This window comes from Miscanthus floridulus, chromosome 17, assembly GCF_019320115.1.
Source record: "Miscanthus floridulus cultivar M001 chromosome 17, ASM1932011v1, whole genome shotgun sequence".
NCBI classification, from domain to species: Eukaryota; Viridiplantae; Streptophyta; class Magnoliopsida; order Poales; family Poaceae; genus Miscanthus; species Miscanthus floridulus.
The window spans coordinates 71,988,859-72,104,506 of NC_089596.1; the positions used below are offsets into that span (position 1 = coordinate 71,988,859).

The 115,648-nt window shown below is 47.0% G+C and overlaps 1 long non-coding RNA gene and 1 pseudogene across 1 annotated transcript; both read left to right on the top strand.

Moving 5' to 3' along the window:
* Positions 1-2,749: 2,749 nt before the first annotated feature.
* LOC136518128 (uncharacterized) lies at positions 2,750-3,361 on the top strand. The gene is made up of 3 exons (XR_010774427.1): positions 2,750-2,894; positions 2,984-3,166; positions 3,255-3,361. It is a non-coding gene; the product is annotated as an uncharacterized lncRNA (long non-coding RNA).
* An 18,287-nt stretch (positions 3,362-21,648) lies between these two features.
* LOC136515782 (peroxidase 2-like) lies at positions 21,649-101,231 on the top strand (annotated as a pseudogene).
* The last annotated feature ends 14,417 nt before the right edge of the window (positions 101,232-115,648 follow it).

Consider the following 115,648-nt stretch of genomic DNA (forward strand, 5'->3'; position numbering starts at 1 on the left):
GAAGATACAAATGGCTGCTCCGGATGATAACTTGAGTGATGACATAATGGCGGATATTATCAACGCCGGCACCAATGTGGATGTAGATGACACGAGTCAGTACTTTGCTGATTATGAGGATATCCTGAATATGCCGGTGGTTGAAGATCAACAAATTGTCGCGCAAGAAAATACTGGCGAGGTATATTCGATTATCTATCATCTCTTATAGATGCATGCGTACGTATATTTGTTGTTAATCGTTGTGTTTCTACTCATGTAGCCGGTCTCTGGATCTACATCAACCACCGACAAAAGTAGGAAAGTCCGAGGGCCAAAAAAGCCATTAGAGGGCCGTTTCATAATATCAGAATTCGATACCGACACCGGCAAACCATTGGGACCACATGCTCAGACATATGTCAATCAATGTGGGTTCATTGTAAGGGATAGGATCCCAGTTAGTGCTCGTGAATGGAAGCAGAAGATATCCGCTCCTAATGTTAGTTTTGTATCTGATCGTGATAAGAACCTAGCTTGGAGAGATATCACTCAGCATTTCACATTACAAGCAGATGATGCTTTGAAGGAGCTAGTGAGGGATTGGACAATGAAGAAGATGGCAACATTGTTCTAGAGTTGGAAGAAGACATTGTATAAAAAGTTTATCTTGAAGAATGCTACGCCGAATTTCAATGCTAAGGCGTTTGTCAAGTTGGAGTCCCATTGGGATGCCTTCGTAGAATACAAGACATCTCAAGACAGTGAGGAACGTGTGATGAGGAATCGGCAGAATGCTCGACAGAAGCAATACCATCATCGCATGGGATCAGGTGGTTATAGGAGTGCTATTCCCAAGTGGCAGAACCTAGAAGCAGAGATTACTGCTAAGGGAATCATACCTGAAACAATAGAAAAGAACTGGCCTCAATGCGCGAAGAATTGGTTCTACGCTCATGGGGGAAGCCTAGACCCAGACACTGGCAAGCTAATTTTCGGCCAAAAAATTGAGAGAGCAACACAGAGACTAGCTCGTGCTAGGGAAGAAGCTGATAGTGGTGTTTTCAAGCCCAACAGAGAGAAGGATGAATTGACATATGCCCTAGAGAATCCCGAACACGGTGGTCGAACAAGAGGCTATGGGGCGGTTCCGTGGCTACACGCATTCCCAGCAGACAAGGATACCTACAGAAGCCGCCAGAGAAAGAAGGATGAGGAGGCAGAACGAATTCGTGCATTGGAGCAATTTGTTGATGAGTCACGACAAGCATTGCTTGAATCACGTGAACGAGAAAAATCTCTTGAGGCAAGAATGCAGGAGGAGATCAAGAGGCAAGTGCAGCTAGCAATGAGTCAAATGCAATCGCAATCAACGCCGGGAGTCACCATTAGCCCCGTTGGTCAGATGAAAAGCAGTTGTGCTTCTACGGAGCTGCCAGTTATTCAAGACGACGCTGGGTTGCGCTTCCCTGTTGATGACATTACCGAGCCTCTAACAAAATGTGAGCTGCACATTCCAGATGGTAATGCATCAATCATGGTGGCTGTCGGGGTTGTATCTCCAATAGACCGAACGAAGACACCAAGAATCCATGGGTCAGTTATTCAACCTGGATATGCTAGCGTCTCGGTCGATAGAGTGCTCAAAGGTTACAGCAATGTTCCTCTTGACATTGAAGGCGGTGATGGGGAGAAGACACTAGGAGAAACAGAGAAGACATTTATTCAATGGCGCAAACGCTTCATCATCATTCCTGGGGCGCCACCGCTTCCCCTACCTCACCCTAGGTACGAATGAAAGTGAATGAAATATTATTTTCCATTAATTTTCTATTGGCTTCAAAAATAATTGACACACAAATTGTTTTTATAGCAGGGTCTCTCCCCAGCCTAGCCTAATCATTCATTCCCCATCTCATCACAGCGTCGCGGGGGGCGAGACGACTTCATCCCCACGGCGATCGCCAACTCCTACACCGGCCCCATCGCCTCCACAACGATCTCCAACTACTACACCGGCCCCACCGCCTCCACAACGATCTCCAACATCTCCACGCCGGTCTCCACCAACACCGGCCTCATCGCCTCCACGCCGATCTCCAACACCGCCCCCACCCCTCCACAGCGACGCACTACAAAGACGTCTAAGGTCCCGGCGGCAAAGAAGACCCCGAGAAAAAGAGTTATTTCTCAAGAAATACTTCCTGAAAAGACTGATGAGCAAATAGCAGCTGAAGAAGACAAAAAAGTAAAAGATTTTTTTATAGATATCAAAAACAAGAGTCAAGCAAAGCTTAAGGAGAAGCCGTACTTTTACATACCACGAGATGTGCTGAGGCAGAAGGTCGATGCTCACAAGAAAAAGATGATTGAACTTCGTAAGCCTTCGCCACTATCAGACTATGATCGCTCCCTCGTAAAGTCACATGATGCAGATAAGAAAAGGAAAAGAGCATCAGGGAAGGATGTCCCACAGCTCGGACAACAGAAGCAACCAATGCAAAATCTTGTTGTTGCTAATGAATATGGTTCCAACATAGAAGTCTATCGACCAGACAACTCTGGAGAAGTGTCGGTTCAAGCCCTTAATGCTTTTTTAAAGATACTGGTTTAACCTTGGATCAATTGACGGGCAAAGCTCCAATCCAGAACCTGGAAGTTGATACCTGGAAGACTTATAAATATGGCAAAAGTCTGTACAACCCTGCGGCTCTGAATGAATTGGGTACGCAAATGTACTTGCTCAACAAGTGGTACATGCAGGCGTGTGGCAGGGGTGAGCAGTGGATCTTTGTCAGATTTAGAGACCATCATTACTTCCGTGGCGATGACATCTTACATATTAGTTTCGAAGAATTGCATCAACTATTCCACTTGGACGCTCTGGACAAATCAATCATTAGCTCCTTTTGTTTGTAAGTGATTCTTACTTTTATTTAATAAACTCACTTCCATGCGTACGTGTATATAATTATCCTCACATGTAACTTATATTTATATACAGATTCCAGATGTCAGAGCTCCAAAGAATACAAGACACCAGTGTTGGCTTCATTGATCCTTATATCGTATTCAAAACCGGTATTATTATCAAGGAGCGATGGGTATCTGGAGCACAGGAGAATATCATGATGTTCTTCATGAAGCAGCACGACAAGACAACAATACTTTTCCCGTACAACTTTGAGTAAGTGTTAATAATAATGTAGTCTACACATTTTATGTAATATCAATACAACTTATATGCATGTACGTGTGTGTATAAACCAATGCAGTTTTCACTGGATACTCATTGTCATTGAGTTAAACTCAAGTCGGTTACTAATCTTTGACTCGTTGAGAAAAGAACGGGCACTATACCAAGATATGATAGACATTATCCAGGGGTAATTTCGATCTCTCGCGCACAACTATTATTGAATAGACTTTGCCATAATTTATTAACGATCGTACATTATTGGTCGCACAGGGTTTGGAAAGAGTTTATTCGGCAACATCGCAAGGATTGCAAGGCACCACTTAATGTAGTTGAAATACCAGTAAGTTGTACTATATACACTTCCCCACGTGTTTAATTACTATATCGTACTTCAATTTACGTGTGAGATGATGAGAATAATCTTCTTCTCGTACAGTGGTGTTTGCGGCAGGAACCAGGTAATAACTTGTGTGGATACTACGTTTGTGAATTTATCACTGCGCACATAAGAAGAACTCCTGAAGATGTCCTCAGAGTACGTATATATCAATTTTTATTTATTTTTAAATGAATATATATACATATATGTGTATTAATACTTTTCCTTTTATTTCAAATGCAAGACTGAATGGTTGAAACGAAGGGTCATGCAAAAAGACCATCTGAAAGCAGTTCAAGAGTCAATAGCAGGATATCTTCTAGAAAAAGTGCTAAATCCCAACGGCGAGTTCTACTTTGATCTTAAGAAATAAATGATGTAAATTAAATGTTTATTGATATCGTTATTTTCGAGAACAAGATTATGAAAGTGTTGTATATATACATATATATATATATATAATATATATAGTTTCATACTTTATTCGAATATAATAATGCTCAAGATGAGAATTAGATGTAATTATATACATGCATGTATTTATATTAGTAACGTAGAATACGTACATAAAAACATATTATATATTAAACAAATACGTGTAATTGAACTGAAAACAAATTAAACAAAAAAAAAAGAAAAAGAAAAGGAACCTTTAGTCCCGGTTGGGGTTACCAACCGGGACTAAAGGGTGAACCATTAGTCCCGGTTGGTAACCCCAACCGGGACTAAAGGGTGCGCCAGGTTCGCTCGGCTGGAGGGCCTTTAGTCCCGGTTGGTGTTACCAACCGGGACTAAAGGTCCCTCTTTAATCCCGGCTCGATGACCCGGGACTGAAGGTTCCACCTTTAGTTCCGGGATCGTTGTCCCGGCGCGGTAACCGGGACTAAAGGCTGTTACCGCCCGGGACAACATGTCCATTCTGTAGTAGTGTGTGTACGTTTCATAGCTCTACATTTCTTTGTACCATGGCTTACATGCTGATTTCAACGACAAATTTCTCTTTCAGGAGCGCACACTTTTGGTAAAGTACAGTGTCAGTTCACACAAGAGAACTGTGCAGCTGGGCAGCCAGAGGACACACTGGAGAACCTAGACCGGGTCACCCCCAACGTGTTTGACAACAAGTATTACGGTAACCTCCTGCACGGCGCCGCACAGCTACCCTCCGACCAGGTCATGCTGTCAGACGCTGTCGCGGAGGCGACGACCGCACCCATTGTTCATCGGTTTGCAGCCAACCAACAAGATTTCTTCAGGAACTTTGCCACATCCATGGTTAAGATGGGCAACATAGGCCCGCTAACTGGGACTGATGGAGAGATACGGAAAAATTGCCGAAGGACCAATAGCAAAGGCTATTGAAACTCCATTTCAATTTGATTGGTTGACGAATTGCGATGTATATATGTGTGAATAATCATTCTTTTATTTCTTTTCCTCATTCTTTGTAACTGTAAGATGTTCTCCTTTTCTCTTTCTGAAAATAAATCAAATGTGAAAATATTTTACATGCCTCCAGCTTCCTAGACGAATACCAGCAAATCTCAAATAAATTTCAAACGACGTCGACAGGAAAAATTTAAGGTAAAGGGATATATACCTGTATAGGGATTTAGAGTTTTTTTTTATATAAGAATTGTTGTTGCTAGTTCCCTTTTATACACCGTTGGTGCTAGGTTTAGAAAGGGAATGCAGGGAGGTGGCCGAGCCCACGAAGGAGGCACGAGTGACGAGCAAAGTAGTAGCAACCTACCTTGTGATAGGCTGATAGCCACCACCCTAAATGGCTGATCTATGATTCATGCCCTCATTCCACAGCCGCACTAGGTCTTGGCAGTCGGTTTCCAGCCAAATTCTCTAAACACCTGCTTGTAGATTTGAACATGTATGTTAGCTAGATGTATGTTACGGTTTGAACATGTATGTTAAGGTTTGGAATGCAAATACAAGAAACATGTTAGCTAGATTATCAAAACAAGAAACGAGACATGCTTGTAGATAGATCTTGACTCGTCATCAAATCGCTGCTCCGCCCGACAGTTCATTGATAACAATTTCTAGAGAAAATAGATTGAGCGAATAAATTAGTTGAGAAAATTTAGATGTTAATTTGGGAAGTAAACTCTGTACCTGTATGGCCAACCATGGTAATACAATTTTCTAATACTTAAATTATGTGAAGGTGATTTGCTGTGCATGTCAAATCATACTTCATTCCCGTAATTAGGTGGATGGACAGTAACGTTGACAGAATTTTCCATCTAAAACTAATAATTTTGCTGGTTATTTCTTTTTTAACTTTAGTTAATTGTTTTACTTTTTCTTAAAATGAAGGGCTCAGATTTATTTGACCTCTTACCTCCTAGAAGGTAATGGGTGTACCATAACAAGGCTCATGAATAGGTATAGCGGTTTAGAATAGACCCATGGTATTTAGACCACACTCCACTATATGATGATACAAGGTAAGACACAAAATCAAAAGAAAGACTCTCAAATCCCTATCCTACAAACTAGCTGAAGAATTCCATCACCATGGCCTCTATCAAGCCATTGCATTCCTTTAATGATGACAGCACAATGTATCTTGCACAACTTGACGCTTTCGTTGTTTTTATGTACAAACAAATGGTAATTTGGGTATCACGGTAGTCAAGTGGAGGAGGTAACACACGAGGTATGTTTATACTAGGTCAGGTATGGGTACCCTACGTCCAGTGCAGATGATGATCTTTATTGCTTGTGCGATGTGCGCTCGAGGTCGGATACGAGTAGGAGATCACAATAATGTACCTATGGGTGGAGCTATCTGGAGGTTGAGCTCAATCTATTTGGGATGCGCTGGGATAACCGATCATGGCTCCCTACCCCATTTTATATAGTCCGGGGTAGAGTTACAGATAGAGTCCTAATCGGTTTACATATTTCCTAGTTTGTTATAAGGAAATTTAGATGGTTAGTGTTGGTTTATAAGTATATATCTTGTTGTGTCTTGTCCACCAAGTAGATGAGGTAACATATCCTGGTTCGGCCTCTTGTGTAGATGCTCGATGCACCTTGTTCCATTTGCCATGTTTTCCTTGCGGCGAGGGTACCCGGGGCATAATATAATGACAATGCCGCCCAAAAGTTGCTAGAATATTCTCTACTAGCTGTGAGAGGAATCAACCAACATAGCATCACCATATTATCTGGTGTGACATTTAAAGGCTAGAAGAACATCCGGTGTTGTTTGCGACTGTGCAAGCATGACGAGTCGCTAGACAAGCTCAGTCACTCACCCAAGGTATTATCCGCACGTCTCATTACCGCAATGCCATTGTTCTGTTCTTGTTCTAATCGACTAAGCTATGGGGCACGAGGATGAGGAGCAATGGAGACGACAGAGGAGCCGCATTGAATGCACCTCATCAAGGAACAGGACAGGTGGCCAAGAGGGGAGCTGCGCTGGACCGAGTGCTTCGTCGGCGAACCGCGCTGGAGGAGAATACGGCGATGATGGCGCTTGAATGAGTCAGGATGAAAGAAAAGACCATGGTAGTGAGTTGGTGGAGAAAAAAATCATAGAAAGAAGTAGGGAGCTCCCTATGCATCCATATGAGATAGTAGGGAAAATTTGAGGGCCTCGATACTAGGGACCCTGAGTTGGGTCTTGTTGAATTGAGTTTACTTTGTCACCAAAAGATAGAGAAGGGTCCTATTTAGGGTATATGTTGGAGATGCTCTTATATGGCCCAATGCAATGCTTAAATTTTTTAGAAAGCAAGTTGGATATTTTATTAATTATACAAAGGTAATATTACATGTAGCGCCATACAAGGGGACCTTTGTACACTAGTAGAGAAACGACCTTTGATCCACTTTGAAATTTGGCTTTAGTCCCGGTATTTTTCGCGCCCGGGACTAGAGAAACCTTTAGTCCCGGTTGGTAGCTCCAACCAGGACTAAAGGTCCCTGCCCAACGGCTACCGCGGCAGGCTTTTGCTGCAGGGGACCTTTAGTCCCGGTTGGAGCTACCAACCGGGACTAAAGGTTAACTTTTACTCTCGGTTGGTCCCTCCAACCTGGAGTAAAAGTCTACTCCCGACTGGAGGCTCCATCCAGGACTAGAAAATGACCTTTAGTCCCGGTTTCTGTATCCAACCGGGACTAAAGGTCCCCTCCTATATACCTCTTCTTCCTCCCCGAGCCCGAGCCACTTCGAGCTCAGTGTTCTTGCTTCATCGCCGGCCTATCTTCTTCCTCATCGCCTTTCTTTGATTCCTCATCGATTCTTCGGTTCTAAAGGTTACCAACTTTATACTCTCATGTTTCATCAGTAGCATAGCTCATTTTGTGGACTAGATATATGCGGTTTTTTATGGTGAATTTTTTTACTTGTAAGCCATTTAAGCATAAAAACACTTTAAAGTTTGCATATTTGGATGAAGGAAGGTTAAAGTAGTTATTCAAAACTAGTATTCAGCTTTTATTTCTAGCATGCATAGCACACTTCATGGTTTAGAGATATAGAGAATTTTAGAGTTTTTTTAATTTTATTTGTTTATAAAATGATAAATTTATATTATATTAAAAATGAGTATAGAGAGTAGATGGCAACTGCTTCTGGGTCCTCGGTCTCTCATCGGGTTCCAAAGCGACTGAGGCCGGACCTCCCTCTCATTGCATGCGGCAAGTGTGAGAAGAAAATTGTGATGGAGTACCGGGTGAGGAAGGAGTGTCCCAACAAGGGCCGTATCTTCTACAAGTGTCCGGATCGTAATATGAGTTATTTTGTCGCATTTGATGATTATGGTTAATTTATACTTATTTTCATGATGATTGTGATTAGAGTTCTAATTTTTTGTTTTAATTTCAGTGGGATGGCACTAGATGTTCAGGCTGGTACTGGGAGGAAGAGTATGTTGAACACGTGCAAAACTCTCTTGCATAGGCGGCTACGGCGGCTGATGAGGCAGTGATCCTGTGGAAGAAGCCCATAGATGTTGAACAAACGCATGATCTGTCTGTTTTAGTTGGGATTAGTCACGAAATCCTTATGCTGCTGAAGTGCATTTTAGCTTTAGTTTTTTAGTGGTAGTTGGGATTGTCTACATTGTAGCGAGACTTTCATAAATTAATACCTTGTGTGGTGGCATGCATGTCGTATAATTAACTAATTATGTTCTAGGTTTTAATATGGTATGTATGTCATGTAATGCAGATGAGCCGGCATTGGATGTACAATGCTGATCGCCGCTCCCAAGAGTTCATTGAGGGCGTGCATTCTTTCTTACGTGTGGCCGAGGCAAACAAACGCGATGGTTTCATGTGCTGCCCATGTGCCATATGTAAGAATTTGAAGGAATATGCTAGCTCAAGGAGTCTTCATTCACACTTGTTGAAGTCGGGTTTCATGCCAAACTATATTTGTTGGACGAAGCACGGAGAAACTAGGGTTGTAATGGAAGAAGGTGAAGAAGAACAATGGGACGATGATGCCATTATTGTTGAATATGGTGCCTTCAATGACACTGCAATGGGAGAAGCTGAAGAAGAGGTAGGGGCAGAAGATGAGCCCGCTAATGATCTTGGTCAGGCCATTCGTAACGCACAAAGAGAATGCGAAAGTGAAAAGGAGAAGATCAAGTTCGAGCGCATGCTAGAGGATCACAAGAAATTGCTATACTCAACTTGTGATGCGGGGCAGAAAAAGTTGAGTACCACACTGGAATTACTGCAATGGAAGGCAAAGAATGGTGTATCTGACAAGAGATTTGGGGAGTTACTAAAAATCCAAAAGAAGATGCTTCCGAAGGATAACGAATTGCCCGTCACTACGTACGAAGCAAAACAGGTAGTCTGCCCTTTGGGATTAGAAATCCAGAAGATACATGCATGTCCTAATGACTGCATCCTCTATCGTGGCGAGGAGTACGAGAAGTTAGATGCATGCCCGGTATGTCATGCATCGTGGTATAAGATCAGGCGAGATGACCCTGGTGATGTTGGGGGCGAACGTCCCACGAAGAAAATCCCTGCTAAGATTATGTGGTATGCTCCTATAATACCACGCTTGAAACGTCTGTTCAGAAACAAAGACCATGCAAAGTTGTTGCGATGGCACAAAGAAGACCGTAAGGTAGACAATATGTTGAGACACCCTGCTGATGGGTCCCAGTGGAGAGCAATCGATAGAGAATTCTCGGAGTTTGCAAATGAAGCAAGAAACTTAAGGTTTGCTTTAAGTACGGATGGTATGAATCCTTTTGGGGAGCAGAGCAGTTGTCATAGCACTTGGCCTGTTACTCTATGTATCTACAACCTTCCTTCCTGATTATGCATGAAGCGTAAGTTTATTATGATGCCTGTGCTCATCCAAGGCCCAAGGCAACCTGGCAACGACATCGATGTGTACCTGAGGCCACTAGTTGAACTTCTACTTTTGTGGAACAGACCAGGTGTACGTGTGTGGGATGAGCACAAATAGGAGCACTTTGACCTACGAGCATTGTTGTTCATAACAATCAATGATTGGCTTGCTCTAAGTAATCTTTTAGGACAATCAAACAAGGGATATAATGCATGCACGCACTGTTTCGATGACATTAAAGGTATATTCTCGAAAAAATATCGAAAGGTCGTGTACCTTGGCCATCGTCAATTTCTTCCTGCGAATCACCCCCTAAGAAAGAAAGGCAAGCATTTTAAGGGTAAGGAAGACTACCAGACCAAGCCGGGCAACCGAACTGGTGAGGATGTACTCAATATGGTCAAGGATGTGAAAATAGTATTTGGAAAGGCACATGGCAGTGAACCTATTCCGAATGACACCGACGGTCACGCACCCATGTGGAAGAAGAAGTCCATATTTTGGGAGCTACCCTATTGGCAAGTCCTAGAGGTCCGTAGCGCGATCGACGTGATGCACCTGATGAAGAATCTTTGTGTGAACCTGCTAGGCTTCGTGGGTGTGTATGGGAAGCCTAAGGACACACTTGAAGCACGACAGGACCTACGGTGTTTGAAAGAATGAGACAACCTGTATCCAGAGAAGACAGATGATGGATGCCATTACTTACGTCATGTCAGCTACACTCTTAGCAAAGAAGAGAAGGAAAGCATGTTTGAATGCCTAGCAAGCATCAAGGTACCATCTGGATTCTCCTCGAATATAAAGGGTATAATAAATGTGCCAGAGAAGAAATTCCTAAACTTAAAGTCACATGACTACCACGTGCTCATGACGCAATTGCTTCCAGTTGCATTAAGAGGAATTCTACCTCCAAATGTACGTCTAGCCATCGTGAAGCTATGTGCATTCCTCAATGCAATTTCTCAGAAGGCAATCGATCCAATGGATCTAGCTAAACTATAGAATGATGTGGTTCAATGTCTTGTCAGCTTTGAGTTGGTGTTCCCTCCTTCCTTCTTTAATATCATGACACACCTCCTAGTTCACCTGGTCAAGGAGATTAGCATTCTTGGTCCTGTGTTCCTGCACAACATGTTCCTCTTTGAGAGGTTCATGGGAGTCCTAAAGAAATATGTTCACAACCGTGCTCGGCCAGAAGGAAGCATCGCCAAGGGCTATGGAACAGAGGTCATTGAGTTTTGTGTTGACTTTATTCCCGACCTTGACCCGATTGGTGTTCCTGAATCGCGACACGAGGGGAGACTAAGTGGAAAGGGGACACTAGGGAAGAAAACATATATTGGTATGCATGACAATTATTTTAATAAAGCACACTACACAGTTCTACAAAACTCCTCCTTGGTGGATTCATATATCGAGACACATAAAGAGTTGCTCTGATCTGAGTTTCTAGGGAAGTCTGAAGCTTGGATTACGCGTCAGCATATGGAAACTTTCAGCGACTGGTTGCGAAAAGAATGTCAGGGTGATGAGAGTATTGATGAGCAACTGTATTTGTTGGCTAGGCAGCCATCATGGCATATCCTCACATACAAAGGGTACGAGATAAATGGGAATACATTTTACACAGTAGCCCAAGATAAAAGGAGCACCAACCAAAACAGTGGTGTCCGCATAGATGCCATCGACCCTAATAGAAATAAGCAAACATATTATGGCCGCATAGAGGAGATATGGGAACTAAACTATGCACCTACTTTTAAGGTGCCTTTGTTCAAGTGCCAATGGGTAAAGGCGACTGGAGGCGGGGTAGCAGTCGACAACCAGTATTGAATGACAATCGTGGACCTCAATAATATTGGCTACAAAGATGAACCATTCGTCCTTGCCAAGGATGTGAATCAAGTGTTCTATGTCAAGGACATGTCTACAAAACCAAAGAGAGGAAAAAACAACAACGACCCGATCAATGAGCCAAAGCGCCACATAGTTCTTTTAGGGAAAAGAAACATCGTCGGAATTGAAGACAAGTCAGACATATCAGAAGATTATGAAAAGGATGACCGAATTCCACCCTTCACAATGAACAAAGACCCAAGCATCCAGCTAAATGATGAGGAAACTCCATGGTTACGGCACGATCATAACCAAGGGATTTACGTTAAGAAGAAGTTCACTACTGTGCCTGCTTGATATATATAGTGTATTCATATTTCTATCACGTATTCATATTTTCTACGATTTAAATGAATTTTCTGCTTGACGGTGGATTTCCTATGGAGAATGTGTGATGAAAAAACAAATGATCAACGTCAATAAGATGTGAAAACTAATTTCCTATCGAAAAACAATAGTTTTAATGATTTTAATTAAGTAGTACATTTTTGCATGGTGAAAATTATGATTATTATTTACACTATGTTAAATATTTATACGGTAAAACAAAAGAGTTTAGGTTACAGATTTTTTTTATGTACAATAATGCAAAACCAGGTCCCAGAATTCTTTTTGTAATTTTTTTGCTAATATTTTATTTACTAGGCAATTAACAACTCTTTGTATATTTATATAAAAGAAATATATAAAAAAGGAAAAAACTTCTAGAAACTAGCGGGAAGCCAAACTGCAGCCCACCTTTACTCTCGGGTGGACCAACCACCCGGGACTAAAGATGGGTTGTGTTTTCGCGGCCCGCCAAAATCACCTTTACTCCCGGGCCGTGGCTACACCTGGGACTAAAGGTCAAACCTTTAGTCCTGGTTCTAACCATCACCCGAGACTAAAGAACCTTTTGTCCCGGTTCTAACCATCACCCGAGACTGACTAAAGATGGGCTACGTTTTCACGGCCCGGCAAAATCACCTTTACTCCCAGGCCGTGGCTACACCCGGGACTAAAGGTCAGACCTTTAGTCCTGGTCCTAACCATCACCCGAGACTAAAGAACCTTTAGTCCCGGTTCTAACCATCACCCGGGACTACAGGTCGCCCTTTATAAACCACGCCCTTCTCCCTTAGTTCTCTTCCTCTCTGTCTCCGCCGCCTTCTTCTCCAACCAGATCCAGTAGCCGCCAAGCCTTCTTCTCTGTTGCCTCATCCAGCAGCGCCGCCGCCCCCAGGCGACCACCCTAGCCTCGCCTCATCACGCCCGCACGCTGTCACCGCCCCACGCGCACGTGCGCTTCTTCTCCGGCTGGCCAGCGCATGCCTCGCGTCGTCCTCGTCACCGGCCCACCTCGCTCGTCATCACCGATGATGGCGCGCCTGTCCTCCTCAAGATCGTCCTCCTCAACGACTAAGAAAAGGTTGTCCTCCTCAATGACCAAGAAAAGGCCGTCCTCCTCAATGATCCTGTCCTTGCCGAGACAGAGCTCATCAAGGCCGTCCTCCTCAATGACCAAGAAAAGGTCCCTCCATTTTTATTGCTGTCGGTTCCACTAGTAACTCGCATTGAATCTTCTCTGCTCTCACGTTGTTGCAACCAGAGTCTGATCGAGTTGCTGGAGCTACTCCGGCGGCTGCAGGAGCTGGACCTCGTGTTTGACACCTTGGATGTGAGCCACCGCCGCCACCATAATCCATTTATGATGGATTAATTGCTCCAACCTTTTGTAATTAGATGGATGCATGTGCCGAGACATCGTGCCGGCAATCTTGTAATGTGATTTTGCGCTGAGCCATCGAGCTCAGTGGAGCACGGGCGCGGCCCGGTGTCTCGTCGTTTCCTCCTTTTTGCGTGGTAGCTTATGATGATGTCTGTGACGTTGTAGTAGCAGGGCACGTAGTTCTCGTACTCGGGTGGGCATACCTCTGTCTCCTTGGCACGGACGCTGCCGCCCGCGAGCTCGCCGATGTCGAGCAGGTCACTTAGAAATCATGCCTTTTATTTTTTAGAATTAATTTTTCCATGAAATGAAAAACTTAGAAAATAGTTAGAAAATTGTAGAAAATCCGTACTAGTTGAACTTGCGGACCGTGTTCATCTCGGCTAGCATGTTCTTTATCGACCGATAACGGACGTCAAGGAGGAGCTTTGATTCTACGAGGGAGAGCGGCAACGGTCGTGGAAGACCATGTTCCCTTCCTCGTAGAATCGGAGCTCTTTCGTGGCCAAGTACGGTGCCGTCCGGTGGAGAAATGCCCACCGAGATGATCACATGAGCAAGGTCAACTAGTACGGAAGCTTACGTGATCTTAGAAGATGTGTGATGGCATGAGAGCGTGTGTTTTTTCTCAATTTTGTTGAGCAGGTCACTTAGAATTAATTTTTCCATGAAACGCCCGTGAGCTCGCCGATGTCGAGCAGGTCACTTAGAATTAATTTTTCCATAAAATGAAATACTTAGAAATCATGCCTTTTATTTTTTAGAATTAATTTTTCCATGAAATGAAAAACTTAGAAAATAGTTAGAAAATTGTAGAAAATCCGTACTAGTTGAACTTGCGGACCGTGTTCATCTCGGCTAGCATGTTCTCTGCCGAGCGGTAACGGACATCAAGGAGCAGCTTTGATTCTACGAGGGAGAGCGGCAACGGTCGTGGAAGACCTTGTTCCCTTCCTCGTAGAATCGGTGCCGTCCGGTGGAGAAATGCTCGCCGAGATGATCATGTAAGCAAGGTCAACTAGTATGGATGGTTATTTATTTAAACATGTTTTTGAGCTATAATTTGATGGATATTTGATAACTTCAGACCTACAAATGTCATCTACAAATGTTACTATCCTCGAGGTGGCACGTCCTATAGGAGTCCATTTTATAGACATAGTTTTTATTTTTTATAGATATATCTAGTGGTGTAAAAGCTAGATGGCTGCCCCGAGAGACAACATGGATGAAGAAATGATGGATATTATCAACACCGGCACTCAATTTGCCGATGGTGACCAGCAGGATGCAGATGACGGGAGTCAATACCTGTCTCTTGAAGATAACTAAGAAAATATTGTGCAAGAAAATACTGGCGAGGTATATATATTTATATATATATTTGAATATTATATATATATATTTGAATATCTATCATCTATTATGTGTACACATGATATTTATTTATTTTTTTAAATGTAGCCCTCTGGATCGACGACCACAACGGTGAAAAGCAAAAATATTCGAGGCCCAAAAAAGCCATTGGAGGGGCGCTACATAATATCGGAATTCAATATCGAGACAGGCGAACCACTTGGTCCACATGCAAGGAAATTCATGCAACACTGTGGGTGCCTTGTAAGGGATAGACTTCCGATCAGTGCCCGTGAATGGAAGCAAAAGATCAACGAGCCTCATGTTAGTTTTGTCTCTGATCTTGATAAGAATTTAATTTGGGATGATATCCTTCAACATTTCACGTTGCAAGCGGATGATTATGATGATATCAACGATGATGAATTGAAGGAGCTAGTTCGAAAGTGGGCTATGAAGAAGATGGCCACACAATTCCAGACTTGGAAGAAATCCCTATACACGAAATACGTCAAGAAGTACCTAACGCCCAATTTCAATACTAGTGGTCCGCTCGTGAAGTTGAGGCCCTACTGGAATGATTTTGTACAGTACAAGACATCGGAAGAGGGTGAGGAACGAGTGAGAAGGAACCAAGAGAATGCTCGACAGAAGGTATACAACCATGGCATGTGATTAGGTGGCTACGCGACTGTCATTCCCAAGTGGGAAAAAATGGAAGCGGACATTCTTACCAAGGGTATCACACCAGAATCACTCAATTGGCCCAAACACGTGAAGAATTGTTTTTTCGCTCATGGGGGAAGACTAGACCTAGAGACCGGAAAGCTGGTTCATGGCCCAAAACTCGAAAGAGCAACACAAACACAAAGATTTTCTTATGCTCTACAAGCTAAAGCTATTGGTGCGTTTAGGCCCAATAGAGAGAAGGATGAACTGACGTATGTCATCGGAACTGCTGAACAAAGTGGCCAAATGAGAGGTTTAGGACAGAACATTTCTTGGGAGCATGGTTTCCCTAACGACAAAGATACCTACAGAAGCCAATAGAGAAGGAAGGATGAGGAAGCAGCGCGGATCAGCAGGTTGGAGGAATATGTTCGTGAGTCACGGGAGGTGTTGCTTCAAGCACAGGAGCACGAAAAAGACATGCAAGCTAGAATGCAGGACGAAATCATAAAGCAAGTGCAAATAGCAATGAGTGCCCAAAGGCAGGCATCAGATCCAGGAATCAACATTAATATTAGCCCCCTGATCAGTTGAAAAGCAGTTGCGCTTCCACGGAGTTGCCAAATCAAGATGACGCAATGCTACGTTTTCTCGTGGATGACATCACTTCACCGTTTACATCATTTGAGCTACATATTCCAAAAGGGAATGCCACAATCATGGTGGCTCTCGGTGTTTTTTCTCCTCCAGATCCTACCAAGACACCAAGAATCCATGGGGCAATAATACCACCTGGATATGTTAGCGTCTTAGTGGATAGAGTTAACAAAGGTTTTAGTGATCTGGCTCTTGACATTCCAGGAGGTGATGGGGAGAAGACTCTAGGAGAAGCAAAGAAGACATTCATACTATGGCGCAAGCGCTACATCATTATTCCTAGGGTCTCTAGTCCACCGCTGCTTCCTCAACTGCCAGACAATAGGTGCGGACAAAAGTGAACGAAATAATTTTTTCACTAATTTTCTATTGACATGCATGATTAATAATAATAATTTCTTATAACTAATTATTCTTTTTTGTACTCACACAGCAGGGCCTGCACCAACCTAAGTCTAATTATTCAATCTCCAGATCATCATAGTGCTCCGGGCAATGATTATGCAACGTCGCCACCGCCGCCACCTCCAAAGAGGTCTCCAACGCCTCCAAGGAGGTCTCCAACGGCTGCCCCGCCTCCCTTCATGACCAAGAAGCAGCCAGCTATTAAGAGGTCCGCCCCGCAAATGAAGCCGTTGGCCCACCAGCCGGCAAAGAAGAAAGTCTCCTCTAATCCAGTTATTCCCCAAAAACTGGCTTACGAGAAAAGTGAAAAGGAATTAAATGCTGTAGTACAAAAAGATGTGAGCAGTTTCTTTGAAAAAGTAAGAAAGCAACGAGAAGCGAGGGAGAACCCAGAGAAACCGTACTTCTACCTACCTCCAGATTTTCTAAGAAAGAAAGTGGACCAGAAAAAGCGGGAATCTCAAAAGACCCTGCCAAAATCGGACTACGACCGCTCTCTCACCAAGTCATTTGAGGCGACGTAGAAAAAGACTAGAGCAGGGAAAGGTGTTGCACAACTCGGACAACAATACAATAATCAGTCCCCCCTCTTGTCATTCGTAAAGAATATGGTTCAAACTTAGACGTACTGGACATCGATTTTGAGGACCTAGCTCGATTTTACGAGGATACCAGTTTGGACCTTGCCCAAGTGCTCGCTGAAGGACCATCTGCTCCGAAAGTGGATCCTTAGAAGAAATTTGAACATGGAAAGAGTCTATACAACCCTGAGGCCTTAGGTGAACTGGGTATGCAAATGTACCTGCTAAACAAGTGGTACATGGCGGCGTGTGAACAAGGAGAGACCTTTGTTTCTGTCAGAGTTAGAAACCAACATTACTTCCGTGGCGATGACGTTATATATGTCGAGTTTTCAGAATTACACAAACTATGCCACCTGGACTCTCTCGACAAAAGTCTCATTAGCTGCTATTGTCTGTAAGTGTGATTATTTTCTACTATTAAAGTGTATATATATAAAGCTACATGTATATATATAAATTATATATCCTCACACTATATTTTTATATATGCAGAAATGAGATGACAGAACTCAGAAAGAGAAAGTATAATGATGTTGGTTTCGTTGATCCATATGTCGTATTCAAACACCCTAATCCTCCGCCTCAATGGAAAGCTGAACTTTAGAAAAATCTCATGAGGTTCTTAGTGAACCAACAAAACAAGGACATACTCTTCCCCTACAACTTCAAGTGAGTGTTAAATAATTAATGTCGATCATATGGACATTTGTTCAATTATTTGCTTACTAGCTATATATATATATATATATATATATATATATATATATATATATATGTTGACTCTAGTTAATGTCGATCATATTTGTGTATAAAACATATGCAGCAATCACTGGATATTGATGGTCATCGATATGGTCAATAGTCGGTTGAGCATCTTAGACTCGTTAAGAAAAGAGCAAACAGAGTACCAAGATATGATAGATATTATCCAAGGGTAATTTGGTCTCTCTAGCAACTATATATACCCCGATCTCTTAACTGCAACAATTATTAAAGGCCAAATTAATTTTTTATTTTATTGGGCGCAGTGTTTGAAAAAGTTTTATTGAGGAACACCACATGAAACACTGCAAAGCGCCACTGGATGTAATCGTACACAAAGTAAGTACTAGCTACATTTATATATATAATTCAATTAACATCATGCATGCTTTCAATTCACCGGATCTTTTTTCTCGTAAAAGTGGGTTTTGAGGCAAGAACAGGGGAACAACTACTGCGGATACTATGTTTGCGAGTTCATCATGGCGTACTAAAAAAGAACTCCTAAAGAGAACCTCAAAGTACGTTATATAAATATATTCATATATTCACAATTTCTTTTATTGCTCATATATATAAGTAATCACGTGACCAACATATATATATATATATTAATACTTTTCTTTTAACTTTTATTGAAGACTCTATGGTCGAAGGAAAAAGTCAACGACGTGACCAACTGAAAGCAATTCAAGAGACCATAGTAGGATTTCTTAATGACCAGGTCCTAAACCCCGCCGGCGAGTTCTACAATGACGTGAACGAAACATGGAAGCCAAACCAGATGGAGTGAATTTGTTATGCCAAGAATATGATAGAATATACAATGCAAGCTTTATTTGTAATATATATATATACATATTATATGTACATAAAATAACGTACAATATATATATATATATGCATGTAATATATACATTAGTTTCATACTTTAGTTTGTACAAAATGTTCGAACATTATAAACGTGTAGAATACGTATATTATTAGCAGCGTAGAATGCGTATTCGAAAACCTATTCGAAAACCAAAACGAATCATCAATTGAAAATAGAAACAAAAAATAAAGAAAAAAAGAAAACATTTAGTCCCGGTTGGTAATACCAACCGGGACTAAAGGGCCGAACCACGTGGCCAGGCCGGGAGGCCTCTTTAGTCCCGGTTGGTATTACCAACCGGGACTAAAGGTGGACCTTTAGTCCCGGGAACGAAACCGGGACTAAAGGAGGGGCCCTTTAGTCCCGGATTCGTGCTCCTGGTTCCAAAACCGGGACTAAAGGGGGTTGAGAACCGGGAGTACAACTAGTTTCTCTACTAGTGGTAGGAAAAAGAAATTATATTGAAGTTCTTCTTAGGTCCACATTGTCTTCATTGCCTACGGTTGGGACACATGCCACTTGTCGCACTCCTCTCTTCCTTGGTAGAAGTAGATAAGAATGGCGAGATAGAAGCTCGAAACTGATTCTCCAACCGAAAAAGAAGCATCACAATTAAGAATTGGCATGGGTAGCATGTCGAACAAATCAATATGCTCTTGAAATGTTGAATGTCTTGGCAGAAAGCCGTCAACCGGTTCTTCATCACAAGGAAATGAATCTTATGCTTCTCCTTGATGGTAGATATCTTATGCGCCTCCGCGGTGACGGAGGACTGCGCAGTGCCGGCGACTGGGAGGGCGAGCGAGGACGAGCGGCGCTGGCGACCGGAAGGTGATGCGAATCAAAGCCAAAGTGCTAGCCAAGCCAGACCCTAGAAAAATGGCCGCTGCTGGCATTTTTTGGGAGCTAGGCCCAGGGCGTACAGTGGCCTCCTGGAGCTAGGCTAAATCCCACCTACAGCCAACCAAACAAACCCATCTTGGCTCTAGGGAACCAGGCCAGGGATTAGGCACCCAACCAAACACACCCTATACATCCACCAACACATGACTAGGGTATTACCTCACAACAAGGGCCTAAACCTACATAAATCTATCTCTTCCATTGAGTTCTTGATTCGGCCCATAACCCTATCATCGTCATTAGGAATACACAACCTAATACTCATTGTTAGTGACAAAGCACGGACATAACGGCTAGCATTGTATTGGCCATTAACCAAACCCTTTACCCTATGCCGTGGTAGTGTAGCAATGTGTTCATGGGGAAAAAGTGAGGGAGAAAGTGCATTATGAGTGGTGGAACATGTCACATTTGCGGATGATAGGTTTACATGGGCAGAGACCAAGGGCGTGGTGACTCTGTTTCTTTGAAGTCATATGAGGGATTCAGCAAACGGACTGCCCTAGAAAAATATTTTCTATAGGTGATTGATGTTATTGACTGTTGATAACACCAACCGCCCCATAGAGCTCGATTTTTGGAGGTAGTAGGTAAGATGGCTCGTCTTTCAAAATAGTTTTGGTGGAAGTAAATTCATAACTTTTAAAATAAAGCCAGATAAAGACAAACTTTATAACAAAATTTTGAAGTTCGTGTAAAACTTAATAATTGATAGTTTTTTATTCAATGTTTGGGCTAGATGTTTGTTGAGTTCTTAGATTTTTTTTAATTTATTTTTCTTTAAAAAAAATTAAACGACCTTAGATGGATACATGCTCTATGCAAAGTTATAGAGCTTTATGAGATGTTAGAAATTAGATGAATATTTATTTCCACAATTGGTTTAGGTCAAAAAAATCAATAAAATATTTGTAGAAGTTATTAAGACAAAATGATACTCTCTCCATTCCAAACTATAAAGAGGTTTTCGCTTTTTAGATACATAGATTTGACTATACACTTAGATATACACTATGTTTAGATATATAATAAAAGTAAGTGATTAAGTGGTGTGGTAGAGGGCTCACGCAAGACAAGAGGTCACATTTCTACTGTTTTCTATTTTTGCAAGTTTAAAAACATTTTCAAGGATGGTTGCTAAAACCCTCCACCCTACATTACATATTCTCTCCAAAAATTGTTTAGTTTCTAGAGACGTTTGATAGAGGTGATTATGAACATCACCTCTGAAAATTATTTTTGACCATTTAAAAAAAATACCGATTAGTGCTGATTTGTGGATCCATCCCCTGCGAAAGGATCTATGGATCCATTTGGTTATTTCTAACTTTGGAGTTGGTCCATACTCCGTACCAATACAGCTGGAAAGCGGAAATGTCCCTACTGCTCCAAAGTTGCTGAACTGAGCATCACCACAACTTCATTTTTTTACTTTACTATTTTTTTGGATATATAAACTGGTTGCAGTTTTGGTCACTAGCTCATTCTCGTCACGGCCGCTTCTGCTAGGGCCACAATCATATGTGTACATAGCCTCATCGGTGAACACCGCAACAATATACTAGTTTTTAGATGCAACCGCGTGCAGCGGCATATCGCCGGCCCTAACAAGTACTCAAATTGACATGCTCCGGCACATGGAAAATGTCAAACGCACACGCACGCCCAAGACAATCCTCCATCCCAGCGAAACAGTCCGCTTGCCCGTCGCTCACTGGAGACTATAAAAGCTGCCGCATCCATCACCTATCCCTCTCGCATCGGGCTCTCTCATCTCACAACTGCAAGCTCCGTCTGCAGCAATCATCACCGGCACTAGACGCAGATACCTGCCTGCCAGCTGTCTGCACTGTTAGTAGTAGCCATCAACCAGCTTCGATCTCCAGCGATCACTGCACGTGTAGTGTAGCATTCAGACCTGCATGGCGTCAGCTTCCTCTCGCGTCTCGTCTCTCGGGTTATTGTTAGCCGCGCACTGCGCACTCTTGCTCGCTTTGGCTGGAGCTGCTCACGGTCACGGTTATGCTCCTAGTGGCGGCGTGGTCCTGAGCTCCGCGTTCTACGAGGAGTCGTGCCCCAGTGCCTACGACGTCGTCCGGCGCATCATCCAGGACGCGCGTGTCTCCGACCCGCGCATCCCGGCCAGCCTCATCCGCCTCCACTTCCACGACTGCTTCGTCAATGTGAGCGCCAATGCTTGCTTCTGCCCGTGGCTGATTAATATTGTTGTAGGATGAACACGGCAGCTAAGTGCGTTCTTTGCATCATCTGACATGAATGAACGGCCAAATGTTTCAGGGTTGCGACGGCTCCCTTCTGCTGGACGACGATCTCCCGGCGATCCAGTCCGAGAAACACGTGCCTGCCAACGACAAATCAGCGTGTGGCTTCGAGGTGGTCGATGACATCAAGAGCGCGCTGGAGGAAGCGTGTCGTGGCATCGTCTCCTACGCCGACATCCTTGCCCCGACAGCCGAGATCCGTAAAGTAATATGCTGCCCTTTCGGTAAGCGTGGCAGGGGCAGTCGCCGAAAGAGCTCATCTGGTGCTGCATTGTAGCCGCGGCACAGGCAGGCGTAGGCGCCGAAAGGCTCCCCTGTCGCATTATAGCCATAGTAGGGGCAGGCGCCAAAGTCAACCCTGCTGTCACATCTAGTCACTGTAGCAGCATGGCAGTCAGACATGTTTGTGTACTAGGATTAGATGTGTAGAGTTGTATATGTAGTTTCCCACTGCAACTAGGTAAAGAGAGCGAGTTTAGTTTTGTCATCTCCTCTACAGAGCTCCGGCCAACGCTGGTGTTTGTGTTGTGTGTGTGCGCTCTGTTCTTCCTCTCTCTTCTACCTCCAGCCGTACTGTGTGGTCGGGAACGACGGTGCGCAGTCGGCTCACCCGTGTGGGAGATCTTGGGACCAACAAGTGGTATCAAAACCGTACAAGCGCCGTCGCCGGACTAACCACTGGTGATGACAGACGGTTTAGAGATGGGCGACCACAGCGGCACTGCTGTGGCTGCCCAGCCATGACAGGAGGTCATCGTGCGCATGGTGTGAGAGGTCAGCAGCACCAGTTGGCCAACGCTGACTCGCACCAACTATGGTAAGTGGGCGGTGACCATAAAAGTCAAGCTCAGAGCCTGATGGCTCTGGAATGCCATTGACAAGGGCACCGATAAGAAAGAAGACGATATATCAACGTTGGAGGCTATCCTCGCTCCTGTGCCAGCGGAGTATAGGGAGTCGTTGGGTGTGAAGAACTCTGCTAAAGAGACGTGGGAGGCCATCGCAGCAATGCGCGTCGGCTTTGACCGCGCAAAAAAGGCGATGGCCTAGCTGCTGAAGCAGGAGTACGCCAACCTCAAGTTCAAGGATGGTGAGTCGGTGGAGGACTTCTCCCTCCGTCTGCAGTCGCTCATTAGCAAGCTGAGGAGCTACGGCGGCACCATCGATGAAAAAGAGGCGGTCTCCAAGTACCTCCACTCCATGCTGGTGAAGTATATCCAGATCGCTCTCTCCATAGAGGATGTGATAGGCCATCTGCGGGCGGTGGACGAGCGTATGGAGCAGGCCACAACAACGACAGACAACAGCAAGCTGCTGTTGACAGAGGAGGAGTGGGCTTCCCAAAAGAAGTCCGAGGAAGCCTCCTCCAGTCGTGGTGGTGATGGCAAGCACCGCGGCAAGGCTTTTTTGGAGAAGAAGAAGAAGGTCAACCCTAACGTCTGCCGGCGTTGCGGGAAGACGGACCATTGGGCAAAGGAGTGCCCAAATTGCTAGGAGGAGAAGAAGGCTGAGGCTCATTTAGCGCAGGCTGATGAGGATGATGAGGCCACTCTCCTGATGACGACATTCTATGCACTGCACGACGTTGAGGCCATCGAGAAGGGATAGGTAACAGTAGTGGAAGGGCATGGCAAGGGTCTGAGGGCTATCAACCTCAACGAACTGCGTGCTCATGTCCACCTCGGACGTGTGAACGGCGAGCAGGAGCAGCGGTGGTACCTGGACTCTGGCGCTAGCAACCACATGACGGGCTCCAAGGAAGCCTTCTCCGAGCTTGATGGCAATGTGACCGGCATAGTGAAGGCACGCGTGGAGGCAGAGAGCGGCAAGAAGCTATGCGTGCTGCGGACTAATCGTGGCGGCGAATTCACTTCGGTGGAGTTCGCTGCGTACTGTGCAGATCAAGGTGTGGTGCGACACCACACCGCACCGTACTCACCACAGCAGAATGGCATGGTGGAGCGGTAGAACCAGACGGTGGTCAGCATGGCTCGATCCATGATGAAGGCCAAGAGTATGCCGGCAAGGTTCTGGGGTGAGGCGGTGACCACGATAGTGTTCCTCCTCAACCGCACACCCACAAAGGCCCTAAAGGGCATGACGCCGTTCGAAGCTTGGTATGGGCACAAGCCAAGCATGTTCTTCCTCCGGACATTCGACTGCATCGGACACATTAGGAAGACGAAGCCAGTCCTCACCAAGCTGGAGGACAGGAGCACACTGATGGTGCTCCTGGGCTACGAGGAAGGTACCAAGATGTACCGGCTCTATGACCCACGCGGAGGCAAGGTGGTCGTCTCGCGCAACATCATGTTCGACGAGAAGGTAGCCTAGGACTGGGACAGTCCGGGCATGGGGGAAGCTGGCGGCTTCACCAGCACCTTCGTCATCGAGCACTTGGTCATCCACGGTGGTGGAGACGCTGGAGAGGAGACGCCGATGTAATGTCCAGCCTCTACAAGGCAGGGCCCACTTACATCTGGCAGCTTTTCTAGGACATAGACTGCCCTCACAGACCCACACAAGTCTTTTCTGCGCACTTTGTCCTCACTCATGCGCACCTGGGAAGGACTTCTCGGTCGATTACCCATCCTAAAATTGCTCTAGACCAAGCACGCTTAACCTCAGAGTTCTTTAGATATGGGCTTTCGAAAAAGAAGTTGCAACTTGTTGGTATGAGTATCCTATTAATCCTGTTAAGCCCTGGGTCGGGATGTTACATCCTCACCCCCTTAAGAGACCGACGTCCTCGTCGGTCAATCCCAAGCCAGGAACGTCCCCTCTTGGCCACATCCGCGTGTCTAGTGCCAGCGCATATGCCATATTGTGTGACCTTCAGAAGATTATGATCTAGTGCAAAGTCCATATGGTATGTGCTGTATCCACTAGGGAAGTAGATGCTACAAGTATTTAGTCTACGTTTGTATCGCTCTTCGTACATCGAGGACGAAGTACATAGGACATTGCTATCTTGGATTCCTCCCAAAGTAACAATACTTCATGAAGGCCAACGAAGGAAATTCTTCAGACAAAACTTACTACAAAGGACAAGTATCAGAAACTGTCTTGACCAAATGAGCCTCTCTTATGCTTGAAGCTATGTAGCCTAAAGCTATCGCTGATATTGGAAACTGGTAGCATGTCTCTCTTCCATAAGAGTCTTTCGTCCTAAATCTTGGGACGCGATTCTTTTAAGAGGGGAGGGCTGTAACACCCTAGGTGTTTGCCACCAGTTAAGCAATGGGTTTGAGCTCAAACATGGCATATTAAGTGATGATGAAGATGTCAAGGTCAAACCTATGGAAATGAGCCCCAACCTAAACTTGGATATTGCACCCTTGCTTTACATATAGGCCCTTTTCAAGATATATGCTTGGCTGGTGTTATTGGAATATCTTCATGTGTCTCATATCAATACCCATCTATATTGATCCATGGAAAAGTTTCGTGAAGTTTAGAATCAAGAGGTCACCTGAAATGACGAGTTATGTCCTTGCTTGAATTATTTTATAAAGCGAATGGAATTCTCGATCATCAACCAAATCTTGCAACCATGCCCAAATGACTCTAGATGAACTCTACAACAAAAGTCATGAAAGGTTCATGTTGAGCAAATGCCAAGAAAATACTTCAATGGATCACGAAGGATAATTTAAGCTTTATCGTGATCCTACTTTGGTCAAAGTAGAACTATAGCTTCTGCACCTGTTTTAAAGTTGGACATTAAATAGAAGTTGAAGCTCATGTTATATAGAAGAAACTTTGTTTTTGGAGTATACCATGGATCGGCTCGGAACCAAGTCTAGCAGTGGCTCAAAGTTGGAACCTACTGCTGATTTCAGCACTTAGAAATATTCTAAGTCTAGAAATTCATCGACATCAGCATTGACGTCTCGCGTTCTCCAAATTTTGTTAAGCAACTCGATTTGGTCCAAAGATAAAAGTTGGAGTGTACATGATGGCGAAGAGCATGTATAAAGATGGCAATCGTTGGACCTTGTCTTGACCATCGATTTTTGGAGTTTGTTAATCGCCATCAATGCATTGACAATGCCACTTTAGAGATTAAATTACCCACTATTATGTTGCTTGAATGACTGGAGTGCCTTAATGAAAAATATAGAGCAGGCTGAGGTGAACAAACTTCATTTTTGGCCCAAGGTCTGGTTTGGCCTAGAAGTGGCCCAAATCGGCTCCCCATCTCGCCCTCACCGACGCACGCCAGGTGTTCGACAGCAGGCCAACGCGTCAACCATGCCGCAAAGCGCGCCCTCCATTGCTGCCGCATGGCCCTCTGGTGCGCCCGCCGCTCGCCACCTCACGACCGTGCTGGTGAAAACGGAGACCTGGCGCCCTCAGCTCTCTCTCTGGCTCACTCGCTCGTCCTCCCTCTGCCTCTTCCGTTCGCCTCGTCTCTCTGCTTGTTCCGCCAGTGTCCGCCATGGACAGGGAGCAGAGCTCCATGTCTGACCGCCACCAAGCACCCTACTACCCAATTGACCACCCGAGATCCTTCCCCACCTCACACTGCCTCGCCACGCCTCCTTACCCGGTGGTACCGCTGCCTGTAACGTGCCGCCGCCGGAGCACCTATCGCGGCTGCCTCCTGAACGCGTGGCCGCGCTTCCTCAAGCTACCGCAGAGCAAGCCGTGGCCACCAGCAGGTGCGCGCGGGCCCCCTAGCACTGCACCACCACTTCACCGCCGCTGGAAGGCCGTCACCGCCGGGCTGCCCGTTTCTTCGACACCGGTGCCGCCTGCTCCCGTGGTCAGGCCGCCGTGGGCAGACCCCGGCCACGCCGTGCGGTTCCACGGGTGCGCGTGGTTCCCATGATTCTTGTTGCCCTTCTCCGCCGGCACCGATGACGTCCCTACCGGCCGAAGCCGCAAGTCCGACCATCCTCTGCTCTGGTTTCCGACCAGGGAGCTCACGCAAGAATTTGATGAAAGGGAGGGATCTAACTACGAAGCCATGACTCATTTGAATAGTGCTCCTGAGGACCTATTCGCTGTAGTTTAATTAAAGTTTTCTGCAGGGACCCCGATGCAAGACTTACATGTCTTTTCTTTTGTTTTTACAGATTTGAATGATGAACTTTGAAAATTCGTAGTAATTTGTAGAAAAATCGTAAAATAGTAAATGAGGACTTTTTGGAATCCTTGCAAAATTTTCTATGCAGTAGATCTATAATATTATGTGTTAGCGGGGACAACCATACTTGATCTTGTATAAATTGGGCGGTTCTGTCATAGCCGACCACTCTAGCAACAGAGCCGAGCACTCCTAGGATGGTGCCGAGCACTCTAGAAGGGGTGCTGAGCACTCCAGGAGTGGTGTCAAGCAGTCCTGTAGTGGTGCCGACCACTCTAGGACAGGTGCCGAGTGATCCTGCAGTGGTGCCGACCACTCCCGGATAGGTGCTGAACGCTCCCATAGCGGAGTCGAGAGGGCTTGCAGTGGTACCGACTACTCCAAGACTGGTGCCGAGCACTGCTGTAGTGTTACCAACCACTCTAGGAGTGGTGATGAGTGGTCCAGGAGTAGTGTCGAGCACTACAGCTGGGGTGCCAAGCACTCCAGGTACTGTGCCGACCACTCCGGCAGAATAGGGGACTCCTTCAACGTCGATCAAGTTCGCCTCACCTCCAAGCGACATCACCGAGTTCGTAGATGCCTTCCACGATGGTGAGGAGGTGCGGTTCCGTAGGCTGAACGACACCATCGTGTGGCACAGGGTCCTTAGGCTGGGCGGGTCTGCTGCTCAATGACCCAGAGCTGCTTCTCATCAGTGCAGAGGAATCACCCACGTTCGCGCTCACTACAAGAAATCCTTCTTTTTATGACAAAACTCCTCATGACGAGGACTGATTTCGTCATATAATGTTACATTTTGTGACAAAATTTTTCCTATCGTCACAAACTCACGAGGTTCAGAACTATTGATGACAACACTGAACTTTGTGTCACAGAAAGGTATAAATTTTCATCACAAATTGTCATTCACCAGCTGCCGGTTGACGGTTTCTTTTTGTGATGCTAGTACATGTCTTTATGTGACGGTTTTCTGGCGTCACCTTATTTTTTCCCAAATAAAAGACGCGCTCCAACGGCAATATACCCCTACAGGTGGACCCTACCCATTTTTGTGTTGACTAGTTTCAATCGTCCCCTCTCCCGTCTCCCCGACCTGGACTGAAGCAGGCGGCGATGGTGGATATCCGGCGGCGGCCCCTAGTCGGAGCGGAGGGCGGCGAGCGGAGGGTGGGTCGTGGCATCTAGGCGAGCCTGGCTAGCATGGAGAGGGCTCAGGACAGAGATAGCTTCACCTCTCCCCAACTGACGGCGTGGCGGCCTCTAGGCGGAGGCAGCTCAAGATCCGCTACAAGCGTGGCCGGCGGAGCACGGATCTCCAGTGACCGGTGCCACCCCATCACCTTGTAGGCCGCGTGCTCCTACTCCCCAGGTGCGCATGGTTAGCAGTGCCACCGTCATTCCCCTCCTATCCCCCTCCATTTGGTCGGTAGTATCACCCTCATCCCCCTCCTTGCTCCTCTTTGTGTTGCCATTGCAGTTCCTAATCAATCCCCTCTCTCTTAATTAGGGCTAATGTCGTAGGCTTCATCATCTAATGCTCGCAATCATCGTTCAAGCACAGCTAGGAGTGCCTAGGAACCCGGACCCCTTGCTGTTGTGGATGTTGCACCTATGGCTAGTGCCGTCGATCGGCAGGCACCGATCGATGATGTGACTGGGTTGCCGTTGATTAGATGCCCAGATTGCAGGGATGTTAGGGTGTTTGCTACCACGACAAAGTCTGGGTCTAACAAAGGAAAGAGATTTTTCAAGTGTCCTAGGAAGAGCTATGGAAATGTCAGTGCAGTTGCTCAATTTGCATTGCCCAAATTTTGTTCTTGTTTGCCCTAATTTCATTCCCTGTTGTTGTAATTTGGATGTAGGGGTCATGTTCTAGGTATTGGTTCGAGGAAGAGTATGTGGTGTTTCTTGTTGATAATGGATACCTACCATCAGTTCACCCAACCATTGCAGCGGCTTCGACAACAGATGTTCCTGAGCTTGTGGGAAAAATTGAAAGCTTAGAGGAAAATCTGAACAAGGTCAAGGAGATGGTTGGCAAGAACAGGGAAGGCATAGGAAGCTGCATTTGTCTTGTGTGTGGATGTGTGAATGTAACAATATTCCTTTTGTTGGCCATCTTCTTAGTTGTAGCTGTTGTGTTGAAGTAGGCAATTGTGATGAAGTGTGGGCCTTTGTGTTTTGTCTGTAATGTTGACAAAAGTTGTAGTGTTGGCAAGAACATGTTGAACCTATTGTGCTGGATGTATGTATTTGGCAAGACATGTATGAACTATGGGCCTTTGTGCTCTTGGACCTCTCTTGTGTGCATGAATATGTAACCTATGCAATTGTGATCTGTGTTTGATGTGTAACCTGTGTGGGATGAAATTTTGGCACAATGTATATATTATGACAATTTTGTAGTTTCCATGACATTGTCTTTGGTCATAATCTCAGAAATATAACCTGCTCCAGATTTTTTGGGCATTCCATGACAAACTTTGTATTTTACATGACAATGTCATGTGTCATATAAACTTGTAGCATGTTTTCTGGGCAATAGTATATACATATATCATGTCCATGAAATCTAGGCAGCATTATAGCCTGAGTAACTTGCATCATGAATGAAATATCCATTGAAACATAACCATTGCATATAATGTCTTACAACAAAATAAGGCACATAAAGAAGTTCATGGTTCACAAATACAACAGAATGACTAATAGAAGTTCATGGTTCAGAATTACAACAGAATCACTAATAGAAGTGGATGGTTCACAAAAATCTCTAGAAATGCAAAGTTTAGTCATCATCACTGTCTTCATCTGACATATTGCCTTCATCTGGACTATGGTACTCAAGGAAGGTTTCATCTTCGTCATCTTCATCTTCGCCGTATGTTTCTTCACCTTGAGCTGTATGTTCATGTCGACGAATGCTCTCGACAAGGTCTCTACTGACAGGGCTGCCTGGCTGATCCATGTGCAGCAAATCCATTTTAGGATAAATGTCCCCAACTATACCATCTCTGGAAGAAGTATTCTCCTCTTGGTATGCCTCCTGACATCTCATCTGCACTTGTTCATGGATTGGTTGGTTTGTGTTGGACTCTTCTACATCAAATATACGTCGGTGGCCAAAATCTTGTACCACTCACCATGATGGACCTAACTTGTTATCTTCCAAGAAAAATACTTGTGAAGCTTCTGTGGCTAGAATGAAAGGATCATTCTTATACATCGGCCTTGGATGTTAATGCTCTTGAAATTACCATCATCTTTCATCTGGTATGTCCTTCCCTCAAGATTGTAAAATTCACACCGCAATAAGATAATAGTTCTATTTCCTTTGTTGTTCTTAGCATAAGTCAACTCAATAATGTCTGTGATTGTGCCATAGAAGTCAATAGTGCCATCATTGTGAGTACCCTCAGTTTTGATGGTGGAGTTTTGTGTCTGCCTATGTTCTTCACGAGCCTTAGTGTGGTACCTTACCCCATTGATTATACATGCTGTGTATGAACGCACACGGTTGATCGGCTGACATGCAAGTGAGTATAGGTCTTCATCAATGTCAGTTGTGCCTTCGCATTTCAATCTGGTAATCTACAGGTTGCAAAGATAGAGAATTAGTTACTTTAAAAATATACTGAATCATAAATCATTTAGTCAAAGGTTCTTAAGTTGCACACACATGTTTCTTGAACCATGCAGCGAATTGTGTTGACATCACTTTTTCAATATCATTCACCAGTTGGTGTTCTAATTCTTCCCTGTACAAGCTGCAATAAAGGAATAAGTTAATTAGTTTTTGTGACACCAATATTGAATAAAGTTATATGCAATGACATCACAACAATTACTCACTCTTTGTATTCATCAACCTCTTCGCAATTATTTAGAACAAACCAAACCATAGAGTCATAGTCTTTATCTTCGTAATGTAACTTTGAAGCACCCAATTGGTTAATACCATGTGCAAAAATAGAGTAACCATTGGGTGACATGTCTCCATCTAAGTTTCTCTCGGGCCTAGTGAACCTATTAATAATGTCACTGAAATATGTTGAGATACACTCATAGGCAGTGTATGCCTCTGCAATAGATCCTTCTGGTCTTGCTTTGTTGTGGATGAAATGCTTAAAGGTGCCCAATCTTCTCTTAATGGGATACATCCACCAGTACTGAACTGATCCCTAAGGAGTGCCTCATCCGATAAGTGTACTGCTAGGTGAACCATAACATCGAAGAATGCAGGAGGATAAATTTTCTCCAACTTGCAAAGGATAATGACAATATCATTCTTCATCTAGTGTAGTGCATCAGCCTTTACAGTTTTTGAGCAAAGTTGTCTAAAAAACTTCCCAATTCAGCAAGTACTTCATATACATCTTTGCACACCAAACCACGAAGGGCAGCTGGTAAAATACGCTGAAGCAGTATATGACAGTCATGTGTTTTTAGCCCATGCATTGTTCCTCCCTCCAGATTGACACATCTTGATATATTAGAGGCGTAGCCATCTGGAAATTTAACATTGCTCACATACTCCAAGAACTTTTTCTTTGCCTCTGGTGTTAGAACGTAACAAGCTTTGGGCTTTGAGGAGTCTTCCACCAAATGAAGCTCTTTTCTTATACCTCTATCTTCCAAATCTAGTCTAGCAGCGACTGTGTCCTTTGTCTTGTGAGGAATATTAAGTAGAGTTGACAAAATGTTGTCACATATGTTTTTGTCTATGTGCATAACATCAAGGTTGTATTGTAGCTTCAGTTTTGACCAATATGGCAAATCATACAAGCTAACCTTCAAATGCCAAACTGGTTCTCCATTACGGCGTCTTTTTCTTGATTTTGGCATATCTGGATTCTTGCCTGGAACATAGCTAATTTCATCCAACCTTGCCATAACCTCATCTGCACTAAATTTCCTTGGCTGGTCTCTATTTTCATGGTGGCCATCAAAAGTTCTGTTTTTCCTCCAGGGATGGTCATGTGGAAGGAAACGTCTATGTCCTATGAAACCAATCTTGTTTCTCAAGCATTCAGAACATGGATTCTCATCGCAATGCACACATGCAAAGTAACCCCTTGTGGTTCTGCCTGACAAGGTGCCTAATGCAGGGTAGTCATTGATTCCCCATAGAATTGCTGCACGCAGTCTGAATTCTTTGCCTTCAATAGCATCATAAGTAGGGACACCACCCCAAAGAGTAATCAAGTCTGCTATTAGAGGTTGCATGAACATATGGAAATCTTTGCCCGATGATTTTTTGCCTGGAATTAGCAAAGCAAGCATATAATTGGATTGGTCCATACACATCCATGGTGGCCAATTGTATGGAACCACTATCACTGGCCATATGCTATATGAATTGGTCATCTGCCCAAATGGGTTAAACCATCTGTAGCAATGGCTAACCTCAAACTACGGGGATCATTTGCAAAAGACTTGAAAGTCTCATCAAATTCTTTTCAAGCTTCCCCATCAGCAGGATGTCTCATTTCATTCTCAACTGGTACCCTCTTTTCCTTGTGCCATCTTGCATATTGTGCCCGTTCCTTCGACATAAAAAGCTTCTGAAGGCGTGGAATAATTGGAAAGTAACGAAGGACCTTGTGAGGAACTTTCTTTCTGCCCTCCTTGTTCACTTTCCATCGTGTGAATCCACAAACTGGGCAACGATCATCGCCTTCATGGTCTTTCCAAAATAAGGCACAATCATACTTGCACACATCAATAGAAACATAACCAAAACCAAGCTTCCGAAGCAGAGCTTTCATTTCATTATATGACTTAGGAAGGCTGGGCACATTCTTCAAAGATGATGAAAGCAATGCAAGGAATGCATCGAACCCAGATGTTGTCATCCGATTGTACACTTTTATATGCAGCAGCTTAATAATGAAAGTTAGCCTAGACTCTTCGGTGCAACCTGGATAAAGTCCACGCTTTGCCTCTTCTATGATTTCTTTATATAAGTCACCACCAAAGCCATGGCTTGCTGCCGTGTGCAAATCTTGAATCATCCCCTAAACTCCCCGTGCACTATCTTCTATGACATCTTCAGCTTGACCTTCCTCATCAAGTGGTGCCTGTTCATTTCCATCCCATGACATATCTTTAGGTACAATAGCAAGTTCTCCATCATCATCTTGACCAACATCATTATCTTCCTCTCCATGGTGAATCCACCTAGTATAGCACCTAGACATACCATTGATTTCGATATGCTCTTGTACATCATCTTGGCTTATTTCTTTCTGGTTTAGGCATTTTCGGCATGGACACCTGATTTTGTCATCTGCACCATATCAACCTCTGACATGTTCCATGAATTGTTGAACGCCAGACATAAAGTCTAGTGAAAATGGTGCACTCTTATAAATCCATCTCCTATCCATCTCGATCTACAAGTATTTAGGTGCAAACAAGTAAAGGCAATGTAAGAAAAATTCAAAAGGGGAACACTCTGCTTCACTCAGCTCACCTTCTATTTTAGCAAAAACAGATCCACCTTGCCTCAACTGGCCGGCCAAGCTCCACTGGTGGGGGCTTCTGTGACGGCGTGGTGGGGGCTTCTGTGACGGCGAGCAGCTCAACTGGCCGGCCAAGCACCACCACGAGTTGCCTCGCCGCCGGTAGCAAGTAGGAGAAGGGAGGGGGAGCAGCAGGCAGGGGGCAGGGGCGACATCTGTAGGGGCGAGGGGCGGCGGCTGCAGCTGCTGATGAGAGGGGGGCTGAGGTGGCGTGGCTGTAGGCGGAGGTATGGTTGCCGACAGGTGGGGTAGGAGGGGTGGCCGGCGATAGTGGCCGAGCGGTCAAACTCTGTGACGGGTTCTGTGGCCTGTGCTCTGATTCAGCACAAGTGAAGCACCCTTCTACATATGACATGTGGGCCCAATTCTTATTTAGGCTTGTGCCAAGTGGACTAGCGTTTCAATGGCATGTGGGCCCAGATGTTCATCAGCTCCCACCATTTGTTCAAACGTTTTGTTTTTTAAATCTGTGGCAAAATCTTGTAACAAGTTTTTCTCCTACATACTATCTCCAAACCAGACATTTTTTTCCTAAAAATTTCTAAAATCATGATCTATCAATATGTTGAGTTGTTTTCGGCCATATTTTCATGGTGCAAACTTTGATCAAAGGAAGAAGTTCAACTTTTAAAAATTGCAACTTCAAACCAAAATTTGAAACTCCAAATCACTTCATCTGCAAAAGTCATGAATACGAGAGTTGAACAACTCATCAAGACCAACAATTCTTATTTTGGTCATTCGGTCATCCGACAAAGTGATAGTAAAGTAGTTCATAAAAATTACATGTCTCACTTCTAGTTCATGAAACTCTAACTTAGATTGTAGAATTTATGAACTACTTTACTATCACATTGTCGGATGGACAAATGACCAAAATAAGAATTGTTGGTCTTGATGAGTTGTTCAACTCTTGTATTCATGACTTTTGCAGATGAAGTGATTTGGAGTTTCAAATTTTGGTTTGAAGTTGCAATTTTTAAAAGTTGAACTTCTTCCTTTGATCAAAGTTTGCACCATGAAAATATGGCCGAAAACAACTCAACATATTGATAGATCATGATTTTAGAAATTTTTAGGAAAAAAATGTCTGATTTGGAGATAGTATGTAGGAGAAAAACTTGTTACAAGATTTTGCCACAGATTTAAAAAACAAAACGTTTGAACAAATGGTGGGAGCTGATGAACATCTGGGCCAGCCCACCATGTGCCACCGACAAATCGGGCCCATGCGTCAGCCCAATTTTTCACTACCGCACCCACGCTCTCCTGCTCGCCGACACATGGGCCCCTCCCCGCCTCCCACTCAAGCCATCCAAAACCTCCTCGCCTTATCCTCTTGCCCGGTCAGCAATCTCCAATCTCCGTCCCCACCGCCGCCCCGCCTCCACAGCACCCGCCGCCACCAAACCGCCCGCCTCCACACCTTCACACCGCAGACCATGGCCTCCTCCTCCCTCCCCTAAACCCTGGCTTCCTCCTCCCTCCCCTAAACCATGGCTGCCTCCTCCCTCCCCTAAACCGGCCACCACACCATCCCAAAACCCTAAACCTACTACCACGCACCTGCCACCGGCCAGAGGACGGAGCAGCACCGCCACTACACCAACGCCGGTGGTACCTCTGCCACTGGCCGGAGGCAAGTGGGGCACCGCCACTACACCAACGCTGGTGGTACCTCCACCACCCTATAACCCTCCACACTGGTCCGCCGTTCTACTCCGACAAAGCAGACGCCGCCGGCCTACACGTCGTCATTTCTTTGGGATTCCTCCAGGAACGTGCTTCAGCCGTCGTCTACGGTAAGACCAACTGCTAGATTCAACCCCACCCTCCCCTGCAATGTTAGTCGAGATCAATGTTTTGTGCTCAATGTGAAAAATTCTGTTAATTTTGTTGGAGATGTGAATCCTTTCAGATTTATGTTGGAGATGTATGTGGTTTTGTGTGATGGGAAGTGCTCTTGTTGGAGATGTATGTTGGAGATGTGAATCCTTTTAGATCCTTGTGAAATACCTATTGTCTGCCTAACACAATTGATGCCTTGCCACTGCCAGCAAAATCATTGACACAAAAATTTAAGTGCTTTGTGTTAATATTTCATAATGGTAGGCACCAAGTATTTCACAAGTTCACTGTGTGTTCTTTTAACTACAAAGACAGTACAAACTACACTTGCTTGTGAGAGTCCTCTCTGATCCTACCTTTAGTTGTGTGAATTGATGGGCCTAGGCTTAACACTGTGATCGAATTATGCTAAACTACTTTTGCTTAATTGAATAATTCCACTGGTTAAGACAAAGGAACCCATTTTGTTCATTTTATTCTGGTTTTTTTTGTTTCTTTACAATTTCACTACTGATGTGTTAGTTTTTTCTTCAAATTCTTTTTAGAAACTGACTCCAGTTTCTGCTCATTCTATGCGTTTGCATGTAATAAGTAATAGAAGAAAATGACCAAAACCAAGTATGAGCGGGACAGGGACAAGAATGTTAAGGAAATTCAGGATGTTTTTAAATCTTTGGGTATTCAAATCTTAACAGAAGAGATTAGAGGTTCTATGCCAAACCAGCCCGAGGGCAAAGGGAAGAAACTACTATCTAACAATCGTGATTCTGATAATGATTATGATCCATCTTCTGATATTGATAACCAATCTCACACTGATGATTCTGATGAGGTGAGATGCATTACTAGGCAATTGACAAGTTTATGGTCTGTCCATTTCAATCATATTCTTCAGTGCAGTTCATTGATCTACTTGACACTTATTTCATAATTAATAAGACACATTTTCTCTTGTCAGGAAAGTCCAATGGTGCCAGGAACTCGCCCGAAGAAGCAAAAGTTGGCAACAAAGGCGGCTGCCAACCAGGAGCCACCGCGCACGCCAACCAGATTGACTAGGCAAAGTGCAGCCATGCCTTCGCCTGGTGGCCGTCCACCACCTAAAATAAGACATCCCTTGCCTCCTAAGTACACTTCCAAAGCCAACCCTAAACATCCACCTGTTTCTAGTACCAGCCAACTGCAAGCCCAGCTCACTACAAGCAGCAGCCAGACCAACCAAACTACAAGCACAGTGCCTACTCATCCAATAATCACTAGGACCGGTCCAGCCATGTCTTCACCTCTTCCAAACACAGTGCCTAGTCCTCGTAAGTTCACTAGGCAAACTGTAGCCAAGCCTATGGCTGGTGCAAACCCTATGCATCATCCTAGTGTCTCCACTGCTACCTTGTCTCATCAACCTACTCCCAATGATGCAGCCATGTCTACGGCTGGTGCAGCCATGTCTTCACCTCTTCCAAACACAGTGCCTAGTCCTCCTAGGCAAACTGCAGCAAGGTCTACGCCTAGTCCAAACCCTAGTACCTTGTCTCATGAACCTACTCCCACAACTAGTGTAAACCAAGTGCTGGAAACCTCGCTAGGTGCACAGAGTTCTAGGCAAAGCAATGACCTCAATGAATCAGTTGAACAATTTGGGGCTGCTACTTCAGAGGGTCATATAGATGAAGGAGAACGAGTTGGTGACTTGGTTCCAGGTAAACAATACGTGTTTCCAAACATTATTTTCTCCATTCAGTATGATCCTTTGTTACTGCTATAGCAACACATGTTGCTTATTATTTGCCAATGCAGTGCGCCGAAAGGAAGTCCGCAAGAAAACCATGGGTCATGGATTAGAGAAGATGCTAAATAGAGGAAAGAAGCTGGCTATCCAAGTGGCTGAAGGGAAGAAAAGACCTGATGTACCACTTCAGGCAGCAAAGCTGGCATCAGAAACTGGTGTGCTCCTTAGAGACAACTTGCCTATCTTCCCATCCTGGAAGGATTATAACGATGAGGCGGGGCAACAAGAAGTCAAAAAAGTGTTTCAGAAAGTGGCGGTGAGATATCTAATTCACTCCAAGTACTTCCCTGCATTAGTCTAATCCCATGTGAAAATTGTGTCTACTAAATCATTTGTGTGCCTGCAGTCTAGGTTGGATGTGGACGTTAAGAACGAGGGACCAAGCCTTGATGCATGCACTGATATCATTAAGAGGGGAGTAAGGCAGACGAGGTATCACCTAAAAAGGAAGTACTTCGATGAGTCACTATCAAGAGAACAGTTGTTGGCCAAAGAACCTCCACCAAAGATGAAGAAAGAGGAATGGATCAAACTAGTGGAGTATTGGTGTGACCCAAAGAATCAGGTCCATGACCAGCATCAGCTGCTTTTGTTAATATGGAATGCAAATTGTGCATGTCAATGTAAACTTCATATTGCATTTGTGGTGCAGGAGAGATGTGCTAAGAATAAAGTCAACCGAGGCCAAGTGCAGCTACACCAAAGGACTAGATCTAGGTCCTATATTGCCCATCGGTACAGCCTGGTAAGCATACTATTGCTTCTTCCACTGAAATGTGAAAGGTTTTGGAGGCAAACCTGATTGCCTGATGAATGGCTTGAACCTTTTCGTTACTGTGCAATGCAAACTGTATGTACATGTTTGCTTGAAAGTTCGCTACAAAGCTGGCATTGTGTTTTCTGTATAATTAGCAAGAAAGATGGGTCAATTTTAACAGAGTACTTACCATGTGCTTGGTTTGTGTCAAGTTATCACATGCTGTTTGATTTCTTAGAATATACAAAAACCAATCTTATGTCTAGTGATTTCTAGCACAATAATTGGCATCTAGCTATTGGCATGTGTTCCTAGTTCCTAGTTCAGATTTCAGTAAAACCAATCTTGCTGCTAAGTGTTCCTAGTTCAGATTTTATGGTCACACAAATAATTTCAGTGGCACCTCATAGTTAAGATTTCAGAGTTCACCCTCTCTTTAGCTTCATTGTAATCCAAGTTTTTTAAATGTTGCAGAGGGCTAAGTACAACGACATGGAACCTGATGCTGTTGATTTCTTTGGTGAATGCATGAATAGTCCCCAAAGTGGTCGAACTCCTCTTGCCAATGAAATATATGTAAGTTACAAAATGATAGGATACATCTACTGTACTCAATTACATACCTGGTTGAACACTGTTCTATGGACTTCTTATTTACTACATTCAATTTTTGTAGGCACAAATGGTGGCAGAGAAGGAAAGAGAGCCAGAAGAAGGAGAAGCACAAAAGTCGCCCCCAAGATTGTTGCTGACAATCTCAGCCAGATTAGCCATTCATCCACCTTTCTTCCCAACATTGGTGTCCCTCGACCGTCGAAGACTGGCCGTGCCTCATCGACAGCAGCACAAGCATGCATGCAAGCTGAGTTTGAGGCAAGACTCCAAGCTGAAAGAGATGAAGCTGCTAGGAAGCAGGAAGAATTGCAAGAACAGCTTCAAGCTCAGCATGCCGCACTTCAAGAAAACCAGAGTTTGCTGCGCCAGACCCAAGAGGAAGTGAAGGGGATGCATACCAACTTTGAAGAGACTAATGCACTGTTGCGAGCTGTCCTGAAACTTCAGAAAGATTGAGGTAGGTTTGAAGCAGTTTCTGTGGATGGGGCTTTTGTCTAAGTTATTGCTACCTTGCTACAACTTGATCTGTGGTTGGAACTTTGTCAGTACTTGGTGCTTTATGCTTGTATGGTGGAACTTCTGTGGTTTAGTTGTGGTGGAACTATGTGGTGGATCTATGATGGAATTATGTGGTTGCTACTATGTTTGGAACCAGTGGAATATATGTGTATGCACTTCTGTGAATTGTGTATGATTACTGCCTTCTGATGTCAAGCCTGGCGATGATGGCTGGGCTGATATATATATATATATATCTGTGTGTATTCTGCTTTGGTTCCATGTGATGAAAGATTTGTATGTCGTCACTAAATATGAATGCCAGCATCGTCATGAATGCCATGGCTAATTGTGATGCCATATAGTTGTCTCAAAACATGGCCTACAACCATACCAAACAAGACGAAACATCAGTGTCATATAATCTACATAAACATAACATGACATGAGAGGGACGTCACAAAAAGTCATCCAATCCTGACTCCCAACCCACAATTTGTGACGACAGTTGCAAAATGTGACGCGTTGACCAACTATTATGTGACGGTTTCTACCGTCATAAAAGGGAACAATTTGTGACGACATTTGGTAACCGTCACAAAAGGTCAGACAATTTGTGACGGTTGCTTATGAAATCGTCACGCGGTACATTATGTGACGGTCGTTATATGACGACCGGCGTGACACGTGATTTTCGTCATAAGCTGCTTTATATGACAATTTTTGACTTAACGTGACAAATGGTGTTTGTCATACAAGCCCAGATTTTTTGTAGTGGCTGGCCGAGCGTGATGCAAATTGGCGATGGACAATGCTAGAGGAGTTGAAGGCGATCGAGGAAAATGAGACTTGGGAGCTCATCGATCCACCTCCAAGATGTCATCGGGCAACGCGCGATGCAAATTGGCTTTGTCCAGCGCGAGGGCATCGACTTCGAGGAAGTCTTTGCACCGGTAGCACGCATGGAGTCCATCCGACTGTTGCTGTAACACCCCAGGTGTTTGGCTTCCACATTTGCACTTGCATTTCATGAACATGAGCATCATTCATCCATTCATGAGTTTATATTGCATGAAACATGTTTTCAAAACATTGCAACATATTGTTATATTTCATGTGTGTTGTTTTCATATATGTTTACCATTTCCCCTAATTAATTAAATAAATTAAGAAAAGTATTAAAAGAAATGATTTGGTGAGGAACACCTTACTTTCTGGTGTTCTTGTGATATGTGTAATGAGTGAGCAAAGTTAGTTTTGTCCAATTATGTGTTTGCAACATAAGTTAATAATTATTTTGCTTGCATTATGTCCTTCTGGACAGTTCTGGGGACTTTACAAAGTTCCCCATGATAATTTGGTTTGCTGTGAATGTGGTGAATACCAAAGTTGTAGATAACTTATGTATCTAGCTCCTATAAAAATTTGGTGGCATTTGGCCTAGTAGTTTAGGAACTACAGCTGTTCAAAGTTAGATTCCAGAGTTGCTTGTTCTCTGTCTTGTGAAGACAGGTTTCTGTTGATTAAAGAATTTGACCTGGTAAAGGTTAGAATCATGCCTTGAGGTCTGAAAATGAATTGTAGACAATTTCATAATCTTTCCAAATTGTCTTGTTGCATGTCATTTTGAATTCTAAATCTCTAGTTATGACCAGTTTACTGTACTGCTATATAGTTCCTATTTTGCTGAAAATATAGATGCTTGTGTGTATGCTTTGTTGCAATGTTCTTGTTGATTGTTTAGGGGCTAGCCTAACTTGAGAACATGCTTAGGTGCAGGTGCTAGGTCCTTAACTGAAGATGAGCAATTATACATTTGGTTGTATAAACTTGGTAAGTTAAAGTGGTTTGAATAGAGCTTAAGTTGGAATATACGGACTGCAGTGAGCATGTGCATTTCCCGACCATCCCTCACTTCTTTCATGTGCATCCATGATATTTATCGTGCGCATACATGCAATAGGTGTGCCGGAGGGAGTGACGCTGCTGGAGTTCGAGGGAGCCAACCAGGAGGAGGAGCCCGAGGTGCAGGAAGCCGACGAAGCAGCCGCCGAGGAGGAGTTGCCCAAGTGCCCTGACCACCGTCCTTCCTCTTTCCTGAAAGGCAAGCCCCGGAGCATATTAAACCTCCCATGTTTTTACAAATACATTGAGTATCTTTTATTCGTTGATGATGCATTAAGTATAGGAATTGGTTGGAACCAATTGTTGCATTATATATCCATCATTGTCCAGATATCGCACTGGAATCATATTTAAGTTTAGGAACGGGTTAAATGCTTAGGCATGCTTAGTGTGGTAGAAGTCAGGTGATTTCCTGTCACCTGCGAGCTTAGGGATGAGGTGGATCACGGTTGGCTATATTTGCTATCATGGAAAAGAACCATGTTACTAATGAATTAAGACCGGGCGGGGTCTTGTGTTGGTTTGAACATAGTGACTCCATCTGTGTCGTTTAAGGACCGATACGCTGTACGCCCTTATGTCATGTTGAATGCAGCCTAACACTTAGTTGGCCAGATAAGTCATTCCGACCGTGAAGCCTAGTCGCTCGATTCAGGCCGGGGACAAGAGCAGGGGTCCACAATCTGGATGGAAGTAAGGATGTGCAGGGAGCCATTGGCGTAAGCCCAAGGGCGGGTTAAGTCACCGAGCACTCATGGCAGAGTGGTTCTCTGATTTTGCGGCACTGTTCAGACTCATGACTTCTGAATTGTACCAACGGTGACTTGTTTGCGACCCTGACGGGGGAAGCAAGGTTTGTGTTAGGAATACCCCTCCAGCTAGATAGGAATCGATTCGAATCGCCGTCTCTCCCGGATAGTGAGAACTTGACTGAGCAGCGGCAACGTAGATTCAATTAATTTAACGATATGGTTAAATAGATGATGATGATAATATAGATGACAGGTTAACGGCTAAAAGTCACTGCTAGTTCAGGTTAAGAGTTGATCATTATTACTTATGCTTTTCCGCAAAAAGAAAGTGTCAGCCAGATCCACTAAATTAAGCTATGCATAATCCTTGGTGTCATTTGTTTTGGTTTTCGACAGGTAAGTCTAGCTGAGTACATTCTCGTACTCAGGGTTTATTCCCTCTTGTTGCAGATGACCTTCTATATCAAGGGTTCTATAAGTATTGTCTCCACCCGGCGGGTGATGAAGACTAGATCATGGGCATGATCTCTGGTTCTCTTATCTGAATGCTTTTGCTGGTTGTGATCAGCAAACCAGTATTTGTATTTGAACTCGGGTGTGTAAGTTAAACTATTTGCTTCCGCATGTTTTACAAGACCTATTTTGTAATAACGCTGACTCTGAGGTGTTGTAACCTATTTGCAAACCATCTGTGAAATGTTGTAACGTACGATATGTTATGTTGAATTACTGTGATCTTGGTTGTATGCAAGTTGGTTTGAAATCCTTCAAGGTTTCAGTTGACTACCGGGTTTATATGGGCTCAAGTGCGAGAATTTGATCGTTTCGGCGGTTGTTTTTGTACTTGTGCTCTTATAAATTGGTCGGTTCTGTGACAGCTGCCATCAGAGCTAGATTCAACACTAAACATGTCATACGGGTATTTAAAACAAAAGCTTTTGTTGTGAAAACAATTTTCCCACTTATAGTTATATATAAGTGTTCAAAAATCAAAAATTTTATGGTGTACTGGTGATCATATCCCTTGTAGCCCACTTAAGGACTTCTAGGTGGCTTATATACAAGTACTAACTTGGGGGAAATTGATTGTTTCTATTTCATCGTCCATGTGGTGTGATATTGCTTGGGTGTCATTCGCTTGAATGGTAATGTATGGATCAATTGCCTCTACGCTAAGGTAAGTGTGAGTTGTGAGAGCATGACCGTCCAACCGTCGGTCTAGGGGAGAGTTAGTTGTGGTTACTGGAGTAACCTATTCTTCATCTGCAGGCTCAGCTACATTGTCATCCATCTGCACGTCCTCTTCTTCGTCATCGGCCTCAATCACTTGAGGTCCACCCACATTAGGATACCTTGGTATGGGGTGAGGAATAGGAAATAGACGGTTGTTTAGTTGATGGTGCTCAACCTGAAGCTGAAACAACCCCAATTTCCACGAAGGGAAATCCACAGCGTCGAAGTGTAGTAAGACCGTTGTAGATCATATTACCCAAATTCTAGTCGAATATCACATCCATACAACGATAATATCAGAGTACAAATAGTGTGGAATTACATAAATTATTACATCGCCGCATTGGCGGAATCAAAAGTAGCATTCATTCAGAACAGCTTGAAGATAAGATCGCCAAACTCGAGCGTAGGCACGAACCCCTCAACTGTCAAACTCCTCAGAGCTATACTCCTCAACAGAACCTGTGTGCCAAAATTTATCAGTATGATTTGTACTGGCCACTCCCGCCCTATGAGCATTGCTTTGTGGAAATTGGATGCATGTTGGATATAATCAAAGGAACCTATAAGGCTAGGTTTTCCTATGCATTTAGCATATCAAGTATGAATAAAAGTATATTCAAGTTTTAACACCATTCCCACACACATTCCACCCCATTCCCATCCTAGAGCCAGGTTTCGATCCTGGGATTGATATACCACCATCTCCGCACCATTACCATGCCATCGTTTAGTCGACAGGCCAACTCCCGCTCAGCACTGTCTCAAGGCCTGTAGCCCCTGGCTACGACCGACACTCTCTCACGGGGGAAGAAGAGAAGGACTCATCTCTCTATCTAGTTTAAGCGAAACCCAGGAAAGGTCCATAGCTGACAAGTCAGCACATGTATCGATCGATCAACCATACACTCTGCAGAGGTTTTACATAACCACAAGATCCGCCTTCCTCGCTGACCGTCATCAACTGGGCTGATTCCGGCCACTTGCTAGCCTAGGATAATGCCACTCTACCATTCAGCCCTGGTACACCCCAAGTCTAGTCTGGGGTGGCTAAAACTGTGAGTCATGAGCCGGGTCCACAAGGTCTCCATGAAGTCTTGGAACGATGTGGGGGAAATCCTCTGCACCCTATACCTCCTTACACTGTCCGCTATCAACCTAGCAGTAGTGGCAATATCCTACCAAGTAGTCCGGCCGTCCCGCACCATATAGGGCGAGTGGTACGTAAGGCTTCCCGGTGAATCTGAGTACTAGTAAGTCCTTAGGGGTGACCAAGCCAGAATGTCTTAATTAGGGTTTCCATTTACCGTGCCACCATAGCACCTCCATCCCGGGCTCCTCCCATCACAGGTTCACACCCAGGACCACCTCATATACCATTTACCCACCATAGGTATCCATTCCAGGGGTGCCCAGGTAGCACCCCATGGCGAGACTTGCCCCAGGCTCATCGTATACTCCAACTTGGTCGACTCAACCCTCACCCTGCATGCACCCAAGTCACACACGCAACACTCTCCCCACAGTCCAGTTAACACCAGTTTCCACCACGCATCAACGTAGTACAAGCGTAGTAGAAGTAATAAGTAATATAGCAGCAAGCGTGTGTCTAGCCTAATAGCAGGGTGAGTAGGGGTAAGGTTGCGTCAAGGTAAAGGCCATCCAGAAAGCATACTACCATGCAAGTCCTATCATAGTATGATTGTAGCAGTAAAGTAAAGCAATAGCAGTTTTATATTAGCCATGCGTAATAGGTGCTACGAGATTGGGTGGGATGTGGCACCTTTAGTGTAGTCGTCTCCATACTCCTCACGGTACTCACGATCCTCGTCTGTCTGGTTCTCCTCCGAGTCTGCAAACGATCGCATTATAGTCGCGTTAGCGACATCTATAGAATAGCACAAAGAAGCAATGAAAATTCAAAAGAGCCAAATGCACTCAAACATGGGTTCATTGCATAGAGCTTGATTTTAGATGAATTTTGGTCCTGGTTTTGTATTTTTCTGAGGTCGTGTGAATTAGTTATGAATTTCCGAAGTTTAAATCATTTCTGAAAATGGAAAAAGGCTGAATTAATCCTGGGCTGACACGTGTCACGCAGTGGCTGGTCCATGTGGTATGCTGATGTCAGCATGACGTCAGCATGACATCATTGTCTCGGTTTCGAGCTGACAGGTGGGGTCCAGCTGACGTCAGCAACGTCATCAGTTCTGACAGGTGGGTCTAGGGGCTCTTGGGTCACTGACATGTGGGTCCGGTCAAGGTCAACATCAGTCAACGGCGAGTCAATGGTCAACGGTCAGAGTCAGTGACATGTGGGGCCTAGGCTGCTGACGTCAGCAGCTGATGTCATCGTGATGTCACCCCGACTGTGTTGGCTTCTGATGTGTGGGTCCCGCGTGACATCAGCATGACGTCAGCATCTGACATGTGGGTCCAGAGTGTCTGTGCCACTGACATGTGGGGCTAGGTCAATGGTCAACATTGACTGGTCTATGGTCAATACGGCCTGGGTTCAAACTAGGCCTAGACAGGGCTGGATCTCGGCCGGGCTTGGCCCGCCACATGGCATGCTGTGGCGCTGCCACGTCACGGCCTTGGGCCTTTACTGGGCTTCTTTTCTAGGCTGTGGGCATGAGCGTGGCTCACGGTGGACCCATGTTCATGGTCCATAGACCTAAGGCAGGGTCCATGGTGGACCGAGTCCACCTTCTTTTCCCTCAGCTCGGCTCACGTGCACCGAGTGAAGGGCTGCACTGCTCAACTCGCCCCTTCTCCTCTGTTTCTTCCATGGCCATGCTCCCGCCGGTGGCACGCCTCGTCGGCGAGCCTTGCCATAGGCGCTGGTGCCCAATTGAGGAGGGGAAGAGCTCTGCCGAGCCTCGGCATACACGGTGGTGGGATCTAGGTGGTGGATAGGGCTTTCTAGAGCATCGGCCATGGTGGTCGGTGGCTTGGCATGGTGGTGCTCGTCGGTGTGGCATGGTCAGGCTGTGGTGGTGGCCAAGAGCGCATTTAGTGGGGCGCGTGAGTTTCCCATGGCTCCAGCGAACAGGGCAGGCGTGTCAGGGAGGCGCCAGGCACTCTCAGCGGTACTGGCCACAGTGGTTTGGTGCTCAGGCTGGTGGTCTGGTGCTCGGGCCGGTGGTCTGGTGCTCGGACCGGTGGTCTGGTGCTCGGAGGTGGTCACGACGTGTGCGTGAGTGTGCTGTGCTTGTGTGCCTAGAGACCAGAGATGGCCTTGGCCTACGTGCTCACGGTATGGAGCGCCATGGCCAGAGTAGCAGGGTCCGGCGGCGAGCAGGAGAAGAACCGGGGGCTCACCGTAGGTGTTGTGGAAGAGGGGATGGCGACGCAGTGGCGAGTTGTGGCCATGTAGCTCCGGAAGCCGTGCTGTGTCGTGCAGCGTCGTGGCGTCGTCCTTGCTCCTACGGCTTCGGAGGTGCTCCGTTGGTGGCTCCTTCTTTCTCCCGCTCCCTTCCTTCTTCCTCTCTTGGCTCTCTCTCTCGGCTCGGGTGCGCAGGGGGGTGGCCACAAGGTGGCGGCAGGCACGGGAATGCGCTAGGGCAACCGGGATCGGGGGCTCTTATAGCCGAGCTCGGCCATGGAGCTCGGCGTTCGGCGGCTAGAGATTGAGGAGGATCGGAGGCGTGTGCATCTCATCCAACGGCCGTGCGTGGTTGTGTGGGCGCGGCGCCAAGGGGACAAGGCCATGCCCCGGGCGTGACCCCCTGGCCCGCCCCTACCACCGCTGTCGATGCTCGGCTGGCGAAGGAAATCGGCGTGAGTGGTCGGGGCGTGGCGTGGAGAAGATGAACAGGAGAAAGGCTGACGGGTGGGGCTCGGCAGGCAGCGGCAGCAGGCGAGCGAAGGGCGCGCGGGCGTGCTGGGCCGGCTCGTGGGCCGCACGCGCGTGCTGGGAAGACGGGAAGGGGGTTGGCCGGCCGGTTGGGCTGGCTGGCTGGCGCGGGCCGAGCAGGCCGAGCCTGCGAGGCCTTCTTCTTCCCTTTTTCTTTTTTCTATTTTATTTTCCTTCTTCTTTATTTGAATTCAATTTTGATTTTTAAATTTGGATTCTAAATTGGTGCACCATATTCATTGGAGTTTTTGATATGAGGCCCACAACATACTTATATAAATATTAGTAATTTATTTAGCTATTTTGTATAACAAAAATAGGTGTGGTTTTTGTTATACAAAAATAGAATTAGTTTTTCTCTTTAAACCTTTATTCCTTGGTTTGAGTTTTAATTATTTTATGATTTATTATTTTATTGGAGTTGTTAAGCGTATCATAACTCAAATGGAAATCCAAATCACATTTTGAATTAACAATGTATGCAATACTTTATTTGTTAGAATTTAAATAAACACAATTAACTAATGACATGCCATGCTTATGTGTTAACTTGGGTTGGGGTTAAACCTAATGCATTTCTTAGGTTGGGTTTCTATACATGACACTCATCATCACCTGGGAGTTTTGAGAAAAATTTTGTAGTTGGTATTTTTGGGTGTATGGATTTTTGGGTTGTTACAGTCCTACCCCCTTAACAGAATCTCATCCCCGAGATTAAAGCGTAACGTACTCTTCGAAGAGGTAAGGATAGTGTAGCCGGAGGTCAGACTCTTTCTCCCATGTTGCTTCTCTCTCTGTGTGATTGCTCCATTGGATCTTGCACATAGGAATAGTCTTGCTTCGGGTCTCTTTGGTATCTCTGCCCAGAATTATGATAGGATGTTCTTTATACTCAAGTGTATCTTGAATGTCAAGTGTATCAGTTGGAACTACTTCATCGGGCACTCTCAAACACTTGCGTAGCTGTGAGACATGGAATACGGGATGTACACCCATCAATTCCTTGGGTAGCTCAAGTTTGTAGGCGAGCTTTCCAATCCTCTTGCAAATCTTTTATGGGCCAACAAATCTAGGGGCAAGCTTTCCTTTCACATGGAATCTGACAGTTCCACGTAGCGGGGATACCTTGAGATAGACGAAGTCTCCCACATTGAACTCAAGTTCTCTTCTCCTTTTGTCAGCATAGCTCTTGTATCGACTTTGAGCAATTCTCAAGTTCTCCTTCACTTGAGCAACTCCTTCGGCATCTTGAATCTTGGTGGAGTCAAAGAATGATCTTTCTCCCGGTTGGGACCACATCAGAGGTGTCTTACAAGGTCTGCCATATAGAGCTTCAAATGGTGACATCTTAATACTGGCTTGGTAGCTGTTGTTCTAACAGAACTCTGCATAGGGTAGGCATTTCTCCTAATCAGAGCCATAATTCAGTACACTAGCGCGAAGCATGTCTTCTAAGATCTGATTTACTCGCTCTGTCTGTCCATCTGTCTGTGGGTGATAAGCGGTACTGAAATCGAGTTTGGTTCCAATGGACTTATGCAGAGCTTCCCAGAATCGGGACACAAACCGGGGACAACGATCAGATACAATACTAGAGGGAGCTCCATGCAGTTTGAGAATATGCTCAACATATAGATCTGCTAATTTTTCGGCATTGGTCTTGGTCTTAACTGGTACAAAGTGAGCAATCTTGGTCAGACGATCAACAATCACCTAGATGGAATCATTGCCTTTCTGTGAACGGGGCAATCCAACTATGAAATCCATGGATATGCTCTCCCATTTCCACTCGGGAACGTCAAGAGGCTTTAGCAAACCTGCAGGCCTTTGATGTTCAGCCTTGACTCTATTGCAGGTGTCACAATGTGCCACATGTCCTGCAATGTCTGTCTTCATGCCTTTCCACCAAAAGTGTTTCTTCAAGTCTTGATACATTTTTGAACCTCCAGGGTGAATGCAGTACTTGGAATCATGAGCTTCTGACAGAATTTCCTCTCATAGTACTGGGTCAGATGGAATACAGATTCTGTTCTTGAACAAGATGGTTCCTTGTTCATCTTCTTGGTGGTTGGTCTTGTAGCCTAGTTTCATCAGACCACGGAGATATTCGATCTCTTCACAACTTTTCTAAGCTTGACGGATACGATCTGTGAGATCATACTGTATGCGGAGCTCATTCAACATGCCATGCCGTAGTATCTCTAGTTGAAAATCATCAATCTCTACCTTGAGCTTAGGTGGTACGGATTCAGTGATTAAGGTGTGACAGTAACTCTTGCGACTGAGAGCATCTGCGACTACATTAGCTTTTCCCGGGTGATAGTGAATTTCTAGGTCATAGTCCTTGATCAACTCTAGCCATCGGCGTTGCCTCATATTCAAATCTTCTTGAGTGAAAAAGTACTTCAAGCTCTTGTGATCCGTATAGATATCACACTTGTTGCCTATCAAGTAGTGCCTCTAGATCTTCAACGCATGCACAACTGCTGCTAACTCAAGATCATGAGTAGGATAACGGTTCTTGTGTTCTTTCAACTGTCGAGACGCATATGCTATCACTCTCCCATCTTGCATTAGTACACAACCAAGTCCTTGACGGGATGCATCACAATAGACCACGAAATCTTTGCTGATATCAGGCAATGCTAGCACAGGAGTTGTGGTAAGCTTCTATTTCAATTCCTAGAAGCTTTGTTCACACTCGGGCATCCATTCAAACTCCTTAGTCTTCTTCAGAAGGTTGGTCATTGGACGGGCTATCTTGGAGAAGTTTTCGATGAATCGGCGATAATATCCAGCCAATCCCAAGAAACTTCTGATTTCTATCACATTACGAGGTTGATCCCACTCTTTCACAGCTTCAATCTTGGCCGGGTCAACTGCGACACCTTTAGCTGATAATACATGGCCCAAGAAGGCAACTTCCTGTAGCCAAAATTCACATTTGCTGAACTTTACATAGAGCTGATGTTGGGCTAGTTTCTCAAGCACCATTCTCAGATGATGTTCATGTTCTTCAGCGATGGATGAATAGACAAGGATGTCATCAATGAATACCACCACGGTGAACTCAAACTGCCCATACCTAGTCACAAAAGCTATCTTCAGGATGTCACTCTCTCGAATCTTCATCTGATGATAGCCGGATCTGAGATCAATTTTGGAGAAATACTTGCCACCTCGAAGCTGATCAGGCAGATCATCAATTCTTGGCAGGGGGTACTTGTTCTTGATGGTGACTACGTTCAAGTTCCGGTAATCAATGCACATTCTCATTGAGCCATCCTTCTTCTTAACAAACAGAATAGGGGATCCCCAGGGTGAAGCACTGGGTCTAATATATCCCTTCGAGATGAGCTCATCAAGCTATTTCTTGAGCTCAGCCAGTTCATCAACTGACATGTGATAGGGTCTCTTGGCAATGGGTCCTGTTCTCGGCAAGAGATCAATGATGAACTCTACATCACGATCTAGTGGCATACCCGGTAATTCTTCAGGGAATACATCAGGATAGTCTCTGACCACCGGCACATCATGAACTGTCTTCTCCTCTTTCTGTGATTCTGAACTCGCTTTAAGGGCACACAAGATAGAGGTGGACTTTCTGGACTGGGGTTCACATCTAATGACTTGGCCTGATGGGTGGGTCACTTGGACATATCTAGGTGAGCATGATATGATACCTCAGTGAAGGGTTAGCCAATCCATGCCTAAGATGACATCTAGGTTTGTGGAAGGTAATAGGGTTAGGTCGGCTTTAAAGATAAGACCCTCAATGGTAAGACTCACTCCCTTATAGATGTGGGTGCATTTTAGATCTCCTAAAGGTGAGCTAGTGATGATAGGCTTTTCACGTGGGGTTACAGGCAGGTCATGTTCTCGTGCAAACTTGGATGATATGTAAGAACAAGTTGCTCCAGAGTCAAATAGAACTGATGCAGTATTGCCATTAACTAAAAACATACCGTACACAATGTCAGGGGCAGCCTGTGCTTCCTCGGCGTCCAGATGGTTGAGACGTCCACGGGTAGCAGATCCCTTGAGCTAAGACTTCTAAGCTGCTGAGTTCTGCGGGCACTCAGCGGCTTTGTGACCTGGTTGGCCACAAGCAAAGTAGGTGAAAGGTGTACCGCCTATAGGGGTTGGCGCGGGTGCCTTCCAGTTTCTAGTGCTTGGTGCAGAGCAGTTCTGTGCTGGGCGTTCATTCACTGAGCGAGAATGGTTGAAACGGTCCTGAGTGTTGCGGTCCTGAGCATAACGGTCCCGGGTGTAACGATCCTAAGCAGGGCGGGAGTATTTGGCGGTGTAGCCTCCACTACCCCTACTCGATCCAGGGTTGTCATCCCTATTGTGGTGAGAGCGTTCCCTGGATGGTGCATCTCTACGGAACCTCTTGCGATCACGACCATGGAGAGACTCCTCAGGCTTACGCTTCCTCTCCCTATACTCTTCTCCAGCTTCAGCACGGTCCTTTTCAATCTGGATGCAGCGATCCACCAGAGCACGCAACGTGTTACTCTCAATATCGCCAAACTTCAGCTTGATATGTGGGTTAAGTCCCTTGCAGTAATAGTATAGCTTCTCCTTCTTAGAGTTCACAACATATTATGGTGCATAGCAAAGAAGATTGGTGAAACGAGTAGTATACTCAGTCACCCTGTCTTTTCCCATTTTGATGTTGCGGAACTCCTCAGCTTTGGCCTCCATGATACCCTTGGGAATGTGATACTCAGTGAATGCTTCGGTGAACTCATCCCACGAGATATTGGCAGGGTCCTCATGGGAATCACTAAAACTATCCCACCAGGTGCGTGCTACACCTGTGAGCTGGTGTGTGGCTGCTCCAACACACTCATCGTCGGTGAAAGTAGTGAGGTCAAGCTTCTTCTCCATCTCCTTGAGCCAGTCATCGGCTACAAGCAGGTCAGGGTTGGTGCCATCATAGGTCGGTGGCCTTAGCTTCAGGAATCCTTCTAGCTTCCTTTGGAAGTCATTTTGCTGACCTCCTTGGCGACAGTTTGCTCCATTAACCAGAGCTACAAGAAGTTGGGTCTGTTGTGCCATCACTTCTGCTAGGTTTGGCGGTGGTGGTGGAGGAAGGTTCTCCTCAGGCGGTGGGGTATTCTCTAGGTTGAAGGGTATCCCTCCACGTCCACGGCCATGGCCACAACCACGGTTGTTGCCACCACGTCCCCCATTGGGTTCAACTGGTTTAGGGGTGGGCGCACGTCCTCGATTCATTAGGCGATTAGATCGGCGGTTCGGCATCTACAACACGGATCATAGAGAATTTAGTGCTTGTGTCATAAGTGCTTATAATTCAATATGATTACATGATTTTGACGATTTAAAGAAAATATTTATACTATCCAACACTCATTACAAAGAAGCAATAAGATCCATAAGATGCATTAAGATCCAAAACATTCATTACATGGGTTTTATTACATAGCATCATCTCTAGTAGCTACACTTGAAGACATGCGAGAATCATGCTACGCATAATGTCTCATAATACATCTCATAAGGGGTACATCATGGGGTACAACTTACAAAAGCTACTAACATGTCTTATGACCATGCAGGGTCATTCTACTCTAATTCGTACACCACAGCTAGGATACGACTGTTCTCGATCTCGATCTCCTCGTCAGACTTGTGAAGTTGGGACACGTACTTTAAGGCCTCGGTGAGCTCCTCAGTAGGCTTGGCTCTAGGTAGGGTAGGGCAGGCATCTAGGTTAAGGCGAGTTAGGGCTAACTCAAACTCCTCTATCCTAGGCTTCGTCTTGCTGTGAATCTCCTTGGGTAGCTGATCCCACATACCCTTCATCTCCCTGAGGCGCTTCCTGTCAAACTTCTGCCAAGCCTGCCATGTCCTCTCACACTTGTCCTATAGGTACTCGGTCTGCCTGAGTGCCTCGATTAGGTGACCCTGGTTGTGAATGGCCTTCTCCCTGAACTCCTCTAGCTCCTGAGTCATGATCTTGTTCCGAGATTGGATCTTCAGCATATCAATCCCCTTGGATCTCTCTCTGTCTCCTCTACAGTTGAACTCAGCCTTCTTATCGTCCAACTCTCTCTGCAACTCCAAGACCTTGCTGTCGAGGTAGCAGTTCCTGTTGCCTAGGTCGACTACTTTGTCCTGTAAGTCAGCAACCTTGGCTCTGTGGACTTCATCATGACGGTTGAGTTCGTCCTGTAGCTTGGCAACTGTCTCAAGTAGACTAGCTTGCTCCTGTGCTCCCTGCGAGTCTCGCTCCTGGTACTCCCACCAGAGGGCCTGGTCCTGACATCTCCTCTGCTCTAGCTGGGTCACGTACCTATCTTGCTCCAGTAGGTGGATAGCGGAGACGCGAAGGCATCTCTCCTCCTCGGCAAGGATAACTCTGCCGGCTGCAAAACTCTGCTCACTAGGGATAAGGCTGAGGTCAAGGGCCTGGGGAAGTAGACGGAACTCTGTCGTCTCTAGGTGCTCGTAGTAGTCCCTCATCACTCTGTGAAGTGCCTTATGTGAGATAGCTCGCAGTCCCTCCTCGACTGTGTCCTCTATAGTCAACTCGATGAAAGCTGGGACAGAAGGTAAGGTAGTGCTAGCTAGGAACTCGACTGAGGTGACAACTGGTCCTTCGATTCCTCCTTCCTGAGCTGGCTTCCTAGTGCAGGTGACCTTGACAAGCTCGTCAGGGACACCTAACATGACGAGAACTCGACAGAGGGTCTATGCAAAACCCCCGAGCTCACGTAGGTCGAAGGTAAGCTTGGCGTGGTCTAGAGGTAGCGGTCCTAGAGGCGGCCAGTCGACGTTCGTTGCCATCTGCATCTTTTAAGGATTCAAGTGTCAGCAGGTCAATAATGGATAAGCCTTGCATAAAAGTAAATACAGGGTCGGTATATAACCAAAAGAAGGGCTGTCCACATCCTATTCTATCGTCCATTTCTAAGGGTTTCATCCTATGGTCAAGTATGGCTCTGATACCAACTGAAACGACCCCGATTTCCATGAAGGGAAATCCATAGCGTCGAAGTGTAATAAGACCATTGTAGATCATATTACCCAAATTCCAGTCGAATATCACATCCATACAATGATAATATCAGAGTACAAATAGTGCGGAATTACATAAATTATTACATCACCATATTGGCGGAATCAAAAGTATCATTCATTCAGAACAGCTTGAAGATAAGATCGCCAAACTCGAGCGTAGGCATGAACCCCTCAACCGTCAAACTCCTCGGAGCTATACTCCTCAGCAGAACCTGTGTGCCAAAATTTATCAATACAATTTGTACTGGCCACTCCCGCCCTATGAGCATTGCTTTGTGGAAATTGGATGCATGTTGGATATAATCAAAGGAACCTATAAGCCTGGGGTTTCCGATGCATTTAGCATATCAAGTATGAATAAAAGTATATTCAAGTTTTAACACCATTCCCACACACATTCCACCCCATTCCCATCCTAGAGCCAGGTTTCGATCCTAGGATCGATATACCACCATCTCCACACCATTACCATACCATCGCTCAGTCGACAGGCCAACTCCCGCTCAGCACTGTCTCAAGGCCCATAGCCCCTGGCTACGACCGACACTCTCTCACGGGGGAAGAAGAGAAGGACTCATCTCTCTATCTAGTTTAAGCGAAACCCAGGAAAGGTCCATAGCTGACAAGTCGGCACATGTATCGATCGATCAACCATACACACTGCAGAGGTTTTACATAACCACAAGATCCGCCTTCCTCGCAGACCGTCATCAACTAGGCTGATTCCGGTCACTTGCTAGCCTAGGATAATGCCACTCTACCATTCAGCCCTGGTACACCCCAAGTCTAGTCTGAGGTGGCTGAAACTATGAGTCATGAGCCGGGTCCACAAGGTCTCCATGAAGTCTCGGAAGGGTGTGGGGGAAATCCTCCGCGCCCCGTACCTCCTTACACTGTCCGCTATCAACCTAGCAGTAGTGGCAATATCCTACCAAGTAGTCTGGCCGTCCCGCACCATATAGGGCGAGTGGTACGTAAGGCTTCCTGGTGAATCTGAGTACTAGTAAGTCCTTAGGGGTGACCAAGCCAGAATGTCTTCACCAGGGTTTCCATTTATCATGCCACCAAAGCACCTCCATCCCAGGCTCCTCCCATCATAGGTTCACACCCAGGACCACCTCATATACCATTTACCCACCATAGGTATCCATTCTAGGGGTGCCCAGGTAGCACCCCATGGAGAGACTTGCCCCAGGCTCATCGTATACTCCAACTTGGTTGACTCAACCCTCACCCTCCACGCACCCAAGTCACACACGCAGCACTCTCCCCACAGTCCAGTTAACACCAGTTTTCACCACGCATGAATGTAGTACAAGCGTAGTAGAAGTAATAAGTAATATAGCAGCAAGCGTGTGTCTAGCCTAATAGCAGGGTGAGCAGGGGTAAGGTTACATCAAGGTAAAGGCCATCCAGAAAGCATACTACCATGCAAGTCCTATCATAGTATGATTGTAGCAGTAAAGTAAAGCAATAGCAGTTTTATATTAGCCATGCGTAATAGGTGCTATGAGATTGGGTGGGATGTGGCACCTTCAGTGTAGTCGTCTCCGTACTCCTCACGGTACTCACAATCCTCGTCTATCTGGTTCTCCTTTGAGTCTGCAAACGATCGCATTATAGTCGCGTTAGCGACATCTATAGAATAGCACAAAGAAGCAATGAAAATTCAAAAGAGCCAAATGCGCTCAAACATGGGTTCATTGCGTAGAGCTTGATTTTAGATGAATTTTGGTCCTGGTTTCGTATTTTTCCGAGGTCGTGTGAATTAGTTATGAATTTCCGAAGTTTAAATCATTTCTGAAAATGGAAAAAGGCTGAATTAATCCTGGGCTGACACGTGTCACGCAGTGGCTGGTCCACGTGGTATGCTGATGTCAGCATGATGTCAGCATGACATCATTGTCTCGGTTTCGAGCTGACAGGTGAGGTCCAGCTGACGTCAGCATGACGTCAGCAACATCATCAGTTCTGACAGGTGGGTCTAGGGGCTCTTGGGTCACTAATATGTGGGTCCGGTCAAGGTCAACATCAGTCAACGGCGAGTCAACGGTCAACGGTCAGAGTCAGTGACATGTGGGGCCCGGGCTGCTGATGTCAGCAGCTGATGTCACCGTGACGTCACCCCGGCTGTGTTGGCTTCTGACATGTGGGTCCCGCGTGACATCAGCATGACGTCAGCATTTGACATGTGGGTCCAGAGTGTTTGTGCCACTGACATGTGGGGCCAGGTCAACGGTCAACATTGACCGATCTACGGTCAATATGGGCCGGGTTCAAACTGGGCCTGGACAGGGCTGGATCAGGACCGGGCTTGGCCCGCCATGTGGCATGCTGTGGCGCTGCCACGTCACGGCCTTGGGCCTTTACTAGGCTTCGTTTCCAGGCTGTGGGCGTGAGCGTGGCTCACGGTGGACCCATGTTCACGGTCCATAGACCTAAGGCAGGGTCCATGGTGGACCGAGTCCACCTTGTTTTCCCTTGGCTCAGCTCACGTGCACCGAGTGTAGGGCTGCACTGCTCAACTCGCCCCATCTCCTCTGTTTCTTCCACGGCCATGCTCCCGCCGGTGGCGCGCCTCGTCGGCGAGCCTTGCCGTAGGCGCTGGTGCCCAATTGAGGAGGGGAAGAGCTCTGCCGAGCCTCGGCGTACACGATGGTGAGATCTAGGTGGTGGACAGGGCTTTCTAGAGCGTCGGCCATGGTGGTCGGCGGCTTGGCGTGGCAGCGCTCATCGGTGTGGCATGGTCAGGCTGTGGTGGTGGCCAAGAGCGCATTTGGTGGGGCGCGTGAGTTTCCTGTGGCTCTAGCGAATAGGGCAGGCAAGTCACGGAGGCGCCAGGCACTCTCAGCAGTACTGGCCATGGTGGTCTGGTGCTCGGACCGATGGTCTGGTGCTCGGACCGGTGGTCTGGTGCTTGGAGGTGGTCGCGACGTGCGTGTGAGTGTGTTGTGCTTGTGTGCCTAGAGACCGGAGATGGCCTTGGCCTACACGCTCACGGTATGGATCGCCATGGCCGGAGTAGCAGGGTTCGGCGGCGAGCAGGGGAAGAACCGGGGGCTCACCGTAGGTGTTGTGGAATAGGGGATGGCGACGCAGTGGCGAGTTGCGGCCGTGTAGCTCCGGAAGCCGTGCAGTGCCATGCAGCGTCGTGGCGTCGTCCTTGCTCCGGTGGCTTTGGAGGTGCTCCGTCAGTGGCTCCTTCTTCTTTCTCCCGCTCCCTTCCTTCTTCCTCTCTTGGCTCTCTCTCTTGGCTCGGGTGCGCAGGGGGGTGGCTGCAAGGTGGCGGCGGGCACGGGAATGCGCTAGGGCAACCGGGACCGGGGGCTCTTATAGCCGAGCTTGGCCATGGAGCTCGGCGTTCGGCGGCTGGAGATTGAGGAGGATCGGAGGAATGTGCATCTCATCCAACGACTGAGCATGGTTGCGTGGGCATGGCACTAAGGGGACAAGGCCATGCCCCGGGCGTGACCCCCTAGCCCGCCCCAGCCACCGCTGTCGGGGCTCGGTCGGCGAAGGAAATTAGCATGAGCGGTCGGGGCGTGGCGTGGAGAAGATGAACAGGAGAAAGGCTGACGGGTGGGGCTCGGCAGGCAGCGGCAGCAGGCGAGCGGAGGGCGCACGGGCGTGCTGGGCCGGCTCGTGGGCCGCGCGTGCGTGCTAGGAAGATGGGAAGGGGGTTGACAGGCCGGTTGGGCTGGCTGGCTGACGCGGGCCGAGCAGGCCGAGCCTGCGAGGCCTTCTTCTTCCCTTTTTCTTTTTTTCTGTTTTATTTTCCTTCTTCTTTATTTGAATTCAATTTTGATTTTTAAATTTGGATTCCAAATTGGTGCACCATATTCATTGGAGTTTTTGATATGAGGCCCACAACATACTTATATAAATATTAGTAATTTATTTAGCTATTTTGTATAACAAAAATAGGTGTGGTTTTTGTTATACAAAAATAGAATTAGTTTTTCTCTTTAAACCTTTATTCCTTGGTTTGAGTTTTAATTATTTTATGGTTTATTATTTTATTGGAGTTGTTAAGCGTATCATAACTCAAATGGAAATCCAAATCACATTTTGAATTAACAATGTATGCAATACTTTATTTGTTAGAATTTAAATAAACACAATTAACTAATGGCATGCCATGCTTATGTGTTAACTTGGGTTGGGGTTAAACCTAATGCATTTCTGAGGTTGGGTTTCTATACATGACACTCATCATCACCTGGGAGTTTTAAGAAAAATTTTGTAGTTGGTATTTTTGGGTGTATGGATTTTTGGGTTGTTACAGAAGCTCTTCAAGCCGTTCTTGGAGCTCCAGTAAATTCATATACATGTATATATGAAGGTACTTAATTGTGGGTACATCTGTCGGGTAGTTTGGATACCAAAGTATATATATCTGGGGATGTATATATGGAGAGTATCTTAGTTACTACTTTTGTTATTAGCATTATATCTTGTTGGGTTGGGCTGCAATGAAGTTTTCTGTAGGTATGCTAACAACGCATCGTGTAGATCGACTAGTTACCGCTAATTGAGAGAACATATGTATTCCACCGTATATTCCGCTAAAACTTTAATTTTCTTAGGTTTGTGAGGACGTACGAAACGAGCATGCATCATATTCACTCATGTCATTCATATTGCATTACTCCCTCCCTTATAATTGCTTATCCCAAGTATTAAGTTCTAACTCTCAGCAAAATAATCCTCTCACGTGAGTTGCATCCCTTTTTGATACAGATAGTCGCGCCCGTGTTTCCTACTAGTAGCAGCACCTTTTTTGGATCAGTTCGGTACTCCCACCTTGCTCTAGAGGGTGCTCAATTCAGTTGGGTACCCGGAGGCACCCCGCTACACGTGGAGGCAGGCGGTACCATTGGGAGATGTACCATGGTACGTCGTGACCTTTATAGTGCCACAGAACCTCACAAGACCGTTGTGGCATGGGTGGAGCATTGAGACTGATGGGCAAAGCCCATGGGAAGCCGCTCAAGTTGCTGCCCTTGATGTACTGATGGATATAGCATAGAGCTTCAGGGATGAGCTAGTGGGTGGACCAGCTTCATCCATTCCCTGAGTGGCTCCTACTGAGGCTGAGTGGACTCAAGACGTTGGCCAGGCCTTGGTTCGAGGCCGTGGTGAATGGGTTTAGAGCGACAATGCTGGAATGAGTGCTATGATGGTCGTCTTGAAGCTTTGTCGAGTCAGGCAAAACACCCTTTCTAGTGTGCTAGATGAAGCTGGCAAGGCAATGGCAGCCCAGCACAAGTTCAGGTTCCGTGCCCGCAAGTATCGCCGTAGGGCAGATGCATGTGGGAGAGCTTAGCAAGAAGTTGATGTGATTCACGGTATTGCAAATTATCGCCTGCAATAGTGGGGTCAAACAGCATGCGAGAGAGACAAGCTTCATAACCAGCTGATGAACCTCACTATAGAAAGAGATGAGGCAGCACAAGAGTTGGATCATGTGACCCGTCATAGAGATGCAGCTTTAGAGTTAGCAGAAGAAAGACGCTAGGGTTGGATTATGGCTAACCAAAATGCTTTCCATAGGGAGCAAGAACTCCAAGAACGGCTTGAAGAGCTTCAGGTTGAGCACCATCAACTGAACAACCTTCTGTTTCCTATTCCTCACCCCATACCAAGGTATCCTAATGTGGGTGGACCTCAAGTGATTGAGGCTGATGACGAAGAAGAGGACATGCAGATGGATGACAATGCAGCTGAGCCTGCTGATGAAGAAGAAGAGGAAGACCCAGAAGAAGTCCAAGGTGTCTCCGATGTGGATAGCGATCACTTTGATGAGTAGTTTGTTAGCAAGTCTCACTAGTTTAAGCTTTTGCAGTCATTGATGTAATGAACTTAAGTACGATGACTGATGTTGGATGTACCTTTTGAATTCGAACTTGGCATGTAATGTACTTTAATTCGCTCCCTTCGGGATGCGTACCTTGATGGTTAAGTTTAAAACTTGTCATGTTGGAACGCACTGCATATGGCGCTAGTAAGCTGATTGATGATGTGGTGATTGGAGAATGAATTATTGCCTGTGTTTATTGTATGAAGTTTTCATTCTCTCCAATAAATTTAGTTTGGTGTAATTATATTGTTCCTCTCCAATGTGCTAACATCACCAATAATTATTGGTTGCGCATGGTTGCAGATGCCTCGTACTCGTTCCACTGGTGCGGCTGGTGATGATGATGACCTTCCACCGCCACCACCACCCACACCAACGGAATTGATGGCAATTCTTGTGGAAGGACAGCGCACTATGGCTAAGGCTCTCCGCATGATTGCAAATCGTGATGGTCATGGTGCACGCCAAGGACTAGAACTAAATCAATATAGTGACTTCAAGGATTTCCTTGACACGAAACCCCCAATGTTCAAGGAGGCTAAGGAGCCCCTACAAGCTGATGAGTGGTTGAACACTCTTGAGCAGAAGTTTCGTCTGCTCCGCTTGACTGAGGTGCTAAAGACTGAGTATGCATCTCACCAACTGCATGGGCCAGCTGGCATTTGGTGGAGTCATCATCGGTCCACTATGCCCGCTAATGCCCAAATCACTTGGGATCAGTTCAAGTCTGCTTTTAGGGGAAATTATATTCCTCCTGGTCTCATGGCAATCAAGCATACAGAGTTCATGAAGCTGACCCAAGGGAACAAGAGCTTGAATGAATACCTACAGGCTTTCAATAACCTTGCAAGATATGCTACCGAGTTTGTTGACACTGATGCCAAAAAGATCGCTAGCTTTAAGCGGGGACTTAGCCCCAAATTGATGAAGACCATGGGAAATTGCAAGTGTGCTCATTTTAATGAGTTTGTAAGTGATGCTTTGTCGCAAGAGAACAACAATGCTGTGTATGCTGCTTCGAAAAGTCATAAGAGGGCCTATGAGGTGGGTGCCTCGCAATCCAAGGCTCCAGTCACACAGAGGGCTCCGTTCTATCCTCCAACATCAGCCGCTAAGTTCTGCCCACCACTGAAGAAAAATCCAGGCAAGATAGGGTTTCGCAAGGCGTTTATAGTTGCTCTTCTCAAGGGCACTAGCAGTCAAGGCAGTTCCAATGTGCCACCAAGCAACATGCCGTGCTAGAACTACAACAAGCCAGGCCACTAGTCGAGGAAGTGTCCTTACCCCAAGAAGAATAACTACCAAGGTGGCCATCAGGGGCAGGTGAACCACACTAATATTACTAATATTCCTTCAGGAGAGGTAGTAACTGCTGGTAAGTTTCTGGTTGATCAACACCCCACAGTTGTACTATTTGATTTGGGTGCTTCGCATTCTTTTATTAGTCCAGCATTTGCATCCAAGTTTATGCAGAAAACATACACTGTTGAGGGTGAGGGTTATTGTATTAGGGCCGCCAGTGGTATTATTCCAACCAAGCTTGTAGTTGGGGATGTACAATTTGAGATAGAGGGGCGAAGTTATCAGGTTGATCTAGTGGTTTTACCGGGGTTGGGTATCGATGTGATATTGGGAATGAACTGGATGAATAGTCATGGAGTGCTTATTGATACATCAACTAGAGTAGTCATGCTCAGAGATCCTAGTAATCAGGAGGGTTTTCTAGTATAGCTACCCAGGGACATCAATCTTTCTTGCATGACTAATGCGGTGCAAGCAAAGTCTATGGCAGATATCCCTGTCGTGTGTGATTTTCCGGATGTTTTTCCCGATGATTTGCCTAGATTGCCCCCGGATCGAGACGTGGAGTTCAAGATAGATTTGCTACCCAGTACAGCGCCCATCTCTAGAAGGCCTTATAGGATGCCTCCCAATGAACTAGCCGAACTTAAGACCCAGTTGAATGAACTTCTAAAGAAAGGCCTTATCCATCCTAGTTCATCTCCATGGGGGTGCCCAGCTATCTTTGTAAAGAAGAAGGATCAATCCCTACGCATGTGTGTAGATTATAGGCCCTTGAATGTAGTTACAATCAAGAATAAGTACCCTCTGCCACGCATAGATATCTTATTTGATCAGTTGTCTAAAGCAAAAGTCTTTTCCAAGATTGATTTGAGATCTGGTTATCATCAAATCAAAATTCGGCCTGAGGATTTTCCAAAAACTGCATTCTCTACAAGATACGGTCTGTATGAGTACCTTGTTATGTCTTTTGGATTGACCAATGCCCCCGCACATTTTATGTATCTAATGAATTCGGTGTTTATGCCCGAGTTGGACAAATTTGTGGTGGTATTTATAGATGATATCCTGGTTTATTCGAAGAACAAAGAAGACCATGTTGAACATTTGCGAGTGGTTCTCACTAGATTGCGAGAACACCAACTTTATGCAAAGTTCAGCAAATGTGAATTCTGGCTTCGTGAGGTACCTTTTCTTGGACACGTGTTGTCCGATGGTGGAATTATGGTTGATCCCACCAAGGTGCAAGAAGTGTTGAACTGGAAGGCCCCAATCTCGGTGCACGAGGTTCGGAGTTTTCTAGGGTTGGTTGGCTATTATCGTCGCTTCATCCCGGATTTCTCTAAAATAGCCAAGCCTATGACTTGGTTGCTGCAAAAAGATATAAAGTTTGTCTGGACTTCTGAGTGTGATGCGGCTTTCCACACCCTGCGAACTCTTCTAACTTCGGCTCCGGTTTTGGCACAACCGGATATCGAGAAACCTTTCGATGTGTTTTGCGATGCATCAGGTATAGGTTTAGGAGGTGTTCTTATGCAAGAGGGTAGAGTCATTGCTTATACCTCTCACCAACTTCGGAAGCATGAGGTGAACTATCCGACGCATGACTTGGAACTCGCTGCAGTTGTTCATGCTTTGAAGGCATGGAGACATTATTTGCTTGGCAATGTGTGCAATATCTACACTGATAATAAAAGCCTCAAGTACATCTTCACTCAACCAGAGTTGAATATGCGTCAGAGAAGATGGCTCGAGTTGATCAAGGATTATAACCTCCAAGTGCACTATCACCCTGGCAAGGCAAACGTCATCGTGGATGCCTTAAGCAGGAAATCTCATTGCCACTCTTTGATTGAAAGTGATTTCCATTTGTCAAAACTCCTTCATCCCACAATCCTTTACAACATCACTGTCAGTTGTACTCTACAGAGTCGAATTATCGAGCTACAGCAGATAGATTCAGGTGTGTTCCACATCAAGCGCAAGATGAAAGAGCAAGAAACCAAACATTTTCGCGTAGATGAGAATGACGTGTTATGGTTCAAGGATAGGTTGGTGGTTCCGAAGGATAGAGAGCTTAGAAATCAAATCATATCCGAAGCCCATTCCTCTAAATTATCTATTCATCCTAGTAGTAGCAAAATGTATCATGATTTGAAACCTTGCTTTTGGTGGACCAAAATGAAGAAAGAGATAGCCGCTTATGTGGCTAGGTGCGACACTTGTTGTCGAGTCAAAGCTATGCACATGAAAGCTGGATTACTTCAGCCACTCTCTATTCCAGGTTGGAAATGGGAGGAGATAAGTATGGATTTTATTGTTGGACTCCCTACTACTCAGAGAAATTTTAACTCCATTTGGGTGATTGTAGACCGTCTGACCAAGTCTGCACACTTCATTCCTGTCCACATAGATTTCTGTCCAACTGACTATGTGGAGTAGTATTTTAATTAGATAGTCCGACTTCATGGGATACCTCGTACTATTGTTTCTGATAGAGGACCACAGTTCACTGCTCGCTTTTGGGAGCACTTACATGGATTATTAGGAACTAAGTTAGTAAGAAGTTCTTCCTATCATCAGCAAACCAATGGGCAAACTGAACGAGTGAATCAAATCTTAGAAGATATGTTGAGGGCATGTGTCATCTCGGCTAAGGGTTCATGGGAAAAGTGGTTGCCCCTAGCTGAATTCTCGTACAATAATAGTTATCAAGAGAGTATCAAGATGGCACCGTTTGAAGCTTTGTATGGCCGGAAGTGTAGAACCCTGTTGAATTGGGTAGAAGCCGGTGAAAGAAGATATTATGGAATTGATTTTGTTCAAGATGCCGAAGAACAAGTTCGTACTATCCAAACCCATATGGCCGCAGCCCAAGCTAGGCAAAAAAGTTATGCTGATCGACATAGAAAACCTATTGAGTTCGAAGTTGGAGACTTCGTTTATCTGAAAGTCTCACCCATAAAGAGTGTCCAACGCTTTGGTGTGAAGCGAAAGCTTGCGCCGAGATATGTTGGTCCATTTGAAATCATTGGACAAAGTGGTAAGGTGGCGTACAAGATTCAATTACCTCCTAAGATGAGTGCTATCTTCAATGTCTTTCATGTATCTCAATTGAAGAAATGTCTTCGCATCCCTGAAGAGAGAGTTCCACTGGGGGATATTGAGTTAAAATCTGATTTGACCTTTGAAGAAAAGCCTGTCCGAGTAATTGACACTCGTGAGCGAGTGACTCGGAGTCGGGTGGTCAAGTTTTACAAAGTTATGTGGAGTAATCAGGGTAGTGAACGCAATGTAATGTGGGAAAGAGAAGATTATTTGAGGGAAGGTTATAAGGAATTCTATCAACAATGGTACGCTTTTCAAATCTCGGGACGAGATTTTTATAAGGGGGGAGGGCTGTAACACCCTAGGTGTTTGGCTTCCACATTTGCACTTGCATTTCATGAACATGAGCATCATTCATCCATTCATGAGTTTATATTGCATGAAACATGTTTTTGAAACATTGCAACATATTGTTATATTTCATGTGTGTTGTTTTCATATATGTTTACCATTTACCCTAATTAATTAAATAAATTAAGAAAGGTATTAAAAGAAATGATTTGGTGAGGAACACCTTACTTTCTGGTGTTCTTGTGATATGTGTAATGAGTGAGCAAAGTTAGTTTTGTCCAATTATCTGTTTGCAACATAAGTTAATAATTATTTTGCTTGCATTATGTCCTTCTGGACAGTTCTGGGGACTTTACAAAGTTTCCCATGATAATTTAGTTTGTTGTGAATGTGGTGAATACCAAAGTTGTAGATAACTTATGTATCTAGCTCCTGTCAAAATTTGGTGGCATTTGGCCTAGTAGTTTAGGAACTACAGCTGTTCAAAGTTAGATTCCAGAGTTGCTTGTTCTCTGTCTTGTGAAGATAGGTTTCTGTTGATTAAAGAATTTGACCTGGTAAAGGTTAGAATCATGTCTTGAGGTCTGAAAATGAATTGTAGATAATTTTATAATCTTTCCAAATTATCTTGTTGCATGTCATTTGGAATTATAAATCTCCAGTTATGGCCAGTTTACTATACCGCTATATAGTTCCTATTTTGCTGAAAATACAGATGCTTGTGTGTATGCTTTGTTGCAATGTTCTTGTTGATTGTTTAGGGGCTAGCCTAATTTGAGAACATGCTTAGGTGTAGGTGCTAGGTCCTTAACTGAAGATGAGCAATTATACATTAGGTTGTATAAACTTGGTAAGTTAAAGTGATTTGAATAGAGCTTAAGTTGGAATATATGGACTGCAGTGAGCATGTGCATTTCCCGAGCATCCCTCACTCCGTTCATGTGCATCCATGATATTTATCGTGCGCATACATGCAATAGGTGTGCCGGAGGGAGTGACACTGCTGGAGTTCGAGGGAGCCAACTAGGAGGAGGAGCCCGAGGTGCAGGAAGCCGACGAAGCAGCCGCTGAGGAGGAATTGTCCGAGTGCCCTGACCACCGTCCTTCCTCTTTCCTGAAAGGCAAGCCCCGGAGCATATTAAGCCTCCCATGTTTTTACAAATACATTGAGTATCTTTTATTCGTTGATGATGCATTAAGTATAGAAATTGGTTGGAACCAATTGTTGCATTATATATCCATCCTTGTCCAGATATTGCACTGGAATCCTATTTAAGTTCAGGAACGGGTTAAATGCTTAGCCATGCTTAGTGCGGTAGAAGTCAGGTGATTTCCTGTCACCTGTGAGCTTAGGGATGAGGTGGATCACGGTTGGCTATATTTGCTATCGTGGAAAAGAACCATGTTACTAATGAATTAAGACCGGGCGGGGTCTTGTGTAGATTTGAACATAGTGACTCCGTCTATGTCGTTTAAGGACCGATATGTTGTACGTCCTTATGTCATGTTGAACGTAGCCTAACACTTAGCTGGCCGGATAAGTCGTTCCGACCGCGAAGCCTAGTAGCTTGATTCAGGCCGAGGACGCGAGCAGGGGTCCGCAATCTGGATGTAAGTAAGGATGTGCAGGGAGCCATTGGCGTAAGCCCAAGGGCGGGTTAAGTCACCGAGCACTCATGGCAGAGTGGTTCTCTGATTTTGCAGCACTATTTGGACTCGCGACTTCTGAATTGTACCAATGGTGACTTGTTTGCGACCCTGACGGGGGAAGCAAGGTTTGTGTTAGGAATACCCCTCCAGCTGGATAGAAATCTATTCGAATCACCGTCTCTCTCGGATAGTGAGAACTTGAATGAGTAGCGGCAACGTAGATTCAATTAATTTAATGATATGGTTAAATGGATGATGATGATGATAATGTTGCCACAATTTATACCTGATATGGTTATTAATGTTTACATCTTAATCAAATGGTTGCTTAGTACAGGTGCTAATATAGATGACAGGTTAATGGCTAAAAGTCACTGCTAGTTCGGGTTAAGAGTTGATCATTATTACTTATGCTTTTCCGCAAAAAGAAAGTGTCAGCCAGATCCACTAAATTAAGCTATGCATAATCCTTGGTGTCATTTGTTTTGGTTTTCGACGGGTAAGTCTAGCTAAGTATATTCTCGTACTCAGGGTTTATTCCGTCTTGTTGCAGATGACCTTCTATATCAAGGGTTCTATAAGTATTGTCTCCACCCGGCTAGATCATGGGCATGATCTCTGGTTCTCTTATCTAAATGCTTTTGCGGGTTGTGATCAGCAAACCAGTATTTGTATTTGAACTCAGGTGTGTAAGTTAAACTATTTGCTTCTGCATGTTTTACAAGACATGTTTTGTAATAACGCTGACTCTAAGGAGTTGTAACCTATTTGCAAACCGTCTGCGAAATGTTGTAACGTACGATATGTTATGTTGAATTATTGTGATCTTGGTTGTATGCAAGTTGGATTGAAATCCTTCGATGTTTTAGTTGACTACCGGGTTTATATGGGCTCAAGTGCGAGAATTTGATCGTTTCGGTGGTTGTTTTTGTACTTGTGCTCTTATAAATTGGTCGGTTCTGTGATAGCTGCTGGCTTTTGCAGCAGCGAAGGACTGGCGCATCCATCACCTGGACATAAAATCGGCCTTCCTCAATGGTGAGCTGGCGAAGACGGTCTTCGTCAGGCAACCTCTAGGTTTCACCGTCAAAGGAGCGGAGCACAAGGTGCTTTGACTGCGTAAGGCGCTCTACGAGCTACGGTAGGCCCCGCAAGCATGGAACGCCAGGCTTGATGCCACGCTGGGCGAGCTTGGGTTCACGCGGTGCGCAACTGAGTACGCGCTCTACATGCGTCGACGGGGGAAGGCAGAGCTCATCGTCGACGTGTATGTGGACGACTTGATCGTCACCGGCGCACGGTGGCTTGCTTTGAATGGGCGATCTCGGTACGCTCTCCTACTACCTCGGCATCGAGGTGAGATAGGGGAAGGAGGCGCTCATGCTCGATCCGAGCTCGTACGCCTCGAAGCTATTGGAGCAGAGCGGTATGGCTGAGTGCAAGCCATGTGTGACTCTGATGGAGGAGCGGCTGAGGCTGACGAAGGCCAGTACCATGGCGAAGGTAGATGCAACACTCTACCGGAGTATCATCGGTGGTCTGCGCTACCTAGTCCACACGAGGCTAGACATTGCATTCGCCGTGGGCTACGTTAGCCGCTTCATGGAGGATCCCCGAGAGGATCACTGGGCTGCGGTGATGTGGCTGTTGCGCTATGTCAAGGGGATGGTGGATCAGGTGATCGTCTTCCCCAAGACCGGCGAAAGTGGGCTACAGCTCACTGTGTTCAGTGATGCAGACATGGCAAGGGATACCATACGGATGACGGAGCACCTCTGGCATGCTCGTCTTCCTCGGGTCAGCTCCAATCTCATGGTTGTCGCTAAAACAGAAGGTGGCGGTGGCCACAACAGCGTGCCAAGCTGTGTGGCTACGCTGGCTGCTGGGCGAGCTGACCATTGTGGAAGCTCACCCAACAGCACTGATGGTGGACAACCAGCCCACCATCGCCCTCATGAAGAATCCGGTTCTCCATGACCGGAGCAAGCACATCGATGTTAAGTTCCACTTCCTCAGGGACTGTGTCGATGGAGGGTAGATCGTCATCGAGTTCGTCGAAACTGGTCGGCAACTCGCAGATGCCTCACCAAGCCGCTCTGCCATCTTTGGTTCATAGAGCTAAAGAAGATGATCGGCATAGTGGAGGTTCTAGGGTTAGCAGCAGGATTAGGGGACGAATTATAAAGTAATCTGCTGCCCTCCCTATACGTGCGGCAGGGGCAGGCGCCGAAAGGGCTCCCCTGCTGCTACACTATAGCCGCGGCAGGGGCAGGCGCCACAAGGCTCCCATGTCACATTGTAGCCACAGCAGGGGCAGACACCAAAGTTAGCCCAGTTGTCACATCTAGTCACTGTAGCAGCATGGCAGCATGACATGTCTATGTACTAGGATTAGATGGGTAGAGTTGTATATGTAGCTTCCCACTGTAACTCAGTAAAGAGAGCGAGTTCAGTTTTGACATCTCCTCTATAGAGCTCCGGCCAACGCTGGTATTTGTGCTTTGTGTGTGCGCTCTGTTCTCCCTCCCTCTTCTACCTTCAGCCATAGCCATAGTGTGTGGTCGGAAACAACGGTGGGCGATCGGCTCACCCGTGCGGGAGATCTCAGGACCAACAAGATCTCCATCGAACTCGTAAGAACCCCATACCTAGTGTCATGCCACGGCACACGAGCAAGTCGAAAGGGTCCGCTCGATGCAGCTAGAGATCCACCTAGCTTCAACGCAAGTATTATCAGTCCTGCGTACGCCTCCCGAGACGTGTCAGTCAATTTGACCCTATAATTGACAAGGAGAGAAAGCTAATCAGTAATTTAAGGCGGAACATGCCGGTGTTGCCAGACAATCCTGAATGTGTGGCTCTGAGAGCCGATGTGGAAGGAGATCGACTGAATAGCCGATTCCAGCATACTCATAAGAATAAATCAGTTAAAGCTCATGGAGTTATGGAAGAAAAAAATGGTTATCATTCAGGATAAATGTTGTTATTTAGATAAATATTAGTCAATGACAATAGGATGTCAACACTAATCAGTTTATGCTAAGCCAATGACTGCAAGTAACCGAATCCCTATTTTATATGAAAATTCAGCCCATCATCATTTAACCATTTAATAGAGATAAATCTATGAACATATTAGATCTCATCTATCGCTATGACCAGTGAGGCATGAGGCAGAATCATGCAGGCCGTAGAAACAACAAGAAATTTGATGACCCTAACTTATTACTAATATCAGTGGGGCATGAGGCAGAATCATGCAGGTCATAATACAATAATAAGATCATGGAGCAAACACATCTTTCAACTTATCTTTACTTCCATGGTCACGTAACGTGAACTGCATATGTGAAAACACTCGATATTGGCTAAAACATCTGATTCAGGCATAGAGCACAATTAAGGTCATGTCTTATCTAGAACAGATCTACCAAATAGCGGTCCTCACTCTACGGTGCTAACAGTGGGGTATGAGGTAGAATCACACATGCTGTGATAACGAGCCAAGGAATGGTTTTTGTTAGCCAATAGATCTATTCAAGACCAAACATGCCTTAACTACACACTATGCATGATCAAGATTGACATAAAATAGCCAATAAAACATAACTCGTCATTTAAGGTGTAGATTAGATCAGTTTAGATTAATAAACGATGGGTTAAATAGGATATAAGGCCGATCTAGATCAATCCCAATCGGGCGAAGTGATATTGCTGTAATTGAATAAATAATGAAAGCAATAAGCAATATTGGTAACTTAATGAATCTATCCAAAGGATGCCACCCTTAGATAGAGCCGATAACTTGACCTTAATCTTGTTCAAGTAGTGGAGGTCGACCGAATCGATGCAGCCTTACTTGAACTAAACAAGAGTCGATAACTAGCTTATACCAGAGTCGCAGTGGAGGTCGGTCGGATCGATGTAGTCGTATGAACAGAAGTATAAGCCATGACGGTACTTATAGACAAGTCAGAGGTTGGCCGGACCGATGCAGCCCTACTTGCTAAAGAACTCGCCAAGATCTAGTCTACTCCTACTCCTAAGGGGTGGCCGGAGCTTAAAAAAGTAAGTAACTTGTATTTGATTGATTGTGTATCTCTTACAATAGCCAGGGTCTAATATTTATACCCGAAGCCTAAACATGAATCCTACTCTAGCACAACTCATTACAATCTTTGGTATAAAAGAAAACATTCCTAATCTTAAGATAACTTGGACCCTAATCTTTCCCTTTTTGTAAAGTCCGATCTGCATCTCCCGACGCCGACCATAGCCCATTACCGTTACTTGCTGATGTCATTCAAAGAGAGCCGATCCTAGTGTTTCCTCTAAATCAGCTGATATCAATCTTCATGCAACCGAGTCCTTGATCGACACAATTTTGGAAGCTTCAAGTTCCCATGTTTTTCTCTTTAAATTTTGGTGTAAACACATGCCCCCCAATTTTGGTATAAAAGTGATTTTATTCTAAAATTCATATTTATCTGTTTACCACACCACAACCGTTTTGCTCTGAGATATACGCGCGACTCCTGACTTCCCGGGCCGAGTCTTATATAATATCCCAATAGTATCTTTTTCGAACCACTCGGCCTGTTTGCTTTCCCCTTCTTTCTCGAGCAAATTTCAACAGCCGACGCCGCCATCGCCAAAGCTTCAACCCTAGCAAATCTTCCGCCCCATTAAGCTCTTATTCAAGCGGTCTTCCTTAGATTCACATCTATTTCAGCGGTAATGGCGACCAGCGACCACATCCCCAAGGTATGCTTTCAAGTTCCCATTCTCAAAATGTCGGTCGCTACCTTGTATTTTTTTTGTCCTCAAATTTATTTTATCCGATTTCTAGGAAATGAGGAATGAAATCTTGATTCCATCAGTTGTTACTTCCAATGTTTATTTTCTTGGGCCTATGGGTGATCCTGATCCATAGGATTTTATCTGTCAAGAAACCAACCAAATCTCCTTCAAACAGTCTATAGTGGATTTGTCCTCCTAGAATATCAAAACTCCCTTCAGAAACTGACCTAAAATGCCCAAGGGGTGGAGAGATTGGTTTCATAGGGTATTCAAGAAAAAGGCTAGAGATTGGGAGGTGTATGATTTGAATCAATGTTTGACACTCTCGTTGTCTGGGATGGAGAGGAATGATTCACTTTTGATTTCCGCATCTTATTTCTGGTCCAATGCCCTGAACACTTTCGTTTTTGGTCATGGCCCGATGACCATTACCCTGGCCGATGTTTATATGTTGACTGGCCTTAGAATAACTAGACCCATGCAGCCTTACGAATACTTGAGTGCTGGTTCCAAGAAATTAGCCAAAATATCAGATTGTACGGGATGGGCAAGTTATATTCTGAACCATATTGGAGACGAATCAACTGTTAGTGAGAGGGAATATGTGGCCTTTCTGAATATGTGGTTGGAGAGATTCATCTTTTGTGGGTCACCTATGGTCCAACTTACAATCATAAGCTTATGGCAGAGCATTTGGCAGTAGGCAAGGATATCCCTCTTGGAAAGTATCTGCTAGGGGTTGCTTATCATCTGATGCACCAGGTAGCTGCTCAATTGCTGAAGAATGAACCAGTGCATACCATCAGTGGCCCTTGGTGGTTGATACAATTATGGCTCAACCTGTACATGCACAAGATTGTAAGGCTTGATCTCAGAAGTCTGAGTTTCTCCTCTTCCAACTTTGATGAGGAATATAGAGGCGAGGAAGGAATAACCCATCAGTGCATGATCTATGGGGAGGCTGCATCGGCCATAACAATTGATATCGATATTGGCCATCTCTTCAAAAAGTTTTATAGAGGGTTCGATGCAGGCATCCTGACTTGGCTACCATACAATGAGGATGAGAATGATGAGCTGATCTTTCCATTCAAATTCTGATTTGAATCAGGCTGCTCGGACAAGACAGCAACTGCAATCTTTAATTCCTTCATCAATCCATGTGTTCTTTCATCCGAATTTCACCATGGTCATGGAAAAACGGCCACAGGCTCCTTCCTTCTAGGCAATCTTCCAACTTATGAGTTCTATCATCCATCCTTCATAGCTCGTCAGTTTGGTTTTAGTCAACTTTGCCCTCAATTGTTCTTCAAAAACATGCTGAAGCCAAGAGAAGAGATCAGTGGGGTAATGGAAGCTTCCAGAGTCTTTCAATTGGGATCAGATCTTCCTTCTCTTTACTTGCATGACTGGATCAGGGTGAGCTTCTCTTCCACTCTTTTTGACTCCTGGTGGCAAGAATGGCGCTCCTATCTTTTCTGTGGGTTAGTCCACCCTTTGTGCATAGCCCTGGATGGGGAATTCACTTCCGACAAAGAGGTAACTTTTCATCCCCTTTTTAGAGAAATTACTCAACGGATTCCTCTACCAACTGTTCTAACCGACACTTTTAGGATACTGAATTCAATCCTCCAAGCTTGGACAGGAAAGGGCATCCTATAGATTATTGGCCACCATGCCTAGTTTTAAGAATGGGATCAACCGCACCTTCATTGAAGAAATTGATGAAAACTCATGTTGCCCCTACAATTGTAACATATCAATCTTCAAAGCGCAAGGCGGCTCAAGGGATGACCCAGAAAACCACTACTAGAAAAAGACTCCATAGGACAAGACCATCAGCTGCTTAGGTAAACAATCCATGTTCTTCTCAAACCGACATTCAACTTCTAATCTCGTTCCTTCACAGTTACCGAGTATTGTGTCCCAATCTGCTCTTGGTGCGGTACTACTATCCCAATTGTTTGATTCAGCACCAGTTGAACCCATATCGGCTGATCCTCAAAAGGAGCCGATTTTGGTTGAAATAACCGATGCCTAGACAATAGTAGAGAACATGAGTTTTATCACGCTCATCGGAGTATCTTTCTTCAACTTCTTGATTTACTTAGTTTTTTCATCCTTCATCTGAATTCTTACCATGCCAGATACTTCCTAAGGAAACATCCATGCAAGACCAGGACCCTAACAGCCTACTTAATGATCCTACCGGCGCTGAGGGTGATCCTGTTTCTGTCGACACTCAGATTGTCGATTCCCTAGTTCAGCATCTAACTGATGGTAAGGAAGTTATATGTTCAATTTATTTTCTCTACAAAAACAAGAGCTAAAAATATTTCCTGATGTTTGTATATGTTAATGTTGAGAGTCCAGAGCCGATTCAACTAGACATCACTGGTGCATCATCAATTGTCCCTTCTCCTCAGATAGAGGCTATCATGGAAAAGGTATTGTGTTCATCTCGCCATTCATTTCGTCATAAATGGATCCAGTCCTCTTAATTAAGATTCTCTTAAATGTAGGCATTCAATCTTTCAGCCCTGAGCTACTCTTTCAATCTTGAGGAGTATCTTGATGAAGATGAAATCAGTTCGTCAGCCACCTCCTCCAAGGAAACCTTGCTAGAAGAGACCAAAAATCAGCTAAGAGATGTTCTACCAATGTTTGAGAAGAATATAGCTGACTTGGTCCAAGACACTGATCCAATGCATAGAGTCATCTTAGCCATTAAGGGTAATCCATCCACAGCTCTCTCTCTAGAGTCTTGTCGCCTTTATCTATCTTTGAAGATCGGGTCTTGAAGATGAAACAGGCTTAGAGGAATCTGTTTGATTGTGAAACTTTATTAGCCAAGGGGAACTCTAACATGCAAGAGGCTAAAGAGCTAACACAGTTGATTGATCATTTGAAGAATTCCTCTCTTAGTATCGACTCAGGATTGTCTCAACTGGAAGCCAGGCGCGCGAAACTTGAGAAGGAGCTAGAAAATGTGAAGGCGGCCATTGATCGTCATAAGTCCACCCTGGCTCAAATACCTGATGCCATTCAACAAAAGAAATAGGAACTGTTGGCCAAAGTCAGAGAAGGTAGAGCCATCCAAAGTAGCCTCGAGAGCATTCCTGGATCAGCTGAAGGACATAAACAACAGATCGTAGAAGTTGATGTTATTCGACTATAAGTGTTGAAAGCGATGCAAGATGGTATAGACTTATAATTCATGTACCAACATATGTCTCGTGTAGAACCAATGGCAACCATACTTTTCGTTGTCTTGTTGTGTTTCTTTGTTTCAGCTAAAAAGCCGATTTGAAAATAGCCGATTTTAGACTTCCATCCTTAATCCAATTAAGTCTGAAAATACAGTCTTTATTATTAAGAGAACTCTTTGATCTTCTGTCCTTAGTCACCTGGCGCTGTATTCTCTTCGGTATTAGTGAGGTGGCGCTTCACCTTCTATTAATTGTGGTTGCCTTTTGCACATCCTGAGGCATCCACCTCTCACTCTGTGGCTTCAAATACTAGCCAAGGGCTCTGGCCTCGAACACATCTATACTTGCAACCACTCTTGTTCCTTTGCACTCCTTCGCCCCTGCAAACTCTATAGCATCCTTTTCCCCTTCTTGTAGATCCAATGGCCGGTGAGGACGGCCAAGGCAAGCGTGCAGCGGAAGAGATTCTAGAGGAAAACATGCCAGCGAGCCAACGCCTCCGACGCATGAGGTGAGATCGACATCTTTTGCTTGTGACGATGAACTATTCTAATTTGCCTATAGATTCATTTTGAACGACAATCTTCGTCCTCTTCCTAGGGCCGGTGAGCCCTCTAACGCTGCATCTTCTGCGCTGGCCTCGCCGTCGGATTCTTTCAACTCCTACAATGGCGACGACACCAGATGTTTTCTCCGAGAGTGGAGAGTGGCTCAGAACTGCTATTCTGAGGTAACTCAGGAAAATGGCTAGCTCGAGATCCACCTCAGGGTCTCTTAGGCTGCTCTTCATGTGGCTGAGGTGGAGGCCAGCACCGTTCGAGCGTGGCTGGCTAAGTCTAACGCCACGGTCGCCGATAAGACGAACTTCAGGAATGCCTCTATTCTGATTTCCATTGTCTTTATCTTGATAGTTTTTTGTTTTCTGTGATCATCAGCCCTGATAGTGCAGTTGGAGTCCCTCCAACTAGCGGCAAATGTGGCCACGGATGCCGTCAATGCTCGCCTCCAATACATTCCAGCCCACGTTCAGGAAATCGCCCTCCACGGTGTTCATCATGGCGCGTTGGTGGTGCTGACCGCGGTGCAAGTCTAGACCGGGTATGAGCTCCATTCCATGAAGACTAGCTTCCCAATGGGCGATGGCCTTGAGGAGCATGAGGATTTGCTTGAGGAGTTTGTCATCGCGGTGGAGGCCATTGTGGACATCACATCTGCTCAAGATGTGGTGAACAAGGTCTTCGATTAGCTTGTATCTAGGGCAAACTAATGAATGAAACCTTCTGTTCTTTCATGAATATGTCTCAGTGCAATGCCCCTATATGTGTCATGAATGTTTGTTTTTGTTTTTGCTCTAGAGGCGATACATATCGTATCGGCTTTTATATATTCAAAGATCTTTATTATTTTAACTAGAGGCGATACCTTTCTGGTACCGGCTATTAGAGCTGATGACTAAATGAACCAGCTATCAAGTGTTGATCAAATGCTAGGATAATATCCCTTCAAATATACTTCGTCGATCGCTATTGATAGGTTGCACTAGAACTTTTCAGACCAAAGGTTAAACGATCGATCGATCTAGGCCAAGCATCTCATTAAGTGAAATAAAACTTCCTTTAATAGATCCATCAACTCTGAATTGCATTTATGTTTTGACTTAGCGTTCACATACATCGGCCTAAGCCTATCTCTAGGACCAATGCTTATTCTTCTCTAATCCAATGGTCGACGCGAAGCTATGACTATCCACTAAAACAAACTCTCAGAGTCGATTGCTTGAACCGGCTGTTAACCTTCATTATTAATTCTAATAAAGCCTCCTTCCCATATCTTACCAGAAAAGCATTCAAAGTCTCCTAGTTCCCAGAAGACTAGATCGGCTGTTGCGATACTCACAGACTCATCAGCGCGAACTAGCTCGACATCTTCTCCAAGCCATTGAATCAAACATTGATGCATGGTCGATGGTACACAACAGTTCGCATGAATCCAATCACGACCAAGGAATAAACTGTATGACCCTTTTTCCATCGATGGTGAAGAATGTGGTAAGCAGAGTCTTAACTCCCGATTGTTAGTTCAACGTTCATTGTCCCCTAGGTCTTAGACGCATTACCTCCAAAGTCCTTAAGCATTATGTCAGTCTCAATCAGATCTCCTGGTCCCTTGCCAAGTTTACAAAAAGTGATATAAGGCATGAGATTGACAGAAGCACCTCCGTCCACCAACATCTTGTCCATCGGCTTCCCATCAACAAAACATTTCACATATAAAGCTTTTAAGTGCCGATGCTTGACTGGTTTATCAAATATTGCTTGCTGTATAACTGTCAACTTGGCAACTATCTCCTCATACTCTAATTCATCGAAATCCGAATAAACTTCTTGATCTGCCAGAGCTCTGAACTCTAATGGCAATAGAAAAGCCATTTGAATATTAGTCGATGGTTACCTTTTATCGGCTGTTTGCTTAGCACGCCATACTTGAGGTTGATCGGATGCCTGAGCCTATTCCAACTCTTCATTCCTTAGGCGTTGCACCCTTCTCTTCTAGCTTCTTATCAAACCTCCTGGACGCCATTGGCCTTCCTACCAAACATATTCTCTCTCGTTGCTTTCATAATCAGCCTAGTTTTGATCAACAACTCTTTTCCCAAGCCGATCATGAATACTTCCATTTTTTAAGCGTCAATCCATGTTATTATGATGATATGCATCTTGAGCATGGATAGACTAGCGGCTGGTTTGAGATTGCCTAAACTCCCAATATTGATCACTGCACTCTAGACAGTTATTCCTGGTAGGCAACTTCAAACCTTCATTCCAGCAATGTCTGAAGAAAGGACAATTCCAATGTGATTCAGCTTGCTTTCTTTCATACCTCCCTTTTTCCTATTGATGCTGGTATTCTTGCTCTTCTAACCAACGCTGATAATCCTTTTCCTTCTGCTGCCGCCATTTATTCAACAGAATTCAAGATGTAACCCGCAGCTTTGTTGCACCATCTTTTGACGTTTTTCCCTGCTCATATCGACTCTTTTGCTTGTCACGACGTCTTCTAATTTCTCTGTATTCATCAGTCGATATTTACATCTTGGGATCGACTGTTTCAGCTTCTCTCGATTTGGATGATGTTAGGACCTTAGTCTTTCCTTTGAGCAGCCTAGCATCGTCATGTTTTGATCTCCTAGGAAAGGATTATCATCAACTTTAATTTTCTGAGGCGTATCAAATTTGAGTCTTCCTTGCTTAATAGCCCTCTATATATGCTGCTGGAAAATTCTGCATTCATTAGTGGAATGAGAAGTAGCATTATGGAACTTGTATAACTTCTTTTCTTCAACTGATCAGGGGGCAACATAACATGATTATCGGGCAACTTGATCTGTCCCTTCTCAAGCAAGAAATCGAAGAGCTTGACTAATTTTGTGACGTTAAAGTCATAGCTTTCCCTGACTCCTCTTCCCCAAGGATTTGGCACCATTACTGTCTTTTTGTCCCAATTCTATTCAGTCATGGCAACCTCTTCTTCTTCATCTTCATAGCTGTCATTGACCGAATATGGATTATAAGCTTCAGCCACTATGGTACTCTTCTAGAATCAGGTATCTCTGCACATACTCTAGAATTGGCTATTGAGCGCCACCACTCATTGAGCCAATTGACCCAAGTTATCAAATTTGTGTCCCAGCAGTTTTTTTTCATGTTGGCAGCATCCCTTGAATGGCCAAAGCGGCTAGCTGATCATGAGCCAAATTTAATGAGAAGCACAAATTCCTAGTCTCTTGGAACCTCTGAAGAAACTCAATGCCCGATTCAATAATTTTTTGTCTTATAGTTGTCAAATCAGTAATCTTCTTTTCTCTAGTCCTAGTATAAAAATATGTATGAAATTTCTTTTCTAGGTTAGCCCAATTGGCAATGGAGTTGACTGGCAGTGATGAAAACCAAGTGAAGGCTGGCCCTAACAGGGACAAGGAGAAGAAACAAGCTCGATGGGCCTCTTCAACGGATGCTTCGCCCAACTGTGTAACATACCGACTGATATGTTCTATTGTGTTTGTGTTGTCTTGGCCAGTGAACTTAGCAAACTCTGAGAGCCTGTAATTTGAAGGAAGAGCAACCAAATCATATCATTCTAGATATGGGCTTTTGTACGAGAAGGTCAGGCCTTTTGGCTTCAGACCGAATTGATTCTTCATCATCTCGGTCACCTTCAGCAACAACTCGTCAGTTTGTGAATTTAGATTTCTCTACACTTGTTGACCCACCTGTGGATTGAAATATCATGTGCCTTGATACCTTGGATTCGGAATCATATGAAGGGTGTTTTAATCTGTGCCATAATGATACCCCTGTGGAATCTCTATCTGCTGGGTCCTTTGCTAGTTTGCTGCTTGAAGTCTCTGGTTTTAGACATTAGGATCTATATCTCTATGGATCCTTTGAATTGATGGTGCTATTTTTTGAGCCGCGACGGTATGTGGCCTGATGTACCAAAATTAATCACTTGGTTCTGACCTTGCCTCACCAGCTGTTGCACATGCTGCACTGACAATCCAGGATTATACTGTATCTGATTTGTAGTAACACCTTGAGCTTGTTCAGATGAACTCTGAACTGCCTGGACATCATCATTTCCAGCTGGTGCTGCTTCTTGATGGCTGGTGCCGGTTTGATTAGTCCCTTGAGTCGATGGATCTGGAATGTTGTAATAAGCCGGTCCAACATGATCAACTAGAAACCCATGAAACACATCTTTCATGGCTGTGGGGGTATGGCCCCCAAGACATGGGCTGCGTCCCCAGGGGTGGCCCGACCCACAAGGTTAAGGCATGCACGGCGTTGCTCGGTGTGCACCACAAGACATTGTATAGTACCAAATAGGCTACTTTACTTGTAACCCTACCTCCTCTAGAGTATATAAAGAGATGTAGGGGTCCCCTAGCGGATAGGATCTATCAGATTGGATCTACATACAGATCAATACAATACACCAAAGACACAGGACGTAGGGTATTACGTCGATTAGATGACCCGAACCTATCTAAATCGCTGTCTCTGCGTCTTGTGTCACCATCTGGTTCTTGATTACGCGCACCCCCACCGACAAATCTACCATTGTGGGACACCCCTTGGTGGACTGCCGACGATATTCTATCGACAGTTGGCGTGCCAGGTAGGGGTGTTCGCTTGATCCATGGTGAGCCAGATGGACCTCAAATAAACAACGCGTTCTCGTCATCAATCTCGTGGAGATCCATGCTAGTCCACGACGACAATTCATCGCTGGCTACATCAGCCCCCATGATAGCAGATCCGATCTCAGAACCACCTCCGAGGTCGCCTTCACCAACAACTCACCACCCGCCAGGTGCTCGCCATCAATGCCGACCAGACAACGCCATACGCCACCGACCAGACGCTCCATCCAAAGCTAAGTCATGCTTTAATATTCTTCTAAATATTCTCCGATCTTCGTATATTGCCACAATGTTTCTTCGAACTGTTTTCTCTATATTTGCTCTCCAAACGATTTTCCGAACCCTCAAACAGTCCTGTTGATGCTCGGACGCCTCCAGAGACAGCCCTATCTCTAGCTCCTCCCTACACGTGCTACGGGCTCCGTGCTCTATGTTATGGGTGGTTGGCAGTGGCTCCTTGGTCACGCCTATTCCTCCTACACGTGCATGGGCTCCGCGCTCGACGTTATGGACTATGGGCTAGCTAGGGCTAGAGACTCAGCTACACACTAACTGTTCGGGCGGTTTATATTAAACATAAATATATTTTTATGCCAACTGATCATCGAACTGCATACGTCGTTTCATCACCATTGCTGGTTTTTCTCCAGAGTTTATTTATTTGTGCATCATGTACTACCCGTTCTACATGTTTGCATTGCAGGATCATCGTCCAGGTGATCGAATCACCTGGTGCTCGGGCTTCCCCACCGATCAACTAGTCGGACCGCTCGGTTCATGGACTCCGTCGTCGGCCAGTTGATCGGACTGTTCGCCGCTCGTACTTCATCGCCAGCTACGCCGATTACTCCTCAGCGCTCGGATTCTTCGTGCTCAAGGACTAAGTGGGCACACTTCACCGCACGGACGTCGTCAGCTACGTCGGTGCTCAGACCTCGCCGCCTACGTCGGGTACTCCTCGGTGCTCGGACCTCACTGCCTATACCAAGGACTCCTCGGTGCTCGGACATCGCCGCCTACGCCGGGGACTCCTTGGTGCTCGGACCTCACCGCCTATGCCGGGGACTCCTCGTTCCTTGGTGCTCGGACAACGCCAGCGACGCCGAGGACTCCTCGGTGCTCGACATCACCGCCTACGCCGGGGACTCCTCGGTGCTCGGACCTCGCCGCCTACGTCGGGGACTCCTCGCTCCTCGGTGCTCGGACATCACCAGTGACGCCAGGGACTCCTCACTCCTCGGTGCTCGGTCATCACCAGCGACGCTGAGGACTCCTCACTCCTCAGCGCTCGGTCATCGCCGCCTACGCCAGAGACTCCTCGGTGCTCGGTCATCGCCAGCGACGCCGGGGACTCCTCGCTCCTCGGTGCTCGGTCATCGCCGCCTACACCGGGGACTCCTCGCTCCTCGCTCCTCGCTCCTCGGCCCTCGGTCATCACTAGTGACGCCAGGGACTCCTCGCTCCTTGGTGCTCGGTCATCGTCAGCGATGCCGGGGACTCCTCGCCCCTCGACGCTTGGTCATCGCCGCCTATGTCGGGGACTCCTCGGTGCTCAGACATCGTCAGTGATGCCGGGGACTCCTCGCTCCTCATTGCTCGGTCATCGCCAGCGACGCCGGAGACTCCTCGCTCCTCGATGCTCGGTCATCGCCACCTACGCTGGGGACTCCTTGGTGCTCGATCGTCGCCAGCGACGCCGGGGACTCCTCGCTCCTCGCTCCTCGGCGCTCGGTCATCGCCAGTGATACCGGGGACTCCTCGCTCCTCGGTGCTCGGCCATCGCCAGCGACGCCGGGGACTCCTCGCCCCTTGGCACTCGGTCATCGCCGCCTACACCAGGGACTCCTCGGTGCTCGGTCATCGCCAGCGACGTCGAGGACTCCTCGCTCCTCGGTGCTCGGTCATCGTCACCTACGCTAGGGACTCCTCGCTCCTCGGTGCTCGATCATAGGCGCCTACACCGGGGACTCCTTGCTCCTTGTTTCTCGGTCATCACCAGCTACGCCGGGAACTCCCTGGGTGGTCAGACATCGCCGGCTGCGCCGGGGACTCCTCGGTGCTCAGATCTTGCTATGTCTCGTCGGTGTACTATCAAGCTGCTCCATGCTATTCGGATCAGGGTGCTGATCTTGGGTAGCACGTCTGGGTTCTTGATACGCACATGTCGGATGATGTCGGCAAGCTTTTAGAGTTCTTTTTCTTTGACCCTGCTACAAGATTCATTCTTCATCTTCCAGTAGGCTCGGGGACTAAGTGGGCACACTTCACCTTGCGGTGAATGTGCTTGTTCTCATCTCGAGGCTACGCCCGAGGACTGGCTGCCTGCTCGGCTGGTCTTCTACTTTCTGACCCTGGCACCACATGATTACGTCACCTACTGTCGGGCTCGGGGACTAGCTGTGGAGGTATGGCCCCCAAGACATGGGTTGCGTCCCCAAGGGTGGCCCGGCCCACAAGGTTAAGGCGTGCACGGCGCTGCTCAGTGTGCACCGCAAGACATTGTATAGTACCAAATAGGCTACTTTACTTGTAACCCTACCTCCTCTAGAGTATATAAAGAGAGGTAGGGGTCCCCTAGCGGATAGGATCTATCAGATCAGATCTACATACAGATCAATACAATACACCAAAGACACAGAACGTAGGGTATTACATCGATCAGACGGCCTGAACCTGTCTAAATTGTTGTCTCTGCGCCTTGTGTCACCATCTGGTTCCTGATTACGCGCACCCCCACCGACAAATCTACCATTGCGGGATACCCCTTGGTGGACTACCGACAATATTCTATCGACAATGGTGTTATGGAATGTGTTCAAGAAAATTTTATTATGGTTTGATATGGCATCATGAACAGACTTGTTTATAGCTTCCATGAAGAAACGCCTATCTTTAGTCTCATCTGCATCTGTCTGCCCATGCAACAGAACTCTGGGTAGTGGATATTTCTGAACAATTGTATTGTCACGTGTTTTGGTGTAGGACAACAAACACTTGTTCTGAAATTCTTCTATAGCTTTGCTGATGACATCTTTATCTCCATCAGGTAGGTCTTCATAAGGTACCAAAAGGATGTCGTTGTTGTTGTAAGCCGCCATGACAATTGTGGAGTCACACTAGGTGTGCCAGAACGTGTGTCGGCACGAAAATTTTGTCTGTGCTGAGGCACATGAGCAAGCCGAAAGGGTCTGCTCGATGGAGCTAGAGATCCGCCTAGCTTCAACATAGGGATTATTGATCCTACGCACTCTGCCCGAGACATGCCAGTCAATTTGACCCTGCAATTGACAACGAGAGAAAGCTAATCAGTAATTTAAGGCGGAACATGCCGGTGTTGCCAAACAGTCCCGAATGTGTGGTTCTGAGAGCCGATGTGGAAGGAGATCAACTAAATAGCTGATTCCAACATACTCATAAGAATAAATCAGTTAAAGCTCATGGAGTTATGGAAGAAAAAATCAGTTATCATTCAGGATAAATGTTGTTATTTAGATAAATATTAGTCAATGGCAATAGGATGTCAACACTAATCAGTTTATGCTAAGCCAATGACTGCAAGTAACCGAATCCCTTTTTTATATGAAAATTCAGCCCATCATCATTTAACCATTTAATAGAGATAAATCTATGAACATATTAGATCTCATCTATCGCTATGACCAGTGGGGCATGAGGCAAAATCATGCAGGCCGTAGAAACAGCAATAAATTTGACAACCCTAACTTATTACTAATATCAGTGGGGCATGAGGCAGAATCATGCAGGCCGTAATACAATAATAAGATCATGGAGCTAACATATCTTTCAACCTATCTTTACTTCAACGGTCTCGTAACATGAACTGCATATGTGAAAACACTCGATATCGACTAAAATAGCCGATTCAGGCATAGCGTACAATTAAGGTCATGCCTTATCTAGAACAGATCTACCAAATAACAGTCCCCACTCTACGGTGTTAACAGTGGGGTGTGAGGCAGAATCACACAGGCCATGATAACGGGCCATGGAACGGTTTTCGTTAGCCAATAGATCTATTCAAGACCAGACATGCCTTAACCGCACACTATGCATAATCAAGATTGACATAAAATAGCCGATAAAATATAACTCATCGTTTAAGATGCAGATTAGATCACTTTAGATTAATAAACGATGGGTTAAACAGGATATAAGGCCGATCTAGATCAATCCTAATTGGGCGAAGTGATATTGTTGTAATTGAATAAATAATGAAAGCAATAAGCAATATCGGTAACTTAATGAATCTATCCGAAGGACGCCACCCTTAGATAGAGCCGATAACTTGACCTTAATTTAGTTCGAGCAGTGGAGGTCGACCGGATCGATGCAGTCTTACTTGAACTAAACAAGAGTCGATAACTAACTTATACCAGAGTCGCAGTGGAGATCGACCGGATTGATGCAGTCGTACGAACATAAGTATAAGCCATGATGGTACTTATAGACAGGCTGGAGGTTGGCCAAACCGTTGCAGCCCTGCTTGTTGAAGAACTCGCCGAGATCTATTCTACTCCTACTCCTAAGGTTTGGTCGGAGCCGAAAAAAGTAAGTAACTTGTATTTGATTGATTGTGTATCTCTTAAAATAGCCAGGGTCCAATATTTATACCCAGAGCCTAAACATGAATCATACTCTAGCACGACTCATTACAATCTTTGATATAAAAGAGAACATTCCTAATCTTAAGATAACTTGGACCCTAATCTTTTCCTTTTTGTAAAGTCCGATCTGCATCTCCTGACGTCGACCATAGCCCATTATCGTTACTTGTTGACATCATTCAAAGAGAGTCAATCCCAGTGTTTCCTCAGAATCAGCTGATATCAATCTTCATGCAACCGAGTCCTTGATCGACACAATTTTGGAAGCTTCGAGTTCACACATTTTTCTCTCCAAATTTTGATGTAAACACCTAGCTAGCTCTAGCATCCCAATTGTCGGTATTTTGGACCGGGGGTCCTCAACCAACGAGTGAATTTGTGCTACGTGCTCCCGATTCCGGATGGTGATGCAAGGAGACACAAGGTTTATACTGGTTCAGGCAATGGATGCCCTACGTCCAGTCTGAGAGAGTGTTCTTGTATTCCTCGCACCGAGGTGCTTGTAGTAGGGGATTACAAGCTAGGTGAGAGAGGGAGTTCGTCCTAGGTCTCTGCGAGGGGAAATATGAATTACAGAGTGAGGTGCATTCGTGAGCCGATTTGATCTGTCCTACTCGCCCCCCCCCCCCCCGAAACGGTGCTGGCTACCTCCTTTTATAACCGCAAGGGGAAGCCAGCGTACATGAGAGAACTATGCGTAAAGGACTATTTGATGACGTAGTCTACTCCTGGGGCAGTGTGCCGTCATGGGAGTTCAAGTCTAGTCAGTATGGTCGGGCAGGCGACATGTTGCGCTCCTGTGGATTTGTTGACTTGTGAAGTGCCGAGGCCTGGTGGCTGCTGTAGCTGGTCGCGCCGAGGCCCGCTGTGCAGAGGCCTTTAGAAGCGACAATGCGGGGTCTCAGCGGCCATCTCGTAGTTGATTTAGGTGGAACAGTGCGGGACGTGCGTCTACAAGGTATGGTACCTGTATTGTCAGTGAGGGATGGAAAAAAGGAGATTTGACCGTTGTCCCATCGCTTCTGTAGTAGTGCACTGCCGATCGTGGCTTATGTAGTGGGTGCAGCTAGGCACATTAATTGGATGCGACAACTTGCCAGAGAGACGTTTGAGGCGGAGACGATGAGGTTGCGGGACGAGCCTGGCCTCGGGTGAGGCGGAGCACGAACAGTTTGACCGAGGCCCCTCTAGAGGGTCTCGGGCGAGACGGAGCGGGATCAGTGAGTCCGAGGCCTTGTCGAGGGGTCTCGGGCGAGATGGAGCGGTTGGTGCGCTGATTCCAAGGTTACGGGGACCCAACCCTAACTCCCCATGTCGCGTTATCCTTGGTGCAGGGGTTAGGCTGCACAGTGGTCGGTAACCCATGCTTCGTCCCGTCGCAGATGGTAGGGTGTTGACGCGACTGACGTATAGTCGGCCACTTCACTGTACTGTGCCGTCGTGCGGTTGTCGGAGTAGTTGAGCGCTTTGATTGGATGTGATGTTTAGCCAGAGCAGCTTGGTCAAAGCGGTGGTCGCGGGGCTGGTGCCGAGCCGGCCTCGCGCGAATCGGAGAATCGGTACTTCTTCTGAGGCCTCGGCGATGGGCCTCGGCGAGGGAGCCTCGGGCAAATCGGAGATTCGTTGCTTCCTCTGAGGCCTCAGTGAGGGGGCCTCGGTGAGGGGGCCTCGGGCGAATCGGAGATTCGTTGCTTCCTCTGAGGCCTCGGCGAGGGAGCCTCGGGCGAATCGGAGATTTTGGCCGAGACCTTGTTTGTTCTATTGGTTCTTGCTTTTTAGGGTCCAAGCAGTTTTTCGGTCTTTGCTTCGGGTACCCCTTTTTCTGGTATCCGACAGTAGCCCCCGAGCCTCGGGCGGGAGTGTGAGGCACTCTCCCTGAGGTTTTTTCGAGACTTTGTTTCTCAGTGGCTTTTGTCGGGTTTGTTTTGTACTCGTGATTCCGGTGGGTGCGCGCGAGCGCACCCGCCGGGTGTAGCCCCCGAGGCCCTAGAGGAGTGAGTTCATTCCTCCAGGGGCTTTTTTCTTCGTCGAGCAAGGTGTTCTGTCGTGTTTGTCAGACCCATGAGGGTGAGTTCAGGTCGTTAGTTTTTCGTTCGGGGTGCAGGAGGAGTCCCTGAGCCTACCGAGCCCTCGCGTGCGAGCCTAGGTCGCTGGGTCTCGGCAATGTTGTAGGAAGAGCCCCCGAACCTCTGCTTGGAGCGAGAGGGCGGTCAGGAATTCCCCTGGCTTTTTGTACGACCCTCGTGCATCCTTTTCGTTCGGAAGGAGGGGTTGTTTGCCGAACCCTCGCGTGCGAGACTAGGTCGCCGGGTCTCGGCAAGGTTGCAGGAAGAGCCCCCGAGCCTCCGCATGGAGCGAGAGGGCGGTCAGGAGTTCCCCTGGCTTTTTGTACGACCCTCGCGCATCCTTTTCGTTCAGAAGGAGGGGTTGTTTGCCGAGCCCTCGCGTGCGAGCCTAGGTCGCTGGGTCTCGGCAAGGTTGCAAGAAGAGCCCCCGAACCTCCGCACGGAGCGAGAGGGCGATCAAGAGTTCCCCTGGCTTTTTGTATGACCCTCGCGCTTCCTTTTCGCTTGGAAGGAGGGGTGGAATATGTCAGGCTACCCTCGGTGGGCGCGAGCGGTGACACTTCCGGTGAGCTGCTATTGGGTAAGTCCGAGTGGAGGCCCGTGCCCCATTCGATAGGGGTCGGCTAGTGATCCAGAGACGTACTCCAAAAAGGTACCAGAGGGCTTCTCTAGCGGGTGCCAGGGCCATTCGATTGGCCCTAGGGGCTCGGTGCCTCCCTACGATGGGATCCCCTTTAGAGAACTCCTGCTGGTCTCGGACACGACATAAGGCATCCCAAGCAATCGCTTACCTAGGCCTCGGCCATGTATGGGCTCGCCCATAGTTGTCCCTAACTCTGTTGTCCTGAGGCGGCTGTCGAAACCCTCGGGGACCTAGCCTTCGAACCCCTGGACCGCAACGGGCTCGGTGCCTTTTTCGTCGCATTTTTCCGACCCTCGGGGTGTGAGCTTGGGTAACTCGTTTGTGTTTCTAGGTGCAGGAAGAGCTCCCGAGCCTCCGCATGGAGCAAGAGGGCGATCAGGAGTTCCCCTGACTTTTTGTGTGACCCTTGCGCGTCCTTTTCGTTCGGACGGAGGGGTTGTTTGCCGAGCCCTCGCGTGCGAGCCTAGGTCGCTGGGTCTCGGCAAAGTTGCAGGAAGAGCCCCCGAGCCTCCGCACGGAGTGAGAGAGCGATCAGGGGTTCCCCTGGCTTTTTGTGCGACCCTCGCGCGTCCTTTTTGTTCGGACGGAGGGGTTGTTTGCTGAGCCCTCGCGTGCGAGCCTAGGTCGCTGGGTCTCGGCAAAATTGTAGGAAGAGCCCCCGAGCCTCCGCACGGAGCGAGAGGGCGATCAGGGGTTCCCCTGGCTTTTTGTACGACCCTCGCGTGTCCTTTTTGTTCGGACGGAGGGGTTGTTTGCCGAGCCCTCACGTGCGAGCCTAGGTCGCTAGGTCTCGGCAAAGTTGCAGGAAGAGCCCCCGAGCCTCCGCACGGAGCGAGAGGGCGATCAGGGGTTCCCCTGGCTTTTTGTACAACCCTCGCGCGTCCTTTTCGCTCGAAAGGAGGGGTGGAATATGCCAGGCTACCCTCGGTGGGTGCGAGCGGTGACACTTTCGGTGAGCTGTTAGCGGGTAAGTCCGAGTGGAGGCCCGTGCCCCATTCGATAGGGGTCGGCTAGCGATCCAGAGACGCACTCCAAAAATGTACCAGAGGGCTTCTCTAGCGGGTGCCAGGGCCGTTCGATTGGCCCTAGGGGCTCAGTGCCTCCCTACGATGGGATCCCCTTTAGAGAGCTCCTGCTGGTCTCGAACACGACATAGGGCATCCCAAACAATCGCTTGCCTGAGCCTCGGCCATGTACGGGCTCGCCCATAGTTGTCCCTGACTCTGTTGTCCTGAGGCGGCTGTCGAGACCCTCGGGGGCCCAGCCTTCGAACCTCTAGACCGTAATGGGCTCGGTGCCCAGTTCCTTAGTCTGGAAGGAATCACGTGGGGGATATTCCCTTTCCATCGGCTGACAACGGTAGGCGCGCCTTTCACGGCGGTTCCTCGAGGGCGAAAAAGGCGCCTGCCATTGCTGCGGATAGACTCTGTCGCGCTGTCTGCGGATGGGACGTTACTACGTGCAGTTAGTAAAAACGGTGCGTGGGTGGTTTTACCGGATCTGCATTAATCGCGCTAGATCTAGAAAATCATCACCCTGATTTCGTCGCTCACCCGTTTCCGATTTCGTCGTTTGCCGTTCGCCCTCTCCCCTATAAATACGCGACGAGCGGCGGCTCTGCCTCTCCTTACCTTTTTCGCTCACAATCGCCCTCTCTGCCTTCGAGCATTTGCTAAGAGCAGAGGAGAGCGTCGGGAAGAAGTGGGGAGAGGGGAAAAGAGAGAAAGAGGGAGCGAGTAGTCGAGGGTTCGTCTTACCATTGTAGTTGTGTTCTCCACTGCACCGATGGCGGGCGTCAGAATCCTCCAGGTGGATCCTTGGGGTCGCTCCGATGTGTCGGTGGAGATGCTGCAGGCGCTTGTCGACGCTGGTCTTCTCCGCTCGATCACCGACCCCGATAGGCCGGAGTGGATCGCTCCAGGGAGCGAGTCGGAGCCGAGGCCACGTGAAGGCTATGTGGTGAGCTTTGTCGTTTTCCACGAGCGAGGCCTCGGTTTGCCGGCGGACCAGTTCATGCGGGCGCTCCCGCACTACTACGGTGTGGAGCTTCACAACTTCACCCCCAATTCCATCGCGCAGGCGGCCATCTTTGTCGCTGTCTGCGAGGGGTATCTGGGGATCGCTCCCCACTAGGAGCTGTGGCTCCACTTGTTTCGGGCGGTTTTCACCACCAAGCCGGCGGGCGTGAAGGGCGCTCGAAAGGCGTTGAGGGCCGGCGGCTGCACTCTCCAAGTGCGCCAAGACCGGCAGTCCCTCTATATCCCGGCTCAGCTCGCATCGTCCAACCGTGGCTGGCATAACGGATGGTTCTACCTCCGCAATGATGATGGCGGGTTCCCCCCTATACTGGGCGGATTGTGGAGAGTCAGCCGAAAAAATGGGGTTACGGTGTTGTCAAGGTCGATCAGCCCAGGCTAGAACCACTCCTAAGGGCCCTGGGGAAGCTGCGTGACTGCGGCCTTACGGCGGCCGTGGTCGTGGCGGCTTTTCATCACCGGAGGGTGCTGCCGCTGATGGCTCGGCGGTGGCGCCTATTTGAGATGACCCCGAGTGATCCGATCGAAGGTATCAAGATGTCCGCCTTCGCCATTTCAAATGACAAGACCCTGCGTCGGGTGAGAGAGGCGGTGGATGGGAAGGTGAAGCTTGACGATTTGATGCCTTTCCCGATGCGCCCGTCGCGGGGGTACATCCCACGGGTAAGTTGGGTGTTGTCGAGGCCTTCACGGCCTTCTTGCTCCTTGTCTTTTTTGTCCGTTGCCTTATTTCGTCGTTCCTGCAGGGGATGAGAGACGTGCGAGCCTCCCCGCCGCCTGTTCCTAAGGACGCGGTTCGACGGGCAGCGAACCGGACACGTGCCGAGGCGCAAAAGAAGTGGAAGGATGCTGAGGAGGCCAAGCGCACGAGGAAGATCCTTGAGCGCGAAAAGTTGGACGAACATCGCCGGCGTCAGAAGCTTGAGGGTCTCTCGGTGGAGTCGTCGCCGATGCCGTCGTCGTCGGAATCCTCGGGCGATGACGACAAGAGCGAGGCGGGGAAGGGTACCCTGGACCACCTCCCCGACATTAAGGAGGTGGCGCCCGGGGTGTCTCTGGGAGACGTCCGTCTTGTTGTCAAGGACGATACGCCCGAGCCGCGGGTGTTGGGGAAGCAGGCTGTCAGCCCGGTGAGCTCGGCGGCAGAGGTAGGGCGAGCGATGGCGGGGGCGCCTCAACCATCTCTGCGGACGGTTGAGGGGGTGCCGGGGTCCGGTGGTGACCAGCCGGTACCAGTGGATACAGAGGCCGTGCCACCGCCACCACCGCCGCCGTTGAAGAGGAGGGACGTCATACATAAGCGGTTGTGTCCTCGTTTGCGGTAAGTGTATTTTTTTTTGTGGAGTTTGTAGTATTCCCTGCTTGCCCCTTGGTTGTACGCTAACCTTGGGAGTGTCTTTGCGTCCAGCCTGAAGCGTCGGGTGGAGGAACCTGCCTTGGTGCCCCATAAGGCGCTCAAGGTGGACATCAGCTCCACCACCCGCCGGGCAGAGGAGGCGCAGGCTGGCGTGCAGGGTGGCACGGCGTCGGGCGAGGCCGTCCTGGACAAACCGGTTGCCCAAGAAAAGGGCGCCGAGGCAGCCACAGAACGAGTGGGGGAGGAGGAGCCCACGCCCCGTGGTGTCGTGGGTCTTGGGGTGAATGAGGCCGAGGCGTCCACTCCTGCCGAGGCCATCGAGGGTGAGGCTGGAGCCCCCAAGACTTCTGAAGCCATGGCGGTGGACGCGGGGGTCATCGAGGTAGAGGTGGCAGAGGCCAGAGCCCCCAGTTCCGTCGAGGCCGAGGCAGGGGAGATGGAGACAGGGCAAGTTTTGGCACCGCCCCTGGTTCAGGCGATCTCGTCTGATGATTCCTCCCATAGGAAGGAGGCGGCGGACGTCGAGGCGGTCAGTACCATGGAGCAGCCAGTCCCGGCTCCTGTCGAGGGGAGTTCGGTCCTCGTCCGGGTCCGACCTGAGCCCCACGGGTGGAACTTCCCGCGTGTTTTCTGGCGGGACCGGGCCGACCCTGAGGGGGAGCCCGTGTTCGCCCTTGAAGATGTTGTGGAGGGGGGGCGATGGGACACCCTCGAGCAGTACCGCCAACTGGCGGTGAAGTCACTGCAGATAGCGATGTCTATTATGGAAGGGGACTTGCCTGGTGTTACCCAGGTAAGTACTTTCCTCTCTCGTGCCGTGTTGTTTTCTCTCCGAGCCCCATCGCAGCATTTGACGTGCGTTTTTGCCTTTTCAGGAGCTCGAGGCCCGGTCCCTTGGGAAATCGGTGTTCCTACGAAAGGAGAGGGACATCTAGGACCAGCTCCGGTGGTAGAAGGGCCTGCTTGCCGATGCCTAGGGGCTCTTGTCGGCACGGAGTGCGGAAGTGGGGGACCTCCGCCTTCGCTGTGCTGACCTTTAGGCCGAGGTGGCCATGGCTAAGGAGCAGTCTGCCCCTTTGGTGGCGAAGATCAAGGAGCTGGAGGAGGAGCAGGACTCCTTCAGGTCCCGGGCCCAAGAAGCGATGGCCTCTGCCAAGGCCACCGCCGGGCAGCTAGGTATGGAGCAGAGTGAACACCAGCTGACGAAAGTCGCTTTGGCAGAGGCTACCAAGGCGGCCGAGGCCTCTCGAGTCGAGGCTTTAGACTGGAAGAAAAAAGCCGAGGGTAAGTTCTGCCGAGCCGCGCCCCTTGTTCCATTTGCTCTGGTTTGCGTTTGACTCCTGACTCTTTGTTGTGTCATAGATTTGGAAAAAGAGTTCTCCCAGGCGGCCAAGGCCTCCGTCGCAATGCAAGCGGTGCTGGACATTGAGGTCTAGGAGCACGAGGCGCTGCGTAGCGTCGCCCGTACCGCCTGTGAGGCTCTGGAGGTTGAGGGGGTCGAATCAGCCGACTCCCTTGGGAGCCGCCTGACTATGTTGAGCGGCCGCGTCGACGAGCGACTCCGGGGGGCATTGCACATGGGTGTCAAGTGCGCCCTAGCCGTGTCTCTTCGCACTACGCCATCAACCTCGAGACTATCAACGATGGCTACATCTTGCCGGAAGATGACGAGGAGGCCGATGCAGAGGTCGCGAAGCTAATGGAGGCGGCCGAGGCGCCTGGCATGGCGCTGGCCCGTCTATTTGAAGAAGAGGTGGTCCCTCCCGCGCCAGGCGCCGATCCTTAAGCTTTGACCTGGGCCAAAAGTGGCCATGTAACCGGATTGGGTTAATTGTCATATCGTGACATTTTGTGGTCGTCGAGGCCTTTAAAGTATTTGCGCGTGTGTGTTTTTTAACCGTTTTCTGTTCTATTTCCGAGCATGTACCCTCTGTCTCGTTCTTGGACACACGCAAAGAACTTCTTCGGAGCGTAAGCCATCACTTGGCGAAGGGTGGCGAGGGAGTTGCCATAGCCCAGAGGCGTAGGCCGTTCTCACGGCTCGACCGGCCCTTTGGCCTCGAGACAAGCTTTTGGTCCTTAGGTTTTTTGCGATGGTCCTATCGGAGCACGAGAGAGTTTGGCGTAGAAATTTTCGAAAGATGGTAAGAAACGGTGTCCGGGACTTAGGGGGGTTTCCCCCTTATAGCCCCTGAGGGAGGCTCGGCTTTGCAGAGGCAGAGCCGAGTCTCCCTTATAGCGTTATTGTGATGTCGAGCCCCTATCGATAGACAGCTTTTTTGCAAAGAACTTCCTCGGAGCCTAAGCTGTCCCTTGGGTGAAAAGGTGCTGAGGGAGCTGCCGTAGCCCTGGGGCGTAGGCCGTTCTCATGGCTCGGCCGGCCTTTTGCCTTTGGGATGATCTTTCGGTCCTTAGGTTCCATACAACCGACTTGTCTATAAGGGGGTTCCTCGAAAGACTATAACAACTAAAGAACACTTCTTTATTGTATTTCGAGAAACAATGTAAACAACGTTTGGAAATTTAAGGGTAGAAACAACATAGCTGTTCTATGTTCCAAGCGTTGGTGAAGATTTCGCCCTTCTCGTTGGCTAGCTTGTAGGTTCCGGGCTTCAGTACTTGGGCTACGATGTACGGTCCTTCCCATGGCGGGGTCAGCTTGTGGTGGCCCTTACTGCTCTACCTTAGCCTTAGCACCAGGTCGCCCACCTTCAGGTCTTGGCTCCAAATGTGCCAGGCTTGGTAGCGTCGTAGGGCTTGCTGGTATTTGGCCGAGTGTAGTAGTGCGACGTCTTGGGCTTCCTCCAGTTGGTCGAGGGCATCCTCGCGGGTAGTGTGGCTGCTTTGCTCGTTGTAGGCCTATAGCCTCGGGGAACCATACTCCAAGTCGGTGGGGAGGATAGCCTCGGCACCATAGACCAGGAAGAACGGTGTGAACCCCGTGGCTCGGCTTGGTGTATTCCTCAGGCTCCAGATGACCGACGGGAGTTCGGCAAGCCATTTCTTGCTGAATTTCTTCAACCGGTTGTATATTCTAGGTTTGAGACCTTGTAGGATCATGCCGTTTGCACGTTCTACTTGGCCGTTTGTCCTAGGATGTCCTACGGCCGACCAGGCCACACGGATGTGGTGGTCATCGCAGAACGTCAGGAATTTGTGGCCGGTGAATTGTGTCCCATTGTCAGTGATGATGGTATTCGGGATTCCGAACCTATGGATGATATCCGTAAAGAATAGCACTGCTTGCTCGGATTTGATTTGGGTGATTGGATGAGCCTTGATCCACTTGGAGAATTTGTCAATGGCTACCAGCAAATGGGTATAGCCCCCGGGTGCCTTCTACAGAGGCCCAACCATGTCCAGCCCCCACACGGTGAATGGCCATGTGATGGGGATGGTTTGGAGGGCTTGGGCCGGGAGGTGCGTCTGTCGAGCGTAGTACTGGCATCCCTCGCAGGAGCGTACTAGCTTCGTGGCATCGGCCATCGCTGTTGGCCAGCAGAAACCTTGGTGGAAGGCATTTCCCACGAGCGCCCGAGGCACTGCGTGGTGCCCGCAGGCTCTCGCATGCAAGTCCCAAAGTAGGGATTGGCCAGCCTCGGTGGTGATGCATCGTTGGAGAATACCGGATGGGCTACGCCTATACAACTTGCCATTGCAGAGGACGCAGGACTTGGCTCGTCGCGCAAGCCGTCGGGCCTCGGTCCTGTCAGCAGGAAGCTCTCCTCAAACAAGGCGATCAAGGAACGGGACTCGCTAGTCCATGCCTTGGTCACCCTTGGGAGGTTCCACATCGATTGCCATGGCCCCGGGCTCGGCAGCAGAGGTCTCGACGACAAAGGGGGCCTCGGGCCCTACGGTGGGCTCAACCGGGGGGCCTGCCTCTGCCGTTGATACGTAGTTGATGGAAGGCTTGTGGAGGTCTCTAGCGAAGACATTCGGGGGGACTGGGGTCCGTGCCGACGCCATCTTTGCTAGCTCGTCCGCGGCCTTGTTGAACTTTCATGCGACGTGGTTGAGTTCGAGGCCATCGAACTTGTCCTCTAGGCTGCGTACCATTGTGCAGTATGCCTCCATCTTGAGGTCGTGGCAGTTTGACTCCTTCATCACTTGGTTGATGACGAGCTGCGAATCTCCTTGAACGTCGAGACGCCGTGCCCCAAGTTCAATGGCGATCTGCAGGCCGTTGACGAGGGCCTCGTATTCGGCCACGTTGTTGGAAGCGATGAAGTAGAGTCGGATTACGTAGCGCATATGTACTCTGAGGGGTGAGATGAAGAGTAGACCCGCGCTTGCCCCGGTCTTCATCAGAGACCCATCGAAGTACATGGTCTAGTATTCTGCCTAGGCTTGAGTAGATGGTAGTTGGGTATCGGTCCATTCTGCCACAAAGTCGACCAAGACCTGAGGCTTAATGGCTTTTCGTGGTGCGAAAGACAAGGCTTCCCCCATGAGTTCCACAGCCCACTTGGCAACCCTACCCGAGGCCTCCCGGTTATGGACTATCTCTCCCAAGGGGAAAGATGTCACCACGGTAACCGGGTGGGACTCGAAGTAGTGACGCAGCTTGCGTCGAGCCAAGATTATGGCGTAGATTAGCTTCTGGATGTGGGGGTAGCGCATCTTGGTCTCGGAGAGCACCTCGCTGATGAAGTAAACAGGTCGTTGGATGGGTAGAGCATGCCCTTCTTCCTGCCTCTCGACCACTACGGCCGCGCTGACCACTTGGGTCGTTGCGGCGGCGTAGAGTAAGAGGGCTTCGCCTTCAGTTGGTGGCACTAGGATGGGAGGATTGATGAGCAGTGCCTTGAGTTTAGTGAGGGATTCTTCGGCCTCGAGGGTCCAGGAAAAGCGTTCGGATTTTCTCAAGAGGCGGTACAGAGGCAGACCTTTTTCGCCAAGGCATGAGATGAAGCGACTTAGGGCCGCAAGGCATCCCATAACCCTCTGCACTCCCTTGATGTCCCAGATCGGTGCCATGTTGGTCATGGCCAAGACCTTCTCTGGGTTAGCCTCGATGCCACGCTCCGAGACTATGAACCCCAAGAGCATGCCTCGGGGGATCCCAAAGACACACTTCTCGGGGTTGAGCTTGATGCCATTTTCCCTAAGGCATTCGAAGGCTATCTCCAGGTCCTTGACGAGGTCACTGGCCTGCCTGGACTTGACTATGATGTCGTCCACATAGGCCTCGATGGTTCACCCGATGTGCTCGCCAAAGGCCTGGGTCATGCACCGCTGGTACGTGGCCCCTGTGTTTCTGAGGCCAAATGGCATAGTCGTATAGCAGTATAGGCCAAATGGGGTGATGAAAGAAGTCGCGAGCTGGTCGAACTCTTTCATCTTGATCTGATGGTAACCGGAATACGCATCAAGGAAAGATAGGGTCTCGCATCCCGCAGTGGAGTCGACGATTTGGTCGATTCGAGGCAATGGAAATGGAACTTTTGGACATGCCTTATTTAGACCGGTGTAGTCTACACACATCCTCCACTTTGCATTTTTCTTTTTAACTAATACAGGATTAGCTAACCACTCTGAGTGGGACACTTCCTTGATGAATCCGGCTGCCAAAAGCTTCTGCACCTCCTCGCCGATGGCCCTGCGCTTTTCCTCGTCGAATCGGCGCAGGCTCTGTTTCATCGGTCTGGAGCCGGCCCGAATGTTCAAGGCATGCTCGGCGACCTCCCTCGGTATGCCCGACATGTCCGAGGGGCTCCACGCGAAAATATCAACGTTCGCGCGGAGAAAGTCGACGAGCACGGCCTCCTATTTGTTGTCGAGGGTGGCGCTGATCCTCAGTGCTCGGTCGCTGGAGCAGGTGGGGTCAACCAGGACAAGCTTGACGGCGTCTGCTGGCTCGAAGGTCCCGGCTCGGCGCTTGGAGTGGGGTGCTTCACTGCCGAGCTGGTCGAGGTTGACGATGAGGGTCTTGGCCTCAATGACAGCCTCGGCGTACTCGACGCATTCGACGTCGCAGTCGTATGCATGCTCGTACATGGACCCGACAGTGATGACGCCATTTGGGCCCGGCATCTTGAGCTTGAGGTAGGTGTAGTTGGGGATCGCCATGAACTTGGCGTAGCACGGGCGCCCCAGAATGGCATGGTATGTTCCCTTGAACCCAACCACCTCGAAGGTAAGCACCTCCTTGCGGTAGTTGGAGGGGGTGCCGAAGCAGACGGTCAAGTCGATGCGTCCAAGGGGTCGTGTGCGCTTCCCTGGCACGATGCCGTGGAAGGGCACGGCGTCGCCTCGAAGCCATGACCGGTCGAGCTCTAGGAGTTCTAAGGTGTTGGCGTAGAGGATGTTGAGGCCGCTGCCTCCGTCCATCAGCACCTTGGTAAGCCAGGTGTTGCCGATGATTGGGTCGACGACAAGTGGGTACTGCCCGGGGTTCGGGACATAATCGGGATGGTCCTTTCGGTCGAAGGTGATTGCCTCCCGAGACCAGTGGAGGTACTGGGGGGTGGCTACCTCAACCGAGAAGACCTCTCGGCGTTCCTTCTTCCGCTGACGCACCGTGAGGCACGCTGAAGGTCCGCCGAAGATCATGAAGGCATTTTGAACCTCGGGGAACCCATCGTCCTTGTCGTCTTCCCTGTCACCTGCGCCCCTTTTCTTGGCATCGTCATTGGGGAGTCCGAGCTTGGCGTAGTAACGCCGGAGCATGGTGCACTCCTCAAGGGTGTGCTTCACCGGGCCCTGATGGTAAGGGCAGGGCTTCTTGAGCATGTCGTCGAAGAGCCCTAGGCCTCGGGGGTTCTTGCGGTCCGCGGCCACAACGAGACTAGCCTCGAGGGCCTCCCGCTTCCCCTGACAACCTTTTTTTCTTCTTCTGGGCGGGGCGAGATGTCGAGGCCTCAGGGGTCTCGTCGCTCCGCTTCCCTTTGGCATTGTTGTTGGGGAAGATGGCCCCCACGGCCTCTTCGCCTGAGGCAAAACTGGTGGCGATGTCGAGGAGTGTCAATGCCGTGGTTGGCACGCTTCGGCCCAACTCCCGGACCAGGTCTCGGCAGGTGGTGCTAGAGAGGAACGCCTGGACAATCTCCGAGTCGCCGACGCTAGGCAACTCGGTGCATTGTTTGGAGAATCGCCGGATAAAGTCTCGGAGAGACTCATCTGGCATCTGGCGACAACTCTTGAGGTCCCAGGAATTCCCTGGGCGCGCGTACGTGCCCTAGAAATTCCCGACAAAGACCTTTACCAAGTCTCGCCAGTCATGGATCTGCATGGGGGGAAGGTGTTCGAGCCAGGCTCGCGTTGAGTCTGACAGGGACAAGGGAAGGTTGTGGATGATGAGAAGGTCATCGTCCGCGCCGCCTAGCGGACACGCCAGGCGGTAGTTGGCCAGCCACAGTTCGGGATTGGTCTCGCCGCTGTACTTCGAGAGGTTGGCCGGTTGTCGAAACCGGGCCAGGAAGTGGGCGCTGCGGATGGCCTTGCTGAAGACCCGAGGGCCAGGTGGCCCGGGAGAAGGACTGTGGTCCTCCCCACTGTCGTAGCGGCCGCCTCAGTGCACCTGGTAGCCTCGGGTGGCCCCATCGCGGTCGTGGCGCCGTCGCCTTTTGACCACGTTGTGGTCATCTTGCGCCTCACGTCGGTCGTCGAGGCGGTCGTGAACCGAGGGAGCCTTGAGGTGGTCGTGCACCGAGGGAGCCCTGAGAGGGTTGTTTTGGGGTGTCCCCGCGTCGTCGAGATGCGGAGCTTTCGGCTTGCTGTACCACGGCGGTCTCAAGAAGCTCCCGGAGCTCGCCGTGGACCCGTCGTCCCTCCGTGGTAGAGGGCTCGGGCATCGCTCTGACTAGCATTGCCGCTGCCGCGACGTTCTAGCTAGCGCGGTTGAAGACTGGGGGCTGCTCACTCCCCTCGTCGTTAATGATGCGGCGGTGGACGTCGCCAGCTCTCCGTCGGGCCGCTCCGCCATCACCGCGACCCTGCTGCTCTTGCTCGAGGGTGGCTCGGAGCTGCTGCAGGAGGAGTCGGTCTTGCTCGACCTTGGCCTGAAGCTCACGGAGCTGCTCCAGGTCTAGGCGTCGAAGTTCATCGAGGGTGGGGACACCCGCTAGCGCTGGCGGGGACCCTCTACGTGGCAGCGTGGCGTTGGCTGCCGCTCCGCCTTCGTTGCCCGTGCTCGGCATTCCGAGCTTGATTTGGAAACACTCACGAGTCGGGTCGTGAGCGTCCTTGTCGTCGGAGTCGGAGTAGCCGAAGCAGTAGTCGCTTGCGACCATGAAGCGGTGCATCGCCTTGGGGTCACGAAGCCCGGTGAAGTCTGCTCCGGCCCACGCTTCGTCCTCCTCCGAGGAGTCAGTGTGGGCGTGGATCGAAGTTGTGGTAATGGGGTCAAGGGCATGACGTTGATGAATGGAGATGAGAGCGGTGGCGTAGGAGGCGGCGGCATTGGTCAGCCCGAAAGAGTATGGGGATGGTGCCGTCGCCGGGCCCTGCTCCGTCGGAGCTGGCTCCTCGGGAGGAGACGGGACAGAGCCTGATGATGGGGTGACGCCGTGCGCCACCGGTGTTTTTCCCCCGTCGATGCTTAATCCGGACAGGTCCCCGTGCAGGGACTCTGTACCAGCAGCCGGGCACGGGACATCAGCGGAGCGTGGAGCGTTGCCCTGAACTCGCGTGGCGTTGGGGTGGCCCTGCTCGCGTCGCGCCTGGCGAGCTTGACCGGAGCGGCGGCCCGGGCGCCGTTCGCGCGTGGGCTGCCGGTGCATGACGTCGTCGTCGGTCGACGGTGCTCTGGGTGAGAGGAGTACCATGTCGTACTCGTGCCCTAGAGACATGAACTCTAGGCTTCCGAACCAGACGATCGTCCCGAGACGCAGCGGTCGCACGGGATCTGCCATCCGGAATCTGCTGGGATGACTAAGCTGACACGCAGATGCCCCTACCTGGCGCGCCAACTGTCGGTATTTTGGACCGGGAGTCCTCAACCAACGAGTGAATTTGTGCTGCGTGCTCCCGATTCCGGATGGTGATGCAAGGAGACACAAGGTTTATACTGGTTCAGGCAATGGATGCCCTACGTCCAGTATGAGAGAGTGTTCTTGTATTCCTCGCACCGAGGTGCTTGTAGTAGGGGTTACAAGCTAGGCGAGCGAGGGAGTTTGTCCCAGGTCTCTGCGAGGGGAAATATGAATTACAGAGTGAGGTGCGTTCGTGAGCCGATTTGATCTGTCCTACTCGCCCCCCCCCCCCCCCCCCCCCCGAAACGGTGCTGGCTACCTCCTTTTATAACCGCAAGGGGAAGCCAACGTACATGAGAGAACTATGCGTAAAGGACTATTTGATGACGTACTCTACTCCTGGGGCAGTGTGCCGTCGTGGGAGTTCAAGTCTAGTCAGTATGGTCGGCCAGGCGACACGCTGCGCTCCTGTGGATTTGTTGACTTGTGAAGTGCCAAGGCCTAGCGGCTGCTGTAGCTGGTCGCGCCGAGGCCCGTGCAGAGGCCTTTAGAAGCGACAATGCGGGGTCTCGGTAGCCATCTCGTAGTTGATTTAGGCGGAACAGTGCGGGACGTGCGTCTACAGGGTTTGGTACCTGTATTGTCAGCGAGGGATGGAAAAAATGAGATTTGACCGTTGTCCCGTCGCTTCTGTAGTAGTGCACTGCCGATCGTGGCTTATGTAGTGGGTGTAGCTGGGCGCATTAATTGGATGCGACAACTTGCCAGAGAGACGTTTGAGGCGGAGACGACGAGGTTGCGGGACGAGCCCGGCCTCGGGCGAGGCGGAGCACGAACAGTTTGTTCGAGGCCCCTCTAGAGGGTCTCGGGCGAGACGGAGCGGGATCAGTGAGTCCGAGGCCTTGTCGAGGGGTCTCGGGCGAGATGGAGCGGTTGGTGCGCTGATTCCAAGGTTACGGGGACCCAGCCCTGACTCCCCACGTCGCGTTATCCTTGGTGCAGGAGTTAGGCAGCACAGTGGTCGGTAACCCATGCTTCGTCCCGTCGCAGATGGCAGGGTGTTGACGCGACTGGCGTATAGTCGGCCACTTCGCTGTACTGTGCCGTCGTGCGGTTGTCGGAGTAGTTGAGCGCTTTGATTGGATGTGATGTTCAGCCAGAGCAGTTTGGTCAAAGCGGCGGTCGCGGGGCTGGTGCCGAGCCGGCCTCGCGCGAATCGGAGAATCGGTACTTCTTCTGAGGCCTCGGCGATGGGCCTCGGCGAGGGAGCCTCGGGCGAATCGGAGATTCGTTGCTTCCTCTGAGGCCTCGGCGAGGGGGCCTCGGGCGAATCGGAGATTCGTTGCTTCCTCTGAGGCCTCGGCGAGGGGGCCTCGGGCGAATCGGAGATTTTGGCCGAGACCTTGTTTGTTCTATTGGTTCTTGCTTTTTAGGGTCCAAGCAGTTTTTCGGTCTTTGCTTGGGTACCCCTTTTTCTGGTATCCGACACCAATCTTGCTCCATCTTTTTTTTTATCTCAACTGAGAAATGACGGAATCATGAACTACGTGCTTGCAGGCTGGAGGGCCACAATGGAGGGTGCTGCTCGGCTGGCGAGACGGCACGATGAATAACATCGAGAGCGCCAAGAACCTACCCAGCCCTTTCGACCCCTAGGACAAGCTCCAGGAGAAGTTCAGAAACTTCAATCTCGACAACACTGACCTCGTCGCCCTTCAAGGTAATGTCGACTACTTATATCTACCAAAACATATCAGAAAATACAGTCGTGTATGGTTCAGAGTTCAGACCTCTACAATTCTTTACACTATGGTTCACATACTGATTTCAGCAACAAATTATTCCTATTTCAGGAGCGCACACTTTTGGTAAAGTACAATGTTAGTTCACGCAAGAGAATTGCGCAGCTGGGCAGCCAGAGGACGAACTTGAGAACCTAGACCGGGTCACCCCCAGCCTGTTTGACAACAAGTATTACGGTAACCTCCTGCACGGCGCCGCACAGCTACCCTCCGACCAGGTCATGCTGTCAGACCCTACCGCGGAGGCGACGACCGCTCCCATTGTTCATCGGTTTGCAGGAAATCAAAAAGATTTCTTCAGGAACTTTGCCGCATCCATGGTTAAGATGGGCAACATAAGCCCGCTAACTGGGACTGATGGAGAGATACGGAAAAAATTGCCGAAAGACCGACAGCAAACGCTATTGAAAACTTCTTTTCAATTTGATTGATTGACCAATTGCGATGTACGTGTAAATAATCATTCTTTCAATTCTTTTCCTCATTCTTTGTATCTGTAAGATGGTCCGCTTTTCTCTTCCTCATTCTTTGTAACTGTAAGATGTTCCGCTTTTCTCTTTCCGGAAGTAAAGCAAACGTGAAAAATGTTTTACCCGCCTTCGGCCTCCTAAACAGGGGTGGACATAGAACGGATATGAACCAATTTTGGATATCTATTAGTCAGCTGTCGATTCTTTTTGCTGGATGCAATTACAGATTCTAATATTCTCAAATACGGATATAAGACGAATAAGCCGGATTTGAATATGTACTCAATTTAGTTAATAATATCAACATTTCCTTTCTTTTTATCAATAGTTTTGGAACGTGAAGTAATGACGCCCTTGCGTGAATATATGCCGCCTCGCCACTAGGGGTCGAGGGTTGAGGGAGACTGGGGGCTGAGGTGGTGCAGTGTGCAGAAACTCCATTGACAAGGTTACGGAGGGCTCCAATGCCGCCTTCCTGAGCGGGAGATACAGCAACATGAGAAGATACATTGACAAGGTTACGGAGGGCTCCAGTGCCACCTTCCTAAGCGGGAGATACACAAGATGAGAAGCTTTCGCTAATATAATGTTTTCTCTTGCAACAAAATAAAACAGAAATTTTAGCAACGAAAGAGTAGAGTAGGGGGAAGAAAAATCGCAAACACAAAATCCCTCTGGTCCACTCACCGAACATTCATCTCCCAGAGACAGGTGTTATAAGTAGCACAGGAAGGCAAGGCACGAACGTCGAGGGGACTCGGCCACCTAGACATCCACGAGGCGAGTCTCTAGAACAGGAAGCGACTGGCCATCTCTGATTGGTCTCCATCGGCGGATCTGGGAAAGAAAACAAGATAGCCAGCCTGCGTCAAAATCGCGACTTAGATTGATCGATTCCCCCAAGATTATCGCACCCTGGGACTCGGAGGATTGTGCGGTGCAGTGTCACACCCTAGAACCGAAGGCGGCAAGACGAGAAGATGTATTCAAGAATAGAAGGCAGTGGCCCTGTTCGTTTCGCTAAAATTTAGCTGTTGCTGATGCTAATTTGTTGTGAGAGGAAAAAACATTATTCCTTAGCTAAAAATACTGCTGAAGTAGTGCTGCAGAACAGGGTGGGTATCTCATGTTTATGTAATAGCTAGACTATGACGTGTGGACCCGATGGGCAGGTGGTTCTATGCTTATAATTCAGAACTGTGCATCGTAAGAACTTATCGACAATTATCTAAAATAATACAGTAAGAGCCGGAGGTGTTCCTCTGAGCTTCGGCCGAAATCTGGTGATCCCTTGCTTGCTCACGTCGACGGCGCTCGTCGGCGGCCAGGGGTGACAAGTGATATCAAAGGCAATCTTTCCTCGGCAACTATCTACCCCACCCGTCCTAATCTCTCAACCTGTATCTTGTGTTTCGGATCGTGATCCCCGACGACAGGTGCAGTGCGCTGATTTGTTCCAACGAGTTAGTGCCTCACCATAGGTCCGTGCCGAGGTCGATCTAACTCGGCACGTTGCTGAGCGTGTAGTGCTTCCCTGGTTGTCGCGGTGGTCGTCGAATTCACAACTTCGAGGCCCCTAGGAGCGCACTAAGCAACTCCTCTTCAGGATCAGGTTGAGTGGCATGCGACAGTTCACATACCAAACCAACACAGGCTAATGAATAATGCTCAAAACATCTTATACTGGGTAAATTACAAAAGAAAGTTTACATGAATTACATGTCTTAGTCCACCCGATGGACGAGATTTTGTACCCTTCCTAAGGTTGGTCACTCAAGATCACTCAAACAGGCTTCAGAGTTAACTTGCAGCATGCTCGGGTTCGCCCTTCCTCGATGCTACTAGGCAACGGTGATGGAGGCTCAGCTCAAATCAATCTACGATGTTCCTACAAAATAATTTAACGGCCACGCCATGAGTACATTTTGTAATTATAGGACTTAATTCCAACATATAATATTTGGTGGATGCATAGGGTGATTATCAGGTATTTGTATGAGTGCAGAAAGCAATGATGTTCTTTAAGAGTATGACATGCTATGTTCAACATTAGAATTAAAGTACTCATCATTATAACCAAGATGCTCATAGTTCATCATTCATGCTACCATGGGTATAGAAAGAAAGAACAACTGAATAGTTCCGTCTCAAAGGACTCTAGGCTTTCAAGACTCTACAGAGGTGTACAACTGTACCCATACAGAGAAACAGGACGAACCTCCATATCTCGTGCACCAGAGATAAGGGTTGCCTCACGTCTCTAACATTTCCCTAATCTGGCCCGAGTGTCCGACGAAAGGTTCGAGCGGTTGCCCAGTCAATGTCCCGGACATTCCTGACCGACGCCAACCCCCTTGCCAGTTTCACGGATAAACAGGTCGTAACTAGTTACTTGGCTTCTCGACCCCATCCGCGACATGTGGTCTGTACGGGTGGTCACTCGGACTTACATATCCCAATACACGGTCCTTACTACTCCACGAGCTATGTCGTTTGAGATCCCACACTCACGATGACCTACCCCTCGCATGAGCAAGATATCTAAGTTATCATCAAGGTTATCACATTAGGAATACCATTCCTTAACTAGGTTAGTTAGATAAGTCAAGTTGTACCCTCATTGGTTTTAGTAGTTAATTATCCAGGTGTAGCATCCTACACGCACGAGTATGAGTTCATTTCTCTTGCTCGACTTCTACCGTTGCATCTTGCATGTGCCAAACATTCCTATGGTAGTTTAGGTGGCTTACTAGGCTCACTATGGCTAAGTTGTAAGCTAGTTTCACTAAGTGTGGCTTGAGGCTTAGGAATTAAACCAAACTCATGACATAAGAGATAAACCTTGAGATTGAGATAGAGATCCTTGGCTCTGAGATTAAGAGCTTCCATAGTCAAAAGATTAAATATCCAACTCTTCTTCCATCCAAGCCTCCACCATTTCCAACCTCCATAAAAAACCACACATTAATCACTTTGGGGGAAAATCCACAAAATGAGAGCTACTCTCTTGAGCTCACCATGACTATGTTGAAGATGTTGATGGAATCCATGGGAAGGTGTTGATGCTTCTCTTCTTCCTCCTCTCCTCCTTCAATCCTCTCTCCATTCCTTTCTCTCTCTAGTTCTAGGGTTCTTCCTTGTTCTTGAGAGGTAGAGAGAGAGGGTGTTTGCAAATGAGTGGATGAGTGAGAGGGTGAGTGGGAGAGTGCTCCTTCAGCAAGTGAAGTGTTGAAAGCTCTAGTTTGGTTTTGGTGAATTGATGAAACCCTAAGTGCTAACCTAGTTTATCAAGTGATCATGAGATAGGTAGCACATTCCAAGTGGTGAAGCAAATGAAGTTCATAACATGATGATGATCAAGTGCTTGAACTTGGAAAGAAGAAAGAGAAAAACAAAAAGCTCAAGGCAAAGGTATAAACCATAGGAGCTATTTTGTTTTGGTGATCAAGACACTTAGAGAGTGTGATCACATTTAGGTTTGATAGCCGTACTATTAAGAGGGGTGAAACTTGTATCGGAATACGGTTATCAAAGTGCCACTAGATGCTCTAACTCATTGCATATGCATTTAGGATCTAGTGGAGTGCTAACACCCTTGAAAAAGTTTGTGGAACTATGCTAACATATGTGCACAAGGTGATACACTTGGTGGTTGGCACATTTGATCAAGGGTGGTGAAGTTTAGGTGCAAGGGTAAGTAACTCCACCGACGGAGTGTCCGCCCGTAGAGTGTGGACAGTCCGACGGTGCCACCGGCGCCCTAGACAGAAAAGACGGAGGTCACTGGAAGTGACCGGACGCTGGCCTCGGTTGGACTGGCGCGTCCAGTCAGGTGTAGCAGCGAAGACGCTGGCATCGGTCAAACGACCGGACGCTGGGTCGCTCTGCGATCGAACGCTGAAGGGTTGCGTCCGGTCGTGTTGTCGGTCAGCACAGTAAGAAGTCACAGTGTGACCGGACGCTGGTAGGGTCCGGTCAAGCATGACCGGACGCGTCCGATCGGCAAAAATCAGTTTTGGAACCTTAGTGTAAACGACTGGACGCTAGGTGTTCAGCGTCCGGTCAACTCAGGAGCAGTGTCCGGTCAAGGCAGATGACCGTTGAAGTTGGAACACGTGGCTGACTACGAGCGACTAGACGCTAGGGGCTCAGCGTCTGGTCAACTGACCGAAGCATCCGGTCAACCCGCGTTATTCCCAGTGAAGAGGTATAACGGCTCTATTTCGTGGGTGCTTCTATTTAAGCCCCATGGCCGGCTATGGCTTACATCTTTGGCCATTTTCTTTGACATAGCAACCTTGTGAGCTTAGCCAAAGCCCTCCCACTCATCTCCATCATTGATTCATCATCATAGTGAGATTGGGAGAGAATCCAAATGCATTGCTTGAGTGTTTGCATCTAGAGGCACTTGGTGTTCATGTTTCGCTGCGGGATTCGCTTGTTACTCTTGGTGGTTGCCACCACCTAGATGGCTTGGAGCAGCGAGGATCATTGAGTGGAGGGTGGTGATTGTCTCCGGCTCCGATCGTGGTGATTGTGAGGGGTTCTTGACCTTTCCCCAGCGGAGCGCCAAAAGGTACTCTAGTGGATTGCTCGTGGCTTGTGTGATCCTCATCTTGTGTTGGTTGTGCGGCACCCTATTAAGGGTTTGGCGTGTGAAGCCAATTAGCACGTGAACCTCCAAGTGAGTGAATCGCCACAACGAGGACTAGCTTGCCGCAAGCAAGTGAACCTCGGTAAAAATCATTGTGTTCATCATTGATTCTGAGGTGATTGGTCTTCATTGTTATTCATCCTTGTGATTGATTGGTTTCTTCATCTACACGGCGGTATAACCTTCTTGATCACTCTCTTTACTTTACTGCAAACTAGTTGACAAGCTCTTTAGTGTAGCTAGTTGTGAGAGCTTGCTTGCTTGGTTGATGTGGCTCTTTAGTTAGCCTTTGAGAGCACACTAACATAGGGTAGTGTCATAGCTATTGTGTGAAAAGATACTATCTAAACTAGAATTGTGGTTGGTGCCTTGCATTTTGAGTAGGCTAGCGCAACACTTGCTTCGCCTCATAATTGTCTAACCTTTTGTTAAGTGTTGTTGTAGAAATTTTATTAGGCTATTCACCCCCCCTCTAGCCATTAGGACCTTTCAAGTGGTATCAGAGCCGAGGTCACCATTATTTGAGGCTTAACAACCTTCGGTGCTAAAATGGCTCAAATCAACAACACCAAGAAGCCACCCCAATTTGATGGCACAAATTATCCTTATTGGAAGTCAAAGATGACAACACACATCAAGTCAATCAATAGAAAGGTGTGGAAGGTGGTAGAAACCAAAATTGAGATTGGTGATCCAGAGAATCCCACCGCCGCTGAAGAAGTGCTTCTCCAAAACAATGACATTGCTCTAAGTGCCATTCATGATGCAATTGATGAAAGAACATTTGAGCAAATCAAGAATATTGAGATGGCACATGAAGCTTGGAAGAAGTTGGAAGAATCATTTGAGGGCACTCAAGCCGTGAAGGGTGCAAAGGCATATATCCTCAAAGAAAAGTTTGCAAGCTTCAAGATGAAGGAGGATGAGAGTGTGCCGGAGATGTTTCATAGGCTTCAAGTGCTTATCAATGATCTCAAAGCACTTGGAGAAGAGGTGAAGGACAAGGACTTCTCCCATAAGTTCTTGAGATGCTTACCCTCAAGATTTGGTACATTAGTCACTATTCTAGTAAGGAGTGGTTTGGACACCATGACACCAAACCAAGTATTGGGAGACATCATGACCGATGATACATATAGAGATGAAGATGAGAAGGAAGAAAAGAAGGAGAAGAAAGATGAGAAGAAGGATGAGAAGAAGAAGAGCGTGGCATTCAAAGCCACATCATCCAAGGGCAAAGCAAAGCAAGATACATCAAGTGAAGAAGATGAATCATGGGATGATGATGATGATGAGAAGATGGCTCTATTTGTCAAGAGATTTGGCAAGTTCATGGTGAAGAAGGGCTACCGTGCTAGAAGAAAGAAGTCTTCATCCAAGAACAAAGAAGAGTCAAGAAGGTGCTTCAAGTGTGGAAGCAAAGATCATCTTGTTGCTCAATGCCCATACAATAGTGACAATGATGATGACAACAAGAAGAACAAGAAGAAGGACAAGAAGGAAAAGAAAGAGAAGAAGGACAAGATGGCATTCAAGAAGAAGAATGGTGGTTCATATGTAGTCACTTGGGATAGTGATGCTTCCTCAAGTGATGATGATGATGATAGTGATGATCACAAGACCACCAAGAAGAAGGTTCTTGCAAGCATTGCCATCAATAAGAAGCCTTCTCTCTTCGAATCTTCATCATGCTTCATGGCTAAGGCCACTAAGGTATAATCTTGTGATGATGAAAGTGATGAAGAACATGATGATGAATGAAAATGAAAATGATAGTGATAGTGATAATGATGAACCTACTAAAGATGAATTATTTAACATGCTAGAAGATGCTAAAGAACATTTTGACATTAAGAGAAGAGAATGCAAGAGCTTGAATAAGGAGGTAAAAGCCCTTAAGAAAGCCCTTGATGAGCTCAAAGCAACTCATGATAAGCTAGAGGAAGTCCATGAGAAGCTTGGCAAGGCTCACAAAAAGCTTGAAAAAGCTCATTCCACTTTGCTTAATGAACAAGATAAAAAGAAGCATGTTGAAACTTGTGATGTAGGTGTAACTTGTGATTTAATTTATACATCACTATCTATGCCTATCATTGTTGCTACTACTAACCCTTCTTGTAGCACTTCCACTTCTACCTCATCTAGTAGTGATGGTCTCACTTGTGATGCCTCACTAGTGGTTGAATATGAGAACCTCAAGAAGGAGGTCACTAAGCTCACTCACACCTTAGCTAAGGCTTATGGTGGTGAGGACCGCTTGCTTATGTGCTTGGATAGCCAAAGAGCTTCTCTCTACAAAGAGGGATTGGGCTATACCCCCAAGAAAGGCAAGGCAGCCTTTGCTCCTCACAAGACTAGTTTTGTGAAGAACAATGGTCGGTTTTGTACTAGTTGCAAGCAAGTGGGTTACAAAGAGCAAGAATGCAAAAACAAGAGCAAAAATGCTAATGTATCCTCCATTAAGCTTGATTCATGCTATATGCTTACTAAGGGTACAAATGGTGTGAAGGCTAAGTTCATTGGTAAACCATGGATGGGCTCAAAGAAGAAAGCCATTTGGGTACCAAAGAGCTTAGTGACTAACCTTCAAGGACCCAAGCAAGTTTGGGTACCTAAAAAGAATTGATCTTCTTTTGTAGGTCAATTATAAAGTCGGAGGAAGGCATTGGGTTCTTGATAGTGGATGCACTCAATACATGACCGGTGATGCAAGAATGTTCAACTCAATCAACACCAATGGCAATGATGCTTATGATAGTATCACATTTGGTGACAATGGCAAAGGCAAGGTCAAAGGGCTTGGTAAGATTGCAATATCCAATGACATGAGCATATCCAATGTGTTGCTAGTAGAGAGCTTGAACTTCAATTTGCTATCCGTGGCACAATTGTGTGATCTTGGATTCAAATGCATATTTGGGGTAGATGATGTAGAGATCATAAGTGTAGATGGCTCTAACTTGATCTTCAAAGGCTTTAGATATGAGAATCTATACTTGGTTGATTTCAATGCTAGTGAAGCTAAATTATCTACATGCTTGTTCACTAAGTCTAGCATGGGTTGGTTATGGCATAGAAGGCTTGGTCATGTTGGAATGAAACAATTGAATAGATTGGTTAAGCATGACTTAGTTAAAGGCTTGAAAGATGTTGTGTTTGAAAAGGATAAGCTTTGTAGCTCTTGTCAAGCCGGCAAACAAGTTGGAAACACCCATCCTAAGAAAAGCATGATGAGCACTAGTAAAGCATTTGAGTTATTGCACATGGATTTGTTTGGGCCAACACAATACACTAGTATCGGTGGTAATAAATATGGCTTTGTGATAGTGGATGACTACACTAGATACACATGGGTATTCTTTCTAGTGGACAAAAGTGATGTGTTTGCAACATTCAAATCATTTGTTAAAGGCATTCACAATGAATTTGAAACAACCATCAAGAGAGTTAGAAGTGACAATGGTAGTGAGTTCAAGAATACTAGAATTGATGAGTTGTGTGATGAATTTGGAATTAGACATCAATTCTCGGCCAAGTACACTCCTCAATCAAATGGCCTTGTTGAGAGGAAGAATAGAACACTCATTGATATGGCAAGGTCTATGCTTAGTGAGTACAATAGTGAGTCAATCTTTTTGGGCCGAAGCTATCAACATGGCTTGCTATTGTAGCAACCGCCTCTATTGTCACCGATTGAAAGAGAAGACACCATATGAGCTCTTGAATGGTAGAAAGCCCAACATTGCATATTTTTGGGTCTTTGGTTGCAAATGCTATATCTTGAAGAAAGGCACTAGATTGGGCAAGTTTGACAAGAAATGTGATGAAGGATTCCTACTTGGTTACTTCCACTACAAGCAAAGCATATAGAGTTTGGAATTTGGATAGTGGTACTCTTGAGGAAGTTCATGATGTTGAATTTGATGAAACCAAGGGTTCACAAGTAGAGAATGAGAACTTAGAAGATGTTAGAGGCATTCAACTTTCAAATGCCATGAAGAACATGGATATTGGTGAATTGAGGCCTAGGCAAGTGAATGATGATGAAGATGATCAAGTGCAAGTGCATCTCTAACTCAAATGTGCAAGATGATACAAATCAAGTTAGTGCAAGTGGCTCTCATGACAATGAACAAGATCAAGTGGCTAGTACATCATCTCAACCCAATGATCAAGCAAGTGCAAGCAATCAAGTTCCAATCCTCCAACCAACCAATGTTGTAAGAGATCATCCATTGGACACTATAATTGGAGATATTTCAAGAGGTGTACAAACAAGATCAAGATTGGCATCATTTTGTGAACACTTCTCATTTGTGTCATCCATTGAACCAAAGAAGATAGATGAAGCATTGAAGGATGTTGATTGGGTGAATGCTATGCATGAAGAATTGAATAACTTCACAAGAAATCAAGTATGGGAATTAGTAGAGAGACCAAAGGGACACAATGTGATTGGAACCAAATGGGTCTTTAGAAACAAGCAAGATCAAGATGGGATAGTAGTAAGGAACAAAGCAAGATTAGTAGCACAAGGATATACACAAGTTGAAGGTCTTGACTTTGGAGAAACATATGCCCCGGTTGCTAGATTGGAAGCAATTAGAATCTTGCTAGCCTATGCTTGTGCCCTACAACATCAAGCTCTATCAAATGGATGTTAAGAGTGCATTTCTCAATGGCTACATCAATGAAGAAGTATATGTTGAGCAACCTCCCGGTTTTGAAGATGACAAGAAGCCCTAACCATGTGTACAAGTTGAAGAAGGCATTGTATGGCTTGAAGCAAGCACCTAGAGCATGGTATGAGAGATTGAGGGATTTCCTACTCTCTAAAGGGTTCACAATGGGCAAGGTTGACACCACTCTTTTCATCAAGAAGATTGGAAAAGATCTATTTGTATTGCAAATCTATGTTGATGATATCATATTTGGATCAACCAATCAAGAATTTTGTGATGAGTTTGGAAAGATGATGGCTAATGAGTTTGAAATGTCCATGATTGGAGAGTTAAGCTACTTCCTTGGTCTTCAAATCAAGCAATTGAAGAATGGTACATTTGTGAGTCAAGGCAAGTATATCAAGGACATGATCAAGAAGTTTGACATGATTGATAGCAAAGTCATTAGCACACCAATGGGAACCAATGGCAACTTGGATAGTGATGCAAGTGGAAATATGGTGGATCAAAAGTTGTATCGATCCATGATTGGAAGCCTACTCTATGTGACCGCATCAAGGCCGGATGTCATGTTTAGTGTATGCATGTGTGCAAGATTTCAAGCCTCACCAAGAGAAAGTCATTTGAAGGCTACAAAGAGAATATTGAGGTACTTGAAGCATACACCAAATATTGGTTTGTGGTATCCCAAAGGAGCAAAGTTTGAGCTAGTTGGTTACTCTGACTCGGATTATGCGGGATGCAAGGTTGAAAGAAAGAGCACCTTGGGCACATGTCAATTGTTGGGAAGATCACTTGTTTCATGGTCATCAAAGAAGCAAAATAGTGTTGCATTATCAACCGCCGAAGCCGAATACATATCCGCCGGTAGTTGTTGTGCACAAATACTTTGGATGAAGGCCACTTTGTGTGACTTTGGAATCAAGTTCAAGAAAGTGCCATTGCTATGTGACAATGAGAGTGCAATCAAGTTGACCAACAATCCGGTTCAACATGCAAGAACAAAGCACATTGATGTCCGCCATCATTTTATAAGAGATCACCAACAAAAAGGGGACATTTGCATTGAGAGTGTAGGCACAGAAGATCAACTTGCCGACATATTCACCAAGCCATTGGATGAGAAAAGGTTTTGCAAGCTAAGGAATGAGTTGAACATATTGGATTTCTCAAATATGTGTTGATGCACCCCCCATTATATGACATGCCTCTCCTTCGAGCAATCCAAGGTAAAAGTTGATTGGCATGACATACATCTTTGCTAAGGATATGGTTAGTGCATCTAGTCACATTTTCAATCTTATTAGGACCTTTCAAGTGGTTCTATTTTATTAGGCTCATTCATGAAAATCAAATGAATTTGATGTTTATATGGTATCACTATTGCTTCTATGCTTGATTTGATCTAGTGATAGCATATGACATGTTTATGGGCTTGTAAACCTAGTGTTTGATCTAGAAAATGAGCTCTAAGTGTTTAACTCAACATGGTACAAGATAACCCTTATTTGGAGGTGTGAAGAAGCTTGTCCTTGGATCAAACTGAGTTAAATATCTTTGGCAAATGATCTAGATTGGACCAAATTTGGGAAAATGATCCTCACCCCATTGATTGACATTGATAATCTCGACCCTACAAGTAATACTATCTACATTTAGAACCTTTGTGGTCATTGATGACAAAGGGGGAGAGAAACAAAGATAGTACTAAAAATAGTGAAAAAGGGGGAGAAATGTCATAAAGGGAGAGAAACATAAAGATATCTTGATATATGACATAGGGGGAGAGATGTGACAAAGGAAAGGGATCAACTAAAATTTTGAGCACACAAGGAGGGGGAGCAAGCTCACAAACTTGTATGGTGCATTTGAATGTGCATTTCATTTGTTTGCTTGCATGGCATAAGTTCTAAATTTAAAATATCCATGCTTGTGTGATGTATGCTAGTTGTTAGATTGAATGGTGAATTGAAATCACTAGATAACTTTCATTTCCAAATATTTCCAAGTGGTATTGAGCTAACCATGATGCTAAGGATGGTATATTGGTGCACTTCGATTGGTATCACGCTTCAAAGGTCCATCTTTTATACCTTAGCATCATTTGGTAGACATTGACTCCTATATTTCCTATCTAAGCATATGTGCAAGCTATAATCCAAACTCTTAGCACATATGTAGGGGGAGCAATTGCTACCATTTGGGGTTCATGAAACTTGTCCATATCCTTTTACACATGGTAAATATGCTTGGACAAGCAACATGAATTCAATTGAATTTTAATTCATATCTTTGTATAAGGGTTGTCATCAATTACCAAAAAGGGGGAGATTGAAAGCTCTAGTTTGGTTTTGGTGAATTGATGAAACCCTAAGTGCTAAACCTAGCTTATCAAGTGATCATGAGATAGGTAGCACATTCCAAGTGGTGAAGCAAATGAAGTTCATAACATGATGATGATGCCATGATGATGATCAAGTGCTTGAACTTGGAAAGAAGAAAGAGAAAAACAAAAAGCTCAAGGCAAAGGTATAAACCATAGGAGCTATTTTGTTTTGGTGATCAAGACACTTAGAGAGTGTGACCACATTTAGGTTTGATAGCCGTACTATTAAGAGGGGTGAAACTCGTATCGGAATACGGTTATCAAAGTGCCACTAGATGCTCTAACTCATTGCATATGCATTTAGGATCTAGTGGAGTGCTAACACCCTTGAAAATGTTTGTGAAAATATGCTAACACATGTGCACAAGGTGATACACTTGGTGGTTAGCATATTTGATCAAGGGTGGTGAAGTTTAGGTGCAAGGGTAAGTAACTCCACCGGTGGAGTGTCCACCCGTAGAGTGTGGACAGTTCGATGGTGCCACCGGCACCCTAGACATAAAAGACAGAGGTCATTGGAAGTGACCGGACACTGGCCTCGGTTGGACTGGCGCGTCCGGTCAGGTGTAGCAGTGAAGACGCTGGCGTCGGTCAAACGATCGGACGCTGGGTCGCTCTGTGATCGGACGCTGAAGGGTTGTGTCCGGTCGTGTTGTCGGTCAGCATAGTAAGAAGTCACAGTGTGACCGGACGCTGGCAGGGTCCGGTCAAGCATGACCGGACGCGTCCGGTCAGCAAAAATTGGTTTTGGAACATTACTGTAAACGACCGGACGCTGGGTATTCAGCGTCCGGTCAACTCAAGAGCAGTGTTCGGTCAAGGCAGATGACCGTTGAAGTCGGGACACGTGGCTGACTACGAGCGACCGGACGCTGGGGGCTCAGCGTCCGGTCAACTGACCGGAGCGTCCAGTCAACCCGCGTTATGCCCAGTGAAGGGGTATAACGGCTCTATTTCATGGATGCTTCTATTTAAGCCCCATGGCCGGCTATGGCTTACATCTTTGGCCATTTTCTTTGACATAGCAACCTTGTAAGCTTAGCCAAAGCCCTCCCACTCATCTCCATCATTGATTTATCATCATAGTGAGATTGGGAGAGAATCCAAGTGCATTGCTTGAGTGTTTGCATCTAGAGGCACTTGGTGTTCGTGTTTTGCTGCGGGATTCGCTTGTTACTCTTGGTGGTTGCTGCCACCTAGATGGCTTGGAGCAGCGAGGATCGTTGAGCGGAGGGTGGTGATTGTCTCCGGCTCCGATCGTGGTAATTGTGAGGTCTTCTTGACCTTTCCCTGGTGGAGCGTCAAAAGGTACTCTAGTGGATTGCTCGTGGCTTGTGTGATCCTCATCTTGTGTTGGTTGTGCGGCACCCTGTTAAGGGTTTGGCGTGTGAAGCCAATTAGCGTGTGAACCTCCAAGTGAGTGAATCGTCACAACGAGGACTAGCTTGCCGGCAAGCAAGTGAACCTCGGTAAGAAATCATTGTGTTCATCATTGATTCCGAGGTGATTGGTCTTCATTGTTATTCATCCTTGTGATTGATTGGTTTCTTCATCTACACGGCGGTATAACCTTCTTGATCACTCTCTTTACTTTACCGCAAACTAGTTGACAAGCTCTTTAGTGTAGCTAGTTGTGAGAGCTTGCTTGGTTAGTTGGTGTGGCTCTTTAGTTAGCCTTTGAGAGCACACTAACATAGGGTAGTGTCATAGCTATTGTGTGAAAAGATACTATCTAAACTAGAATTGTGGTAGGTGCCTTGCATTTTGAGTAGGCTAGCGCAACACTTGCTTCGCTTCATAATAGTCTAACCATTTTGTTAAGTGTTGTTGTAGAAATTTTTATTAGGCTATTCACCCCCCCTCTAGCCATTAGGACCTTTCAAGTGTCCCAACTCATACTATCATAAATAAGAAATAATTCAATTCCATTTAACTCTGTTCTGTCCTGACTCCTATCGAATAGTCCGGTACGTTGGCAGACAGTTTGATATTCCCTGTCTTTGCTGAATTGTCAAAGTCATTATATGAATGTCATCGATGACCATGGCATCATGCTAGGGTATGTCCTTGAGAGTGATAGGGTGTTGATGATGTCAGTAGGAGAATTGCCTATCCATGTAGAAGTTCTCTTCCAATCCGAATATGAGCCTGACCATAGTTATTCGGGGATTCTCACAAGGTACTTCTGTGGGTTATCGATGTCGGGCGTCGCGTTTGCACGTTGAGAGTCTTCATGGATGGTCGATGGCTGACCCCTTTCGCTAATCAAAATGGTTGTTTGGATTGCAACGAACTCGGGTTGTTACACTGGTGTTGCGGCGTGTCGGGATCTGGTGGTGGCAACAACTGGCGGCAGCTGTTGCGGCGGTGTGAACCGGTCCAGCAGCTCGGCATCGGTGGCTACAACTGTCAGTTCTCCAATAACTCAGTGAAGCAGACGGGATACCTGCTTTGACACCTAGGGTTCGATAGCATCACCCACTGTAAGCTCGATCTCTGTGGATTCAAGACTTTTTCCTTAAGCATGCTTTGAACAATGAACAAAGGTTGCGGGGCACCAGTCCTTGTGTAAAATTCTGGTGTTTGGTTGTTTTCTGTGGTGCGGTGGCATTCGGTGGGGAAGTGTCCGTTGATTTGGGTTGTAGAGCGCTTGTCT